This window comes from Choloepus didactylus, chromosome 12 (genome assembly GCF_015220235.1).
Source record: "Choloepus didactylus isolate mChoDid1 chromosome 12, mChoDid1.pri, whole genome shotgun sequence".
Classification (NCBI taxonomy): domain Eukaryota; kingdom Metazoa; phylum Chordata; class Mammalia; order Pilosa; family Megalonychidae; genus Choloepus; species Choloepus didactylus.
This window is the reverse complement of record NC_051318.1, coordinates 48,678,249-48,822,427: the sequence shown is the minus strand read 5'-3', so window position 1 is coordinate 48,822,427 and position 144,179 is coordinate 48,678,249. Positions and strand designations below refer to the sequence as shown.

General features: G+C 35.0%; 1 long non-coding RNA gene across 1 annotated transcript; it reads left to right on the top strand.

The window, feature by feature from the left end:
- The first annotated feature begins 30,819 nt into the window (after nucleotides 1-30,819).
- LOC119507343 lies at nucleotides 30,820-111,191 on the top strand. The gene is made up of 3 exons (XR_005211208.1): nucleotides 30,820-30,873; nucleotides 37,182-37,278; nucleotides 111,100-111,191. It is a non-coding gene; the product is annotated as an uncharacterized LOC119507343 (long non-coding RNA).
- The last annotated feature ends 32,988 nt before the right edge of the window (nucleotides 111,192-144,179 follow it).

Below are 144,179 nucleotides of genomic sequence, written 5' to 3'. Positions count from 1 at the left end.
CTCTCACCCAGAAGTGATTTTTCTCCAGAAGGGTATATTTGAAAATGTCTGGAAACAATTTTAGATATCACAGTGGATGTGGGGCTACTGGCATCTGGTGAGTAGAAGCCAGGGATGCTGCTAAATATCCTACAGTGCACAGGATAAACTCTCATGACAAAGAATTATCCAGTCTAAAATACCAAGAGTGGTAATGTTGAGAAACTCTGGTATATAGGTAAACCTAACCCCAACCCTCAACCATTAGCTTAATGAAGAATTGAGAAAAATATATATTTTATACTGTATGATATGATATATATGACATGATATGATATGATATGATATGATATGATATGATATGATATAACACAATTACATTGCATATGTTATGGTCAGGATTTCCTGATGTTGAGAATAGGGCAAACAAGGATCCTTGATTCTCTCTCAGCCCAAAATTTAGATAGAAAGAAGACCCAAAACACAAATTACCTTCTACTTTATAGGACATCATTAGTGCTAATATCTGGTATTAAAAAGAAGTAATATTAACAAGAAGAATATATCTATAGGTACTCCATGCATAAAATGGTCTTAATTTTATAAAAATTCTAATATATTTTAATGGAAGAAAACTTGGAACATTGTTTTATGCTTTTTAAAAGAGACAATAAGTTTCGTTACCTGCTGCAATTTAAATGATTCTATGGAAAGATACATAAGTAAGATAGCAGAAATAATTATTTGTATATTTTGATAACCAATGGTAATCCAATATAAAGACATTAATGTACTATTAATTTCAGATTAAACAATAATAGAAATATATCTAATCTATGCCTTCATGATATCAAAGGAAACTGAAAATGAAATATTTATTTAAAGAATTATTCTTAGATATAAAATTTTGAAGTTCTCAAAATGGTTATTTGAATTCTGTTGCATGAATTGGATGTTATTCAGATGACATAGTAACTGTAAATATTTCATATTCTGATTTTTATAACTAGTGGTTATTGATTAGATGTTTAAATAGTGTTAACATTATTAAAGTAAATATATTATGATAAACCTTTAAATAATATTTAACTATTATTAAAATTATTAAATATCAAAATATTATTTAAATAGTGTATATATGGATGGCTCATAGTTAAATAAATTAAAGTAGAACAAAATATACAATAGTATATACCTTTGCAAACTTTGATAATAGATTTGTACATAGGGAGTTACATGGTCATTTACAAATACAACCTCTCCTCTTTCTGTATTCTTTGCTCACTTTCCCATGGGTGTCAAACTGGAAAACATTCTGGGTCTCACACCACTGGTGTCCTTAGCAGCAAATAGTATATGAGCTTAAATTCTTCCATCATATAGGCTGCCAATGCCTAGCTAATCTCTTAAAAAACACAAAGGAGGGCTGGAGGCTTAAATATCGAGGCCATGGTCTTTTCAAATACCTAAAATGTAAGCTATTATTTTATGACATGATTTCAGAAGCATTGCAAAAGGCATCTGATTATTAAAGGGCATCAAAACTAGGGTGCAGTGCTTTTATATTTTATTCAACCTGATCCAACTAATCAAACTTATTCTCTATCAGTTTATTAAAATCACACCATTATCATTGTAGGAAAAATGATATTTGCATCAAACATGAGGTTAGAAAAAATTTAAAATTTGGGAAGGAAAATGAGAACATACTCATGGATGTGCTAAACCCTAACTCGGGCAATTTTCACTAATCAAGGGTAAGGAGGGAAGCATCAATAGCTTGTCACTTCTGAAGTTGAAATATTATTATTTAGTAATGTTAAAAAGAGGTAAAATTGATAGTTAAAGACTCCTCTGGATTTCAGATGCACAAAGTTTAAAATTTGATGTTGTTTTAAGAATAAAACAAAGTTTGGGGGAGATACCAATATCAGCTGGCAGTAATAACTGTTATCAAAATAGAAAGATTTACAAAATGATGTTGTAATTCAGAGAGGAAAAAATATGGAAAAAATAGAAAATGTATTTGTCTAGTAAATGTTTCTAAATGCAAAGAGCTACTCAGACCTACATCTAAAGTCCCAAAATTTGCTGTAAGATGGTTTTCAACATCCAGTTTTCCAAATGGATATTAAAAATGACTTCCAAGTGTAAAACAACATATTGTATTATTTAAGAGAACATTTTAAAAATTTTACTGAAATAAGATATTGTTTAGGGAAGAATGTAATAGTTTAATCTTTTGAAATCATGTAATAATATGGCCATCTTCAGGCTTCTCTTTCTCTCCGTATCTTCTTCTCTCAGTCTCTCCCTTCTTTCTGCCACTCTGCCACTCTGGCCTTCCAATCCTCTCAAAAACTGAATCACAACAAGGCCCTTTCCTGTCTGTTTGACCCAGAGAGCTCTGGGGGCCACTCTCACCCCCCAGCTATGCTCTTGAAGCCATCTGGCTGGTGCAGGCAGAAATCATTCAAATGCATTAGGAAGTCATGAGGGTCCCTGGGAACCCCTGATCATTATGTTCTATACCGCCGGGGGGTTGGCCCACGCTCCCCTTCATCCCAGGGAACCTCACAAAGAGATCCAGCCCCTACCTCAGATCTCAAGCTTCTTAGAAGGTGTCCAGAAATAACCTGAGCCTTATCCCTTACTTGGAGCTGGAGGATTCCCTGAGGGAGGAAGGGTTAACTCTCCAAGGGGTTAGGACGGAGGCATTCGAAAACCTGAGCTCCTAAAATCTAGTGCCTCAGGACCCACTGGAAGCTGGCCTTCCAATCAGTCTCCTAGTGGCTAATTATGGGAACAACTGAAAAAATTAAGAAACTTTATCTGAGCCAAGCTTTGCAGAATTTGTGTCCCCACTAATCATCGGAGACTGCTATTGGGCAGTTGGGTTCAGATAAAGAACCCTGCCTCTCCAGTATGAGGAACCAGGCATCAACCTCAACACCAGAGGAAAGCCCGGTGTGTTGCATCCTAAAACAATGGAAAGCTCTTGAATGCCATACCTCAACTAGACTTGTTCTGCCAAAGAACCAAAAATTGAGCGAGATCCCATATGTTTAATTCTTTATGTCTTTGTACTAAAATAGAGGATTACAAAAATGGTGTCACAGTAACCCGTTTTCCTGTTCAACATAATGTTCAAAACTGACAAATTTTGATATTTTATTTTATCAAGGTCAAACCCTAAAAGATATCTTTGGATTTCAAGCTGTTGCAAAGGAATTGTTCTTTCAGATTATAAAATGGAGGGCTAAAAATAGTTAAGTTCATTTAATATGTTGTAAGTTGCACGGGAAGTGTTTAAGAAATGTTATAAAAATTGCAAGAGATCTTTTAACCTGTTGGTAAAATATGTATTAATAAAATATTGTTCATATGAATATTTAAAGACTATATAAAATTTCTAAAGACTTAATGTTCTCATTGTCCATGTTATATCCTAATATTAATCTGCATGATATTAGACAACAGTATAATGCTACTAGTTATAGTTTTAACTATGCTAAAAATGTTATATGTCATAGAAACAACCCTTCCTCTTAGTTACATTATTTTACTCTAAGTCTTCTCTGAAAGTGCTTACCATCAAGAGCCAGTGAAAGCTTCATCTTCAGCAAAGAAAAAAAAAAGGAAATTCAAATGAGAAGCAAGGCAAATTTATGTTGTGCTCTACTTGTTAATTAATATAATCCTAGTAAAAATATGAAAGAGAAACAAGAAAAAAACCTTTTGCTTTAGTCCATGTTTAATAACCTTGAGATAAGTTACTCAACAAATGTTTTGTTTCTTCATTCGGAAGATGCTCATAAGAAATAACTTCATTTGGGAGATGATTATAAGAGACTTAAGGCCTATACTGTAAGCTCTTACAATAGTCACTGTTCTAGTTTGCTAATGCTGCAGAATGCAAAACACCAGAGATGGATAGGCTTTTATAAAATGGGGGTTTATTTCACTACACAATTACAGTCTTAAGGCCACAAAGCGTCCAAGGTAACACATCAGCAACCGGGCACCTTCACCGGAGGATGGCCAATGGCCTCCCGAAAACCTCTGTGAGCTAGGAAGGCAGCTGGCATCTGCTCCAAAGCTCCGGCCTCAAAACGGCTTTCTCCCAGGACGTTCCCTTCTAGCAAGCTTGCTCCTCTTCAAAACATCACTCCCAGCTGCACTCTCTTTTTTCTCTTTGAGTCAGCTCATTTATATAGCTCCACCAATCAAGGCCCACCCCGAATGGGTGGGGCCACACCTCCATGGGAACATCTCATCAAAATTATCTCCCACAGCTGGGTGGGGCACACTCCAAGCAAATCCAACCAACACCAAAACTTCTGCCCCACACAAGACCACAAAGATAATGGCATTTGGGGTCACAATACACTCAAACCGGCACAGTCACATTTGTTCCTGGGTTTCAGTTGCTAATTCTAAATTTTAAAATACTTTTCTCTTTATGTATAACCTAGTAGTTCCATGGAATTTGAGTATCAGTATAACACCTGAGACTTGGAATTAAACTTCTCTAGCTTGACAAACACTGAAGAGCTACATTAACTCTGAAAATGACTCCATGTAGCCATTATTGAAAAAAACTAAAGAAAGGATATCTGTAGTTTGGAGCTTTAATTAGGAGAGATTTATTTTATGTAAAATCTAAATTTCCTGTGGCACACTCTCTGATTTAACCTGCCTGGTCATTTTATGTAGACGAATTAAATCGGTTTTATTTGGCATAAACCCTAAATGAGAAATATTTTCCTCACCCATAATCTAACTTGGACTGGCATATAGTCCCTCGTAAACATCTTACTGACAAGAAAGGAAAAGATCTCTGTACTAGCAAAGGCAGCGGAGGAAGTGGATAAAGAGCACCAAATTAATGCTGGACATCTAGCTGTTCTGAGAGTGATCCCAGGTGGGACTACACAGATGGCTTGGGAAAACAGTGGCTGGAGCACTACCGGGACTTGCTTTTAAGATAAATGAAAGTGACAGGCAAGAAACACATAAATTGGAACAAAATTAAAACCATTGACCAGACACCCCAGGAGAAGCCCTTCAGTCTTTCTTGAAAGGCTGAGGGAATGTCTAAGATTTTTCATTACCCTACACTCAGACTCCCTGGAGGGTAGCACAGATCTAAAGGCACGTTTAATTTCTCAAAGTGCCCCAGACATAAGGCACCAGCTACAGAAATTAGAATTAGAACCAGACTCCACATCATCTAAACTGGTGGAAATGGCCAATAAGTTGTTCAATAGTTGAGATCCACAAGATTAATGAAGACAGGAAAAGAATGTCCAGCAGAATGCTTCCCTAATGGCTGCTGCCCTCCAGTGCCAGACTTTGCCCAACTGAGATCACCAACCTTGATGAGTGAAAACTCAATATCTGGATGGAACAAGGGACCATGAAAGTTAGGGAAGCATGAGGGGCACTGGAGAAGGGAATGTCCTACTCATCCCCAGGGAGGAGCAAGAGGGAACAGCCTGAACAGGCCCTCCAACAAAAATTTCCAAATAGTCCAAGTAAATGAAGATTGTTGGGTCCAAGGGGCTCATCACCAAATCCTGGGCATATCAGCATAGACCCTGAGGAGCTCCGGCTGACACAGGACATACGGGGTAAGACTGTTGGATTTTTAATCAACACAGGAGCCACTATACCTGATGTTGAACACCAAACCTGGCAAACTTATCCACCAAAATGTTGTTAATAGAGGTATAGGGAAATGCCAATAGTAAATCATTTATAGAATCCCTAGAGTGCAAATTAAATGAACAAACTGTCACATTCCTCCTAGCATGTCCTGGAGTGCCTCATCCCTCTATTAGGAAGATATCTCTTACACAAGTTAGGGACAGCCATATAGTCACAAGGAAATAAGCTGGAAATAAGTGTTCCCCTCTCACACAGACACAAACTCACCATGATAATGACAGAAAAGAAAAAAGAAAGGGGCCTAACAAACCTGCTAATAGTGGAGAGTGGAGGGTTTGGACACAAGGGCTAAGAGAGAAGGGACAAGGAAGCCTAACCAATGGTAGTAAAGCTAAAATTAGGGTGCACCTGTCCCAAAAGGAAACAATATCCCCTAAAGCAAGAAACTTTGAAAGGCATAGCTCCTGTGCCAGTTTGGATATATTGTGTTCCCCAAAATGCTATTATTTTTAATGCAGTCTTGTGTGGGCAGACATATTAGTGTTGATTGGATTGTGATACCTTGATTGAGTGTTTCCATGGAAATGCACCCCACCCAACTATAGGTGATAAGTCTGACTGGATAATTTCCATGGAGATGTGGCCCCGCCCATTCAGCACAGGCCTTGATTAGTTTACTGGGGCACTATATAAGATCTGACAGAAGGAGCGAGCTTGCCACAGCCAAGAGGGACACTTGGAGGAATGCATAGAAGCTGAGAGAGTAGCTGCAGATGAGAGACAGTTTGAAGACAGCTGTTGAAAGCAGACTCTAGCTCCAGAGAAGCTGAGAGAGGACAAACACCCCAAGAGAAACTGAAAATGACATATTTGAGGAACTGCAGCCTAGAGAGGAATGCCTTGGGAGAAAGCCATTTTGAAACCAGAGCTTTGGAGCAGATGCCAGTCATGTGCCTTCCCAGCTAGCAGAGGTTTTCCAGACGCCATTGACCATCCTCCAGTGAAGGCACCAGATTGTTGATGACTTACCTTGGACACTTTATGGCCTTAAGACTGTAACTTTGTAACCAAATAAACACCCTTACAAAAGCTGATCCATTTCTGGTGTTTTGCATCCTAGCAGCATTAGCAAACCAGAACACCCCTATAATAAAAAACCTGTTCAATCAAGGACTCATTTGGCCCTGAAGATCAACCTGCAAATCCAAATCCCCCCAGTTAAAAAAACCCAGTGAGGAGTATTGTATGGTACAAGATGTAAGAGAATCAGTGAGGCCAATGAAGATGTGTGGCCCAGGCAATTTGTTGTATTAAAGTATGGCCTACTCAGCCACAAGTTTTACTTTTCTACTTAAGCTTCTCTCTGTAACTGGAACCCTGGACCAAATGGCTCCATGGGCCAATGACATGAATTAAAATTACATCAGGTATTGTTAAAGGACATAATGTCTCCAACTGCTGAGTCTGCCTTGACCAACCTACTGGAGGTTCTCAAGAGTACCTCTGGCTAGGACAGCCAGTTAATGAGTCCATACTGTTAGAACACCCCATATCCCCATATTTAAAGGCAACAAATTATTCCCCAAACCCAGTCCTCTGTATTCAGCCTATCCCCATAGATAAATGTAGAAGTGACACTGACATCCCAGGATGGCCAACGAGTCAAGATTTTCAGACTCACTCACCAAAATGATGTTAAACTCTTTCTTAATAGAGCAAAGAGGGGTTTGTGCCTTAGCTAATATTTCCTGCTGCTTCTACATCATACCACCAGCCAGACTGAAGTTAGCATTAAACCATTCTCTATCAGGCCAAATGGTTTAGAAGTCAAGCCAACAGCGGCAGATATCTAGAACACAGAGAATGAAGCAATCCCCAATTTACCTGGTTTCTCCATTCATAGGACCACAAATGGCAATTCTGCTATTACTCATACTCGAGCCCTGTATACTCAACTGTCTAACATCCTTTGGAAGCAAGAGACTTGAAGCCATTAAGTTGCAGATGGTTGTAACCCAGGGTTACAGAAATTATGTCTTCAATCTGGTGATAGTCAAACATACCTTAGGATAGTTAAGGAAAAGTTATGCTCCTCTACTGGGCCCCATGGCAATGCACTCACTCAGCTGGAAGCAGCTACAGAAGATGGACCATCATCTTTCAGCACCCTTCAAGAAGGAGGAGCAGGATATAGACAGAGGAGGGATTTATCACCAGGGTGATGTCTGGCCAAAAACACTGTCCCATCTAACTTATGTCACTGCTTGAGCTCTGCTTATTTCCAGAAAGACAGAGCCTTAGCAAACACCTGCAAGATGTGGTTGAGAGCTGCAGCCATTGCTGCATCACTCCACAGTGAACCAGAGTCCAGGCCAATGAAATAGCAAGAACCCATCTTGATGCTGGCCACAAGTTCCTGCCTTGACGCAGTCTGGAAAGTGCCCATCCCAGAGCATGCACACTAAACCTCCAACCCTGACATTTCTTTACTTTTGCTCATTATAATCGTAAATTTTCTGCCCCTGGGTGGGGTTTAGATGCCATTTTCTGAATATGTAATGTATGGAGAAGTATGTTTTAGCATGACCAAGGAATGTGCATGATCAGAACAAATGATGAAACCCCAATATCCCCTGGCATCAGCCACCTGCATGCACATTCCCTGACCCCCTATAAAAGAACCCTGCTCACCTCCCTTCAGGGGGGTAGGTGCCTTTAGGGAACAAGTCCATACTTCTCCATTCTTTGGCCAAAGAATAAAGTGCTGCTTTTTTTTCAGCAAATCTGGTTTCGTTCTATTGATGAGAGCAACACCGTTTCCAGGGTTCAACCCAAGAAGGGTCAGGAAGAGTAGGACAAATTGCATTTCTAACCATAAAGAGTTAAGTATATTTAACACTCAAATCACAAGGAAGATAGAGTAATTTTTCAAATATTTGCAGCTAATAAAATACTTTCAAATTATTAGAGAGAACTATGAGAAGAAATTAATAAATCCACCATAATAGAGATTTTTACACACTCCTCCCAGTAGTTCATTAGTCAAGAAGACATAAAATCAGTGAAAATATAGAAAAGTTTATGCAATTAGTAAGTTTGTTTAATAGGCGTATATAGAACTGAGTACCCAACAATTAGAAATAATACCCAAAGACACATGAAACAGTTAAATCCTAAGACAAACCTTTTGCCATAAATCATGTCTCAACAATTTTTTAGCAAATTGTATCAATAAATGACATATAATGAACATAAGGCAATTAAGTTAGAAATATCAAAAGTAGGAAGAGACTCTATATTACAAATTAGCAGAATTTTAAATAACCCAAGGTTGAATAAAATGATCAATAAATAAATTAGAATGTAGTTTTATTTAAAGGTAACGAAAACTATATATAACAACTTATCGAATGTAAATAAAAGTGCTATGTATAGGGACACTGATAGTCTTAAATGTATAGAAAAAAGACATAATTCATTTTTGTAATTCTGAGATTCAGAAAGCTCTCATTTATAAACTAATTTTGGTAACAAAAATGTTCTCAGTTATAAAGAATTGAAGTCTATACATTTTAATTTGAATTTTATATGCCTTACCTCATCTTCAACATTTTCTCTACCAATTTATAGGTCTTAAAAAACGGTGGTCCAATTTGAGATTCTGAATACTGCATGATTCATATGTATAAAAAGAACCATATGCTGTTTCCCGTATCATGTGTTTCTATCAGCTAGTTTCATTAATAAAGAACATTAACAATTTGTACTCAATGTTAATCATATCACAATACCCAGTTTCATTTGAGAAGAATTATGTCCCTTGTTTCAGAAACTATTGATATCTTTAGTTCATATAAATTCCTCCCTTGTGCATTCTGCTTTTACCCTTTGTGGTCATTTGAAGCTGAATGAACCCCAGAAAATCATGTTCTTGATGCTAAACCTATTGTGGGTAACCCTTGATTAGTTTTTTTCAGTTGAGGCATGTCCCAAGTGGGTCTTAATCCCCTTAATGGAGTCCTTTATAAATGACATGGATATGGAGAAAGATAGAAAAAGGCACATTCTTTTCACATTATATGCCTTTCTCTTGGTTTAATATCATTATAAAGGACATTCAATACTATGATAGAGTACCTGTGACATAGACGTTCTTGTCTTGAATATTAAATCTACACACTACATGATTTCTTGGATAAGAATATTTGCAAAATATCTTTGATGTATTGCTTTGACTTGATTAAACAAGTTCCCTTCTATTTGAGTTCTTGTCATAATTATTAGAATTAATGTATTTTGTTATTAATAAAATTTTAAATTGCTTTTGTTACAACTATTGACATGATGTGAATTTCCCCTTTAATCATTATCACAGTTAACTCTATTTTTTGGATCTCTATTAAACTGAAATTTTCCCTTAGCTTTATCATTTCTTTTCAATGTATTTCTTTAATTTTCTTGATTTTCTTATTTCACTGTCTTAAATTGAATGCTAACTTTAAAAAAAAATATTTCTCCTTTTGGGGTATAGGTCATTTAAAAAGTACCTTGTTCTAAGTAATTCTTAAATTATGTCCCATGGATTTTATCACTTTTATTATTGCTTAGTTTAAATATTAACATTTTAGCCTGAGATTTTGTAGAATATATTTTTCCCAATATAATGATTTTTTATTAGCTATACTTAAAATTTGATTTATAAATCCATTGATATATGGTCAGAGAACATAATGTGTATAATGTTTATTCCATCATCCAAAAAATTTGAGAATTCCTTTGTGGACTTCTAAGAAGTAAATATTTTGTAAATACTTGAAGTGTGGTTAAAATAAACAAAAATTATTTAATTATAATTTTATGTAGCATATGACATAAAATTGAGATTAACATGTTTATGAATAAAATCAGGTTTGCTACTGTGTACATTTTATTGATGATGTTTGTTGTTAGAGATATTGTAGGTTTACAGAAATATCATGCATAAAATACATAAAATACAGAGTTTCCATAAACCACCCTATTATTAACACCTTGCATTAGTGAGGTATGAGGTATATTTGTTATAATTCATGAAAGAAACTTTAATAATTATGCGATTATCACCCATCATTTAAAATAGGCTTCACTGTGTTGTACATTCCTATGTGCTTTCATTTAATTTTTATTCTAGTAAAATAAATATGACCTAAAATTTCCCCTTTTAACCACACTTACATATATAATTCAGTACTGTTAATTACAATGAGAAAGCTATGCTACTGTCACTACCACCCATTACCAAAACTTTTCAGTCAACTGGAATAGAGATTCTGTACAACTTAAGTGTTAACTCCCCATTCGCTACACCTAACCCAGTCCCTGATAATCTATATTCTATATTCTGATTCTATGAGTTTACCTATACTAATTACTTAATATCAGTGATATCATACAATATTTGTCCTTTTGTGTCTGGCTTATTTCACTCAACATGATGTCTTCTAGATTCATTCATGTTGTCCCATGCACCAGGACTTCATTCTTTTTACAGATGAATAATATTTATACTACATTTTGTTTATCTATACATTGGGCAATGGACACTTGGGTTGCAATCTTTTGGCAAATGTGAATAACGCTGCTATGAACATCAGTGTGCAAATATCTTTTTGAGATCCTGCTTTCAATTCTTTTGGGTATATACTTAGTAGTAGGATTGCTGGAATATACGGTAATTCTGTATTTAGCTTTCTGAGGAATTGCCAAACTGTCTTCTACATGGTTGCACCATTTTTACATTCTCACCAGCAATGAATGAATTTTCCTATCTCCCCACATGCTTGCTAACACTTGTAAGTTTCTGTTTTATGTCTTTTTTTTTTATTTTTAAGCAGTTTATTGCGATACAGTCACATACCACACAATCCATCCAATGTGTACAATCAGTGGTTCACAATATCATCACATAGTTGTGCATTCATCACCACAATCAATTTTAGAGCATTTTCATTACTTAAAAAAAAACCTCATACTCCTTTTCCCTTCCTATTATTGACCCTTAGCATTGTGTGTTACATTTGTTACTGTTGGTGAAAGAATATTAAGATATTACTGTTAATTAGAGCCCATAGTTTGCAGTAGTGTTTTTTTTTTACCACACACCACTCTATTATTAACTCCTTGTAATAGTGACATATATTTCTTCTAGTTTATGAAAGAATGTTTTTACATTTGTGCTATTAATCACAGTCCTCATCCACCACAAGGTTCATTGTGTTATACAGTGCCCTGATTTATCCTCTAGCTTTCATTCTAGTGACATTCTCAACTCTAAACCTCCCCTTTCAAACACAGTCACACACATAAATCAGTGTTGCTAATTACACTCACCATGTTGTGCTACCATCTCCTCTATCCATTTCCAAACATTTAAATTCAACTTAGTTAAAAATTATGCATACATTAAGTATCCGTTTTCTTTTACATATATAGCAGTTCAAAATTAGCATAAAACTTTTCCATCAACACTTGGAAAATATTCATTTATTTCTTGTACTCTGTCACTAACGTGATGACTGATAATCTGATTTTTTTCTTTTATTTTGTAGGAAAATATTCTCTTTAATAGCCTTTCAAAATGACTTTGACTTTGATGATCTTATGATTTTCTGCATGGGTTTTATCTTATCTGTGCTCTTTGAAACTTTGGAGTCCTTTCAACCAGAGGTCTTTTATCTTTCCATAATTCTTTTAAATTCTCCTTCTTAATTTTTAATTTTCTTCAGTCCTTCTTGTACACTTAGATTCCCTTAATAATCATCTGTATCTAGTAATTTTTGCCATGTATATATGATCTATCTTTTAATTTTTCATATGTCTTCTGGAAGAGTTCCTTTATGGATTTTCAGTTTAAGACCATATGATTAAGTTGTCTTAGTTCTATTTTTTTCTCCATCTGTTGAATTACTTATTTCAACTTCTATCATTCTTTACCTAATATTTCCACGTAGTCTTCTTTTATAACTAGTTCTTTCTGCCTCATGGTATTATGATGCATCAATTCTTTGAGGCATTATCATTCAGAATTTAATATTTTCACACTTGTCCCATCTTATCTGGTTAATCTAGTGTAGGCTTTTCATGTTGTTGTCTCTTTGCTGTTGTAGTTGTGATGCATAAATGTCTATTATTTTGGTTTCTACACCTCATTTCCTCTGAAGTTATCCCATATTTGTCTTGTAACATTTGTAAATAGGAGGGACAACTCCAAGGCCCTCCTTAACACTTGATGTTAGTTTTAAAGTGTGGAATGGGGAAACATCTCTCATGGAAGAAATTACAGTATCAGAGTTGAACTTGAACATTCATTAGGAATTTTTTCTTCAGAAAATTCTGAATTTCAGAGAACCAGTCTTCAGTTTTTCAATTACCTTTCCTCTATTTTCACTTATAGTGCAAAAATGAAGGGCAAGGTTACTTGTTATGAGTTCATTACCTCCATGGTGTCCACCTCCTACTGATATAATTATCTTAAGAAATGCATCAGAGAAGAGAGAGCATGACTTAAAAGCTTTCCACCTGTGTAGACTTCATACACAGCACCAAGCCCATTAAAATAATTTACCATTGATTTTGTTTATGTCAATAATTACTTACAATATGTTACTTCTTCAAATCTGTAAAATTGCCACCAACAAAACTTCCATTAATATAAACAATAAATTCCTTATTGAGGTGTCCAAAGCTTCTTCCTTGATTTTGGCAATATTTACCACTTTCTGGGTACCTGAACTATTTTTCCTATGGTTAAATAAATGTCATTCTCTTATTTTGTTTCAGTTTGTTTATTTTTAGACCATGGAAGCTCCTTTCTAGTTTTTCTTGTGTGTTTCTCTTCCCTAATGGCCAATAAAGTTTTACTTTTCTTTCTTATCTTCTTAAATCTTTATGGTAGTACAGATTGCCAAGCTCCATTTATTAAGAACTCCTGTATTTCTCCCACTGATTTGCAGTGGCACTTCTGTTGTACATCAAGACACAATATATGCAGGAGATTTTTTCTGAGCTCTCTGATCTCTTCCATGTATATTTTTGGGCTTGTGCTCAAATTAAGTATTATTTATTTGCTTTACAGTAAGTGTTGCCATGTGGTAGAATAATTTCTCTCTCCATGTTATTCTTCATGCTCAAGACTACTTTGCAAATGTTAGCTCACCCATTTCCATGGAAAAAAAAAACTAAAATTTTAATTAATATTTCACTCAATCTGTTAGTAATTCTGCATATAATTATAGCTTTATATATTGTCTTCAAACTCATATATGTGAAATATTTCTCCATTTATTTAAATCTTCCTTAACAACCCTAAATAAAGCTTCATAATTTTTGCTGTAGTGAATGATCTCATACTTTGCTTTATGCTACTATATAGTATGATAATGCAAATAATCAAAGTCTGTGTGAATCTTTTGCTTTAATTACTTATTGTAAAATTGCTTTGCCTCCTTGTGCACCTGGATGATGATCATTGCCTTAGAAAAATTATTTTTTATATGCTTTGTTTTTTTTTCATGGAGGGTACAACCAGGCAATAGCCAATTAATCCCAAATTCCTTTCTTGAGGTTTCCTAAGACACTACAGGCCATTTCTATCTATGGTAGGAATTTATACTTATCAAGAATATCTCCCACATTTTTCCTGTGTTGTTTTTTGTTGTTCTGTTCATCTCTTCTGATCAGCCACAAGTCAATCTTATTTTGGTTAGATTACGATGGTGTGTTTCTGTTTTGCTATTATCCTGAAGGTGTATAGAAATTTGTCTTATTAGCCTGATATGGGGGGGAGTCTCATGGAGACTCCTTAACTTGGGATGTTTTTTTGTTTGTTTGTTTGTTTGTTTGTTTTTGGCTTGATTTCTTTCCCCCTCACTCTGGAAAGTTGCAAAACTAATGTCTGTGTGGTATCAACAAATGCCATCTGGATAAGGGAAAAAACTTTTTTGCTTCAATATTCTGCTTATCTTTATAAATTCAGATTTTTGTTCCTACTTTGTCCTAGAAATCCCCAACTATTGTTCCATTTCTTCAATATTTTTGGCCTATTGATTTTAAAATATATCCAGAACTTTTCTGAGTTAATGTTTGATCAAAGGAATTGAATCCATACTTAGTAGAATGGAACTTACAGCAATTCATTTTTTACATTAATGGCAGATGGATCTTTCCACATATTTTTTTTTATAAGACATCATATCATTGTCTTAAAACCCTTGCTGCATTCTCATTGCTTTCTTTTCCTCTTTCAGGTTGTGTTTAAAACTAAACATTTCAAGATATGGCACCTGAAATCTAAACTAGGCATATAGCACTAAAAATTTCTCAATCCTGAAAATCTTTTATTGAAAAAAATGCACTTTGCTTTCCTTGCCTCTGGTATTTGAACATGACAATTTTTTCTGTATAGGATCTTTCCCCTTTCTTTTTACTTTCCAATTTTATATTTACCTTTCAGTTCTCAGATTAAGCATTCTTCTGTCAGTAACTCTGAAATGATGCAGTACACTATGATAGTTAAGCATATATAGTTAAAGATATTTACTTGGGAGTCATAGGGTACTTGGTATCTGTGGTAGTTTAGAGCTATGTACCCCAGAAAAACATGTTCTTGAACTCAAACTATTCTTGTGGGTATGGATCCATTGTAAATAAAATCTATTCAAGATGATACTTCAATTAAGGTGTGACCCAAATGAATTAGGTTGAGTTTTAATCCAGATTACTAGAGTCATTTATAAGCAGAATGAAAGTTGCAGAGAAAAGCCACAGACGAAGTCAGCAGAACCTGGAAGAGAAGGAAAGGTCACTAGAGGATGCATGTGATGGGTTAAATGAATGTGGGTCCCATCAGCCATTTCAATGGAAGTAAGGACCAGCAATGCAGTCATGCAGGAAGGCTCTATGGAAAGCTCCATTGTCTGATGGTTTGGTCCCCTGGGAACTGAACCCAAAGCAGACAAAATTTTCACAAAATTTGTTTGATCAGAACCGCTGTCAACCTAGACTGGAATGGGCAGGTCCACCTCTGGGCTTGGAGGGGGCAGTTCCTTTGTCCTGTTGCTTGGAGGGGCTCAGCCTTGCACTTCATTGTTCAGGGAGAGTGCTGACACCCCATTGCTCAGAGATGGTGGGGCCTGTATTTCAGGGTTTTCAGAGAGCTTGGGCTATGCTCATAAAAGGGTGGGGACTATGCCCCAAGGCTTGCAGAAAGCCTGGCCATCACCCCAATGCTCAGAGAGGGGGTGGCCTATATTCCAGTGTTTAGGGACAGCTTGGTCAATGTAGAGTGCTTGGAAGACATGAGGTTACCACTCCATCAGGCATTGAGAACAAAACATTTGTCTAAAGATGACTTTCAGACTTTGAAATTTAATGGAGTTTGCCTTGCTGGGTTTCAGAATTGTTTGGGACCCATGACCTCAGTTTTACTTTTAGTTTCTCCCTTCTGCAGTGGGAATGCCTATCCTATTCCTGTCCCTGCATTGTATACTGAAAATAGATAACTTGTTTTCTAGATTTCACAGGTCCACAGATGAAGGGGAATTGTGTTTAAGGACAGACCACTACACAACTGATTTTGATGAAACTTTGTACTTAGCATTGTTTCTGAAGTAATGGATGGCTTTTGGGATGTGATGAAATGAATATTTTTGCATGTGGGAACCACATGCCTTTTGGGGGTCCAAAGTGCAGACTATCCTAGCTTGGAGCTATGTAACCCAGAAAACATGTTTTTGCTTGCCATCCATTCCTGTTGATGTGGACCCACTGTAAGTAAAAAATCTTCAAGATGCTCCTTCAATATAGGTGTGGCCCAAATGAATCATGTTGGCCTTTAACCTGAATTACTGGAGTCATTTATAAACTGAGTCAAAGTCAAAGAAAAATGCCACAAAGGGAGCAGCCAGAAGCTGAAAGTCAACCAAAAATGAAAGAGAAGGGAGAAGACAGAAGAGGCCTCCGTGTGCATTGCCATGCGACAGAGTATCTCAGGACCAAGGATCACTGGTAGCCAGCTCCAGAATGTCAGTCTTTAGGAAGAAAGCTTCACCTTAATGATGCCTTGATTTGGACTTCTAGCTTCAAAACCGTGAGCCAACACATTCTCATTTTTTTTAAAGCTAACCCATTGCATGATATTTGCTTTAGCAAAAAAAGGAAATGAAACAGTGTCAAAGCAATTTCCTTAACTGATCTAAGCCTTCAATACACCATTTTTAAATATACCTGATACTTGTGTGGAGTAAACTGAATAATGTACTGTGGCTCTTTATATGATATAGTAAACACTCAGTAAATGCTAATTATCATAGTAATAGGTTTTTCTTGCTTCGCACATACCACACCCGACAAATTTAAGTAGTAGCTGAAAGTCCATTTTCATTCCCTTTTTGATTGCCTATGTATATAGGAAATTTGTTTTATTTGTTTAACCATCTGATTCTCTCATTAGAATTTAAGGCCTTGAAGGTGGAAACTCTGCCTCATTCACAATTTTATCCATTATGTCTGACATGTAAGTATACCCAATAAATATTTGTTAAATAAATTAATGAACCAACAAATGAAATATTAAATTCTCCTCTTTTACATTCAGAAAGAAAGTATTGTGATGCAGAATGATTTCTTAAAACCACCTAGCTACTAAAAGGGAAAGTTGGAACTCTCTTTCTAAATACCAACTCTAGGCAAGATGACAATCTTCAAAACAGGAAGAATCTATGTGTTAAAATAAGGCATGTGTGCATAATCTGTATTACATTTTACATAAGAAAAAATAGATTGAGAACATAAGAATTTTGAAAAAGAATATTATGACATTGAATTGTAGAGAACAAGGTAATTTTGATGGATGAAGTAGGATTAGAAATTGACTTAGTATGAATTGATACAGCTTGCAGATCATTGTTTGAAAAATCATGATTCACTGATGTTCTGTAAGATTTGAAAAGAATAAAATAAACAATATGACCAAAGATAATGTATTCTTTTCATGAAGTCTAAGAACGATATCAAAGTTTATATATATTAATAACTAAAACTCATCAATATTTTTCAGTTTTGATCAAAACCGTGTTGGTCACATCCAATCTTTTCCAATGCATATTTTATAAATCTTCTTAATTTTATATTCCCTTCAGCATAACCCCATAACTGTATATATTTCCAAAAGTTTGAGGGAAGATATAAGAGCTATTTTGAATAAATTTACAATTGTACTTTTAGTCTCTTAAATTGCATCTTCCCTGGAGTTTTTAACTTGTAGCATTTCCATTAATTAATGAAAGAACAGCTTTAGCAGACTTATGCAACTGGGGTGTTCTCACATGTTTAGGACTTAATAGTTTAGCAGAAAGTATGCTGAATTACACAAATCCTACATCCTAAATAATGAAAAGGTGGAACATTTTAAGATATAGATAGTGCACAATACCATAATTTAACATACAAGTTAATAGAAGTTAGAGAATTTATGATAAAAGTCAATTCCAAAGAATGTTGAGGGGAGGAAATAAGAAAAAGATAAACATGTATTCTGAAATTCCCATTTGAAAATAGATAACAGTATGTCTTAAGAGATAAATCTTAAGAGTTATTATTTCAAGAAGTGATAGAAAGCCAGGAGAATGCAAGGTGAAGGCTATAAGTAGACTTAGCATGGAAAACATTGGTACTAGAATATCAGTACATAAAGTTAGAAAGGTAGTTTTGAAAGTGACTGTAAAAAAATACTAGAAAGGAAACTGTTATTTTCCTTTGAGGCAATGAATTTTGACAACCATAGTGTTTTGGCCAATACCATGAAATGATGAAAGTGATATTTTGGAAGATTTTATAGCAGCAGTTTAAATAATTGATTTTGTAGGGAATAAACTGGAAGCAGAGAGATTGATAATGGGATTATTACATTTGCCTTATGCTACTAATACTAATGCTGCTTGCTTAAAGGCTGTTTTAATATTAACTTCAACAGAGAAAATTACATGTCATAACATATGCCAGCAGGATATTGAACAAAATTGAATACATTCCATTCCCAATTTAGGATTTCTGTCTTTGAAGTAAACAGTCTCAGAAGAGTTTCTTGAGTTTTTGCATGAAGTTGATTCAGAATAATAACAGGCTTTCCTGTAGAATTGCTAACTACTGCAAATTGAACATAGGAAAATAGACAAGTTTTCAAACTCATCACTATTATATTTTAAACATCATGCAGGGCAAGTGGAGAAAGTACAGACGCTAATACACTTTGAAGGAATCACATAGTGTTTCTAGGGAAAGTGTAAAATAATATGAGAAGACAGCTCACAATATTTCAATGATATTCAAAATTAATTTAAAATTTATTAATTTAAATAAGTATATAATAACTATAACTATATATATAATTCATAGATCAAAAATTTTATAACAGATCTGTGAAATTTCAAAGCAGTTGAAAAAATGATTTATGTAAAAATAATTGACTAAGACAGTTCAGGTTTTCCACTAAATTCTGAGTCAAAATTTTTCATATGAAAAGCCATATGAATACTCAAAGCTTAAGAAACACTTTTTTTAGTTGATCAGTTGATAAGTTTCATATGATTAAAACACTACATGTGTAAGAAACCAGACTCTGAACCTAATTCAGGCAATTAAGTAACTTTTGATAGTTTTCATATGAGGTATGGAAACAAGTTCAATTTACTACAACACAGAAACCAGAGTGTATATTTTTTACCAGAGGAAGCCTGTTTGTGGAGAGGATATTAAGGGAAAAAAGAAGAGAGAGAAACAAGTGGAATGAAAGAACAAGAGCATGGCAACATATCTGAGCATGAAATACTTTGAAAAAAAGAAGAGAGAGAAACAAGTGGAATGAAAGAACAAGAGCATGGCAACATATCTGAGCATGAAATACTTTGAAAAATGAGGTGCCTAACAATTATTCCATCCAGTGGAGATAAACTATTTACTACAATCTGGTTCCATAGCATTATAAACATACAGGAACTTCTGTCAACTATTTTTGGCCTGTTATAACACGTGAAAAGTACTAAAATTTCTGAGCCTCAGTTACCATAACTGTAAAACAAGCATAGAAATATTGTTTTGTGAGAATTAAGTCTTAAATATTCAGCTCAGTGGCTTGCCCTTGATTAGTGCCCCCAAAATAATAGGTTTTAACAGCATTGATATTAGGTATCAATTGACCACTTATATTTTGTTATAGCATACAGCATATTAGAATACATAGTATTATACACATATATGCTCACACATATACACATATCGTATACATATATATGTATGTATGTATAAAAATAATGAACCACCTTTTGAACTAGTTTGGATGGACTTCACTTTTAAAATCATTCCTGTCTGTGATATATATTGATGTTCAGGAATGGATTTACTAATAGTAGATTTTTAGTGAATTTAGAATCATGGCCTGGCAGCTGGTAGTTAGGATACCTCCAATGCACCAAGAGAAGTTGGTAAACCATAGCATTCATTTCAAGGTAGGGTAGCTGATGTGACTACTGCTTGTAGTATCTTGATAATTAGTCCTCATGCCAAAAAAAAAGGTATGGCTTTAGAAGCCTTGCAAACAAATATGAGTATATCAGGGAATGGTCATTTATTTTAAGCAACGTCAAACAAAAATTATAATGTTAATTCTAGCATCCTCACATGGAAAGAGATATGGACAAGTACAGCTGTTACAGTCCTCAATTGTGAATATACAGTCTTTGTTGTTTAGTCTTCCAAAATTTCTGAGATCCAAATTCAGACTAAATATTCAAAGAGTTGCAAAAATTAGCTACTGAATTTTCAGCATAGCCTAGAGTATCATAAATAAGTCAATGTCCTGTTTGGCAAATATTTAGATTCTATATTCTAACATCTAAAACAGGGTCAAGTTACAAATAAATGTGAATTCTGGGAAAGAGTTGGTTGGCAGCCACTTTGAAGGAAGATTGAGTAGAAAAGCTCCCTACTCACTAGTCATAGGAAGCTTTGCTTTCTTACTACCGTGTGCACTTGTTAAGAGAAGGATACTAAAAATGAGAGTCTGGGGTAATCAGACGAGTGAGTAACCAATGCCTTTCAGTACTCCAAGGTCATCTGAATTAAGTCAGACAATTCAGCAATGCAGTAATAAAAGGTTAGTATGACTGGTATAAAATCTGTATGTTGAGAACCAAAACAAAATTGAAAATAAGTCTCCCTGAAGTTCTTCAGAAATTTTTACCACTAAAAAAACAAGGCATGGTGAGCAGTAACAGGTTCATGCTTGATTCAAACCAAGAGGTCAAGAATTTCCACATGATAGTTCTCCAGCAAGTTTCACATGTTAGTTGAAACAGTGGCACCTGCTTTTTATCAACAGCCCTGACTGTCTTGAAATAAGTGGATTTCATGAAACAAAAGCTTTGACAATGTGTTCCAGACTACTGAAAAAGTTATCCTATTTAGAATACTAGAGAAGAAAATCTGCTACAGACTCAGAATGACAGAATTATTCACACAAATTTAATCTGAAAGGAATCTGCTTATCCAGTTTTGTCCATTTTAGAACCAATGCCTAGGTAAAATAGGTAATATCAAATCAGTATTGTTAATTATATGTACTATTACCTATTGGTCTTTTTTATCACTAGAATTTATGAAGATGATAAAAGGATATCCCATGAATAGCTGAATCTTCTCTCTATAATATTCACTATATAAAGTATATATTGGCTGATTTTCTAAACAATGAGGTATATCAAATATGTAATGTTTTCGAACAGTATTCAATTACATATCTCTGGGGAAGTTATCATACAGTCTTTCAGTGTGGCTAAAAGAATCAACTTGGTTTTGTTCCGAACTATATCTTGTATGTTTGTTCTTGTATTTCATGTTCTAATTTAGAGTGAGATATTCTCTTTAGGCTTCAAGTTACATATCAGTAATTCTTCATTTTTATTTTATTTCAGTTGACTAAAATACAGATTTCCGATGTAAAGAATTTACTTCATAACTCAGTGCTAGCTTTACATTTTACTTATTTATTTTTTCTTTTTTACTTTGCGCTCACTGACTCTCTATTCTCTTTGTGGGAATGTGGGTTTTTCAATTCCACTGACAGAATTTGCTGTCTGATGAGATGATAGGGGAAATGTTCCATCTTTCTTTTAGCCACATTCAACTTTTATCTGCTGGATTTGTAATGACTATGCCAAATTTTCACTTGTAAACAATGGGGGATTACACTTAATTTTCATGGATTTGGTTGCAAAATAGATTCTGGAATGGTTTATGTATATATCATTAATGCACATGTATTTTTTTAGTAAATTGAATACTCCTTGTATTTGACTGATTTAAAGGAAAGGAGAAGGGAGATTAGGATTGGAGAGAAGAGGTGGTGGTAGAAGAGTAAAGGAAGAAGGAAGTTAGGAAAGTAGGGGAAAAAGAAAGGAGCTGAATTTATTTATTTGAATGTCATGGGCAAAATAAATGTTGCACACATATTCTTACACTCTTACACTTATTCTAAATCAGGATACTTTTGTAAACCAAGAACTCTTCTTCAGATTAAGGATGGTAAATAAGGTAAGAACTCAACCTGGGCCATAATTTAAGTAAAGTTTTGAGTTTCTCTGCATATTTCTATTATTTATTTTTTTAGTTTCTCTGTATATTTTCTATTGTTTATTTTTTTCTTCTTCCTTTTGGGTTGTTTGTCAATCCTAATCTTAACAAACACAAATCCAACTTCATTTCAGTCATAATATGTGGGTAGCTAAATCTGCTAATCTGGACAAGAACATGTCAGCAGATGAAGAAATAGTCAAAAGGAAATGCTGGTAATTAAAAATATGTGACAGAAATGAGGACTGAATTTGGAGGACTCATCAGTAGACTTAATAAAGCCTGAATAAGAATCAGCAATCTTAAAAATAGGTCACTTGATGAAATATATCATATTAATAGAAGGAAGGGAAAAAACACAATTATCTCAATTGGCACCAAAAATACATTTGACAAAACCCAGCATGCCTTTTTGATAAAGCAAACAGAAAACTAGGAATAGAAGGAAGCATGATCAAGGGCATATATTAAAAACCCATAGCTGGCATCATGCTCAATAGCACAAGACTGAAAGCTTTCCCTCTAAGACAAGGTAAAAGACAGGGATGTCCACTGTCACCACTGTTATTCAACATTGTCCTGGAAGTTCTACACAGAACAATGAGGCAAATAAAAGAAATAAAAGACATCCAAATTGGAAAGGAAGAAGTAAAACATTCCCTATTTGCAGCTATTCCATATAAAGAAAATCCTGAAAAATCCATAAAAACCCTATTAGAATAACAACTGAATAGAGCAAAGTGATGAGGTACAAGATCAATACTCAAAACTATAGTGTTTCTATACACTAGTTAGCCTATTTCCTGATTAATATACTCTCATTGCATTGGGTTAGTTAATATTTTTAAAGCATAATCCTAATTTGAGGATATTTTTAAAGCATAATCCTAATTTGAAGATCCAGAGTCTAGGTAAATAGACAATAAGCAATCACTTTAATGTTACACATTTTCATTTATTAGTTGTAAATCGACAAGGAAGCAACATTTGGAAATGCTGAAATGGAATTTTTCACAAGTAATTTATCATGTCTTGATTCATATTTAATTTACTTTGCTAAGCTTTGTTTTTAAACTGTCAAAAATGTACATCTAGATTGATTATTCATCATCAAAACAATATTAATGAGACAAATGTATATCAATGCTTCAAAGCCTTCAAAAATGACTAACATTGTTTGAACATAAAATCTGATGCAATGTTCCTTGAGTAATTTCTCACAATATTTGCATCCAAAATAACTGAATAGGAGCTTGAAGAATGAATAAAAATGACTTTGTTCTATTTTTTTTGGTGTTAATGTTACGATTTACTTCTAGTTACTAGCTTTATTATATGATAGCCCTTCCCTCAGAGAACTTTCCTTAAACTTCAAAGATTGCTTCTGCATTCCATGTCAGTGTTTCTATAGCATTCTGCATACAAACTTATCATGGACATTGACATATTATATTTTAAAAGACCACTTACATGTGTGTTTCCCCCAAAACTCAGGAATTAACATGAAGATAGAGAGTAGTGTTACATTATATCTTTTTTTGGTAATCAACAAATATTGATTGAATCAAAGTGATGGAAGAAAATTAAAAGGATTATAATTTTCTGCCTCTAAACATGTGCAAGATTGTTGTAAATTCTTGGTGGGAAATTAACAAACTGGTTAATGCAGAAGGAAGAATTTAAAGTATTCTCTGATTTAAAAAAAAAAGGCAATTCTAAAAGCATCATAAGTGATGAACAAAGTTGATGGATTCTTTAACAGTTTATTCAAAAATATGATCTGTCATTATAGAGGCATAAGCAATGTCACCTTTAAGCAATATACTTTTGTACGTAAGTTTAACTGGAAAATGTCTACCATTATGCAAACTACTTCAAAGGGGGAAAAGTTATTGTTTAGCATTTGTCAATAACAGGAGAATATATATTCCATTTAAAATATGCTTAGGTTGGTATGGAGGAATATAATGTTCACTTTATAGAAAGCATATTCAGATATAAAAAATTTGGGGGTCCCTAATTTTGAAGTGTTCTATTTACAGTTTCATTCAGAATGTCTACATTTCAGCACCTAAACTGGGATGTGTTTTTAAAAAACATGAGATTAAAGAATTTTTCAATGAAAAATTATCCCCACTTTACATTTATTTCTGTACACAGAAAAGCCATATTTCTTTGGATGTGTACATTATTCAAAATAAAATATACAATTTTGTTTGTAAGCATATATTACTATGCCTTTTCTAATTTATTTTTAGAATTTTTTCAGTCTATACTGGAAGTCTGGATTATAACTATCACAGCTGTGAAGGAATATTCCCTGATCTATAACCATTTTTATATTGTTATACCCTGGAAGAATATATATTAATACACAGATTTTTGTTTAAAATATCATTGGGGTTTTAATTTTTTTCCACATATCATCTCCTATAATATAGGAGTCAAACAAATTCTTTCATAAAGCATAAAGTTTCCAAAAACTTGTACATACACAGCAAATTATGATGGAGTACCACAGCTTCTACCACATTTTTCTCTTCCCAATAAAAATAAAAACAAAACAAGACAAAACAAAGAATCAATAATAGCACACTTATTAACATGGAGAGGGGCATAAGAAACCTTACAAACAGAACTTGCTACCGTAAACATTTATTTCTGTGTTGATTTTTTTTCTCTTCTTCTTTATGTGGGTCTTGATATCTTAGGTTCTTACCTATAATTCCACCTAATGAGCACCATATCTTGAACTTGTTCTAGAAGAAATTATGTTTAACAATGGTTTTCTAAAGTTATAGCAAAAGCATTCATTCATTCTTTCCTGGAATGCAATATACCAGAAATGGGTTGGCTTTTTCACTGGGGTTTTATCAGGTTACAAATTTACAGTTCTAAGGCCATGCATATGTCCCAATTAAGGCATCATCAGGATGATACCTTCTCTGAAGAAAGGTCAATGGCATCTGGGGTTCCTCTGTCACATGGGAAGTCACATGACAATGTCTGCTGGCCCTTCTCTTCTTTGGGTTCTGGTTTCTACATGGCCTTCTCTCTTCAAAACGTCTCTGGATATTTCTCTCTTAGCTTCTCTGAGTGCTCTCCAAAATGTCTCTTCCTTTTATCCTCTCATAGAGGGCTCTAGCAAGGGAATTAAGACCCACCTTGAATGGGCAGGCTCATATCTCTATGGAAACAACCTAATCAGAAGGTCTGTACCTACAAGATCAGATTAAAAGAACATAGGTATTTCTGGGGTACATAGCAGATTCAAACCAGCAAATGAATGGAGTTTCATACAAGAATTATATGAGTTTATTTCTAGTATTTAATGGAGGAAGAAGTAGAGTTTTAAAAATGTTTGCACCCTGTAGATTTTCTATTACTTAATATTCATTCCCCATATGTTTTTAAATTTTGTAATGGAATTTTAAAAATCATGCCTACTTTTTGAAGTTAATAGTTTTTCTGAAAAAAAAAAAAAAACAAAAAACAGCCAACCATTTAAATCTCTGTTTTCCTTTGTGTGCCACACTATTTTCAGTCATGAGTCTATTTTCTTCTCAGCATCACCTGACCAGGTGAAGATCATGTGATTCCTCTATGAAGTATATATCAAGTCTGCAGTGTAAATGCAGCTTTTTCAATAATACTCTTCATGTGATTGTAGCAATGTAAACACTGAGCCACTCATGTTTTTTTAAAGAATCACCATCTGACATAGAAAAAGGTCAGAGTGGAAATATTTTTCTAGGCCAAAATAGTACAAAAAATTTAATATAAAGAAAAGTTGAAATGTGTATTAAGGTCTTATAGGACACACAACAATAGGTTTTTACTTACCATTTCTAATAATAGAAGGATTACATTTCCCAGCTAATCTTGCATTTAGGTTGTGAGGTCAATATATGGTGGCCACAAGAGGTGTGATTCACCTCCTAACCTAGTCTTTGAAACATGACAATGATGTTCCAGCTCTCTTTTCATCAGTCCCTCAAGAACCTTGGAGGCCCCATATTCCAGATGGAATGGTAACAAATTGGGGAAGGGCTCCCTGTTCCATATGGGACTTTGTATGAGCAGGAAATAAGCTTTTCATTTGTTAAGATGCTGAGAATTCAGTAATATTTGTTGTTGAAGTATACCTTCCTTTGTTTCTTCTAATTGAAACTGTGTTCAAGTATGGTTAGGATCAGAAAATAGCAGAAGAACATACATTTTCAATAGATAAATGACATTATCAAAAGAAAGAAAGGAAATGCATAGGAAGATTGGAAGAAAAATGTGTAAGCTAGGGCTATTATCAAAGATATTACATTTTTCTAGAACATGATTTTAATTAGAATGTTAATTATAAAAAGTTGAATTTAAGAAATGAACCAATCTCCTGCTGTTCACATCGAGGTAGTACAATTTCCAGATTGCTAATGCTTGCCAGAATGCAAAACACCAGAAATGGATTGGCTTTTATAAAAGGGGGTTTATTTGGTTACACAGTTACAGTCTTAAGGCTATAAAGTGTCCATCAACAAAGGTACCTTCACTGGAGGATGGCCAATGGCTTCTGTGAAACTCTGTTAGCTGGAAAGGCATGTGGCTGGCATCTGTTCCAGAGTTCTGGTTTCAAAATGGCTTTCTCCCAGGATGTTCCTTTCTTAGCTCCTGTGTGTTCTTCAAAGTGTCCCTCTAGGCTGTAGCAAGCTCGCTGCTTCTGTCTGAGCTTATAGGGTTCCAGTGAACTAACCAAGGCCCATGCTGAATGTGCGAGGCCATGCCTCCATGGAAATTACCTAATCAGAGTTATCACCTACAGTTGGGTGGGTCACATCTCCATGAAAACACTCAATCAAACAATTACAATCTAATCAACACTAAAATATCTGCCTATGCAAGATTGCATCAAAGATAATGGTGTAAATTAGCAAGACTGAATGGCAATTGGAAGATAGAGTAGGAGATCTGAAAGATTATTTATAAAGATTACTAATAAGAGGAAATAACTAATCTTAGAAATTTTTTAAAGAGAAAATGAAAAAAAATGGTGGTAAACTGTGATAAACTGGAAATATTGTGAGAGGTAATGCCATGGACATCAGAGGCATAATGGTACAGATAACCTAAACTAGAAAAGTGAAAATAATCATTCATATCCAGTTAAGGATTGATAGAATATGTGGTGTAAAACCCCAAAGTATTTTCCCACATTTTTCAGACTGGAAAAGTACACACCTCATATTGTGTTTTTTCCATAAATCTTTCAATGAATGTTTCATTTATATTATTAAAGAATCTATTCCATTTTCCCTTTGGTCCCAAATGCTTCTAGGTCAAAATATTTCTAATTTTAGAGTGTAATCACCTCCATTAATCAAATATTTTTTCTATTTCATGTTTAATTGCATGGAAATTTAATAGGAAAAAGAATGGATATATGCAGAGAGAAAGAGAATTAACTTAGTTGAGTTATATCAGAACTAATTATTATTTTATTAGATGTCTTTAAGTATTTCCTTACAAAGAAGTCAAGAATTAGAATATTAATAACACAAAATTAAGCACTTTTTTTGGCATGATATTGACAATGTCCCTAAAGTAATGACTTCTATAAGGGTGATGTATATGAAAAACACACCACAGTTGGTTTTCATTTCTCTGTAAAATGAAGAGTACAATGAAAGCAATAGTCAAAAAAAAGATTTATGACCTGGTCAAAGCATCTGCTATAGTATGTGTGTGTCACAGGAGGGATGGATAAAGAAAAAAATTTATTTCAATCATAGTGTTTTGAATCTGTTTAAAGAGACACAAAAACTGAATTTAAGAAGTCCAGTGGGGAAAGTTCTATGTAAAATGAGATGAAGTTAGTTACACAGAATAGAACGTTTTCTGCTGGGGATAAAAGAGAATAGAAGCCGTTAGTAAAGTGAACGTCATCTATCAGCACCCACTGTTCTGAAAACTTAGTTCCTAATTATAATACAAAATGTAGACATCCAAATAATTTACTAGATACCATCCTTGAGTTAAAATACCATTTCATGGCCTGACTCTGGAGAACATGTGGACTGCAAGATTTGGTAGTCTGATTCTTCAATACCCCCTTTCTTTTTGTGAGAACAGTGATTTGAATTTCTACTCATAAAATTACTTTCTTTTGTGCATTATTTGGGGAAAAGGGAAATTAGAGTAAAATATTTCCTAAGGTCATTTTTATTCACCACAATAATCAATGATTTCCTCTAATAGGCTGTCAATATTTTCCTGTCCATCATCACAAAATAGGAAATGAGGATATAAACGTATGAAATATTTAATCCTGTTCTGTGATTTCACTTAAGCATTCAAAAGATGCTGTCAGTGAATATATTTTCCATTTCTTTCCCTTCAAACTATGTGTGAATAATGAAAACTTACATACAAAATTTTAAATATATAATTTCAAACATGAATTCTACTTATACAAGATACTGTTACTCTAAATACATAAATCAAAACTGAATAAAATGCATAATGTAATAGTGTTTCTTATATGAAAATAATGCTAATTATCTGTGAGTTAAATGATAATTTAACCCAGGATGGTTTCAGCTCTGATATGTAGAGAACTGGGAGGAGTGTTGCTCCCAAAGTTATAACAAGGAAAAAGTTAGAGTAGCTGCAAATTAATTGTTTTTTCTTGAATCCTTCTCAGAACTGAGGTCTCTGGGCAATCAATTGACCCAATAACTAGGGAGAGACAGGCACCTGCAGGGAGAAAAGATGCTTGACCGTTTGCTTACCTGGAGCAGATGCCGCTAGACACCATAAAAACTGCTAGGAAGACTCAGTTTAAAATTTTTAATGAATTGCTAAAGTCTGAGTATGATAGTGCTGGGAGTTCAGATACAGGGTCTGCAAGGTCTGTCAGGCTTTTCCTCCACAACAGATCCCACCCTCAGGGGCTGGCAGGGAATATTTAAGAGAATCTAGAGACACCTTACCTCATGGTGCTGGGTGGAGAAGAGGAAACCAGTAGCCACAGCCAAAACTGTGCCCAGACCCTCTCCCTTATCTTATTTAACAGAACAAAACCTTTACTCTGCAGGTAGAAGAGCAGAAAAACTGTCACTTTGTGAAACTGGTAGAAACTCATTGGAGCTGGAGGAAGAGAATGGAAAAAATCCTCTATATCTGGGTAAAGAAAGGAATACGTGCTACTCCCAGTACATAGGTAGACAAGGGGCCAAAGCAGTTGTGAAAGTCATTCACCCAAAATCCTAGAACACAGTATTTACCTAAAACTGAGGCTTTAGTCAGAACAGGAATGAACATCTCCTTCCACCCTTTACCCCGCAGGCTACCAGCCATCGAGTAAAAATAATAGTGGAATACAGCTGGGAGAATTAAGAGACAGATTCTCTCTGGAGCAAAGTGCAAAGGGAAAACCCAAAAGCAAGGAGGTGCAGATATTGAGAAAATAACCTTCAGCAGAGATACACACACCCTAAACACAGGAATTTGAAACCCGTAGTATGCTGATGATAACCATAGGAAAAACAAATATTAAATCCAGCCCAAGATTAGAATAACACAAGCTCAACATTATCAACCCTCAGAAAAAAATGATGTGCCCATCTCCAAGCATAAAATCTACTTACCTCAGTGTCTACTTTCCTACACAAGATGCCAGCTTTCAAAAACAACAACAACAACAATGACAAAATAAGACTTGCAAGAAAAGGAAAGATAAAAACACACCCCAGGGGTAAAGCAAAGCAATAATCAGAACCAGACTCAGAGCTCAGTTATGACACAGATGTTGGAACTATCAGATGGAATTTAAAGTAGCTGTGATTAATAAATTGAAAGCTCTAATGAAAAAATTAGAGAAAATATAAAATCAGATGGGTAATTTCAATGGAGAGATGAAAACAATTTTTTAAAGATGGCAAAATGTTAGAAACTCTAATGAATTATATTCTATGTGTGCATCAACATATTCGTCACTGGTTATTTGGCCCAATACTAGATGGGTCCTTATCCTCATTGCACTATTCAAGATACTCAATTGGAAAACATACGGTTCTGTGATGGTTAGTTTCATGTGTCAACTTGGCCAGGTGATAGTACCCAGCTATCTGGTCAAGCAAACACTGGCCTAACAATTGCTGGGAGGACATTTGAGGCTGGTTAATAAACCAACAGGCTGGTTTATTAAATCATCAGTCAATTGACTGCAGCTGTGACTGATGACTCACCAAAGGGCGTGTCTTCCACAATGAGAGAATGCAATTGACTGGATTTAATCCAATTAATCAGTAAGACTTATAAGCGAGACAGATAGAGGACCTTCACTTCTTCTTTGGCTGCTCAGCGAAGCATTTCCTGAGGAGTTCCTCAAAGTTGCCAGTTCATTTCCTGAGGAGTCCATCGACCAAGTTCGTCAAAGATCCCAGTTCATTTCCTGAGGAGTTTGTCAAAGTTGCCAGTTCATTTCCTGAGGAGTTCATCGGACATCTTCCTTGGAGTTGACAGTTCACTGACTGCTCTACAGAATTTGGACCCGTGCATACCCACAGTTGCGTAAGTCACTTTTATACATTTTATAGTCATAGACACCTCTCATTGATTCTGTTTCCCTAGAGAACCCTAACTAGTACAGGTTCCTATTATTTTGTCTTTATCTAGTACTCTCTGTGTTCTCTGTTGCTTCTAACAATATCCAGCACATTTTTGCTGTCTAGTTTTCCTACTTCAGTTTGGTCTAAAAAATAAACTTCTGTCCATTTTGGGTTTAGACTTAGTTCTACTTTTTATTTCCATTTCTACTGATCATCAAAGGCTACTTTTAAGAATAATTTTTGCATTGCTTGCAAACACTCATTTCAGTGAGTTGCATAACCACTTAAATTATTGTGGTTTTAATTTATGTGGGTTTTTTTTAAAGGATTTAACCTCAAATTGTATTTTACTTGCCTTAGTTTGTTTGGTTGCTTACAGGGTTCTACCATTAAGAGATCACCAATTTATCTAAATATAATTCCATTGCAAAAATACCATCACTGTCAACAATTATCAAAGTTATATTGGTGGGAGATATTCATTGACCTTGACATAGTAATGCAGATACCAACCAGAATTTTTTTTGTTTGTTTTTTTTTCAAATTATTTTATTTATTAAAGTTTTGGTCAATGTAAAAAAAGAATTTTCTAATTTAAAATTTTAAATGTTTCCAGACTAAAAATTTCTATTAATATACATACCTCATGCATATATTCTTTTGGGATATAGGTAAAGAAGATACCTTAATCTCCACATAAATGCTTTCTCTCTCTCAGAAAGTTATTATTCTCTGTGCTGGTGAATTTTTTTTCACTTGTGGTGTGTTCCATGGGGTTGTTTCTGCTAAGACTTTTGCTATGATTGACCACACGTAAATTAGATGACCTTACCAAATTGAAGTACATGCTGACTCAGCTAAGCCTGCACAGCTGGTTTTAAGTTTTATGGGTAACCAAGTGGACCTCCTTAATTTGTTGATATTGTTAAGGCAATGTGACCCTCACTGAGACTTAGACAACTCTCATGTGTTAAAGCTGATACAGTACTGTGTGTAGAACTGGGATGTAGAGTCAGAATGCAATTCACACAAATGTAGGATATTGTTAGCATAATAACGTGACCCAATTTTGATTTCCCAAATGGAGGTTTTATAGCACCACTTTTTTTTTTCTCTCTCTCTCTTTAGTATAAACTGAGGCATAACACATGCAAACAATGTAGGGAATTTAGGATTGGGTACTCCAAAATTGTCCAGCATGGTTCAACACAATTGTAAAAAGAATTCATCTATTTTGAAAGACCTAAAATCCTGAAGAAACTATCAGGAAAAAGAAAACAGCTCATCCTCTTCCATTAGGGATACTTGTAAATATTCAATGTAGTTTTTTTTTTTTTTTTATCTGATATGTTGTTAATATACATATGTCTCAGTGACATTTTATAAATCCTCATAATGTGTGAGAACAAATCCTTTTTACAAATGTCTTTTAGTCTGGTGACTGTTCACATCAAGGGTCACCAGCCTGACATTACCAGAATCTTGAAGGAAGGAGCTTTATCAAATCTTGTTCATCACTAACAGGGCAGTCAAATGCCAAGGTCTCTGTCTGAAATTCACTCCTCACATTCCTAAACCTCAACCTCTGGCTAACTTCTTAATACTAATCTCTGTTTTTCCCTTACATAAAATGAGGAACAATCCTCTTCTTATTTGAAATGAATACTATGGTAGTTTGAATTATGTACCCCAGTTTAGATACATTATTAATCTTAACCTGCATTCCTGTGGTTATGAACCTCTATAAATAGTACTTTTTGAAGATGATATTTTTATTTAAGGTGTGGCCCAACTGAAGCGGGGTGAGCCTCAATCCAACTACTGAAAGCCTTTTAAAGAGAAAGCCACAGGGAGGACAGAGAGAAGTGAGAAGAGCAGGAAGTTTAGAGTCAGTAGGAACCTAGAAAGCAACACCAACACCAGAATGCCACAGGCACTGGGAGGAAGCAAGCCTTCTGGCCTCCAAAAAAGCGAGACAATAAATTCCCTTTGTTTAAGCCAACCTATTGTGTGGTGATTTTTTCTATATGATTTTTAATTTTTTTAAATTAGAAAAGCTGTAGGTTTACAGAAAAATCATGTAAAAAATACAGCATTCCCATATATCCCCTATTATTGACACTTTGCATGGTACCTTTGTTACAATTGATGAAAGAATATTAAAATTTTATTATTAACTATAGTATATAGGTTACTTTAGATGTAGGTTTTCCATATACCACACTGTTATTAACACCTTGCTTTAGTGCCATATATTTGTTATAATTCATGAAAGAATATTCTTATACTTGTCCTATTAATAATAGTCCATCCTTTACAGTATGATTCACTGTTACATAGCCCTGTTTTACCTTTTAAGTTTTATTTGAGTAACATATATGACCTAAAATTCCCTGCGTTTCATCACATTCACATATACAATTCAGTTCTGTTAATTACACTAGCAATTATGTGCTATCATCACCAACATCCATTACTAAAACTTTACCTAAATAGAAATTCTGTACAAATTAAACATTAAATCACCATTCTTTAACCCCAGTCCATCCCCAACTATATTCTAGATTCTAACTCTATGAGCTTGCTTATTCTAATTAACTCATATCAGTTAAATCATACATTTGTCCTTTTGTGTCTGGCTTATTTCACTCATGGGAAAAATGTCTTCAAAGTTGATCCATATTGTCACATGTTTCAGAACTTCATTCTTTTTAAGCCTGGATAATATTCCAATATATGTATATGCCATATTTTGTTTATCCATTCATCAGTTGATGACCTCTGGGGTTGCTTCCATCTTCTGAAATTGTGAATGATGCTGCTATGAACATTCATGTGAAAATATCTGTTTGAGACCCTGTTTCAATTCTTCTGGATATATACCTAGTAGCAGGATTGCTGGGTCTTATAGTAATTCTATACTCAAGCTTCCTGAGGAGCCTCCAACTGTCTTCCACAGAGGTTGCAGCATTTTATATTCCCACCAGCAAAGAATGAGTGTTCCTATTTCTCCACATCCTCTCCAACACTTGTAATTTTCCGGGTTTTTTGTTTGTTTGTTTGTTTTTGTTTTTGTTTTTGTTTTTTTTAATAGTAACCATTCTAGTGAGTGCGAAATGATATCTCCTTTTGGATTTGACTTCCATATCCCTAATAACAAATGATGCTGAGCATCTTTTCATGTGCTTTTATCCATTTGCATATCATCTTTGCAGAAATGTCTATTTAAGTCTTTTGCTGATTTTTTAATTGTGTTGTTTGTCTTTTTATCTTGAGTTGTAGGATTTCTTTAAATATTCTGGATATTAAACACTCCCAAATATTTTCTTCAATTTAGTAGGTTGTCTTTTCATTTTCATGTCAAAATTCTTTGGTGCACAAAAGTTTTTAATTTTGATGAAGTCTCATTTATGTATTTTTTCTTTTGTTGCTTGTGCTTTGGGTGTAAAGTATAAGAAACCATTGCCCAATAAAAGATCCTGAAAATGCTTCCCTATGTTTTCTTCCAGGAGTTTTATAGTCCTGGTTTTTATATTTAAATCTTTCATCCATTTTGAGTTAATTTTTGTATATGTTATGAGATAAGGGTTCAATTTCCTCTTTTGTATATGGATATCCAATTTTCCCAGCATCATTTGTTAAAGAGACTATTCTTTCCAATTGAGTGGACTTGGCAACCGTATCAAAAATCAATTGGCCATACATTGAGGGTCTATTTCTGAACTCTAAATTTGATTCCATTGGTTAATATATCTATCCTTCTGCCAGTGTCAGTTCTCCAGCATCATTTGTTGAAGAGATTATTCTTTCCCAATTCTTAGTATGGCTTGTAATTTTTTGCTGATGTCTAGCCACCTACTTATCTTGAGCTAACTTGGAAGGTCAGTTTCTCCCTCTTGTCTAGGGTTTTATTGTTGATTGGCTTTGTGTTAAGGTTTTTCTTTGTTACTTGGTCCAACTTATTCTAGATCTTTAGAATAACCCATGTATAACTTCCGATTTTCTCAGCTCTTCTTCATGTGATCCTTGTGGTATAGATGTGATACGTGGTGTGATTTTTAAAATTGCAATTTTATGTAATTGTTTCCCCTCCAGGAGAAAGCTTTCTTTCCTCTGTTCCTTTTCTGTGAATCTCAATCTGTTCTGTTCAGTTTTGTGCAAAATTTTCTCCCAAACTCCTGTGATTTTTAAAAATTCTCTCCCTTACTCAGTTCCCCATTTTCCTTATATTTTTCTGTTCTGGGACCCATCCTGTCTTACAGAAGTTCAGCTTAACACACATCTCTTTTTTATATGAGGCTTTTCTGGCTCGTTTCTTTCTCATTAGGGTAGCCCACCTTGGGGAGCCATGTGGGGTCAAACCAGAGAGGTGGGTCATTCCAGAAAATTCTGTTTTGTGTTTAGGTGGCCTGGCCAACTGAAACTGAATTGTGTGGGCACAACTCTTGCCAGTGGTTCTACCATGGTCTGTCTCTTTTTTATTTCCCCTGGTGTATGAAGCATGATTTAGAAGCTTGTGTTCTGTACCAGTCCTCTGTGGACTTGGGTCCCTGTGCCTGGATATGTGTGGATTCTAACTCACTGCTCTAAGTGGCTCTATAGTCTGTCTCCAAAGTGTGAGGGACCTGGGTCTCTGCCTTTGGGTGACTCTCAAGCTGCACAGGACTGAGTGATAGAGAAGGAAAAGATTTGGTGGGTCCTGGATGGAAATTTGATACTTAATCTTTTTCTCTTCCTTTAGTTCAGCATTTGTGGAGTCTTTCTCCAGTCTCTACCATCGTCCAGAGTTCTAAGCAAGTGGGATTTGTCCTTCTATTTGCTGATTCCATGGGGAGACTTTTTCAGGAGATGTCTTATGTTGCCATGTTGATGACATCATTCCCATTGTGTGGTATTGTCATAAAAGCCTGGCAAACTAAGACATGATGTACCACTGCTGGAATCTTTCATAAAACTAATTGGTGCCCTAAGAACCCTTAGATAGCTGACCTACCTTCAATTTTAAGCTTGAGCTGCTAAACATTGCATTAGGTGTCACATTCTAAAGTTTTCCAGACCTTTCAGACTTATTGCAGTGAGTGCCATTCTGCCACAATGAATATGACTCAAATAAATCTCCATCAGGTTGGTGGTCAACACACTTACAGGGTAAGACAATTTTTTTTTCTGCCTTCAAGTTTCTGAATTCATGTGTTGTTTCCTATCTAGGTTTCTCCTTATAAAGACATTGACACTGGACCCTTCTAACTTTGTTCAAAAGCCTTCAAAATTTTTAATGTTGTGCTGTTGTACCAATAACCTGTTCAAGAAGAAGAAACCATTTCTTACCAGGAAATAAATTTACCCCTAAGTCTATCCCAATCATAAAGACTGGGTAGTGCTGAAAATGCTCTCATTCCTGGGAGCCAAACAACCTCTACTAGCATTGACAATGCACAAATATCTGACAATTGTTAGTTACTAAATCTTGTATCTAATCTTGTCACTGATTCTCAGGTAGTCAAAGAGATTTTATTGTCACTGGCTAAGTAAGACTCATCACCACTAAAATTGGTGGATTTCCATATAGTTTGTCTCTGAACTCGTGTTCACAAGAGTTCAAAAATACTATAACAGTATGTTCCTTTGACTATCATATTATGAAAAACTATTATTATTTTCAAATAATGGGTATGTCTCTTGATGGTGCATATCAAGAAATCCTCATTATACTGTTTCCTTATGCCTGCAATATGTGTGTAACAGTGAGGAGCTGGGAATGAAACCTTTCTAAAGGTGAGGGTTGGGCAATAATTTAAACTTGTGAAATGGATACTTCACTATTTCATCTCAGTAGAAAAATAGAGATAAACTTGCCTTTAGAGATAAACTTTAGAGATAAATTCCTGTCAAAAGAGTTCAGTTTGTGGTGTATGTAATCATCTCATAGGGCATACTGAAAATACAAGCTTTTTGAAGTATAATGCTACTTTGTTCTGGGTATGGATTTCAGATTTTAGCAAGAATATTTGGTTATATGCAATGACACATGTTTTTGTGGACTTATCCATGTTTGGGCTGGCTCTAGATATGTATGCTATTCTACTCCTACCATATATCATCCTCCAATCTTTCCCAAGAAAAAATTCAACAAAATCCATGAGTTTATAATAGAGCACAGGGATTGGGAAATCACGCTGTCCCCTCATTGCATGTTAGAGTCTATTAGAGAGATCAAGTACCTGGCAAATATTTTAGATCCGGTCAATAACACAAGGTCACTTTTCTCAGTAGGCTGAAACCAGCTTATCATTGTGATGACTTCCAATAGACTATGGTCCTCCAGAATTACATGACTCAATTGTTCATCTTTTAGAGCAAAGAAGAGGTAAGTGTCCTCATTAAATAGGAATGTTACCTCTATTTTCAAAATATACATATATGTTCCTGAATTTTCAAACCACATCCAGAAGGAAGGTTCTACATTTTACAGATCAATATTTAGGATGTATTCACATTAGCAGGTCACCTTTGCAGGAATTTAGGGGAAAAAACTGCACAATGTATGTCATTAATGCTGGAAATATTTGCCATGTAAAAAGCAGTAATTCTTATGAGATAACTTAAATTGAAGCCTAAAAAAATGCCTCACAATATCTTACCTGGATATTAAATGTCACACTATGAATATAGTTTAAAAGTATCAGAAAAGCAAGAGATAAAGGGATTAGTAAAGATGCAAATTTTAGAAAAATATTGTTAATAAACCACAAAGAGAACAAAAGTAGAGGGAAGCATTGCATGTCCCATACTCCATTTATTAAAGTTATTTTTTTCCCTTCATATTGTAAATTTAAATATGTTAGACTTTTTCCCCCCTCTTGGAGCTAACTTACGGAATTCCAGTATTCAGCCTTGAATCTTTAGGCCATTTAAACTCCTGGTAGAGAAATCTCATCAAGATTAGAAGGGGACAAGCTCCCTTTCCCCTTAGACCAGCAAAGAAAGCAGGTAATATTCTGAATAAAACAAACAAACAAATAAACAACAACGACAAAAAAAACTAGCCGAAGTTATTTCTAACAAGAGTCTTGTCTGAGATGTTCCTGTCTTAAAATTTGACTCTAAAAGTAAAATTTGACTCTAAAATTAGAGAATTCAGACTGATTTTCTTACTTTATAATTTGTTGCACTGACAATATTTACTCTGTCACCTCTGTTTTCTTAAAAGTTTACATTTAAAAAAAAATCTTTTTAAAGCTAGAAGGAAATGACAGGACGTCATTCATCCCTTCTAGCAGAGAGAGATAAAAGGGAAAAAAATCTCTTTGCTGAATTTATTATTTAAACAATTAGTTTTCTCTTTATATCTCATTTACTTTAACACCAATTGCAATGTATTGTTTGATGGCTACATTTATTTCCTTGTAACGGCGGACAAGCATTGTCTTATAGTCTCTGATTTGAGGCATTTTCTTGGCATTAATTTAGATAATTAGCATGGATGAAATATTGCCCTCAATTTTTCAGTTTATCTATAGATTGTCCTCTAATCAGTAGATGTCTTTTATCTTTTTTGTATGTGTGTGTGTGTGTGTGTCCATGCGTGTGTGCATTTAATGATGCTTCTTAGTAGTTTATTTCCTGGTTTTTATTTATCTGAAAATGTATTTCTCTTACTTATCCAGATCATTTACGAATTGAAATCAATATAAAATCAGTTGGCTTTCATTAGGTCTTCTGGAAAATCATTATGTTGGGTTTGGTTTGGTTTGGTTTTGTCATTTACAGTTACAAGCGAGAGCTAAATCAGCATGAATCTTTTATTTTTATTTTAAATTTGTAATTAGCGTGTGTCAGTGTAATGATGTCTATATGAATTTTTGTTTTTGCTTTCAGTCAGTCTTTGTTACTTTGCAATTCAAATCTTTCTCTGAGATATGTTAAGTAATTAATCTCTTTTCATTAATTTTCTTAATCCTTTTCTCACATGTTCAATAGAATTTCAGGAGCTTTAACTTCAATTTTCTGATCAACTCCTGCATCCAATCTATCTTGCATTATTTATACTACTTTGGAAAATACAGTTTCTTTTACAATTTGGGCAATTTATCCCAATTTTCAGTTCCCCCTCATTATGAGTGTTTGCTCTCAACTATACACATAGTTGTATATATTTTGCAATTATTGGCAAACATAAATTATGCATTTATTTAAAATTATTTGGGCCAAATTTCTTGCATCGATTCTATTCTGAAAAAGAAATTTGTGGGCCTATAGTGTTGTTTACTTGTTTTATATTTATCATATTTTATTTTCAGTGATTGTGCTTTCTCCCTATATCCTTCTTTCTGAAGGGGTGTATATTTTTCTGGTTGTTTAGAAGTGGAGTTGTGCTATAGAGAATAGTGTAGACTTCCCTGTCGAAATATTTCAAACTGGGACAAAGGTTTAAGTTTACCACTTCAAAAAATATCCCACAGAGAATCAGAAGAAAACTAGACCTGAGAATTTTCGTAGCAAGGATATTTGAATGTGTGATTATTAGAGCTTCTTCCCAGTTTGTTTTGGCAGACAGAAAACAACTTTGTAATGTCATGCAGTTCTTTGCCCTCCTTGGGGATTAGCTACAGCAGTCTCCCTTAATCTGGCAAATGATTGTCAGAAGATGTTCCTTGAAGTTTTCTGTATCTTTCCAATTTGGCTTCATCAGTACTTTTTCTGTCAAAGTTCCTTGAAATTTCTGACACTTAGATGCCACCCTTACCTAATTTCCAACATGGATGGATATTAGGGCCCTATTTTAACTTATTAATTAAGTGGGTATCTTGGATGAGGTCAAACACTTGTGGGCAGGCATTTTAAGATGAACATACTGAAATTTGTTTTTACACCCAAACCTGTTTTACATTCAGCTTTTGCCAGGCACACAGTTGCAGAAGCCAGAATATTTAATGATATCCTTGAATCCACCTATCTTTTATATGCAATATCCAAAGCCATCACTAAATGCTGCTTTTCTTCATGTTTAAAATCTATCAACCATTTTCCCCCATCTCCTCTCTTCTTTAGAAGCTTTCCCACAGGCTCTTGAGCAATGTTCAGTATCCTGTCGGTCTCACTTGATTCAAGTCACTGTTACAGAAAATAGTTTTTCACAAGCTTTGACACATTTCACAATGAAAGGGTCTCACCTTGGCAGATGTCACATTTCTCTGGAATGTGCCCTGGAACTTCTCTGATGATGCAGCAATGATGCCTGTTGGAGCTCACTTGACACTCATATAAGTGTAGCCTCCAAATGCAGGACAGTCAAAGCCCTAGGGAGAGCACTCAACCAACAGGAACAGGAGCTAATGGATAAAACCTTCCATATTTACTCCCTCAGGTATATTCCATTGAGAAACATTTACAGGTTTCTTCAGATGTTGCTGATGCATGGGAGCACCACTACTCCAGAAGTATTGCCAACACAACAATGAATCCTTCTATTGGCCTTTTCACTTTCCTTCTTTCATGCTACCCTCATTTCTTCTTTCTGCAATCACATTCTAAATAAATAGCCTGCATTCAAGAGTTTATCTCAAACCACAGTTTTGGAAGGGAACCCAGACTAAGACTACCTGCACCAAGAGCAGCCTGAGAAAGCAGACTTTCAGCATGGTGTTCTGGAGGTGGTCCATTTACCTGTCAGAGGAAAAACTTATTGCTGGTGTTAATTAAAGTGGTGATTAGTCTAGGCCTGCAAACTGATTACACTTCTCCAGACTCATGCATGGAGCATTGTGATGAAATTCAAGTGGAAGATGAAGCATTGGGTAATCTAATACCTAAATTTCTGAAAATTGCCAACTTCAGGCATGCTGGAAAAGCCAGAAGCTTCTGTGGCTCATATTTCCTGCACCATCAGGATGCTGCAGAGAAAATTAGGCCCCAGGTTTCATTGTAAGAGTGACAGAGCTATTTAAAATATTGTATGCATGGTTGCTGCAGTTACCCTATGCCAGGTACCAGGAAAATAGCAAGACTCAGAGACCCATGATTGGGACATTGTGAGACTCTTGAGCCTCCAGATTTCCAGTTATCCTTCAAATAGAGTAGAGGAGTTAAGCCCCTCACACATGCCAGAGAAAACAGTGTCATACAAGCTGATGCAGTATCTTAAGACCCATGTCTGCCTCTGCTTATTGCCTCCCAGACCAACAACTATCTTCAGCTCTCAGCACTTGCCAAGTGAGATAATAGAGTCTCTAATTTAAGGAAATGCCTTACTTGTAAAAGAATTGCAATTCCTAGTTAATATAAACGAGAAGGAAACAAGAACATATCTGGGAATAAGCCTTGTGGGTACTGGACTTGTGAGCAAAATAAAAGACTAGCATGGAAGGAATTTCTTGACATGGAAGTTTGCCTTCATGACTAGAGCTTAACTTCCTAGTCAGGACATCTGGAATAAGTCATAATTTTCTGCTGGGATGCTCTTTGAATCTTGAACATAATGATGGCCTACTGTAAATGAGGTGAAGTACTATAATTGTCTCAGCAGAATATTGAAGAAGAATTGTGAAGCCTCACAGAAGTGGTGAGAATGTTAGAATGCATTTATTACGTGAGAGTGAAGAAAGCCTCCAAATCCCAAATGACACTCCTTTCACCAAGGGAAAGAGGGATGCACTGGTGAGAGAGCTCTGGAATCTTCGATCAGGCCAATGTTTGGTATAATCTTTAGGTTGTAATTGAAATGAAAACATACTGTCATCTAACTAAATATCTTGGTATTAATGGAAATGATATACTTTTTTTTTTTAATCTTCATTTTATTGAGATATATTCACATACCACGCAGTCATACAAAACAAATCGTACTTTCGATTGTTTACAGTACCATTACATAGTTGTACATTCATCACCTAAATCAATCCCTGACACCTTCATTAGCACACACACAAAAATAACAAGAATAATAATTAGAGTGAAAAAGAGCAATTGAAGTAAAAAAGAACACTGGGTACCTTTGTCTGTTTGTTTCCTTCCCCTATTTTTCTACTCATCCATCCATAAACTAGACAAAGTGGAGTGTGGTCCTTATGGCTTTCCCAATCCCATTGTCACCCCTCATAAGCTACATTTATATACAACTGTCTTCGAGATTCATGGGTTCTGGGTTGTAGTTTGATAGTTTCAGGTATCCACCACCAGCTACCCAATTCTTTGGAACCTAAAAAGGGTTGTCTAAAGTGTGCGTAAGAGTGCCCACCAGAGTGACCTCTCGGCTCCTTTTGGAATCTCTCTGCCACTGAAGCTTATTTCATTTCCTTTCACATCCCCCTTTTGGTCAAGAAGATGTTCTCCGTCCCACAATGCTGGGTCTACATTCCTCCCCGGGAGTCATATTCCACGTTGCCAGGGAGATTCACTCCCCTGGGTGTCTGATCCCACGTAGGGGGGAGGGCAGTGATTTCACCTTTCAAGTTGGCTTAGCCAGAGAGAGAGGGCCACATCTGAGCAACAAAGAGGAATTCGGGAGGAGGCTCTTAGGCACAACCATAGGGAGGCCTAGCCTCTCCTTTGCAGCAACCGTCTTCCCAAGGGTAAAACTTATGATAGAGGGCTCAACCCATCAAACCACCAGTCCCCTATGTCTGTGGTCATGTTAGCAACCATCGAGGTGGGGTAGGCCAATACACCTGCATTCTCCACAGGCTCCTCAAGGGGGCACTACATCTTTTTTTTTTCCTTGTTTTTCTTTTTTTTTTTTTTTTTAACTTTCCCTTCTTTTTTAAATCAACTGTATGAAAAAAAAGTTAAAAAGAAACCAAACATACAATAAAAGAACATTTCAAAGAGACCATAACAAGGGAGTAAGAAAAAGACAACTAACCTAAGATAACTGCTTAACTTCCAACATGTTCCTACTTTACCCCAAGAAAGTTACATAATATAGCAACATTTCTGTGAACTTGTTCCTACTATATCCATCAGAAATTAACAGACCATAGTCCTTCCTGGGCATCCCCAGAACCTTAAATAGCTTATCTGTTCTTCTTGGATTATTGTTCCCCCTTCCTTAATTGCTCTCTATTGCTAGTTCCCCTACATTCTACATTATAAACCTTTTGTTTTACATTTTTCAAAGTTCACATTAGTGGTAGCATATAATATTTCTCTTTTTGTGCCTGGCTTATTTCGCTCAGCATTATGTCTCCAAGGTTCATCCATGTTGTCATATGTTTCATGAGATCGTTCCTTCTTACTGCCGCGTAGTATTCCATCATGTGTATATACTACATTTTATTTATCCACTCATCTGTTGAAGGACATTTGGGTTGTTTCCATCTCTTGGCAATTGTGAAAAATGCTGCTATGAACATTGGCGTGAAGATATCTGTTCGTGTCACAGCTTTCCGACCTTCCGGGTATATACCGAGAAGTGCAATTGCTGGATTGAATGGTAACTCTATATCTAGTTTTCTAAGGAACTGCCAGACTGACTTCCAGAGTGGCTGAACCATTATACACTCCCACCAACAATGAATAAGAGTTCCAATTTCTCCACATCCCCTCCAGCATTTGTAGTCTCCTGTTTGTTTAATGGCAGCCATTCTAACCGGTGTTAGATGGTATCTCATTGTGGTCTTAATTTGCATCTCTCTAATAGCTAGTGAAGCTGAACATTTTTTCATGTGTTTCTTGCCCATTTGTATTTCCTCTTCACAGAACTGTCTTCTCATATCTTTTGCCCATTTTATAATTGGGCTGTCTGTACTATTGTCATTGAGTTGTAGGATTTCTTTATATATGCAAGATATCAGTCTTTTGTCAGATACATGGTTTCCAAAATTTTTTTCCCATTGAGTTGGCTGCCTCTTTACCTTTTTGAGAAATTCCTTTGAGGTGCAGAAACTTCTAAGCTTGAGGAGTTCCCATTTATCTATTTTCTCTTTTGTTGCTTGTGCTTCGGGTGTAAAGTCTAGGAAGTGGCCACCTAATACAAGGTCTTGAAGATGTTTTCCTACATTATCTTCTAGGAGTTTTATGGTACTTTCTTTTATATTGAGATCTTTGGTCCATTTTGAGTTAATTTTTGTGTAGGGGGTGAGGTAGGGGTCCTCTTTCATTCTTTTGGATATGGATATCCAACTCTCCCAGTCCCATTTGTTGAAAAGACCATTGTGACTCAGTTCAGTGACTTTGGGGGCCTTATCAAAGATCAGTCAGCCATAGATCTGAGGGTCTATCTCTGAATTCTCAATTCGATTCCATTGATCTATATGTCTATCTTTGTGCCAGTACCATGCTGTTTTGACAACTGTGGCTTTATAATAAGCTTCAAAGTCAGGGAGTGTAAGCCCTCCCACTTCGTTTTTCTTTTTTAGAGTGTCTTTAGCAACTCGAGGCATCTTCCCTTTCCAAATAAATTTGATAACTAGCTTTTCCAAGTCTGCAAAGTAGGTTGTTGGAATTTTGATTCGGATTGAATTGAATCTGTAGATGAGTTTGGGTAGAATTGACATCTTAATGACATTTAGCCTTCCTATCCATGAACATGGACTATTTTTCCATCTTTTAAGGTCCCCTTCTATTTCTTTTAGTAGAGTTATGTAGTTTTCTTTGTATAGGTCTTTTACATCTTTGGTTAAGTTTATTCCTAGGTACTTGATTTTTTTAGTTGCTATTGAGAATGGTATCTTCTTCTTGATTGTCTCTTCAGTTTGTTCATTTCTAGCATATAGAAACATTACTGACTTATGTGCATTAATCTTGTATCCCGCTACTTTGCTAAATTTGTTTATTAGCTCTAGTAGCTGTATCGTCGATTTCTCAGGGTTTTCTAGATATAAGATCATATCATCTGCAAACAATGACAGTTTTACTTCTTCTTTTCCAATTTGGATGCCTTTTATTTCTTTGTCTTGCCGGATTGCCCTGGCTAGCACTTCCAGCACAATGTTGAATAACAGTGGTGACAGCGGGCATCCTTGTCTTGTTCCTGATCTTAGAGGGAAGGCTTTCAGTCTCTCACCATTGAGTACTATGCTGGCTGTGGGTTTTTCATATATGCTCTTTATCATGTTGAGGAAGTTTCCTTCAATTCCTACCTTTTGAAGTGTTTTTATCAAAAACGGATGTTGGATTTTGTCAAATGCTTTTTCAGCATCTATTGAGATGATCAATTGATTTTTCCCTTTCGACGTTTTTAATGTGTTGTAATACATTGATTGATTTTCTTATGTTGAACCATCCTTGCATGCCTGGAATGAACCCCACTTGGTCATGGTGTATGATGTTTTTAGTGTGTCTTTGGATTCGATTTGCAAGTATTTTGTTGAGGATTTTTGCATCTATATTCATTAGGGAGATTGGCCGGTAGTTTTCGTTTTTTGTAGCATCTTTGCCTGGTTTTGGTATTAGATTGATGTTAGCTTCATAAAATGAGTTAGGTAGTGTTCCATTTTCTTCAATGTTTTGAAAGAGTTTGAGTAAGATTGGTGTCAGTTCTTTCTGGAAACTTTGGTAGAATTCCCCTGTGAAGCCATCTGGCCCTGGGCATTTATTTGTGGGAAGATTTTTGATGACTGATTGGATCTCTTTGCTTGTGATGGGTTGGTTGAGGTCTTCTATTTCTTCTCTGGTCAGCCTAGGTTGTTCATATGTTTCCAGGAAATTGTCCATTTCTTCTACATTATCCAGTTTGTTGCCATACAGTTGTTCATAATATCCTCTTATAATTTTTTTAATTTCTTCAGGATCTGCAGTTATGTCACCTTTTTCATTCATTATTTTGTTTATATGGGTCTTCTCTCTTTTTGATTTTGTCATTCTAGCTAGGGGCTTGTCAATCTTGTTGATCTTCTCAAAGAATCAACTTTTGTTGATATTTATCCTCTCTATTGTTTTTTTGTTCTCTGTGTCATTTATTTCTGCTTTAATCCTTGTTATTTCTTTTCTTCTACTTGGTTTAGGATTGGTTTGCTGTTCATTTTCTAGCTTCTTCAGTTGATCCATTTTTTCTTTGATCTGGGCTCTTTCTTCCTTTTTAATATATGCGTTTAGTGCTATAAATTTCCCCCTTAGCACTGCTTTTGCTGCATCCCATAGGTTTTGGTATGTTGTGTTCTCATTTACATTTGTCTCTATATATTTAGCAATTTCTCTTGCTATTTCTTCTTTAACCCACTGATTGTTTAGGAGTGTGTTGTTTAACCTCCAGGTATTTGTGAATTTTCTAAGTCTCTGATGGTTATTGACTTCTAATTGTATTCCATTGTGGTCAGAGAATGTGCTTTGAATAATTTCAATCTTTTTAAATTTATTGAGGCTTGTTTTATGTCCCAGCATATGATCTATTCTGGAGAAAGTTCCATGAGCACTAGAAAAGTATGTGTATCCTGGTGATTTGGGATGTAATGTCCTGTATATGTCTGTTAAATCTAATTCATTTATCAGATTGTTTAGGTTTTCAATTTCCTTATTGGTCTTCTGTCTGGTTGATCTATCTATAGGAGAGAGTGATGTGTTGAAGTCTCCCACAATTATTGTGGAAACATCAATTGCTTCCTTTAGTTTTGCCAGTGTTTCTCTCATGTATTTTGTGGCACCTTGATTGGGTGCATAGACATTTACGATTGTTATTTCTTCTTGTTGAATTGCCCCTTTTATTAGTATGTAGTGGCCTTCTTTGTCTCTCAAAACATCCCTGCATTTGAAGTCTATTTTATCTGAGATTAATATTGCTACACCTGCTTTCTTTTGGCTGTAGCTTGCATGAAATATTTTTTTCCATCCTTTCACTTTCAGTTTCTTTGTGTCCCTGTGTCTAAGATGAGTCTCTTGTATGCAACATATTGATGGTTCATTTTTTTTGATCCATTCTGCGAATCTATATCTTTTAATTGGGGAGTTTAATCCATTTACATTCAACGTTATAACCATGAAGGCATTTCTTGAATCAGCCATCTTATCCTTTGGTTTATGTTTGTCATATTTTTCCCCTCTGTCTATTAATATCCTTTATTGTACCCATACCGAATCTCTTTAGTACTGAACCTTTCTCCAAGTCTCTCTGTCCTTTCTTTGTTTCTCTGTCTGTAGGGCTCCCTTTAGTATCTCCAGTAGGGCAGGTCTCTTGCTAGCAAATTCTCTCAGCATTTGTTTGTCTGTGAAAAATTTAAGCTCTCCCTCAAATTTGAAGGAGAGCTTTGCTGGATAAAGTATTCTTGACTGGAAATTTTTCTCACTCAGAATTTAAAATATATCGTGCCACTGCCTTCTCGCCTCCATGGTGGCTGCTGAGTAGTCACTACTTAGTCTTATGCTGTTTCCTTTGTATGTGGTGAATTGCTTTTCTCTTGCTGCTTTCAGAACTTGCTCCTTCTCTTCTGTGTTTGACAGTGTGATCAGTATACGTCTCGGAGTGGGTTTATTTGGATTTATTCTATTTGGAGTTCGCTGAGCATTTATGATTTGTGTATTTATGTTGTTTAGAAGATTTGGGAAGTTTTCCCCAACAATTTCTTTGAATACTCTTCCTAGACCTTTACCCTTTTCTTCCCCTTCTGGGACACCAATGAGTCTTATATTCAGACGTTTCATATGATCTATCATATCCCTGAGGTCCATTTCGATTTTTTCAATTTTTTCCCCATTCTTTCTTTTATGCTTTCATTTTCCATTCTGTCATCTTCCAGGTCACTGATTCGTTGTTCAACTTCCTCTAGTCTTGTACTATGAGTGTCCAGAATCTTTTTAATTTGGTCAACAGTTTCTTTAATTTCCATAAGGTCATCCATTTTTTTATTTAGTCTTGCAATGTCTTCTTTATGCTCTTCTAGGGTTTTCTTGATTTCCTTTGTATCCTGTACTGTGGTCTCATTGTTCATCTTTAGTTCTTTGAGTAGCTGCTCTAGGTGCTGTGTCTCTTCTGGTCTTTTGATTTGGGTGCTTGGGCTTGGGTTATCCATATCGTCTGGTTTTTTCATATGCTTTATAATTTTCTGTTGTTTTTGGCCTCGTGGCATTTGCTGAACTTGATAGGGTTCTTTTAGGATTTGTATACCAATTGAAGTCCTTATCTCTACTTTATCAGATCTACAGCTTCGTGGAGTACACTTTCTCTAACTAACCAGCAGGTGGCATCCACGAGCCACCTGTTCTCCACAAGCCAGTTCTCCCCTGCTTAGCTTTTTGGTGAGTGGGGGAGTGAGTCTTGTGTGGTCCAATTGGTGTACCAAGCTTGCGTGTGTAGTTGGTGTTGCCTGCCCTGTATATGGGGCGTGTTTCTGGGCAGTCAGGGAGGGGGGGGTGGCCCTAGCAATCAAATTTCCCTGGTGATCCTAGAGTTTTAAAGCTGCTGCAATAGTCTAATCCTTCAGTTCAGTCCTGCCACAGTTTGTCTCTGCCAGTGACCCACAAGTCCTTGGTATTGGCATATGGCTCCTGAGACTTGCAAGTGGGCCCCTCTTCCAGGCTGTGCACCCCGGGTCCTCTGTTGAGGGGTGACTGTGCTATGTCACAGGTGAGTGCCGTCTCCCCAGGGCAGTTCTGGGCTGCTGGGCTGTATAGGGAGGCTCCCAGTCTGCTGAAATGATGGCTGAATGGGGCTTTGTTAATTCACACTGCTCCACCTTCCCAACTCTGGGACAATCAGCTGAGGTTGCAGGGAAGGCTAATGTCCACGCCCAGTTTTGTGGTGTGTGCCTGTTATTTGAAGCACTTCCGTCACACTGGGTTGTCTGGGGCAGCTCTGGGCTATGGGGCTGGCGATGGGCAGGAGTGTTTCCTGTCCACCAGGATGATGGCTGTGAGTGGACACCCCCCTTTTCTTGGGAAGTTGTGGTGTTTAGTGAATTTTCTCAGCCACTGGTTTATTGCCTTTTGTCTCAGAGCTCTCTTAGTTCTGCTCTTGACTTGACCTGCCCAAATTACAAGTCTTTGAAGCTTTCTGTATTGGGCTTCTTAGAGTAATTGTTTTAGAAAAAGAAAAAAGGATTAAAAAAAAAAAAAAAAAGCCCTCCCCAGAGATCTAATGGGTTATTGAAATGCTAAGAGACAAAGCAAACAGGGCCATTAAGGAAAGGTCCATAGGGCAGAGAGATCAGCTTTTCTTCGGGATTTGCATATGCGCCTCAGGGCCTGAGCTCTGCCCTTCCCCTTTCTATGTTCACCAGAACTCCAAAAATCCTCCGCTTGTATTTTGGAGTTTTTTGTGTTGTTTTTTTTCTATGCCTGTCTCCTCTCTGCTGGGCTGGCTGCTCTCAGATTCTCTGGTGTCTGGTCTCAGTCTATCTATGGTTGGAGTTTGGATCAGTAGAATGAGTTTCTGATAAGGGCTGCCACTGCAGTTCTCCCTTCTCCTTCCCGGAGCTGACAGCCCCTCCTCCCACGGGACTGAGCCTGGCAGGGAGGGGTACAGTTCCCCTGGCCGCAAAAACTTACAGATTTTGCTGATCTCAGCAGTTCCACGTTTTCATGAGTGTTGTATGAAGTATGCCGAAAGTCAGATTGCTCTGTGGTGTCCAGTCCACGCAGTTCCTGGCTTTCTACCTACTTTCCTGGAGGAGTAACTAAAACATACAGCTCACCAGTCCGCCATCTTGCCCCGCCTCTCTGATATACTTTTAAAATGGCAGAATTAACAAATAAAACTTCAGGGTTGTAATTACAATAATAAACCGAAAATTTAGAGCAGCAATTAGGATACCTTAATCTATGGATTTTCCAGGAGCAAAATAATGTAGTGGATTAACGAAGTGGAATCTATATACCCTCCCCTTCCAGTGGTGTGGACTCATGACTTCTTTGGCCAATAGACTGTGGTAGATGTTTCACTTGGTCAGTTTCCAAGCCCAGACCTTAAAGGCTGGCAGTTTCTATTCCCTGTCTCTTAGAAGGCTGATCTTGAAATGTTTGCTCTGGGGGAAGACAACCATCATGTAGGAACACCGACTAGCCTATGACCACTCTTATGTGAAAAGTCTGATTCAAGTGAATGAGATGCTATCTGGAGACAGAGAGAGAGAAAAATAGAGAGAGAAAGAGAGAAACAATGGACACCAAATCACTAAAAATGTGAGTAAAAAGCAACTCAAAAAAAACATCAAAGGCTATTGATATTTTAGGCCCAGGTGATGTAAATCAGAGACAGCTCACCCATTTGAACCCTTCCTGATCTGCAAATGTTGAGCAAAATCAAATGTCTGTCTTAAGCCAGAAAGTTCTGGGCTGATTTGTAAAACAGAAATAAATTATTGGAACAGATGAGCATCCATATATAGTTTTACTTAGTGTATTTTAATTTACTGTTGTGTTTTACTGCAAATAGCTTTACTTTCCTGAAAATATCAATATATGACAAGCAAAAGAAAAATATGCAGATATTACAATGGAAAATTCTGGGTCCCTTGTTTAGTTGCCAGATCTACACCAACTCATAGATAGATGATGAGGAGATAGGATCCTCTTGAGGAGGGTCTCCGCAAAATTACCTTGAGAATATAAGATAACTATTTCCCCAATAATTTCCCAAAGTATATGTGGGCATTTACAAGAGTACTATGCAGTAGAGAAAAAGAAATTTTTTTTCTTCCTATGAAGTCATGACACAAGTCCACCTTGTCTAGCCCTGATAGCTTTGGGAACCCACACTGTGGTTATTTCTTCAGTCCTTGAACATATAATTGGACTAGATATAAACAGTAGTTGACAAAACTCACTCCCATAGTGGTTTCCTGATTGTATAATAAGAACTATCATGGTAGGAGGAAACAATACACTCTAAACCTAAAAACCTCCTAAACAACCCAGCTAATCTAGTAAATCAGAAGAATTAACACTTTCTAAGGGAAAATGCAGAAATTAATACTACCATAGAAGACCTAAAAGATTCAGGGGTGTTAACCTCATACACTCTCTTGTGTAACTCTGAAAAAAAAGAATAAAAAAAATTATGGATCATGGTGAAAAATACAGACTAGTATAAGTTAAACCAAAGTGCCATAGTCTTACTCATAGTTGCTAGGACAGATGTATTTTGATTTGTAATCATTTAAAATGTGTTATGGGCTATTGATCTGGTGATGTGTTCTTTCCAGTCCCCTCAGTAAGGAGGATCAAATGGAGTTCACATTCACTGTGCTGCCCTAGGCTTTCCAGGTTTCATTCACAATATAGACTATAGGAGCCTAGCTGATCTCAATTTAGTGAGGTCAACCATAATGATGACATTTTGCTAGTTGGACCTGGTGAATACTCTTGATGCCTTCTCAGGAAGACTCATCTATTCAAGTTTGAAAAATGGATCCCATGAAATTCAGAGGCCTGATATATCCATGAAGCTTTTAGATTCAATGATTTGGGAAATTTTAGGACATGTCCTTTGAGGTAAAGATCAACTTATTGCAGTTTGCTTTCCTCTCCCAATCCCTGCCTTCTCCAGTGAGAAGGAGACACAGCACTCAGTATATCAATTTGGAATTTTGAGGCAGTATGTGCCACACTTTAGAATCCTGCTCTCTCCCATTTGTTAGGTGTCCCAGAAGTTTGCCAGTTTGGAATAGGGCCCAGAGCAGCAGAGGACTCTGTAGCAGTACCAAGCTTCAGTGAGCAATTTCTCTGCATCTAGAAATAGACATTTGTTGGTAGTAGATACATCCATGGTGGGAGTGGGTGATACATGGACTCTTTGGCAAACTTCCAAGAGATGATTTGATGATCAGACTTTCAGGATCCTGAAACAAACTATTTTGTCTATGGAAGACAACTACCCACTGATTGTAAAGCAGTCCCTTATAAGCTACTAGAAACTAATGGGAAATGACCTCTTGACTATGGTACATCAAAAGGCATCTGTTCATCTTGAATTGAGTTTTTTTTTTTTTTTTTTTTTTTTAAGATTTAAAAAGCGATAAAAATCGGGAGGATACAATAACAACAAAACATCCTAAGACTGAAACAGTACATTGAGATCAGGCCTAAGAAATTCCAGAAGGCACAAGTTATAAAAATAGGTGGCAAAACTCCCCCATGTCACCTATATCTTTTTCCATACTTCTCCTCCAATGTATATCTATAAGCTCCTGTAATATTCCCTATGACTGGCTTATGCAGGAGGAATATTCTTTCCTGGTTCATAAATGGAACTGCATGATACATTTTTGTGAGATGAAATGGTTTGCTGATGCTCTAGAGATTCACTCAGGGTATTCCCGCAGAAAATAGTAAAAGGCCTCTTCTTCCAGGAGCTAAGATGTGAGGATTTAACCTAGTCTTTCACATTGCACAGGAAGGAAGGGGTGTGAAAATGCATATGCACACTCCTAAACAGCAGCTAGGCCTTGATTGGACAGGGACCAGAAACAACTGAGAATGGGATATTGAACAAAAACAAATTTGGAAAAAGGCATGCAAATTTACTTATGGAAGTGAGCACAAATCATATGAATTTTGTTTCTCATTCTCACCAAAGATTATCGGTCTGTCATTCAACTAAAGAATGGACAGACAGTTCATTTTCTCAATGCCTGCCATCATGACACCCTCTAACAGCAAGGTTTTTAATCAAAAGATTGTAAAATGTAGTGGCTTTTGTAGCAGGGACGGAGCACATGCATGGGCTGAGAAACAAGAGCTGTCGGTCACCAAAGCTGATCTAGCTACTGCCATCATTGAGTGTCCATTCTGCCTACAGCTGAGATCATCACTAGCCATAGATATTATGCAATTTCTCAGGAATACCAGCTAAAATGTTGAAAAATATGGAGCCCTTGCCTCCTGGAGCAATTTTTCTCCTTAGGAATTTACATGAGCATCAGATACAAGTGAATCTTTGCTGCTTATATTGCCTCCACCAACACTGCAATCTAAGTGCTTAAAATATATTTGATTTATTGGCATGAAATTCTGTAAAATATTGAATCTGATCCAGGAACCAAATTTAAAACAAGGGAAATGAATGATGGAATGATCTATTGAAGATTCAGCTAATATGCAGCTTAGGGCTCACTCTGTGAGTTTAGGAAGCTTTCATTCAGGAGGCAGAATATGCCTGGCGCCAATTACTAATACGTGATGTGACCCCCAAATCTAGAGGACTCAAGGCCATACCATGGAGAACCATTGACTCATATTATCACAATTTTAAATTACCCTCTTCTGAAATATGAGCTTCTTATCCATACAGATGTAGGGTCTGCCAAATCAGAGGGCCTAGTTCCCAGAGAAGGGATACCACGTAGCCAATATAAGCACCTCACGCCAACGAGCCTGAGGTACACAGAGAACTTACTACACTGGCTGTTTTGTTGATCCTGATTTCCATGGGGAGCTGGGGAGTAGGTCAAGAATCTGAGACATTCTCTAGAGGGTCTCTTGATGATTTTGTGCCTGGTGAAAACTGCAAATAGGACATTCTAATAACCCCAGCTCACAAAGGCAAGGCAAATAAGCGCTCAGATTTCTCAGTGATGAAAGTGTGTGACACTCTAGGGGCAAGAAACCCAGTCTAGTGTACATACAGGCTGAAGATAAAGGAAAATTGGAATTAGAGGTGTAGAAGGGAAAGAATAAATATCAATAATGAACAGCTTTTTTTGTTGTTTCTGTCAGAGGAACACCTACACACAGGAAATAATGCCTCCATTTTCCATGGATTAATAGTCCATCCTATTTTCCCTCCTACACGGCATGATGGAAACTAGGCATGCACTGTATTAATTTCTTTTTATCATGGAGTATCCTGGAAAAACTGGGAAATTAGTTTAATTGAACTCCTGAGTTAAAATAAGCTGTGTTAATTTTATAGAGAAATTAAATACAGCACCAGAAAGAATGAAATATAATTGGTGTCTAATTTTAACATAGTATATTTACAGAGGCAAAATGTGGTAAATGTTACTAATTATCACTAAGTTCGTTTATTATGTTAATTTGTACATTGTTTCTCAACTACAAGTGTACTCGCTTGTATTGTTTATTCCTCTGACATTGAATTTTATTTCAAGTAACATTTTTTAGCATTTTTGTGATTAACAAGAAGTGTTATGCTATAATTTTCATATTTTAAAAATATAGTCTCTTTATTTAATATATAATGCTAAATATCTCTTATTTTAGCATTCACTACTCTACCTAAAACCACACTATCTTTAAACCTTCCTGAGCTATTGAAAGTTTAATATTTTTTATATGTATGCTGTCATATTACTTTGGATTTTACTAGAACAAGTTGCTTATAAAAAGCTTGTCTAGGAAATATTATTGAATGTACAATGAGCTGTCTGATTTTCCAGTTCACTGGCTTAATCCTCACTCCCTTGTTATGTGGTTAAATACATTAAAATTTTACTTTAGAAAAGCAAAGATACAGTGTCACAAATTATGATAAAAATGATTCACTGATGTTTTGTGGGCAAAGTCTAATTGCATACTGGCAAGAGCTTTAAAATTCTTTGGCCATGTTCTTTTTGCTTCTCAAGGAGCACGTGATCATCTTGTAAAATAGTTTTGTACATGCCTTTTTTTAAGTACAATAGGACTTTAGTCAAAATTAAACATACCCATGACCTTAGGCAAGCTATCAAACAAACTAAAACAAGGGTATACTTTATGCATATCCTAAGATAATATGTTTGGGAGTCAAGCTGATAATGTATAAAAACATTTTCATCATTGTTCCAGTTTGCTAATGCTGCCATTTTGCAAAACACCAGAAATGGATTGGCTTTTATAAAGGGGGTTTATTTGGTTACACAGTTACAGTCTTAAGGCCATAAAATGTCCAAAGTAAGGCAACAACAATTGGGTACCTTCACTGGAGAAAGGCCATTGGTATCCAGAAAACCCCTGTTAGTTGGGAAGGCATGTGGCTGGTGTCTGCTTGCTCCCAGGTTGCATTTCAAAATGGTGTTCTTCAAAATGTCAGCTTCCGATAGCCATCTTCAACATGTCTGTCTCAGCTGCTCTCTCAGCTCCTGTGCATTCTTCAATATGTTGCTCTTGGGGCATTTTGTCCTCTCTTAGCTTCTATGGAGCAAAAGTCTGCTGTCAATGGCCGTCTTCAAAATTTCTCTCTAAGTTGTAGTAGTAAGCTCCTTCTGAGCTCTTATATAGGGCTCTAGTAAACTAATCTAGTCAGAGTTACACCTACAGTTGGGTGGGTCACTTCTCCTTGGAAACAACCTAATCCAAAGTTTCCAACTTAATCAACACTAATACATCTGCCCCTACAAGATTGCAGCAAAGAAATGCCTTTTTCTGGGGGACATAATATATACAAACTGGTACAATCATTATGTAAGAATGTTTTTGAAAAAAAAATAACCCAGATCAGCAAAGTTTATCAGATTTCCCTGTGTTTTTTCAAATTGTGGGTAGTGGAAGTTTTGTATTTGGAAAAGTACTGGGATTGGGATGGGAAGAGCTATACCCAAGTTTCAATTTAATTAGATGGCCTTCATGAAAGAAGTGTTAGAATCTCTGAACCTTAATTCCTAACTCAGAAGAAAAATGCTGAGTGCAAAATACATATTTGAAAGGGCAAGAGTTAAGAAACTGTATGTACAATGCTAAATAAATAATGAATTCCTATACTAATCTAGCCATAGATAAATTCAGGTTTTGTGGGGCTTGAAGGTTACACAATTTAAAGGATACAGATTATAAATAATATTGAGTATGCACATTGATAATGAGGAAAATCACAGAAAATTACAAAGTTAAAAATACTGGAAAATAACACAAATATCACCAAATCCAGATAAAATGACATTATATACTTTATAATTTACTTTTGTAACAGCTTTATTCCTATATATTATTTGGGTGAATTCTCCTTAATCACCCTCACTTATGAAAATAAATAGAAATATTTTCCATAGAGAAAATGGAAAGATAATTCAGACTCTCTAAAGGTATTTCCTCATTGACTTTCCACACATTTTCATTGTTACCTGCTATCAAATATATTCAAATAGTGTACATGTCCTCTACACTTAAGTCATGATGCCTCAAAAGTCAGCAACATGTCCATGGCATGGGAACCAGAAGAAAAGTTTGTGAATATTTGGCAAAGTGAGCAGAAACAGTGTTCCAAAAAAAATGAAGTGAGAAAGGTCAGTATCAATTTATGCCTCTTTTGTTCATCATTATATTCCAGTTCTTATCATAGTTCTTGGCACATAATAGATACTCAATAAATAGTTTGAATGAATAAATTCATGAATGTATATATTGGGAACTGAAACTACTCCATCCTGATTCCTAAAACCCATTTCCAAACATGGAGTTCTAGCAATAACTTAACTATACATGGCCGTGACTGCAACTATGTAAGTATATCTCATGAAAATGAAGTTAAATCCATTCCCTACTCATCACCATAGCACCATTCCCAAAACACCAGCACCCACACTTTTCTAACAGACTCCACACTAAATATGATGGAAGGGAGGAGAGGGGGAAGTCAAAGTAAAAAGGAAGAAACTTTAATTTTACAAGTTTTGCTAAAGGCTAAAGACTAAGGGAGAATTCTAGAAGCAGCATGAGAGAAGGGTTAAATAACATACAAAAGATCTGTAGTAAGATTAAGTGCTAATTTCTCATCAGAAACCACGGAGTCCAGAAATCAGTGGAATGATATCTTTAAAATGCTGACATGAACAATAAAAATGTCCCCAAGAATCCATCAAAAGAGTCTTTCAAAAATGCGAGTGAAATCAAGGTACTCCCAAGTAAATAATAATTGAAGGTGCCCTTTACCACTAGAACTGCCCTGCAAGAATGCTAAAGAGAGTTTTTGAGGACTCAAAGAAATAACACTAGACAGTTCCTTGAAGTCACATGAAGATACGGAAAGCTGCAATAATTGTAACAACATGGGTAAAATAGATGCCAGCATTGCTGTATTCTTGGCATGTAACTCCACTTCTTATTTTCCCCATGATCTAAAGTTGGAATGCATAAAAGTGATCACATTCCTATGTTATGGTGCACATAAAATATAAAGATATAATCTGTGACAAGAATATCATAGAGAGGAGAGATGGAGGTGTATAGGAACAGAGATTGCATATGCTATTGAGTTAAGTTGGTATCAATTCAAACTAGATGGTTAGAGATTTAGGATGTTGTGCCAGTTTGAATGTATTATGTCCCCCAAACATCATTATCTTTGATGTAATCTTGTGTGGGCAGATGTTATCAGTGTTGATTAGATTGTAATTCTTTGAGTGTTTCTTTGGAGATGTGCCCCACCCAGCTGTGGGTGATGACTCTGATTGGATAAGTTCCATGGAGCTATTGCTCCGCCCATTCGGGGTGGGTCTAAGTTGAGTCACTGGAGCCATATAAATGAGCTGATGGACGGGGGCACTCAGTGCAGCTGTGAGTGATGTTTTGAAGAGGAGCTACAGCTAAGAGGGACACTTGAAGAAAGCACAGGAGCTGCAGATGAGAGACAGTTTGAAGACAGCCGTTGAAAGCAGACTCTTGCTCCAGAGAAGCTAAGAGAGGACAAATACCCCAAGTGCAACTAAGAGTGACATTTTTGAGGAACTGCAGCCTAGAGAGGAACGTCCTGGGAGAAAGCCATTTTGAAACCAGAACTTGGAGCAGACACCAGCCACATGCCTTCCCAGCTAACAGAGGTTTTCCGGACACCATTGGCCATCCTCCAATGAACGTACCCAATTGTTGATGACTTACCTTGGATACTTTATGGCCTTAAGACTGTAACTTGTAACCAAATAAACCCCCTTTATAAAAGCCGATCCATTTCTGATGTTTTGCGTTCTGGCAGCATTAGCAAACTAGAGCAGATGTTAAATGTAAACCCCATGGCAATTACAAAGAAAATGTCTAACACATGTGCCAAAAAGGAAATTAGAAGGGGATCAAGCTGTTGCATTACAAATGATCAACTATACAGTATACTTAAAAGGAGGCAGCAATGAAGGAAATGATGGGAAAAATATATAAGGGGCACACACACACCAAAAAAAATAGAAAACATGACAAAATGACTTAGGCCCAGCCTTATCAGTAATAACTTGAATGTAAATGGATTAAATTCTCTAATTAAAAGGCAGAGATTGGCAGAGTGGATTAAAAAAGAAACATGATCAAACTATATTCTGTATACAAGGGACTCAAGCCACATTGAAAGCATAAGAAGGAATGTGAGCAACCTCTAGGAGAAAAATAGGCCCATAGTGGACAGCCTGCATGGAAATGGGAACTTCAGTCCTGCAACCACAAGGAACTGAATTTGGCCAGCAACCTGAATGTACTTGAAGCATACTCATCTCAGAGCCTTCAGAGATAAATACAGTTTCAACAAGACTTTTTAGACTCTAAACAGAGGACCCAGCTGAACCCCTCTGTATTTGGACTTCCAGTCTACAGGACTATGAGATAATAAGAAAGTGTTGGTTTAAGCCATTAAATGTGTGGTGATTTGTTAAGGCAGCCATAGAAAACTAGCACAGTAGTTTTTGTTTCTCACACATATATTTCAACAATAATTGGGACTTATTCACTGTTTAATGTAACAATTAGAAAGTTACCAAAATTGAGAAAAACCCAAACTTGTGGAAGCTTATTTTTTCATAATATATTTTTCATCACTTCAAAAATTAGAATTCCAATTTTATGTTATTTATAAATTTAAAAACAAAACACTAAATATCAATGCTAGAGATGTCAAATTTGTACTCAGAGGAAATTCATAGAATTCTGGTGTCCAGAATTAAAGATGCTTTGTTTTGTAGTAATTAATTGTAGAATATTTTGAATTCACAAAGTTTATAAGCCAGTTTCAGGTTCTTGCCAACTTCTTACTACCCCTCTATTTTCTATGCTTCTTTGTTACAAAGGATAAAGTGACTATAAGTATAGATTGCTAATTTTGTTTCTCAGTCCAACTCAAATTTACCTTGACTCAAGTGAACAATAGTTACCTTTACTTTTCAAATAAGTTGAAAATATTTACCTTTGGATGCTTTTATTGACCATACAATAAAATGGTTTAAGGCAGGGGTCAGCAAACTATGATCCACAAGTGAAATCTGGCCTGCTGCCTAATTTTGTAAATAAAGTTTTATTGGAACACAAACAGCATCCATTCATTCACTTATCTAGGCTGATTTCATTTTAAGAGTGAGAGTTATGTAATTGTGACAGAAACCACATGGGCCACAAATTCTACAATGGCTCTTTATGTGAAAATTTGCAAAACCTTGGTTTAGGGGTATATAAATGACTATTTTCATGGTATTATTTGTGTGTGAAAATATATCAAAGACTATTAGATTATGGTCACTTATAGAAAAAGTTATCTATCTCAATCTTTAAAAAAGGTATACTTTAAAAATATATACTCAGTTAAATATAAGCTGTTTTTTTAAGTGGAAGAGAATGGCTGTCAAAGAAAGCATATAGAATAAAGGAATGCTCTAGATTTTATATGAATATATAAGTATCTAGAAAGTATCCCATGAAGGACAGCATTCCATTGAATTTTTTCTCTCTTCATATTTCCAGTCTTGTAGGTCCTTGACCCCCTTCTTTAAAGAAAAGTAATTGTCCTTGGTTTATGTCATTAGTGGTTCTTCCAATTATATACAGTTATGGCTAGTTTTCCTCTATAATATAAATTCAAAGGATGAAGCAATATTTAAAAATATGTATTTTTTCCTTTAAAGGGGAAATGGCAAAATAATTTTCACTCCCCTTGTTTTTACTCAGAATTACTAGAATAAGAAATTATTAATTGATTTCTTTGAAGTGGCAAAAAAAAGTGAAGGTAGAAATTGGACTGTGTTCTAAAAGAAGTATAATTAGATGAAAGTAATGTACCAAAAAGAATCTATATTTCTGTTTTTAATTTCCTATATTCTCAGAGCTTTTTAATCTCTTCTGACTCTTGGCATAGATTTAATCATCAATCTTCTTGAGAGTGATTTAAAATGAATTCATTATGTGATTTATTTATATAATAGTTGAACAAGGAAAGTCTCCAAGACTGACCATGGCCGAATACAAATAGATCAGATACATAATAATATGTGTCATTAGAATTTCACCTATATAATTTTTCAAACATCATGAGAATTTGAGGAAATACAGTTAGATAAAATAGGTATGCATCATTATGCCCTTCGGAGCTTTTATTCATTCACCTGTGAGAAATGAGTACATATGATTGCTTTTCTCTTCTAAAAAGGAAGACTAAGCTACAATGCTGGCTTCACTCCTGAAATGATTTCTAACCTCTCTATTGGATGGTCATATAAGGAGGGCTTGGATATATATAAATAAGGAGCCTCTTGCTAGTGTGATCAAGATAGTGGTCTGAAGAGTCTGGAGAAAAGCAGAAAGTGGTTTGGTGGGTATTGTGATTTGAAGCTGTAGGTAATCCAGAAAAGCATGTTCTTAAATCTAATCCATTCCTGTGGATATGAGCACATTGTAACTATGACCTTTGGATGAGGTTACTTCAGTTAAGGAGTGGCCCAGCCCGATCAGGATGGGTCTTAATCCCATTACTGGAGTCTTTATAAACACAATGACATGCAAATGAAGAAATCCTGAGGGAGTAGCCTGAAGCTGAACATCAATGGAACCTGGAAGAGAAGAGAGAGAACAGGAGACACTCCCATGTGCCTTGCCATGTACCTTGCCATGTGACAAGGTAAGGACAGAAAACTTCCAGCAGCCAGCTCCAGCACACCAGAGTCTTTGGGGAGGACATTTCCTTAATGAAGCCTTGATTTGGACTTTTTCCTAACCTCAGAACCATGAGCAAATAAATTAAATTCCCATTGTTTAACCTGACCCATTTCATGGTATTTGCTTGAGCAGCCAAAGAAACTAAAATGATAGGAAAAGAGGGATATTTAAAAGTTTTACACTGGAAAACTTGACAGTTAAATTTGGATTTCTTTGCTTCTTTTTAAACTCATCTCTTAGTGTTCTGTATTTGCATGAAGTTAAGGTAAGAATGTTTCCATGTTTAAGGACAAAGTATCCTTGTAAATGCTTAAGTAAAAGGGAATAAACTAAGGATACGAAAGAACCAACGGACATTCTATTATTTGTTCAATATATGAATATTTTGCAATGGGTGATCTGGGACACTTCACAGAGTACCATATGCAACTTATGATTTGAACCACCTGATGCACATAAGGCCTTCTCATAGCAGTTTACCACTTCCCAGGCTAAAGGAAGGTAGCATTTACCCTAGCAGTAAATCTGGGATCAGCTCTGGTTGATGACGTGCATACTCTACTGGAGAAGGATTTTTATAATTTCCTGGAAAAGGATAGTTAAATTGTCAGTTAGGGATATATGCCTGAGCTAAGTGAATCGACTAGAGCAATAAACCTCTGTGAAACTAAATGTCTTCATCTGTAAGATGGTAAAAATTTTCTCCTCTTCAAAGGGATGTTCTGAGGATTAAATGATATAACATTTAAATTATCAGCTTCTTATATGCTCCAGTAGTCATTAAGTTAGTCTTTGAGTGAATCGTTTAAACACTTTCCTTACTATCTTGTCCTTCTAGATTTAAACAGTGTTCATCAACCATAATGCTGCCAAAATAGTCTGTCCAAATATAAAGTTGATCACACCACAATCTATTTTAAAATCTCGGCAATGACTACATCTTCATGGCTTTGACTGTACTTCTTTTTGTAATGGCATATTAAAAAAAAAAAAAACCTTCATAAGCTGACCTCAGCTACTACCTTTTTTTTTTAACTTTTTATTGTGGTAACATATCCACAACTCAAAATTTCTGATTTTAACCATTTCCAAGTATACATTTATGAAGTTATGCTACTGTCACCACCATCCATTACTGAAACTTCTTTCATCACCCCAAACTGAAACTCTGTACCCTTTAAGCAAAGTACTCCCATTACTCCTCCTCCTCCTATCCCCTATGAATTCCTAATTGACTATCTTTTTCAATGAATTTGAATATTCTAGGTACTTCATAAAAGTGGAATCATAAAATATGTATGCTTTTGCTTCTGGCTTATTTCACTCAACACACTCAACGTGATGTCTTCAAGGTTCATTCATGTTGTAGGATTTATCAGAACTTCATTCTTTTTTACAGCTGAGTTATATCATTGTATGTATACATCAATATTGTTTATCAAGTCATCTGTTGATGCACACTTGGGTTGCTTCCAGCTTTTAACTATTGTGAATAATACAGCAATGAACATTGGGGTACAAACATCTCTCTGAGTCAATATTTCAAATACTTTTGGGTATATGCATTGAAGTGAGATACTCAGGTCATATGAATTTTTCTTATTTGTAAAAATTCTTTATATATTCCAGATATATAAATTCTAAATACTTTATCCTAGCTTATCATCTTGCATGGCTCTGAGTTGTATGGATTGGAGTTACCACAGTTTAGTTAGATAGCACCAGGCCTCCAACAATGTGTTTCAAATTTCAGTTATCTTGGTATATTAACTATGAGTAATTGAATAAAGTACAAACTTCTCTGCAAGATCTTAGGTACACAGATCACTACATGAATAACAGATGTATATAATAACTAGTAACCAATTGTGTCACTTTTTTCAAGTCTATTGATGGCTACTGTGCATCTGTTACTGGGTTCCCACACAAAAGACAGCAAACCACGTAATTGTGTTATATCCTTGTGTCCCACCAATTATCAAAAGAAAGAATTGGCCAACAAAGAGGAAAGAACAGAAAATTAATGAAAAGTGAAAATGCTGGAAGTTCATCAAATTTAAATGGAATTGTAGAAGAAATAGCTGACCAAAGGGATGTTGACACTACTGCTTTAGAGAGGCTCTAGATATATAGCCAGAGGAACTTAGTGAAGGCAAATTTATTGGCATAATGAGAAAAGTGGTTTTGACAAGTAGGATAAAGATGTCCCAGAGGAAGTGAGGCCAGCTAAAATCTCAACATTAAGGAACTCTTGGAGATATTTCAAAACATTGAAAATGCAAAGGATAAAAAGTTACCAGCTGATACAAACTTAAAAACTATAAGACTTCTCCAACGCATAGAAAAGATATTCAATGCATATCATAAGTCACACAATGAGGAGATGGCAAGCACTGATTAAACTACTCGATCATTTTTAACAAATAAATAAAAACACTTAAATTCTCAATATTTGCAATGTTTTAAATTACAGTATACTGAATATTAGTTTTACTATTTTTTCATTTGCTTATACATTTATAACTGGCAGTGAATTTTCAATATTTTGATAAAAAGTTTAAATTCCATGGAATATCCATAATATGTCCCATTGATCATTAAGATGGCTTCACATCATTTTTGCTTGTATAGTCATTTTTATGGTTTCACACTATTGGGCAAAACAATTGATAGTATAAATCCTTCATTGCTTTGCTCCCCTCTTCTCAATCGCATTGATGAGGGAGGGATTCCTGCCCTAGGTCTGTAAGAATGGCCAAATACACAACACCTGACACTAGACACACAAGAAAGACAGCCATTTGTTAGTCACAAATAGTCCAGAGGAGGAAGACACTGCATGCCACATATGATGCACTGGTGCAGCTCTTCAAAGTGAACAGCTAGGGGCTGTTGGAGGCCAATTTTGCAGTATCAAGAGTTTTGAGCTGCCTCTTGTTTCCCTCAGGAGGAAGTGATTTGCGTATTTAAATAATTTCATATGCCTGCAGGAAACTGGAATTACTCAGGGATTAACACCAACTACATATGGTGCATTTGATAAGGAGGTTTGGTTTGGCAAGGGGGCCAAACAGAGCACAGTGGGGAGGGGAAATTGTGGTTAGGTCATTCAAAGCCTCCCAAGGCAGCATGCAATGTTAACTTTAGGTCTTAAATCACATTCAGCTTTATTCATTTTTTTATGAATGTGTCTGGTCTTCATAGTCCTTTATTCTTCTATTTGAATTTTAGGTAAATTTTTCCAGTTTATAAAAAAAACAAACCCTATTGGGTTTGGATTAGAACTACGTCAAATCTATAGATTGATTTAGAAAGAATGGACCTCTTCATAATATTAAGTCATCTCATTCAAAAGCATGGAGTGTATCTCCATTTATTCAGATCATCTTCTATACCCTTAATCATAATTCATTGGATCTAATATGCTAATGAAGGGAAGATGCATCAATATGTAATAGACTATTAAGAAAGAAAAAGAAACACTGTTAATTAAACTATGTAATGATGCTTTTATATCTCATTGATTAAAAGGTATCCCAAATTTGGAGATGTTAAAATGTGGAAAAATTTAGAACATATAGCATAAATATTAAAGTTTTAAAGCTTTCTCTTTAAAGATGTTACAAATTCTTGCTTACATTAATTCTATGATAACTTATGGCATAGACTCATGATTTATCTTATTTTATTAGATTTTGAACTTATTTATTGTTGGTGTTGAAAAATACTATTAGTTTTTGCATTTAAACTTTTATCTGAAAAATATGTGCAAGTCTGTTGTTAGTTGTAATGGTTGATATCTTAATTCTACTGAGATTTTTTCAGGTAGATGATATAAATCACAAATAATGACATCTTTATTTATTCTTTTCCAATCATTACCACATTAATTCTTATTTTTTTCTCCTTTAGAGTGTTGATGAGAAGGCACATGAATATATTAAACATAATGGAGGTAGGAGAAGCAACAGCATTTGGCTGCAATTAAAGCCAGCATCTTGAGAAAAAGAGGCTATCCAGGTTTATAGGTGGTCCTTCATAAAAAATGACTACCGATAATTGTGGGCAGATATGAAATAACTTCCTAGTGTTTTTCAGGTAGTTTTGAAAATTTTTGTAGGCTTTCCTCAAATGTATGATGGAATTTACTCTTGATGACTGCCATTAGGTGATCCAGAATTTTTTTTTTAGTAATTGAGACTTTTGTGTTTCTTTTATTTTTTGTAATTTCTTTGTGTACCTTATGAAGCTTCAAAACGGAATATTGAAAAGATGCTAATTTTTGTTAACTTAAAATATATTTTGAAATTGAATATAATAACAGGATTAGTGTTGTACAATTTAACCAAATATACTAAATTTTTCTTTGGAAGAAAAAAATAAAAAATAAATTAAAAGGTGCCATTAGGGGATTTTTACATAATAAAATGTCATACACTATTTAAGGTAATAGATAATTGAGGATTTCACCAAATAACATATAGTAATGACAAAACATACAGACAAAATGGATTTTAATACATTCATAAAAATGATAAAAAGAAGAATAAACTAGGGAAGAATGCCTTAGGAATAAATCAAAGGAAAAAAATAGTAATACTGGATTACATACAACAAATTTTCTATATATGAAGTAACATCACAAATTAAATGTAAACAATATAAAACTTTCCACTAAGGAACCAGGGTAGAAATCTCCCAAATATCCAACATTTATAAAGGAGTTTTTATATGATCTTATATGCACTTGATGTAACCATTAAGAATTGTGATTACATAAGCGTTTATAATGAAAAATATTGCTGAAAAATACACAATAGCAAATCATATATACTGTATGATGTAAGCTAAATAAAAATATTCATAGAAAAATTAAAGCAAAGAGATAAGCATGTTAATGTCATTGTTAGTCTGTGATAAATACATTCATTTTCTATTTTCAAATTTTGTATTTTGTTATTTAATAGAGTTTGTATAATTGATATGGACAGTCACTCAGTCTGAACAAATGATGTAGTAAAGACTTTGGCATTGCCTAAAGAAAGATCTGGTCTTCTGGGAGATAATCACTGCCATACCTGATAGGGGTATCTTTGTTTAGAGTGGGGGCTGGCCACATTGGATATTAGGGTAGGACTGGCTACAGTGCTATTGCAATAGGACTAGGCTGGCCACACCACAAAGACCAACAATGTGACTTTTGGTCATGCCACTGTTACTTTGTTGCATTGTGCTACAATATGACTCTGGGTCATCAATTGACCTAGAGACTGAGTTCAACTATGTGTGTTATTAATCAACTGATCGTGCCTATGTAATGGAGCTGCAAGTATAACTTTAAATACTGAAGCTTAATGAGCTTCCCTAGTTGACAATACTATGTGTATATTGTTACACATAAATTCCTGAAGGAAAACATGCCCTGACTCCATGGGATAGAGAGAACAGAAGCTTCGTGTTTTGAATGTTCCCAGACTTTGCCCTATGAGCTTTGTCCTTTGGCTGAATTTGATCCCTGTAATAAACAATAACCATGAATACAATAACTTTCAGTGAATTCTATGAGTCTTTCCAGAAAATTACCAAAACTGAATGTGGTTTTAAGAACCCTTCAGACTTTCAGTTGGTGTCAGAAGTGAGTGAATTCTTATGTGAGTTTTGCCCTCTCACTTTATAGTTGGACACTAATTCATTGTAGGTTTTGTCAGAAATTTGGGCAGACATGGCACTCTGGAAGACTGTGTTCTCATACTGCAGTTTGGCTAATTCTGGGTAAATATATATATATTTCTTTACTAATGTAAAAATTAGCAAAGAGAAATGTAAATATCTTTTGCTCCAATTAATGTACCTTTTACATTGGTCTTTAATATATGTTAGCCTCTGGCTTTACAACCTGACCATTCTTTTCTACATCATTCCCTATTCCTAATTCTCACTGGGTTATCCCATTAATTTTTGCTGATTACTTTTTTGATTATTTCATGTTGTTGTTTTGAGAATACTTCTAACATGTGTTCTCCAACTAAGAAAACAGTGTAGTTTAATTCCTTAGCTTTCTAAAATGAGGACATCCAAGATTAGTTACAAATGAAATCCACTGGATTTTTGCTGAACTGCATTTTTTCTGAGATAAATAAATTACGTGAATAATTTAATTATAAAATTTCCCCAATGTCAGATTCTGTCCCAATTAAATTCAATGTACTCAGAGACATAAGAATCTATCATAGTCACAGCTGCCCTCATAAGCAACATCGAGCTCTGTTGAATACATAATACTCAATGGTTCCAGTTTGACCTATGTAATACAGCTAGAATCAATGGCTATCTGATTAAAAATCTGTTCATCCAATTTATTAAACTTCTTATTTCTCTAGTTTATCTTAATTTATGAAGCTTGTTTTGATCACTTTTTATACTATTATGTGATAGTCTCAATAATCAGCTCTCAAAAATAAGTTGTTAATTTGTCATTAAATAAAATATAATTTAAAAATAGAAAAATATATGCTTCTACATTTTGATTGGATAATAAACACTTCTTTTTCTTATTACAATATGATCTTTTCCAACAACATACTAATAGGCAAGGTATTCAGAATAAAGTATATTTATATGTATTGATATTAAGTATCATAAATTATAGCTATTCCATTCTTAAACAGCATCTTGTCAACATTTTTTTCTTGAGGAATATTTTCATTTTTCTGTGGTTTAATTTTCAAACTGGAAATGCAAACTGTTGTCATGATGTCACATTTTGCTTGCTTGCTCCAACATCTGCAAACAAATGTTGCCTTACTACCTTTTTGATTTCTTTTCCGTTAACATTAAAATGTCACTTTCAGTCCTTATAATTTTAGTCATGGTGTGGGAAATACCAAGGCTCTCTTATATCCCCTTTATTAGTATAATGATATCTTTTTCTGTATGGACAAATGATGTTCAGAAACAAAGTTTGACTTATATTGTGGTTTTAAGCAGCAGAAGCAAAATTTGAAACAGGAGTGAGTAAGTAAGGAAACTGAGTTGTTGGTGTCAGTGCCCTGTTTCTATTCAGATTAATATTTATTGATATGTACTAATTTAATAAAATGACTACATAAATTGTTATACATTGTCTCAGACACTATTAATTATCTCTACTATGTTGTATAATGAAATGATTTTAAAATACACTACATATCAATATGTCAAATTAAAAGAACAGAGCATAATTAATGTCCCATATTGTTTAGCCTGAAACATATATTACTACTTTGGCCATTTTTTCCCTATCTGATTCACAGGCAGGCCACCATTGAAATCCATTTATTTTTGAAAAACTTATGAATATAAATTCTCATTTGAGTATACTGATGTTCACTAATTGGTTTTAGACAAAACAACAGAATTTTTATAAAATCTTGAGAAGGCACTAATTCCAATCAAACAGGTGATTTATTTTATGCTTTGCAATTTTTATGAAGATGCAGGTGGTTGGTGATTTTTTATCATATTCTCATATTTTCACTTAACAGTTAATTGTTCAAACAAAAAGTTTTTTTTTTTTTTTTTGCTATAAGTCCCAAAAAGTAAAATGTGGAACAATTCCAACGAAAGAAGGAAGAGACAAAAATCACAGTTCCATCACTTATTAAGAGATAATAAGAGGATTAATAAGAACAATGGAAAAATTTCATCCTCCTCAGCTTTATTTAATATTGTTTACTTTGATTATGCTTAACAATGAAAATGTTTTTAAAGACAACAGAAACTGTAAATGTTAAGGCAATAGTCATTTGCCTTGAAACATTGCCAAACTTTGTTATTAGTTGAATTACTTCAATACTGTAATCATATTTAAATATCCAAAAAAATTAAAATTATTTTGACTTATTGAGTTTAATCAGAGTAAATACAGCCAATATAATAGGTATAAAAATGTTTTTTAAGGCTAAATCACGGTATAGTGTAAATTACCTGTGCATATATTGAATGACTTCCAAAAATGATTTCAGAACTCTACTAGCTTAATTGAGGAGGCTTCCATTTGCCTCAGGAAACATTAAGAACTCAAATAAAGTCTTCCTATTTGATTCAGACTGCTGAAATGCCTACAAACATAAAAATGAATCTATTGAAGAAAGTGACAAAGATTGAAATATTTGTAAATGGTTGGATATCTTTCATATTCATGATAATTATATGAACTTCCAAATATGGGTCCGATAAGCACAGTTTTATTATCTATTATTTACCTTATTTCTCATGAGTCTTTTAAAATCTGGATATTGAAAGCTTTAATTATTGTCACCTTGAATTACATTTTTATCTTCAAAGTTACTACAACCATCTCCAAATTTAGTGATTAAATAAGCAAATAATTGATAAAAATTATAAAATGGTATCAAATTCATGCTGAAAAGAAGGTGAGGGAACTTGAAAAGAATTACTGAAGTAAAACTTTGCTTTAATTTGTCATTTGTCCAGGTTTGGCCTTGCTTCACATTCTTTCTGTGTTAATGGATGATATGTGATAATATAAAATACATTATTTCTCTTTGTATATCACTCTTCCAAGAATCATTTTTCTTTCTACTTAGAAATTAACATGGACTGCATCTCATTTGTTAGACCATAATCCTTATTTTTCCAAGTTGGTAGAATTTATGGATTTGCTACTTAATATTTTATTAGAATAAATACAACTTTAGAATATTTTATAATATGGCTACACTAAATTCCAAAGTGAATTTGTTTATTTATTCTAGATGTTATAATCAGCAATGTAACCTAGTGAGCTCAAAGTTTTACTAATGGAGATTTTCTTATATCATTGAAGAGCCTATATAAATATAAATGTGCCCAACATGACACCTGCTACATATGCATATGTATCCACATATATACATATGGATTTCTTTTGTTTAAAAAGTTGTAATGGTAATCAGTGACGACGAAAAAGCAGATTTTCTCTTAGTGATAATGAGAAAATTGGTTAACCACTAAAAATAAAAAAGTTAGAACCCAATACTGTATTATTTACAATATATATTTCAAATTTACTAAAATCTTAAAAAACAAATATTAGAACACTATAGAATATTTTATTTATGAACTTGGCTCAGGAAAAGCTGAAAGTAAAATGCTATAATTTAATGTTTGTTTCTTTTTCTCCATCAAAATATTTAAAGCATTAAAAAATAAAACACACAATTAACTTAATGAAAACATTTTGGGAAAAAATGTTTTTAACCTGAATACATCAAGATTAAGTAAAGTCGAGGGTGACAAAATATATAGCTAACAGTTTTTCATGTTAATCAAATCCAGGGTAATTAGGCCAGGACCAGTTTGGTAGATCAGATATTATTTGGGAAATACCTCATTGTATATTCATTGTTTCTATGACTTCCTAACATTAGACAATGCATCTCATGGTTCAGCAAAGATGCCCACATTCCAGTCCAAATGAAAGAGGAAGTTACAAAGAAGGCCACACCTCTTCTCTTTGAGGACTCTCCCAAATGCCCGACTGTGTATTTTCCCTTACAACCATTGGTCAAAATGGTCATGTGTATTATACCTACCTGACTAGGAAATGGCACAATTATGTTTACAGCAGGGAAGAGTTATATTACAAAAAAGATGCAGAAGGGGACATAAAAATTACTAGTAAAAGTCTATTTCTTAAAAGATGGGTGAATATTTTATTGTTTTTACACTGTTTTATATATTTTGCATGTTTGATATATTTCACTAGACATTTATTTGTTATATTGGGAAGAACAGTGAATAACTCTATAAAAACTCTATAAAGCTCTTTTCTTCTAAAAAGTATTTTCTAAGTTATTTCTTTTTTCATTTCTAGAGAAAGTTTAGTACCAACATAATTGCATTCTATTCCATGGAAACAATGTAAGTAATAAAACATAATACAATTCTAATTCTTTAGTGATTTTCTTTACATTATTTATACTAATAGTTGCTGCTGTGGAGTTAGTAATACTTTGGCCAATAAGAACAAATGAATATATTATAATCCAAAAAGTAGCAGGTATTATAATTTTTTACTTACAAAAAGGTAAGACGCTTTATTTGGAGGATTATACATACATTTTGACAAATCTGCCCCTTAAAAGATCCTAGATCACATAGAAACATATTTACTCATACTGGACCCATTTAAATTAGACATTCAATGTATGGATAATATTCAACCAAGGGTAATTTATTTTTCCTTTTTTCTTAAATGGCACAATTCCAATAACCAAGATGTAAAGAATTTGTTGGATTATACTTAATGTCCAGATGACTTGAGCATTTTCATCTTCTTGGATTTTTGGAAGTTCTCTATTCTTCCATGTTTTCTTCTCTCAATATGTTTTCTTCTCTCAATATTCTCCTTTTGATTTACTGAGAAAGCTTGTATACTTTCTGACCCTGGTGGTTGAAGTTATTATTCGCCACCTGCTTTAGTTAATGAAAATTTTTCTGACTAATATATTCTGTGACATTGAAATCTATTCATCTCAAACAGAAGCTCCTGTATTGCTTCATCAAAAGTTAATGCTACTGGCTTAATTCTCTAAAGAAAGAGGTCACCTGCTCTGTCATATTTAACAGTGTTTGACAGTAACCTAAGATAATTTCAACATTGATAACCTTAAATTTGAGCCTAAATGCAATTTCTTTTAATAACTCACATATTAAAGAAGTTCTAAAGAGCACCTTACTGGGTGCATCCCTCCTTAATCTCATTCTTTGCACGAGGCAAAACTTCAGTAACTTTAGAATAAAGCAGTGACTATGCACATTGCAAGTTTTTGAGCACTTTTAGTTATGTACAAGGTTGAAGCAGAGAATACACTTTTCACAATCTTTAGGGTCCATCACTCTGTTGCAGACTGTAAAACTATTATCTGACTCCATCATTTGGTATCAAAAGACTCAAGAGAGGGAAGGTAAATGAAAACTTTTAAGTATGGATTTCAGAGCTACCTGGGCGTGAAAGAAAGTCCAATAAATAAATGTGTAGATACATTGGTGGATGATATAGGCTCATCCTTGAGTTATGAAACTGCTGTCCATCCTGAGTTGTTTCATATTAAAAAAATGCTTTTCATTTTGGGGAATTATTTTCCTATGTCCAAAGAAAACTATCTCAAAGACAAATGGAAGCAAGGGCTTTATTCAGCTGATACACATCAGGGAGCACTTGGAGACCAGGTTACTCCCTTATTAATACAAGTTCAAGGTTTTCATAGTGTAAAGGAATTTTGGGTAGGTGTCCTTGTAATTTTGGTTCAGCCAGAAATTTTTGTCCTTAACAAAAACTTGCAGTTGAAGATTGTTGCAGCATGTGTGCCTCTTGCACAGGGTGCTTGGTGCAACTGTGATAACTCTCTTCCAAGTGCTTTCAAAGAATCATTTTTCTAGGCCTGCAGTTGGTAAGTCAAGATTCCCTGAGTCAAGATTCCCTGAGATGGGGAGGTAGCAGGAAATGGGCAAGGAAAGGCCATTGTGAAACTGTGGATCTCTATATTGTTTGTTTTAGATCTTTTACACCTATAAAGATGCAACTTGTTTAATAGTTTACATAAAATTTAAACAGCAAATTCCTTTGGTGAGATTTGCTTTACATGTACATTTTTAAGAGAGGAAAAAAGAACCTTTGCTATAATATAGGAGGCTTTATTTCAACATCTAATTTATGTAAGTGGTCCAAAAGGTAACAAAACTTATCAATGATCTTGATTTTCTGCGTGCTCAATGAATATCAGCCCAGATTGATGTAAACATAGAATCACTGAATTTATCCTGGGCTTTCAAAAGAAGTATGAAAAAAAAAATCTAGAATGTAACAAATTATCTGGTGTGATGACTGCAATTGCAAAGTTTAATGTTTTAGAATTGAAAACGGGTAAATATGGGAGATTATTTTGGAAGCACCATGTTAATTATTTTAATTAAGAACAGTGTAGAATTGGCAATATTTTAAATGGTGTTCCAGTTTGCTAATGCTGCCATTATGTATGATATTAGAAATGGATTGGCTTTTATAAAGGGGGTTATTTGGTGTTTTAGTTTGCTAATGCTGCAGAATGCAAAACACCAGAGATGGATAGGCTTTTATAAAACGGGGGTTTATTTCACTACACAGTTACAGTCTTAAGGCCACAAAGCATCCAAGGCAACACATCAGCAACCGGGCACCTTCACCGGAGGATGGCCAATGGCATCCGGAAAACCTCTACTAGCTAGGAAGGCAGCTGGCGTCTTCTCCAAAGCTCAGGCCTCAAAACGGCTTTCTCCCAGGACATTCCTCTCCAGCAAGCTTGCTCCTCCTCAAAAAGCCACTCACAGCTGCACTCACTTTCCTCTTTGAGTCAGCTCATTTATATAGCTCCACCGATCAAGACCCACCCCGAATGGGTGGGGCCAAGCCTCCATGGGAACATCTCATCAAAATTATCACCGACAGCTGGGTGGGGCACACTTCAAGCAAATCCAACCAGCACCCAAGGGTCTGCCCCACACAAGACCACAAAGATTATGGCATTTGGGGGACACAATACATTCAAACCAGCACATTTGGTTACAAATTTATGGTCCTAAGGCCATAAAAGTGTTCAAACTAAGGCATTAACAAGAGGATACTTTCACAGGAGAAAGGCCAATGGCATTTGGAATCTCTCTGTCAGCTGGGAAGGAATGTAGCTGGCATCTGCTAGTACTTTGCTCCCGGGTTGCATTTTGAAATGGCTTTCTCCCAAATGTCTGAAGGTCTCTCTTAGCTTCTCTGAGCTATCTGCTTGGTTCTCCTGGAGTGTTTCTATCTAAGCACCTGGGAGTCCTCTCTTAGTTTATTTGGGGCAAACTCTGGGCTTCACCTCTTAGCTTAGCATCTCCAAATGTCTTTCTGTCTGCATCTCCAAGCATCTCTGTTGGCTCCTGTCTCTCTTCCTGAGCCTCTTAAAGGACTCCAGTGATCTAATTAAGACCCACCCTGAATAGGTGTGGCCATATCTCCATGGAAATATTGAATCAAATATCACACCCTAATCAAAAGACTAATAAGTCTGCCCCCACAAGATTTCATTAAAGAACATGGCTTTCCTGGGGGACAAAATAGATCCAACTGTAACTGTGACTTAAATGGAACTCGGCAGAAAACAGAAAATTAATCAGAAATAGGCAGTGTTAACTTTAACTGGCAAAATGAAATTGTTTCTTAACAAACTGCTTTGCACAATGGGCTGAATTTTATATTAAAAGTTTTATATTTTATCTATGCTTTAAAATCTTATACTCATTCTTGCACGATTTTCTAATACACATTATTTCTTTAAAAATACATATACAATGCATTTAATATCAGAAATTGTGCATTTTGTGATATAATGGTGTATATTATATACTGTAATCTTCTGTCAATATTATTACCAAAAGGTAAATTATTGTTAAGTGTTGGATGTCTTCATGCACACATTTCCTCCTAAAGCCCTGGGGATTCTCTAGGAAAATAGTCAATAGATGTTGTCAAATCAAAGGTTATACAAGATCTTTACCAACCCAGAATTCTTGAAATGTCCTCAAATCTTAATGTTCACCTATGAAAGGAACTTGAAAAAAGATTTTTCCTCATTTGAAAACAAACCTACAGGCTTACATGAAACCTTAACAAAATGTGTTCAGAAGCTAAAATATATAGTTTTTTCTAAGTACACATAATAAACAAATTTTAATGGAACTTTGATGGAAAAACTACTATTTTTCCATTAACTATAGAAAGTCAAACAGTTTGAATCCCAAAGATTTAAGAAAACTTATACTGAGTAATCTGAGGGGCAAGTCATTGGTAAAAACATTATCCTTTTTCTCTTAGATTTCCTTGTATTTCCTGTATTTGCAAGTCTTTACTTTCTTTTAATTTTGTAAATTTTACAAGTTATTAAGATTTTTCCCTTGCAGTATTATAAATAGTGCCCAGACTACAGATCCAAATACCTTCAAGCCTTTTCAGAGGTGTTCCCTTTATATTTTTAAGCCACAAACATTTGGATATTCTTTTCTAGCAACTGAATGCATCTGAAGTGAAATAAAATTATTAGTGCCTTTATGAGCATAAACCTTTGAGTGAAATTTAAAAGAAATTAATTTCTTTGGCCATTTTTTTGGCAATCAAAAACTTTTTAAAGTATACCTTTGCTGGTAATTTTGACTTTAAAATATTAAAATGCATAATCTTTAAATGGCAATAACAAAAGCCAAAATGGGTTTATTCTTAGAAAAGAAATACTCTTTCACCCTGAATAATGTGTATGTGTGCATGTGAGTATAAATATACATATGTATGCACATTTGTATATATATATATATATATATATATATATATATATATATGATATTTCTTCTGTCTTTTTGTGCTTCTCCTAATCTACTATTATATTTAAAAGTATTATACATATATCTAAAAAACAACAGAGGCTTATTGGCCTCTGATTTTACATAAAGAATAATAGTGAGTTGTTATTTTCATTAATGCTTTCAAGGTGATAACGGAGTAAGATTAATTTTCTCTTTGCCATCTCACCAACGATAAAAGGACATATATCAAACTATATATATGTATTTTTTTCTAAATAGTCTCACTTCATCTTTAGTGAGATCAACAGAATAGGAAATCAAGATAGCACATTCACTCACTGATTTTCACTGTGGTTAATCATTGAAACCATTAATGAGACCCCTTGTGCTTTTCCAGCCATCTCTAACTTGAACTTGTTCAGAAAATTTTGTCTGCATTAGTCGTCATGGTAACCTGAGGATAAATATTGAGTATGCACCTTCCAACTGTTAAAAACCTCTGAGTCCCCTTTAAGTCCACAGAGACACTAACATGCAAAAACAATAGGAACTATTTATGTAACCATTTATATAAGGAAAGACTGTAAAATGGCATGGACAATCTAGTTTACTATAAAATAAAAAGATAAAGTGCAAATATTAAGAAATTTTTTCCTATAGTGATAGAATAAATAACAAATTTCAAAGCATTAATAGAAAGCTTTCACATAAGCATATCATTGACATATTTACCTGTTTAGCTGCTCAAGGTGCTATTGAAGAAAATGTGAAAAGTAGGTAGCTAAAGACCAGCAACCTCAGCAATTTTTATTTCCTTATTAGTGTCTTTGTTTTTCTTCCTTTTATTAAATAAGTTGTGGTTTTACAGACCACTCATGCATAAAATACAAGCTCCACCATCAATGCTTTACATTAGTGTGGAACATTTGTTACAACTGATGGTAGCACATTTTTATAATTGTACTGTTAATTAAAGTCTATGATTTAACTTACAGTTCACTGTGTAGTGTAGTTCCATGGATATTTTTAAAATTTTTATTCAAATGTTAGATATATACAATCTAACATTTCCCCTTTTCATCATATTCAAATACAGGTATACATTTCAGCGCTATTAATTGCATTCTCAGTGTTGTGCTACCATCACCACCACCATCCATTACCAAAACATTTTCATCATTCCAAGTAGGATCCTGAACATTTTAAGCCTTGAGTTCCCATTTCCTATCCCCACCCTGTACCCTGGTAACCTATATTCTAAATTCAGACTCTATGAGTTTTCTTATTCTAATTGTTTCAAATCAGTGAGATCATCTAGTTTCCTTGGTTACCCCAATCAGATTTTCCCAGACCAGAATGGGGTCAGTTCTCAGAATGGGGCTATATTCAGTGTCAAGTTTCCCTGAGGGTGTGTCTTAGAAGATTGATAGACTTTCCTGTGCTTCTTCTAACCTGCCCAGCAGGTGGCACCTGTCAGTCTGTCACTCCCAACTGGTGTAAGGTGTGGCCCCTTTAGTTCTCAGCTTAGGTTGTTTCTGTTTTGACTGTTTTCCCCCAGGCCCTGGGGTCTGAGTTCTAAAGGTAAGGCCAGCACTAGAGCTGGGCCTCACCTCCTTCCTCTTAGGGAAGATATACCCTCTAGGGAGCAGTCTTCTGCATTTATATTACTCCTTTTTCTCTCTGACTCTGTTAACTCCACACCTGTCAGGGTCAGAGAGCTATTAACTGAAAATGTCCGAGGCTCTCTCTACTGAGCCACTCAGGTTGAGAGAGAGAAAAAGGGAAAGAAAGCCACCTTTCAGAGCCAGTCCATGGCTCCCCAGTTTAGCCCATCAGTCAGAGAGGGCAGCCGGTACTCTGGACTCCCTTTCCCGAGGCACAGGTATTTTCTGGCACTCTGAGGTCAGTTGTCTTTAAAAGCCTCTATATTTTTCCTTCTTTTTTTTAATTTTTTTTTTTTTCCATCAGCCCCCGTCCTCTCCACTGGGAGCAACCTCATGGTACTTTACTGCTTGTTAGGGGTTTGTCTGTGTTTGTAGCTGGTATTCAGTAGCCCATATTTGTTAATTAAAACCCCAGTTGGAGATAGGCTGAGCTATATTCGCTTGCTCCGGGAATGCTGCTTTCTCCCACAGCAAGGTCTTGCAGCTCAGGCTGCCATGGGGGGGAGGGACTCCCCAGCATGGTTCCAGAGTTTTTACTTACAGTTTTTATGCTCCACTCTCAATGATTCCACCCAATCAGCTTAGGTTGTTTCTGTTTTGACTGTTTTACCCCAGGCTGTGGGGTCTGAGTTCTAAAGGTAAGGCCAGCACTAGAGACTAACTAAATCCCACACCTCTCTATGCCACCATCTTGCCCTTCTGCCCCCCACTACTAATTTTGAAGGGACTATTCTTTCCCACTTGAGTAGTCTTTGTTTTGTTCTCAAAAACTCAGTTGGCCATAAATGTGAGGGCTGATTTATGAGCTCTGCATTCTATTCCATTGGTCTATAGCTCTATCCTTTGCCAGTACCATGCTGTTTTGATTATTGTGGCTTTGTAATACATTTTAAGAAGTCCCCCAATGTCTTTCTTTTTCAAGATGGCTTGAGCTATTCAGGGCCCCTTAACCTTCCATATAAATTTTATGATTTGCTTTTCCATTTCCTCAAAGAAAGTTGTTAGATTTTTGATTGGGATTGCACTGAATCTGTAAATTGCTTTGGGAAGCATTGACATCTTAATGATATTTAGTCTTCCATTCCATGAACATGCAATATCTTTCCAGTTATTTAGATCTTCATTCGTTTCTTTTTGCAATGTTTTGTGGATTTCTGTGTATAAGTCCTTTCCATTCTTGGTTAGATTTATTCCTAGATATTTGATTCTTTTAGTTGCTATTGTGAATTGAGTTTTAGTTTTTTTCTTGATTTCTTGTTCCAGTTGTTCATTGCTTGAGTATAGAAACATGACTGATTTGGGGGTGTTGATCTTGTACCCCACTGCTTGGCTGAATTCCTTTTTTAATGCTAGGGGTTTTGTTATGGATTTTTCAGGATTTTTTGTATATAGGATCATATTATCTGCAAATAGGGAAAGTTTTACTTCTTCCTTTCCAATTTACATGGCTTTCATTTCTTTTTTTTGCAATTGCTCTGGCAAGAACTTCCAGTACAATGCTGAATAACAGTGGTGATATTGGGCATCCTTGTCTTGTTCCTGACCTTAGAGGGAAAGTTTTCAGTCTTTCACCATTAAGTAGGATGTTAGCTGTAGGCTTTTTATTATATGCCCTTATCATGCTGAGGAAGTTTCTTTCTATTCCTAGTGTTCTAAGTGCTTTTATCAAGAAAGAGGGCTGTATTTTGTCCAAGACCTTTTCTGTGCTGATTGAGATGATCATATGGTTTTTCCCCTCATTCTATTAATGTGGTCTATTACATTATTTATGACTGCAGACCAGTGATAAATCCCACTGAATTATGATTTATAATTATTTTAATATGCTGTTGGATTCAGTTTACTAGTATTTTGTTGAGAATTTTTGCATCTGTATTCATAAGAGATATTGGCCTGTAATTTTCTTTTCTGGTGGTATCTCTATCCAGCTTTGGTATGAAGGGTAATCTTGGCCTCTTAGAATAAGGTAGGGAGTGTTCCCTTCTCTTCAATTTTTTTGGAAAAATTTGAGCAATGTTGGAGTTGTCTTCTTGGAATGTTTGGTAGAATTCCCCTGTGCAACCATCTTGTTTTGGCTTTTTTTGTTGGAAGGTTTTTAAAGGCTGATTCAATGTATTTGCTATTAATTGGTTTGTTGAGATCTTCTATTTCTTCTTGAGTCAATGTAGGCAGTTTGAGTGTTTCTATGAATTTGTCCATTTCATCTAAGTTGTCTAATTTATTGGCATATAGTTGTTTATGGTATCCCATTGTAGTACTTTTTGTTTCAGTGGGGGCTGTAGTAATGTCCCTCTTTTCATTTCTGATTTTTGTTATTTGTATCCTTTCTCTGTTTTTCTTTGCCAGCCTAGCTAAAGATTTGTTGATTTTGTTGATCTTTTCAAAGAACTTTTTTCAGTTTTGGTTATTCTCTGTAATGTTTCATTCTTTTCTTTTTCATTTTTCTCCTCTGTAACTTTCATTATTTCCTTTCTACTACTAGCTTTGTGTTTAATTTTCTATTCTCTTTATATTTCTTACAATTTTTATGTTATGTTAAGTTATGTTTCTGATTTGAAGTCTTTCCTTTTTTTCAGTGTAAGCATTTAGAGCTACAAATTTTCCTCTCACCTATGTCCTCACTGCATCCCACAAGTTTTGGTATGCTGTATTTTCATTTGTTCAAGATAGTTCCTAATTTTGCTTGTGATGCCCTCTTTTTTAAATGCAATTTTAATGAGAGACATTCACATACCATATAATCCATCCAAAGTATGTATTCAGTGGGTCACAATATCATCATATAGCTGTGCATTCTTTGCCACAATCAATTTTAAAACATTTTCATTACTCCAAAATAAAGAAAAAATAAAATCATGTATTAAAAACACACCCCAAAAACATCCCATACACCCCAATTATTTATATTATTTTATCTTTATTTTATTATGCATCTTCCCATAAAGTGGATAAAGGGAGTGTCAGTCACAAAGTTTTTACAATCACATGGTCACATGATAAAAGCTATATAGGTATACAATCATCAAGAATCAAGTCAACTGGATTACAGTTCAACAGATTCTGATGTCTTCTTTAACCCACTTGTTAAGATTATGTTGCTTAATTTCTATATATTCATGTTTTTTCCCTTTCTTCCTCTGCTATTGATTTCTACATACATTCTATTGTGGTCATTGTATCATTTCAATATTTTTTTGAATTTATTGAGTCTTGTTCTTGACCCAATATATGGTCTATTCTGGAGAATGATCCATGCACACTCAAAAAGAATGTGTATTCTGTTTTTGTTTTTTTTTTTTTTTTTTTTTTTTTTGGTGCAGTGTTCTATATATGTATATTAGGTCTAGTTGGTTTACTGTATCATTCAAATCCTGTATTTCCTTACTGATCTTCTGACTAGATGCTCTATCCATTATTAGGAGTGGTGTGTTAAAATCTCCTACTATTGATGTAGAACCATAAATTTCTACCTACAAATCTGTCAACTTTTGCTTCATATATTTTCAGGCTCTGGTGTTTATATATATATTGAAACTGGCTCATTTCAAGTTTGTATATATATATATATATATATATATATATATATATACACACACACACACACATATATATGTATATATATATACATATATATATTTATAATTTTTACATCTTCATGTTGAATTGTCCCTTTTATCAGTATGTAATGACCATCTTTGTTCCTTGTAATTCTTTTTGATTTACAGTTGTTTTATCTAATGTTAGTAGAACCTCCCCAGCTCCCTTTTGGTTACTACTTGCATGATATATTTTTTTCTATTTTTTCACCATCAACCTACTCATATTTTTGATTTTAAGGTGAGTCTCTTGCAGACCACATATAGTTGGGTTCTGGTTTTTAATCCATTCTGTCAATCTCTGCCTTTTGACTAAAGAGTATAATCCATTTACATTTAAAATTGCTACTGATAATACAGGTCTTTATTCTGCCATTTTGCTATTTAACCTTTGCAAGTCTTATACCTTTTTGTCCATCACTTTTATTGAAGCCTACTTTTATATTTCTTTGCTTTCTTGTTTTGTATGATATTGAGAGACGTCTCTCAATCTGGATATATATTTCATCTGCTTTCCTTGTGGTTACCATAGGGTTAAAACTGAATCTCCTAAATATGTAACACATATTTGGCTTCATACCTACTTAATTTCCTGAGCATGCACATATACTTTTTCTTATACCTGTCTGTCTCCCCCAATATTTTTTGTACTTTTATATTTTTGCATATTATATGCCTTAAAACCTAGATTTATCTTTATTTTTTATGTATTTGCATTTTACCACCTGTAGGAAGTAAGTAGAGTTACACACCAAACAGTACAATACAATAGTACTGGCATTTATAATTACCCAGATAGTTACCTTTACCACAAGTTTTTATTCCTTGATGCTGCTTTGATTCACTGCCTAATGTCCTTTCATTTCAGTCTGAAGAACTCTCTTCAGCACTGAGTGTAGGGCAAGTCTAGTGGTGATGTACTCCCTCAGCTATTGTTCATCTGAGAATGTCTTAATCTCTCCCTATTTTTGAATAAGAGTCTTGCTGGATATAAAAAATTGAAGGGGATTTATCAGTTAAAGTAAAGAAGAGAGAAAATTATTTTAACATTCTCAATTCTCACTTCCTTTCCCCCATATCCAATATTAAGAAAACTTTCCTTTTGTAAGTGATAAATTTCAATTCAGAAAATGTCAGTAATCTATCTCCTTGGAATTTGAAATTGATAACCAAGGCCTATATCCAGTTTTGTTGTATTCTGAAAATCAGAGAAAAAGTAATGTTGGAAAATGTCTGAAGAGAGGGAGAGACACTGGGAGAGGAGGAGAGTCAGAAAAGAGGAACTGAGAAATGAAGAAGTTGCACAGAGATAAGAAGACAATGAAATGGAAGACCATGAGGCTTTAATGTGCTAACTACAAAGCTTTAGACAGATATAGAGAAACCATGGTTGCATATCTTGAAACCCCTCTATTCCTGTGAAACCCATATGTCATCTGAGTTCACCCAAAGACAATGTATAAGTTAGAATGATTTAGCTGCAAATTACAATGCCAGGGCTATTGGTGTAAACAAGCAGGAAATGTATAAGTTCCCATAAGAAGGAATCTAGAGGTAGGGTAATCCACTACTTTAACAATGTTATAGAAAAAAAAAGAATCTTTGCATCTTCTGATTAACTAGTCATAGTTTAAGTTTCATTCTAAGGCCTGTCCCTCCTACAGTTGTATGATGGCTACTAAGTACATATAAAATCTGCACAGCCATCTCTTCCCTGCTCCTTCCCCAATTCTTTTTATTTCTCATTTGCCAGAAACAACCCTGTCTTCTTTTCCCCACCTTTGCACATCCAAAAAATTTTTCTATTATTGTGATCTTCTAAAGAAGAACATTCTGCTGTGGCACTCAGACTTTTGCATCCCGGAATCACTGGCAGTGATTGAATTTCAGCTTTTCTTTCTCCCACAAGTTTCTACTCATGGAGAGTAGCAATATTCATTTTTATTTTGAGAATGATTTGAATTTTATAATATTCTCAGAAGGTATAGATACAGCCAATTTTCATTTTAAATGCCATTTATTTTCTTTACAGTTCAAATCCATTTTCTTTTCACTTTTGCTAACTTTAGGCCTATAGTCTATCAGAATAAACTAAATGCATTTAATTAATTAGCCCATTGATAGATGCATTTATAGAAAATATTCTATAGGAATCATTTGATAACAAAAATGTCCTATATTGTAAAGCCCAATTTATTTTTATCTGAATAGGCAATTAGCTTATATTAAATCTAAACGAACAATTCATACAGAAATTTCATTGAAAGAAAAGAAAACAAATCCCTCCAAACAACATCAACAAATTTTAAACACTATTAATGTTTTATCTTTCAAATGATTTTATTTAATATTCCTGCTATACTCCACCCACATGCAAATTGTAACATAGTCAATATAGTTTTGTCTTATAATGTATTCACTTACCATTAACTATTTTTTTAAAATAGTACTATAGTATATGTAAAATACTAATACATTGAATATAGTATTACTCATTTCCATATATTCAGTTCTTAGAGTATTTCTTATTTTGGTATTAAAATACTACTGGTATTTAATGATTAACTTCTTTGCAGAAATTAATATCAACATTTCTGATTAGGATTTTCCAACTAATATTCCTATAAGTGGAAGTGCTGGGTCAAAAAATGTATCAGTGCCTATTTTTTGTCATACAAATGAACATAATTAAAAAAAAAGATTTAAAAATTTTCATGAGTCATTGGTAATATGCTTGAAAATGATTTCATACTAGTTTTCATATATTTATAATTTTATTACAGAGTGTAACTTATTAAATAGTCTGTGACATCAGCTGCAAAGTTTAAAATTGCATATTTCCTTAGAGTCTACAGAATACAATGTAGCATTCAGCACTTCAGGATTTTTTTCATTTTTGCCACTGTAAAACTAATATGGATATATGATTTTGCAGCGTAAGCACAAAAAGTTTTTTGTAAACAGATGCAGTTTATATAAAACCAGTAATCATAAGATCTACTTTTTATCATTGCAAAAAGAAATGGCAAATCTAATTAAGCAACAAGTTTTGAAATGGAAGGGTAATCTAATGGAAATCTACTTTGATGCAATAAACTCAGTCTTGACAACCAATTACAAAGCTCCCTTTAATGCATGAAATTCAGGTGGATAAGTCAAACCAGATTTTTTTGGACATCATAAGCCACTTAAATGTTTTACATTGATTATTTCTATTTAAAATTTATTTTCAAATAAAAATTATTAAAGGCAATTAATAGGAGCAATTAATTCACTGACATCTTATGGCATACTGGATGTCCATTTCTTAATCATTTGATTCTTTAAACAATGTTTGTCTGATATGTGTTTGTATTTTTAACTTTAAAAATAGTGATTTTAGCTCATCTTGACCAGAAAGTTAAATTCAAGCCATTCAAGATCTTTCATTGTTCCTCCCAGTATAGCAAAAGGTATTCCCCTCTTGAGTATTTTCTCAGAGAAGAAAATGTCATAATCCAAAAGTATCAAGTAATCAATCTTAAAATATCCAGTAACTCAATTTACTTGAGTCAGCACAAACTCCTACACAATAAAACATCAGAGAACTTTATAAATATTTCTAATATATGCTTCAGCTCTCAAAGTTTTTATGTCTTTGGGGCAAAAATCCTCTCTGGAGAAAACTTGACACCAAATATTGCAGCTATAGAGAAAATTTTTTATTCATCCTTTCTAAAAGTATTGATTGGAAGTTTGAACTACAGAATCTCCATCTTCAAAGGCACAATCTAATTTTTGAGGTTTAAATTTTGGAGTATATTTTGGAAAGGACTTATGGGTCCATGTATATAATTGAAAATTTTGCATTCATGGCTTCTTAAAGTACACTACCTCTCCCCCTCCCTCCCATTTTTAGGTGTCAGTCTTAATCAAGATTTTCTTGATCATATTTCAAGCACAGTATGAAAACCTTATCTGCAATCGTATCTTTCCTTGAAACTTTTTTTATAAAACTTCTTTATGATGTCTCTGAAATTTCTCTCACACACAAAAATATCTAAATTTAAGCAAAATCAATCACTGATGAATGTTACACACACGCACACATACACTCATAAACACAAACCTGCCTACAGGATGTTCTTTTCATATAACTTGATTATGGGAATAGGAGTTGTAATGTAATCAGTCAATTATGACCAGTGTAGAAAGCCCCCTTCTGAGGTAAAGAAAGCTGTTAATGAATGAAGAAAAGTGAGTTTTACTATTTGCAGCAGGGGAGAATGCCACAGAGACATTTTTGGAAAGAAATTTTGTTAGGGAAGGTGAGTCCAGGTGCTTAATTGTATACAGGTTGGGCCTAGGAGTACTTATGGTGGAATATCAGAGGCAAGTTGAGTCTTCATATCAATTGATTACATAAAGCAAATGTCCCTGCAAGTGAGGCAAGATGCTTGGTGAGAGGGAAGTGTTAGCTGAGTGTCTCCCCAAAGAATTGAATAAAGCCCAACTGACCATTATTTTCTTGTGCATACACTACATTACAACAACCTTTATCCAAAAGCATGAAAAAGCTAGAAGAAATATTTCTTTAACTGTAGAAATCATTGGTAATTATTTGATAATTCAGCTTCCATGAAATTCCTTGCTTGAGTGAAATATAATTGAATTTGTTTCCATAAAGATGCATATTTAAATTCATGACATTTTAAAAATAGTATAATGCATTATTTATTCATTTAAGTAGGATTTCATCATTTACTGAAAACTCAAGAATATTTGTATTTTATAGTTATTGCCCATTACATGCCAGAGAGTGTCCCATATCACTGAGTAAAACACAAGTCTCTGCTTGTGGAGCTCACTTTCTAGCAGGTCCTCACAAGTGGAGAGTTGATAATGTTTTATTAAAATTGGGAAATCATAACTTTAAACACAGTTAAGAGAATTAGAGAACTAAATCTAACCCTGTAACTCTACTATGTAAGATTAACTTAAATGGCATTTTAGGGCACATACAGAGTTAGTACTCAGGTCTCCTAAGTTAAATGTCAGTGCTGTTGGCTAACAGCCAACCCAGATGCTTGCTGATGCTTTTTGAATATACTTGGAGATTCAGACAGAAGGACATTTGGAGATGCTAAGCTAAGAGAAACCCAGAGAGACTTATGGAAGATGGTGAGTAAGAGAGACAATATGGTGTCTCCTGGTCCTTTGTTCCTGGGTTGCATTGCTTTCAGATTCTGATTCCAGTGGCTTTCTCTTTAGGCATCTGTGGGTTCTCACTTAGTTTCTCTGGGGCAAACTCTGGGTTTCATCTCTTAGCTTAGCAACAACAAATGTCTGGTTTCCACAGCTGTCTCCAGAATGTCTCTGGGTGTTTTCCCTCTAAGTGTTTCTCTGAGCTCTCTTCAAAATGTCTCTGTCTTTTATCCTCTCATAAAGGATGGGAGTAAACTAATAAAGACCCACCTTGAATGGGTGGGGTCACACGTTCATGGAAATAATCTATTCAAAAGGTCCCAACCTCAATTGGATGGGTCACATCTTCATGGAAACAAACTAATTAAAAGGTTCCACTCTTAATAGGTCTGTCCCCAAAAGACTGCATTAAAAGACAAGGCTTTTTATAGTGTACCTAATGGATTCAAACCAGCACATGTGTATATGAATTTATTCAAAATAGCCATAGATTGCTACCTCATAAACTGTAACTTATGCAGTGGAAATAATAAAAGACAAGAAATCAATTTAACTCTAGCACACTAGGATATTGCAATACTTAACCACTGCTGGAATTTAGTGATTTAGAAAAATAAACTGATGAGTTGAAAATATACAGACTCTAAAGAACAGATATCTTTCCTGGAAATTTGGCTTCTACTGAAAATGATGATGATTAAGCACCTTACTATTAGTAGAAAATGGCATGACAGGTTTTTGGTTTGGAAAATTCATTATTGCAGTAGTGTGGAGAACATACTAGAAGAGGGTAGGAAAATTATAGGATATGATTTAGAGGAGTCATAGTTGCCTGACAGGAAAACATGCATTCTTGAAACAGAGCAATGGTGGAGATGTAAAGTAGGAAGGAACAATGAGATGAAACCACTGAATGTGTATGAGGAATGAGGCAGAGAGAGTAACTTAAATGAGCAATGTATTTCTACATTTGATAAATTTATGTGGAGAAGGTCTATTCAAAAACATGGGGAATTCAAAAGAAGGTTTAGGGATAAAAAGAATGAGGGTGAACTTGGTGGGCATAAATGTTTTCCATTTTAGACAAGTGGACTTTAGGGTCGCTATGGTTTCAGGCAGTGGAGTATAGAGATCTGACACTCATCAGAGTTTAGGAGTTGTGGCAGAATGAGTAATGGTACCCCAAAAATGTGCACATCCTTATCTTAAGTATCTGGGAATGTGTTACCTTACATTGCAAAAGACACAACAGATATGATTAAGTTAAAGCTAAAGAGAAAAAAAGAGCACAAATGAAAAGTAAACAAGAGAAACTTTTAAAAATAGGTGAATTTGGTAAGGTGTGTATGGGTGTCTTTAAACTATTTTTATTTGGCAACTTTTTGTATGTTTAAAATTATTTTCAGGTAAAAAATTTAAAAATAAACCCAACAAAAGCTCTGTTAGATAACATTTTCAACAAAATACAGGGTCTTGTTTGATTAGGTACCTAGTTTTTTATACGAGGTCTGTTATCCCTGTTCTCTTTTCCCTGAAACCATATTTCTTCCCTTCACTTTCCACATTCAAGATCCTACATCCTTCCTTTTATCTGAAAGATCCACTCTCACCCTAGGCCCTTGCACACATTGTCCAGGCTGATTGCCATACTTTTCTCCAACTCTTCATTCTATCCTTCATCATCTAGGTAATTTCTGCTCAATCTTTAGCCTCGGTTCATTTTTTGCTTCCCCAGGAAGTCTGTGAGAGAAGGCACTACAAGTTTAAGTCAAATCTCCCTGTCTGAAACTTTCATAGCACTTATAAAAATTTGTATATTTATTTTTGTGACTACTTGATAGACATCTGCCTTTCCCACTGGATTGTAAGATATGTAAGAGGAGAAATGTATCAAAATCCACTCATCATTGTATCCCCTGGATTCAGCACAGCACCTGCCATAGAGAAGAGAATCAGCAAATATTTGTGGAATGGAAGAATTCTGATTCATTTGCCTCAAATATTTTTTAAGCAAGAATAGGATAATGTGTTTTTGCTCAGATAAGACAGACTCAGGATTATGTATAGCTGTGATTTCTAACTCAGAAAGCAAATATAAGAATGTAATGGGTGTACATGACATTATTTTATTATTTTAACATCTAATTTGTTCTAATTATTCTAAAGAAAGTGTTGGAATATAATGAATAAACTTGTGACCAAAAGTGTGTAGCTCTGTGTTTGGTTTTATTTTCCAAAATGATTTAAATCATATACTAATATCTATAAGTATCTCTCTTATCCTCTTTATGTATATGTAAAACATTTTAGCCAGAAATCAAAACTTAAGCAAAGCAGTGACTACTTTCTTCAGCTATTACTCTCCTGATGTGTACTTTACATTTCAGCACTGTACTGCTTATAGAGCCCCACACATATGATGTTGTATGTTTGTTGGCTTCCTTGTTTTCCCAAGTGACTCCCTTGTTTTCCCATGTGTCTTCCTTGTTTTCCCATGCCCTTCTGTTTGGAATGTCTTTGTTCTTATTCTCTACCTGCCCAATGTTTACTCATTCTTTAATACTTAATTGAAACATCATCACCACCCACCAAGATTGCTTTCCTTATCTTTACGCACACACACCAGGTGGGGTCTGATGCCAATTGTGTGCTCTCATGCTTCCTGCATGAGGTTTCTTCATAGCAATTGTCACAATGTAAGGAGATTTTCTGTGTGTGCAACTCTCCACTCTACTGAACTCCACAGGCCTTGAGGGTGAATTCTGTCTTATTCACATTTGTAAATCCAGCTCAGGTCCAGTGACTGCAGTTTAGTGTGCACTTAATATAAATCTACTAAAATCCACTAATAGGATTACACAGTCATGAACCTGAAAATCAACAGTACATATCTCTTAGAGGCCTCAACAGAAATGAATATGACATAGATAGTGAACAAAAACCAAGCATCTTCTTCATGGAAGAGTCCTTCAGGTTTTATGCACTCTTTATTTTAGACGTCATTAAGAACAAAAAAAAAAAGCTTGCTTATCTGATTTCCCAACAAACATAAAAGTAAAAGCAGTAAATTGCAGGCAGTAAAGGAGCGATGCTAGAGGCAAGCAAAGTAACAAAATGAAGTTCTAGCTGCTGACTTGAGGTTATACAAAGGTGATACTAAATGTACAAATGAAGTACTTTATTTTTCAAAATTAAATCCTGGAACTCAAACTAGGCTATGTTTTCTTACTAGGGAAAAATTAAACTAGAAATCATTAAAAAAAAAAGTCAACTGTAAAACATCGTAGTGTTTGGACAATATCTGTATACTTCTAAATAATAACATATTAAGGGGAAAATCACAAAAAAGCAGAAATTATTTTGTGCTAAATAATAATAAAAATATGACACAGTAGGGTCATTGGATGCAACAATAATAGTGCATAGGGAGAAATATGCAGACTTAACTGCATAAATTTGAAAATGAAACAAGGCTAGAAAAAGAAAACAAATCAAATCAAAAGAAAAGAGGAGCAAATAATAATGAAAAGAACAAGGAGATATGAAATAGAAAAAAGTACTTACAAATGAGAAAATCAAGAAAGCATAAATTTGTTTCCTTGCAGTTTGCTAAAATTAACTTTTCTCTAATTGTTGGTTAAGCTATTGACATTTCTTGTGATATGTCTCAGGATACTCTATGTTTGGTAAAATGGTTTCATAAGGTTATGTTTCATTTAGTCATCCAATAATATTTAGTAAATCCTCTGAACCAGTGAATAGAAAAGAAGGAGGAGTCCAAGTTTTAAGGGTTTATTAATACATAAGACATAAACAATTAAAAGTAGCCATCAACAAATAAAAAAATCAACTTTTTTTGTTGTTTTTGCTAGCTGCCTACTCAAATAACTTTTTCTCCCTCACCTTGATTTCCAAATACTATTTTAGGTTTTATTCACAGAGAATGTTCTAGTCAAAAGCTACCTGATTGGCTATGGATTGGCCAATAGTGATAACATTTTTGTACTCAAAATGAAGTTGAAGTGGGAAGGAGGTGGTGATTAGTCCAGTATGAAAGCTCTTAGTCCAATATGAAATGTTTTATTAGACAGCACTTATCAAGTTGTAATAATAATAATATCAGTCTTTAAACACTTACTGTGTACCAGACATTGTGTTAAGAATGTTTCATGAATTATTTAATCATTACAGGAAACTTTCAGATTTATATTACTAAGTTTTCTTTTTTTAGTTCAGAAATTCAGAATACCTATACTCATCATTTTTCCAATATAAATGGATTTCTTACTCTTAAAATAATAAAATTAATCTATTAGAAGTAACACCAAACATATATAAAAATCAAATAAGAAAATATACCAGAAAACAGTGAGCTTTGTGCAAGGAATGTGGCCCTTGTATTTGTGAATACTGCTTAGTCAAGTAAGAAACATAAGAATTAACATTGGATTTGCAGATCAGTGATACCCTTGAGGAGGGCAGACTTTCCCTGTAGGGGTAGATTGAAAAGGAATGTACAGCCAGGGAATGGAGGCACTGTAAAAATAGAGCTCGTCCCATGATGTTTCTATATGCAAATTGGAGTTTCCAAGACAGATATGGCTCTTGATCAGAATAGAAGGTCAAAGGGAATTTATTTCTTATTCCCCATGGGTAATACTAGGGGATAATCCAGGAAAGAAAGATAAACTATGATCCAGCAGAAAGGTACAGTGATGTCCTTGAGAAGACAAAAGGAAAGAGCGAGGAGGAGAGAGTGACGTTATAAGCAGTATAGTTTAAATGCCTGGAAATTTGGCTTCATTTCCATTTTCTTTTTATTTTTTCCCCTGCTAATTCAGTTTGAATGCTTCTGTTCATGTTTGGATAGCCAGTTTGTTAAGACTACCTTAGTTAAGAAGGGTACAAATGGGTTGAAATAGTGGATAATATAAGCTTTGATCTAAATAACATTAAGTATTCCTACTTCTGAGGATTGGCATGGGACAACAAGGAATCTGTTCTTGGTCTATTTGAAGCACCAAATGATGAAACAAGTCCTTCCAACAGGATACAAAAAGGTTTAAGAAAAAACGAGTTTACAGCAGGGAGCTTTTCACTTGATGAATATATCGCTATGCATCTCCCCCTATTCCAGAACCACTCCGCAACTCTGCCATCTGGATATGAATAGCACTATATTGTGTTGTGAGTGTATAAACTGGGAAGGAATTTGGTGGGACCATATAAGCTCTTTTGTGTAAACGTTTCTCTGTGAATTAAAGATGGATTGGTGCACTAACTTATTTCATTAGTTTGGGTTGTGTCCTCTGACCAATACAAGCCTCTTGGGCTCTTTAATGAATAATGTATGTTACTCCAGCTATGGATACACAGAGCTGGGTTCAGGAATCTCAGGTGCCTTCAAAAATAGTTTCACATTGCTGAAAGAATAAGTTCCAAATGAATTAGCACCATATCAAAGTTCATCCAAAATCTGGACCCACATGTTCTCCTAATCAGCCTTATGTTTTAACTCAATGGTCAGTGGTCCTCAAACAGTGGCATATATGGCTACAAGTTTCAAGATCTTCAACTTTCAAATATACAATTTTAAGAGTAAAATTGTGCATCTGTATAAGAAAACAGGTCTGCAAGCTCCCTTCACTCACTTTACAAAAAAATGGCACACCTCTTATCCATTTTTAATGTTTTTATCATTAGGGTGATAGTTGTATCCTTGTTTGCTGGGGCCAGTCTGGAATATGCTTGGTTTTCTTGCTCACTTATTAATATTGTCTGTTCATTCTCAATTTTGGTGATAAACTATATGGTCACCCTAAGTATGGTGCAGTATCCCAGAAGGCAAATACTTCTGAGACACCCTCAAGATATAAATTGAAGTATTAAGGTTGGAGTTGCCAAAATGAATGACACTAATGACTAGGTAACAAATCCACTTGCTCAGGTTTCCCATTATTTATTGTCAACACAATGGAAGGGAAACCTAATAGAGTTGCCAGGTGAAATATTTTTAAGGATAATTTTGAAGATAAATAGCTATGTAATTTTTGGTGTAGAACTATTATGAAGTTCAAAGAACTGAGAAATGATGCTATAATAAAATAGCTTCCATTATCATCTATTTACGTGAACATATTTTCTGAGCACATACCTAAAGTAGAAAGAAAGAAAAGAATATAGTAGTAATTTGTTGCTGAATGCAGTCACATTCTAGTAGTTATCATACATACACATGTGATCAAAAGATAAAAAGTCCATCAATCTTGTTAAGGGACTTATTCCAAGAATATTTAAATTGTTTTAATAAATGTTTAGCAAAACTTGTATATAGTTATATTGTTTGATAATTACAGCTCAATCCAAAAGAATATTTTTTTAAAACTTATTCTTGTGACCACAGAAAATTGTAAGAAAAATATCATTTTACTTTTTTTTACAAATTTTTACTGGAAAGATTTTAACAGGGTGATCAATAAAGAATTTTAGAGCATAAAATGCATTTTTTAAGGATAAAACTATGGAGGAGATAGAATGGAGTTATTCAGAATTAATTATTCGGTCAAGGAATTAAAGGAATGAAGTAACAATGTCAAATTATGAAAGAAGAGTTTTACTTTTCTGTTTATTAAGTGGAAGAGAGTGGCATCACACTTCTCTGATATTTATATTCCATGGAAAATATTTAAAAGGGTGACATAAGAATTTGATCTAAAAATGTTTATATCTACAAAACACCTTTTATATGCTAAAACTTCTAAAGGTCAATCTAAAGATGACCAAGGTGATAGAGATTGTTGCAAAATTCTTTAAGGGGATACAGGAGTAAAAACATATGAGGACCACAGATATTGAATTTCACCTACTTCCCTGAACATGGCATGGCCTTCCCTGAGTCTCTGTTTCACTCTGTACTTGGTCTGGACAGCCTATCCCATAACTCATCCATGTAGTGACTTCTTACTTCCTACTTATTCTCTAAGATTCAACTCAAACATGACTCTTTCTAGTAAAGAGTGAACCAATATTTTCCAGTATTATAGTAGAACCACATTCATATCATAACCTCATACTCCACTGTAATTATATGCTTACACAGATGTTAAATTGTGAGATTCTGGAAAGACAGTAACCAATGAATCTATGAAATCTTATACTCTTGTATAACACATCCCCTGGAACATAAAGTTTGCCTACCAAATGATTTTTTAAGTGAAAATATTGTAAGAAGTTACAAATGGCTTTGTGTTTTAAAAAAATCACATTTATTTTAAGCTGCGTTCCTTATTTTGATAAGAACACCATATCAATAAATTTCTGAATTTCAGCTAGACTTTTGATCAAAATATGAAAATATGTTATAACATCAGTTGTTCTATTTGACAGGCTTTTTTTCTTTTATTTTTACATTTCTTTTCTGGGGGGGTTTAGGGTAGGAGGACTTGGGAATGTTTTCACCACCTGCCAAATTTAAGATCTAACATAGAATCAAGAAGGAAGAAGCTTGCTAAAGGATGTCCTCAAATCACAATTGGTTTTTCTATTTGGATCAAAGGAAATTTTATTTAAATGATTACATTATGAAACATAGTATTTTGATCCAAAATTCAGTCATTGTATTATGGTAAATTAAGAAATGACCTATGAATAATTAGAAATGAGATAAAATACAAGCTGACCATGATTAGTGTTCCTGTTTGCTAATGCTACCATGATGCAAAATACCAGAAATGGATTGGCTTTTATAAAACGGATTTATTAAGTTACAAATTTAAAGCCTGAAGGCCATATGAGTGTCCAAACCAAGACATCAAAAAGAGAATATCTTCACTGAAGAATGGCCTATGGCATCCAGAACACCTTTGTAAGCTGGGAAGGCACATGCCTGGCATTTGCTGACCCTTTGCTACTGGGTTGTGTTTCAAAATGGCTTTCTCCAAAATGTCTGTCTCAACTGCTCAGCATTTTTGCATGTTCTGCCAGGACGTTTCTCTCTAACTATCTGGGGGTCTTCTCGTAGCTTCTCCAGGGCAAACTCTGGGCCTCTTCTCTTAGCTTAGCATCTCCAAATGTCCTTCTGTCTGCATCTCCAAGTGTCTCCAAGCATCAGCAAGCATCTCTCCAAAAGTCTTTCTCAGCTGCTGTCTGAGTGAACTCCCTTTAAAGGACTCCAGTAAACTAATCAAGACCTATCATGAATGGGCAGGGTCAAATCGCCATGGAACCATTCAATCAAGAGGTCACACCCTAATCAAAAATATTAATAACTCTGCCCCCACAAGATTGCATTAAAGAATATGGTTTTTCAGGGGGATGTAATACATACAAACCAGCACAATTAGTCATGAGCAATTTGAGATTTATGTGGTCAGCCACTTAATATATTTGGGGGGTCTGCTATTAGAAAAAATTCATGAAATTAAAAGCATACGTTAGAATGAAATAGTTTTTAAAATGAGGAAACAAAAATTGAATTGGTGACAAATATTGCAAACATTACAGAAAAATTTGATCATTTTTATTAACTGCTTGACAAATAAGTATAATAACACTTCCCTACATTTTTTGACTTTATAGCCCTTGATTATCCCTGCATTTTTTGTTGAATTTATAGCATGTTCTTAAAGAAGCTAAGGAAAAATCTGATATTTCTTCTAGCATGATGGACCAAAATTTATTTTTTTATTATTGGTGGTAGATAGAAGTGTCTTTCAGTTTCACAGGTTGTATTAGTAATACATTATGAATATATAGGAATATTTTTGGTGTCAAAATTTGGAAGACATATATGTAAATGAATTTGTCATGCAAACATAGTGTCTGTCTGGGAGCTATCCAACTTCTTCCTATATTGATTGCTGTGCTAGCATAGTAAAATAACATTGAATTTCCACAAGATGCAAAATGTATAAATTAAGCATAATTATGTGTTTCCACTGAAACTAAGATTACTATGTTTATTCTTACTTAGGCAAAGCCTCTCATAACCTGATAGTCTTGAAACCTTCTTCTGCCATTCCAAGGAGAAATTCTTTCCAGAATTTATATATAGGTCTCACCTACCATAGATTTTTAACTAAACAGTTTGAGAAGACATGTTGACAAAAGTTATGCTCTTCCCGCTTTCTAACTCCATATTCGTTAAACTTATGAGTGAAAGCAAAATGACTATATGTGGCTGCAAACCAATTTCCACTGCCACACTGTCATTCATTCCCACAAAAGGACTGAATCTGAACAGAATTCTAGGACAGTTCAGGAAGATTCAAAAGATGGAGTTGGTAGTATTTGGTAAAATACATCAAAACTCAAGAAAATTATACCTTAGATCTACAATTCTTGAACTCTGCATTTTGAATTGTACTGTCAGCAATGATGAAGGATGGTAGTTATCTATCCACATTCTTTTACTTTAATTCCCTGTAACTTAACTGGCTGGAATTGTGGATTCAGTCAATGTCCATGAAGGAGGAAGAAAGTATCTATTCTAAGCAAATATTAATTAATAAGTAGAATTACACTATTAACTAATAGGCAAAGGTTATACAGTTTTAATGAGTGTTATTTTTGAATCCAAAGAAAAAAACACTCAACAGATATACAAATCACAGATTTTCTAAATCTTTTTCTTATGAACATTAACCAGAAATTATGATAAGTCTAAGCTTTAGATTAAGTATATGTGAAAATTCAAGATATCTGTCAGAAAGCCAACAAGATTTATAGAGAAATACAGTATAAACAATAATTTATTATACATGGGATAGTGGGAAAATAATTAAGGAACAAATATGAGGGCTTTACAATCTAGTTGAAGAAACAAATGTAACCTTATGCCAACATAAGAAATTTTTCATAATGCAGAATATGAAAATAATATAGAGACTCAATATAAACCCTCCAGATTTAATTGCCATAGAGATTTTGAATATCATAAGGAATTGAGAATTGGTGGGACTGCAAAGTGTAATGCTATTTCAATTACTTATGAAGGTGGTATATTCATTAATAAATATGGCCATAATTTGTGGTAATTAAGGCTATTACATTAATTTTTATATTTTCATTAATGAATCTTTACAAAGCATGTTGATTCTTGAAACAATAAAACTTCAAAAAACAGGTGGAAATATAATATTGTGAGTTTAAGTCTCAACATAGCATGCAGTTTCCAGAATTTAAAAAAAAGTATCAAAAAAATTTGAAATAGAATTAAGTGCATTTTTCCTAGCATTACAGTCAAGCAGTAACATTTTAAATTCATATTTAAACTCACAAAAGAAAAATGCTGTTCAAAAGTTTGAAATTGAAAAATTGAATTTTAATATATTATTGCTAACACAGAAAAAAACACATATGTTTATGCTTTGGGGGAAGTGGGGAGAAGTATTTAGTCCAATAACAACATAAAAGTTCAACTATCCAGATAATTTACAGAGGTTTTTAGGTGAAGAGTCCTTAATATGTACAGGTATATAAAAACATTGTGTTGTTTTGCACTCAAGCAATACCAATGAAGTCTTAAGGAAAATAATGTAATGCCACTTTGAAACATTACTGCATACATACTTTTTTTTTTTAATTTGTATTGGGATTGTTCAGATACCATACAATTATCCAAAGATCCAAAGTGTACAATCAGTTGCCCCTGGTACCCTCATACAGCTGTGCATCCATCACCACACTTAATTTTTGTACAATTTTTAGAAACTTTTCATTACTCCAGACAAGAAATAAAGTGAAAGATGTAAAAAGGTAAAAAAAAAAAAAAAAAAAAAAGGAAACACGAATCCTCCCATATCCCTTACCAACCCCCCTCAATTGTTGACTTGTAGTCTTGGTATAGTACATTTGTTACTGTTTATGAAAGAATGTTGAAATACTACTAACTGTAGTATATACTTTACAATAGGTATATATTTCTTCCCTATATGCTCCTCTATTATTAACTTCTAGTTGCACTGTCATACATTTGTTTTGGTTCATGGAAGAGTTTTCTAATATTTGTATAGTTAATCATGGACATTGTTCACCATAGGATTCAGTTTTATGCATTCCCATCTTTTGACCTCCAACTTTCCTTCTGGTGACATATATGACTCTGAGCTTCCCCTTTCCACTTCATTCATGCACCATTTGACACTGTTAGTTATTCTCACATCTTGCTACCAACACCTCTGTTCATTTCCAAACATTTAAGTTCATCCTAGTTAAACATTCTGCTCATAATGCAACCACTCCCTATTCTTAAGCCATGTCTATGAGTTTACATGTTATAATTAGTTCTTATTGTGAGACCTTGCAATATTTGTCCTTACGTGTCTGGCTTATTTTACTCAGTATATTGCCCTTGAGGTTTTGTAATCAACCCATTTTTTTTAAAGATGGTTTTGTTCACACACCATGCATTCCATCCTAAGTAAACAATTGATGGTTCTCTGTGTAGTCACATATTTATGTGTTTACCGCCTTCACCACTATCTATATAAGGGCATCTACATTTCTTCCTCAAGGCAGGAGGGAGAGTCAAAGAAGGTAGAGAGGCAAAAGAAAGAGGAAACAAAATGACAGCTAGGAAGTAGCAAAAGGAAAAGTAACCATAAATCAAAGTAGAGTAAAGAGTCAGACACCACCACCAATGTCAAGAGTCTAACATGCCTCCCCTATCCCCCCTCTTATCTGCATTTACCTTGGTATATCACTTTTGTTACATTAAAGGAAGCATAATACAATGATGCTGTTAGTTACAGTCTCTAGTTTACATTGATTGCATCCCTCCCCCAATGCCTCCCCGTTTTTAACACCTTGCAAGGTTGACATTTGCTTGTTCTCCCTCATAAAAGAACATATTTGTACATTTTATCACAATTGTTGAACACTCAAGATTTCACCAAGTTACACAGTCCCATTCTTTATCTTTCCTCCTTTCTTCTGGTGTCTCACATGCTCCCAATGTTCCTCTCTCTACCATATTCATAGCTATCTTTGTTCAGTGTGCTTACATTGCTGTGTTACCATCTCCCAAAATTGTGTTCCAAACCATGTACTCCTGTCTTCTCCTATCTCTCTGTAGTGCTCCCTTTAGTATTTCCTGTAGGGCGGGTGTCTTGTTCACAAAGTCTCTCATTGTCTGTTTGTTGGAAAATATTTTGAGCTCTCCCTCATATTTGAAGGACAGCTTTGCTGGATATAGGATTCTTGGTTGGAGGTTTTTCTGTTTCAGTATCTTAAATATATCACACTACTTCCTTCTTGCCTCCGTGGTTTCTACTGAGAGATCCGCACATAGACTTATTAAGCTTCCTTTGTATATGATGGATTGCTTTTCTCTCGCTGCTTTCAGGATTCTCTCTTTGTCTTTGGCATTTGATAATCTGATTATTACGTGTCTTGGCATAGGCCTATTCAGATCTCTTCTGTTTGGAGTACGTTGCGCTTCTTGGATCTGTAATTTTATGTCTTTCATAAGAGATGGGAAATTTTCATTGATTATTTCCCCTATTATTGCCACTGCCTCTTTTTCCTTCTCTTCTCCTTCTGTGATATCAATGATATGTACATTCTTGTACTTTGTTTCATCTTTCAGTTCCTGGAGGCATTGCTCATATTTTTTCATTCTTTACATGTAGGCTTTCAGGTGTTTTATTCTCCAGTTCTTGAGTGTTTTCTTCTGCCTCTTGAGATCTGTTGTATGTTTCCATTGTGTCTTTTGTCTCTTGTGTTGTGCCTTTCATTTCCACAGATTCTACTAGCTGTTTTTATTAACTTTTGATTTCTGCCTTATGTATGCCCAGTGTTTTCTTTATAGCCTCTATCTCTTTTGTGAAATATTCTCTAAACTTTTTGAATTCATTTAGAATTAGTTGTTTAAATTCCCAAATCTCAGCTGAAGTGTAAGTTTGTTCCTTTGACTGGGTCATAGCTTCATTTTTCTTAGTGTAGGTTGTAGTTTTCTGTTGTCTAGGCATCTGACCTCCTAGGCCACCCCAGTCAGGTTTTCCCAGATGAGAACAGGCTCAGGTCACAGAAGGAGGTAATACTTAGTATCTGGTTTCCCTGATGGTTTTTCTTAGAGGATTGATGCACCTGTGCTTTTCTGCCCAGCAGGTGCACCTATCAGCCTGTCACCTGCTGGTGTAAGAGGGTGTGGCCTGTGGCTCTCCTCCCCCAGGCTTTGGGGTCTTGTTCCAGAAAAGTGGGCAGTAGAACTGGGCCCCACCCTTTCCTCTTGGGAAGCTACGCCCCCTCCAGAGAGGTCATTTGCATATCAATAAGTTCTTTGTTTCTCTGACTCTGCTGATCAAAGTGTTTTGATTTTAAAATGGCTGAGGCTGTCTTTACTGCAAAGTGCTACAGGCTGAAAACAGCTGAGGTTTTCTCCACAGAGATAGAAAGGGACAGAAAATCTCCCAGGTTCACCCGTCAACTGCATACATACTTTTAAGAGAATGAAGTTATAGTTTCTCCAAGAGACTATTTTTTGCCAGTTATTCACATTTTATGTTGAACTAATTATCAATCTCTTCTTCCTAATTTCTTAAATGTTAGTTAACTTCTTGAAAAATACCTTCAGAAATGAATTGTTGAAATTCTAGTCACTTTTTGGATAACCTACAGTATCAGAGAGTAAAAGTGAAATGAATAAATCAAACCATTCAATCAACTCAATATATTTCTATTTATTTGCTATGCATTTATACTTTTCAAAGAGCATGTCAATTTAAAAGATACCTTACTAATATGTGCTATAGCAAATACTAAATGTATATTTATGGCAAATTATTCCTTTAAACTCTGAAGTTTGAAGGAACATTTTCCCCCTCCATCACTTAACCAACATCATTTAGCCTGATACTTAAGTCTCTAATTTATGACTGTCAGATTACATAGCAAACATCCAGTTAAATTTGAATTTTCAGTAAACAATGAATACTATTTTAGTATAAGTATGTCCCATGGAAATATTTGGGACCTAGATAAACTAAAGAAGCATTTGTGTGTATTTGAAATTCACATTTAACTAGATATCCTATAACTTTATTTGCTAAATCTGGCATCCCTACTCTATTTGATTTTATTAAAGGAATAAATAATTGTGTGTGTATTTCACACACCTAACTTAGTCCTCCTGTTGTTATTTTAATAATTCATTTGGAGATCTTTTTTCAAATATTTTCTTACCAGTTTGCTTCATTATTTAACTATTGATTAGCATGCCATACCATTTACATAGCTCTGCTTCTTTAAAGAGTTCTCTATTAATAGCCACTTAAATTTTACAGATATTTTTCTGTCACACATTAAAAAAATTCCACAAAATACTTGCTTGTGTTCTTTGGGGTATATGGGCAAATATTTTTCTATAGTAAATATTAGAAGGGGAAGTTTAGAGTGAAAATTCAGTCATTTTTCATTTGAATAAATACTGAGTTTCCCTTCCAGAATGTTTCTACTAGTGTACATTATCCATCACAGTATCAATCTATTTACATTTTAGACATTGATGGTAACAAATAATAAGACATTTGTATTCTGATCTGTGATGATGTTGACCACCTTACAGATTTCAGACGTTTATTTGTCACTTGTATTTTACTTACTATGTTTCTAGTTGGTTGTTTTCCAATTTTAAATGTTTTACTTTTTTAAAATGAATAAATCAAACTATTCAGTCAACTCTCAGGTATCTTTTAAATCAATGTGTGCTCCTTAAAAGAGTATAAATACATAGCAAATAAATAGAAGTATGTTGAGAGTTGATTCCTGCCATGGGCTGAATAATGGCCCTCAAAGATCTCAAAATCCTAATCCTGGGGGCATGTGAGTATGTAACCTTTTATGCTAAAAAGGAATTTCCTTTTGTAATTAAATTAAGGATTTGACATATGTAGATTACCATAGATCATCTGGTTAGGGCCAATGTAATTTCAAGGGTCTTTGTAAAAAAAGAAGGCAATTTAAAGGCAGAGGCAGAGAAAGGTTATGGCTTTGAAGATTGGAGGATGGTGCCATGAGCTGAGGAGTGCAAGTTATGAAGCTCTAAAATTGAATAAAGCAAAGTAATACATTTTCCTCCTGGAGCCTTTGGAGAGAGCACAAACCTGGGTTCCATTGGGATCAGTGAAACCAGTTTTGGGCTTTGACCTCTACAATAGTGAGTGAGAGAATCAATGTGTGCTGTTTTAAGATGCTAAATCTGTGTTAATAAGCATCCATAACAAACTAATACAGTGGCTATTAAAAGTTTATAAATTTTCCTTTATTTTCAACTAAAATTTCTGTAGTTTTCTTTAGCACCTTAAACTTATTTGAACCTAAACTTGCTGTCAGTTTTATAAACAGTATGCTTTGGTACTCTATTTCTTCCCAAACAAATAGTCATTGCTCTATTTTTAATTATTGAAAATGTCTTTCTTTCACTAAATTTAATTTCCAATATTTAATTTACGTATATTCTTCATGTTGTTTCCAAATTTTCTGCCTTCAGTTTTATTCCTACTTAGACATGTATTTTAATTAAAAAATTTTTTTTTTAACTCTAGCATTTCATGGCTAATTTATTTTTTGGAATTTCTTTCTTCAGTAAGTGACATTTTAACTTTTTGGAATATGTGATTCTTGTCTAATTCTGAAATCACATTTAGACTACCTTTACAAAATGGGTTAAGGAGTTAAATAAACCATCTGGACACAGTGAATTTTAAGATTTGATCTTGAATTGTTTTTCCATTTATTGGATGTGTTGTCTATTCAGTTTCTATATTTTATTTTGCACTGCTTATTACAATTTATTAGGAAATAATCTACATAATATTTTGGAATACAACTATATATACTATTATTAAATTTGAAATATAACTCTTATAAATAATTTATGTAAATAGCTATATATTTTACTTAAGCTTGCTAAAGTTATGTGGATATTTATTGTCTTCTAAAACAGCCGTCTTAGGTTTTATTTATTCACTCTACTATTTTGGCTTTAGGTCCCTTAATTTCTCTTCATATCTTTGTAAATCTGTTCCTTCCATTTTATTTGTTTATTTATTTACTGTTTTTTTTCTATTTTCCTAATATTAAAATTTTGCCCATTTATCTTATTTTTTTGTTTATAAGAAATATATTTAAGGTACAATATTTCTCACATGAACTGCTTAGGCCATAACTCACAAGATTTTTTCATTTCTTTGTTTATTACTTTCTATAATAATAATCATATACATAAGTAGGGAGATAGTAAATTAAACCCCATATATATATATATATAACAAGGAGAATAAGAAAAAAATCAGGATTTTGCTTCATTTGTCCTTTCTTCTTAAAGAATTTTAAACAAACTTCCATGGGTCAGGATATTTCACCCATATGTAGTTCAATATTTTTCTTTTGAGACATAGATATTTTTCTGCATAGCCATGATGCTGTTCTGGTATCACATTATGCTGATTTTTTTCAAACTGTCTTTTTAGAGTTGATTTATTTGAGTCAGGATTTAAACAAAGTCCACAGACAACTGCAGTTAGTTGTTAGAAATCAAAAGTCATAGCAGTCTAATTCTATTCATTTTTCCTTGTATAGAAACTAGTTAAATTACCTGTAGGATATCCCACATTGTGGTCATTTCTGTTCGTTCTCTTACCAAGTCATTTAACTTGTTTCTTTATCCCTATATTTGCTAAAAAATAGAAGTTAGCTCTAAAGATTTGATTAACAAATTTGGAATGGCCATTTTATTGGTAACTTTCTGCAATTCATTGCTCCACATCTGTAAACAAAATATCTTTCTATCCCAATTATATAGATGTTAACATTCAATAGTTGGTCAGGAGATGACAGCCTTATCTTTCCATTTTGTATATTCCTATCAAGAATTCATCTAAAAATTTCATTCATCACTAATTGTTTCCTGAAAAAAAAATATTTCCTAAAGTGTTACAAAATTCTAATTTTCTCATTCTCTTCATATTTTGGTTTCCATTATATATAATTTACTATTTCCCTACTTATGTATATGATGATTATTATAGAAATATTATATAATATCAGCTTGTAGGTTGCTTTGAATTTAGATTCTTTAGGCAATTTTACTGATATATATTCACATGCCATACAATTATCCAAAGTTCATAGTACCATCATATAGTTGTGCATCCATCACCACAATAAATTTTTAAACATTTTCATTATGCCAAAAGATCAAAATAAAAACAAGAATAAAAATTAAAATAAAAGTAAAAAAGAACACCTAAAACATCCCATACTCCTCCCCCCCATTATTCACTCACTTTCTCTCCCCATTTTTCTACTCATTTGTCACACACTGTGTAAAGAGAGTATGAGAAAGAAGCTTTTCACAGTCACACAGTCACACCATTTAAGCTATATAGTTATAAGATCATCTTCAAGAAATAAGGCTACGGGATTGCAGTTCAACAGTTTCAGTTCTTTCCTTCTAGCTATTCTAATATATTAAAAACTAATATAAAGCGAGGGCATCTAGGATGGTGGCATAGAGAGGAGTGGAAGCTAGTTAGTCCCCCTGGAACAACTAATAAACAACCAGGAACAACTAGTAATAATCCAGAATAACTGCAGAGGGTACAAATGTGACCGTCCACTCATCAGACACCAACCTGAATTGGGAGGAATGCCTGAGATTGCAGCATAAAATCTGTAAGTAAAAATGACAGATCCAAGCCGATAAACCCCTCCCCCCACAGCCTGAGCTGCAAAGCCTCATGGTGCTAGAGAGAAGCTCTCTCCCCAAGCAAATATTGCTCAGCTGAGCTCCAACTGGGGTTTTAATTAATGAGTCTGGACTGCTCACTATGAGCCGTGAATCCCCAACAAGCAGACAGAGACTTTGGGTGATGACTGACCTTGGAGAGCTGGAGGGTGGCCGTGGATGAGCCCTGAAGGAGGTGTTCTGTCCCTCTTTTGGCTCAGTAGAGAAAGTCTCAGGGCACTATACTGAGTGAAATAAGAGACACATAAAGGCAAATATTGCAGGTTTCATTGATAAGAACTAATTATATGTAAACTCACAGACATGAAATATAAGTTACTAGGATATAGAATGAGCCTAAAGAATGGGGAGGGTTGCTTATTATGAGCAGAATGTTCAACTAGGGTGAACTTAAATGTTTGGAAATGGACAGGGTTGATGGCAGCATGTTGTGAGAATAACTAACAGTGCTGAAAGGTGTGTGAAGGTGGAGGAAAGGGTAAGCTCAGAGTCATGTATGTCCCAGAAGGAAAGTTGGAGTTTAAAAGATGGGAATGTATAAAACAGTGAATCTTGTGGTGGACAATGTCCATGATTAACTATAAAAATATTAGAAATCTCTCTCACAAATGAGAACAAATGTATGATACTATAACTAAAAGTTAGTAATAGAGAGGCATATAGGAAAAAATATACACCTACTGCAAACTATATACTACAGTTAGTAGTATTTTAACATTCTTTCATCAACTGTGTAATCAGAGAAATATACTATAGTTAACAAATGTACTGTACCAAAACTATGGATCAATAATGGAGTGGGGCATGGTTAGGGGTATGGGAGGATTTGAGTTTCTTTTTTTCTTTTTTTTTTTTTGTCTTTATTTCTTTTCTGGAATACTTAAAATGTTCTAAAAATTGAAAAAAATTATTGTGTTGAAGGATGCACAGCTGTATGATGGTACCATGGGCAATTGATTGTACACTTTGGATCTTTGGATAGTTGTATGGTATGTAAACAATCTCAAATATATATATATATATAAGAATAGCCTCCAGAATGTCCTCTCAGCTCCAAATTTGAAATATCACAGCCACTAAACTTTATTTTGTTTTATTTCTCTTTCCACTTTTGGTCCAGAAGGCTTTCTTAATCCTACAATGCTGAGTCCAGGATCATTCTGAGGAGTCACGTCCCATGTTGCCAGGGAGATTTACCCCCTAGGAGTCATGTCCCACATAGAGGGGAAAGCAGGAAGTCCATCTGCAGTATTGGCTTAGAGAGAGAAGCCACATCTAAGCAGCAAAAGAAGTTCTCTAGGGGTGCCTATCAGGCACAATTATGTTTAGGCTTAGCCTCTCCTTTACAGTAACAAGCTTCATAAAGGCAGGCCCCAAGATCAAGGGCTCATCCTGCTAATCTGTTAGTCCCCAATGCTTCCCAGGTGGGTAAGTTTAATATTTCCATGTTTTTCTGCAGTCCCTCAAAGGGGCTTTGCAAGTACTTTTTATTCTCTTGTGAAATTACTTTGGGATGTATTGGGGCTTCATGATAACCTGTACAAACCAGCCAAATCTCACACCCTACTCAAAGTTCCATGTAATTATGGTGTTTGAACAAACTGATCATACAAGTTAAATTAATTAGCATGCTACAGAAAATATAGGTTTTCCACCAAATAGACATCACTTCCTTTGTTCTCACACAGAAGTTGAAGTTTTAAAACAAAATAAGTATCATCCTTTATCCTTTAGTCTGATTTACCTTATTCCTAACCTAAGTCCATTTCATTCATATCTCTAATTGGAGTCTGATCTTTTTTCCAGCTATTTTAACAGGTGCTGTATGGAGTCATGGTGACATTCATAGCTGCTGAACTCTGGCTCTGAGTCTCAGGTGTCACACAGACACCCAAAGTTTCAGAGACCGACCATGTTATAAACAAACAGCTCAGCTTCTCAGAATTTAGAAAGAACCATTACAAATCAGGAATAGATGCAACTGCTGTAAGAGTTTACAGTCTAGGAAGCATTACAATAAGCCTTCCCCTGAAGGCTCTCAGACTCAATTCTCAGTTTGCACATTATAGTTAGTGCATATCGATGAGGCATTATAATATTTCTCTCTTCATTTCTGGCTTATTTCAATCTACATTCTATCCTCAAGGTCCAGTCACCTTACTGCATATCTCACAACTTTTTTTCTTCTTGCCACCACTCAACATTCCATTGTATTTATACACCACTATTCACTATTCCATTTATCAGTCAATATACCATTAGGCCACCTGCATCCATTGAAAATTTGAATACTGCCACCATAAACACAAATGTGCAAATGTCCATTTGCATCCCTGCTCCCAGTTGTTTCAAGTATATACCCAATAACAGGGTTGCAGGACCACATGACAACCCCACACCTGGCTTCCTGTGGAACCACCACACTGGGCCATGCCATTCTACCTCCCACTCACAGTGAATAGGTACATCCCTCTCTCCATATTTTCTCCTGCACCTGTATCCCTCTGCCTATTTGTTAAACAGCTTTATTCACACACTATAAAATCCATCCTAAGGAAACAATCAGCAATCCGCTGTATAATCACAAAGTTATGCTTTCACCACCACAATCTACATCAGGACATCATTTCCATTTCTTCCACAAAGTGGAAGAGGAGGAAAAAAAATGAAAGAAGAAAAAATGAAAATAAAATAAAATAAAATGCAATAAATACAATGAAAATGTCAGACAACAACAACAACACCAAGAATTGCATACCACTCCCTTATATGCCCCTCTTATGGACATTTAGCATTGGTATATTGCCTTTGTTACAATTAATGGAAGCAGTTTGTAATATTACTATTAACTGTAGACTAGTTTTCATTGACTGTATTTTTCCCTATACCATTCAATTTTCAACACCCAGCAATGTTGACATTCATTTGTTCTACCTCACATAAAAACATTCTTATATGTGTACATTTAATCATCATCATTGGCCACTCTAGGTTTGTTAAGTTACACAATCCCAGTCTTTATCTTTTATCTTTCCTTCTGGTGTCATACATGCCCCTAGCCTTCCTCTTTCAACCATAATCATAGTTATCTTTGTTCAGAGTATTTACAATATTGTGCTACCATCACACAATATTGGGCTATCCATTTCAGTGAAATCCACCATATTGAACATTCTGTAGTCCTTTAGCTTCAAATGCCCAACCTCGAAGCTCTTTCTTGCTCTTGATAGCTTGTATTCTCAAGTTGAACTCTCAAAGTTTGCTCATTAATGTTAGTTCATATTGGTGAGATCATACAATCTTGGTCCTTTTTTTTAACCGGCCAATTTCACTCAACATAATGTCTACTGCCTACCATTTTGTCCTTTGTATTTTATGTCAGAGATTTTTTTTTTTTCTCTCTCTCTTCACTCTTACTGATAGTCTTCATATATGCACTCTTCTCCAAACCTCTCTTTCTTTTTTTTTTTTTTCCTACCTGCCTGTATTGCTCCTTTTAGTTTTTCTTGTAGAGCAGGTCTCTTGTTCACAAACTCAGTGTCTGCTTCTCTGAAAATATTTTAAACTTTCCCTTATTTTTGAAGGACAGCTTTGCTGGATATAGAGTTCTTGGTTGGTAGTTTTTCTCTTTCACTATCTTAAATATATTGTACCACTGCCTTCTCACCTGTTTTTGTTGAGCTTCCCTTGTCCGTGATGGATCAATTTTTTCTTGCTGCTTTCAGAATTCTCTCTTTGTCTTTGACGTTTGATAATCTGATTATTAAGTGTCTTGGAGTAGGTCCATTTGGATCTATTCTGTTTGGGGTATGCTGTGCCTCTTGGATCTAAAATTTTATGTTTGTCATAGGAGATGGGAAATTTCCAGTGATTATTTCTTTCATTATTCTCTCTGCCCCCTTTCCCTTCTCTTCTCCTCTGGGACACCAATGACACATATATTCATACACTTTGTGTTGTTATTCAAATACCTGAGACACTGCTCATATTTTTCCATTCTCTTCCTTATCTGTTCTTTTGTGTGCAAGATTTCAGATGTCCTGTCCTGTAGTTTGTGAATACTTTCTTCTGCCGCTCCAACTCTGCTTTTGTAGTCTCCACTGTTTTTCATCTCTTCTGCTATGTCTTTCATTTGCATAAGTTTTGCCAAATGTTTATTCAAACTTTCAAGTTCTTCCATATGTTCTCACAATATCATCTTTATATCCTTCATTGCTGTATCTTTCCTCAACTCATTTTGATTTTTGAATTGATTTAGCATATATATTTGAACATCTTTAATTAGTTGTTTCAGCTCCTGTATCTCATTTGAAGTGTAGGTTTCTTCCTTTGACTGGGCTATATCCTCATTTTTCCTGGTGCACCTTGTCATTTGTTTTTGTGTCTAGGCATCTGGTTTCCTTGATTACCCCAATCAAATTTTCCCAGACCAGATAGTCCCAGGGCTCAGTAGGAGGGTGTAATCAGTATCAAGTTTCCCTGAGGATGAGACTCAGCAGGTAGTCAGATTTTTCTGCAAAGCCTCTAGACTCTGCATTTTTCCTATCCTGCTGAACAGGTGCTGCTTTTCAGCCCCCAGCTCCCCACCAGCATAAAAAGGTATGGTGCCTTTAATTTTCAGTAGACCCTGTTCCTGCCTAGGACTGCAGGTGAGTCAGAAGTTAAACTTAAGCTGTTCCCATTTTATTTTTCTCTAGGCTTGGCATCTGAATTCTCTGAGAGAGGGCAGCCACTTTAGCTGGGTCTTGCCCCCACTTTTCTTAAGGAAGACCCACCCTTTAGGGATTTATCTCCTTCCCTTGACTTCTTCCTTTTTCTTTCTATCTTAACCCCTCCCTTGCCTGGATCAGAGCCAACAATTGAAAATGCTTGAGGCTTTCTCTAATCACTACTTAGAATGAGATAAAAAAGGAAAAAACAGAAATCCCTTTCTAGAGCCAATCCCCAGCCCCCAGTTTCACCAATCAAGAGCTAGAGTTGGTACCCAGTTCTGTGTGCCTGTTTTCTTGGGACACAGCCCTTTTCCAATATTCTGAGTTTAGCCAACTTAAAAACCTGTGTATTTATTCATTTATTATTATAATTTTTTCCATCAGCCTCGCTTCCTCACTGCCAGGAGAGACCTCAGACTTCCTTTCTTGCCTACTCTAAGTTTATCTGTGCTCATAGTTTGTACTCAGTATCCCAAATTTGTTAATTAAACTGCAATTGGAGCTTTGTTGAGCTACTGTCTCTTGCTCCTACTAGTGACTGCATCTTTTTCCCACAGGGAAGTGTTCCAACTCAGTCTGTCATGCCAGTGGGGGTGGGGCACCAGCCTCTGCCATTTGGGGACCTTCACTTACAATTCTTATGCTGAGATCTCAACTATTCCACCCATTCCAGACTGCTGTATGATTTGTGTCTGGTCATGGATGTCCCCCAAACAATTGTTCCAGACTATTTTCTAGTTGTTCCTGGCTATTTACTAGTTGCTCTAGAAGAGTAACTAAATTACACACCTCCCTACACTACCATCCCGTGTCACTGCCTGAATTTAGGTTTTATTCCTTACAAAATACAATTTATTCTAATTATTTTATGATATTTGTCAATTCTAATTTCATATCTCCCTGTTGTCTACTTATAAAAGTTCAGAATATTTTTATATTTCTGATTAGTGTTCTTTGAAACCTTGGGCAATTTTCTGAATTTCTTTTATAGCACCTTAAATCATTAAGCTATTTGCCATTTGCTTTGTGGCTACATTTTTCTGATATGTATTCACTTTCAGTTGGAATTTTATTAGGTACATTTTATATTTTGGCTGGTATGAAGTTTGTAGGTTTGAAGGTTTGATTTTCATATTTCCTTTTGTTCCCCATGTTTAGATGAGATAACTTTTCTGGGCTATGAAGAAGAGGATCTTATAAAGTCTGTTTTCTTTACATATTTCTAATATTTCCCACATCTCTAACCTGATACTTTCTAAGCATTTTGTGTAGGAGAGAAGGGCAGTATTAAGTACCCTTCTCAAGGACACTCATCTATCTCACTATTTTGCTTTTATTCCACTTCTCTCACACAAACTAAAGAAGTTTTATCTCCTCTGAAGTGGAAAACAGAATCAAGAATTATTCTGAATTTGTCTTAGATATATTATATATATTTCAGACCTTTTCCTTTGCCTTTGAATACTCAACAATCTCTTTCTTTTTTTGATGTCACACCAGTTCATTTATTTTCCACAAATTCACCAGTATAAAAGAGACAACCCTTCACATAAATTGACAGATAAATTCTAATGTTGCTTAGCAGTGAAGGCTTTGCTAATAAAATAGTTAAACAAGGAATGTGCAAAATGATTGGATATATTATAGACTACTCTATCAATCTAGTGATTAGTATGTACTTTCTTTAAATTTCCTACTTCCTAAGTTGTATCTCTATCTATATATATTGAAGTGTTAAATGTTGCATCTATATTAGCTCAATTATATTATCCTTTCAAAAACATAAAATTGGAACTCAGTGATTCTAGTAAATCTCCACTTATGTCTAATATAAGATAATGTAAATTTCAGAGTCCTGTTTGTCTGCTGAGTGATAGAAAAAATCAGCCTATAGAGAGAAGAATGAAGCAGACATATAAAGTGGTGCAGAGACGAGAGGTCATATGGCTCCAGGGAGAAAGAGAAAGACTGATGGTGTGGATGCTTTGATCCTTGATTGATTTCCACATCTTTTTTTCTCAGCCCACAGCGGGGCTGAATGCACTGCTTGCCTTTGTGGTTCAAGAAATAAAGTTTCATCCTTTACTTGCATCCTTTAAATAAATTTATTTCTTTTCTTTCTGTCTTTTACTTTTACTGTATTTTTGGGTGCTTCCAATTTCTAAATGCAGTTCTCTAATGTGTCGAGAATTAACCTTGACTAACATAAATAGTATGTGCAGCTTATTTTGTAGAAGTTGTGTATAGTACACTAATACGTGTAAGAAGCAGATAATAGGCAAAAAATTGCATGTTCTAGTGGTATTATTCAGGGTCTTGCTATATCACCTTACTTTTAGTCCTACCTGTTTAAATTTACCTCTAATTCCTATTAAATCAAATTGATTGGGCTACCAGCAATTTTTAAAACATTTTACTACAGATGGTTTCCCAATCTCTGTGACTATCGGAAGGGAAATATAAACATCTGAGGGGTGAATATTCTGAATCATATAGATGTTATGGTAGCACCTATATATTGCCAGCATGTTTTATAATAATTTAGCCTCTTCCTCTATCAAAATAAATCTAAATGGAAGTAATATCTTTAAATGCAAGAGATACACTTGATTTTATTTCAAGCCATACAATTCCACATTTTAAACTAAGTAGATTTAATCATCTATTGGGAAAACAGAAATCTTTGTGCCTAGTTATTATAATTGTGAAATATAAACTGATTAAGGAACATAGATATATTAGAGAATTTTAAGATACAATGCATTGTTTTATGCATCAGCACATCAATTTACCTTTAAAATATGCATTATATATGCATATTTACCATAATTTGTTATTAATGTGCTCATTTTAATAAATGTATCAAATATTGTGGAGTATGTAGTAACTCTAAATTATTCAGAACCCAGCAAAAATATTATCTTCAGTCATAGATTCAAATTATAATCCCACTACTTACTAGTGTGTGGTTAAACCTTCTAAAGTCAGTTTCTTCATTTGGTTTTTGGAATTATTATGTTCATTTTGTAATATAATGTTTGTAAAACATGTAACAGCATGCAAATTATTATTTCTTTCATAATATTCTAAGCTATTGCATTGAATTAAAAATTTGATTATATATTATGATGAAGTGGATGATTCAACAAATATGTTAGTCATTTGAAGTAACATATTTTCATATTTTTAGTATTTTACCAATAACACAACCCTAATGTTTTGACATTGCAGGTACCACATGAGCTGAAATGGGAGCCATTGTTTGGAGTCATTGCCAGATTGACTATAAATTCACAATCTCCAAATAAACCTGTCCATTCTGCTAAAACTTTTACTCATCAAGAGATTTTCTGGGTAGCTGTAGAAAAACAGCTTTGGCTGCCTAAAATTCCAATCAGAGACACAAATTATATATGCCTCTTATTTGGGAATACATTATATATTATTTAATTTTTGGTTCTAATTAAGTTATCAACACCTTTTGTATTAATCAGGATTCAGTCAGAAACTACTTGTAGGTTAGATATATAGATATGGATATAGATATAGATTCAGATATAGATACATATAGGTAACATAGCTGTAGGTCTAACCCATATCTATCCATATTGATATCTATCTATATCTATCCTCTCTCTAAAGAAATTTGTTACAAGGAATTAAAATGTAATTGTGGGAGATGGTTAAGTAATATTTTCATGTCTAATGCTGGAGATGAAAGTCTGCTTGACAGTCAGGAAGGAAATATGAATGTAAAGTGTGGTAGAGCAAGGACAAGCTGTAACCTAGGAGCCTATCCTGGGACACATGAGAATAGAATGGAAATGGTGATGGTTTCACACTGCCTTCAACTCTGACAATCTGGGTGCCTTCAGGAGAAAATGGTGCTTTTTCTCATAGAGTTAAACACATATTTGGCCAAGAAATCCGAAATACTACATGAGATTACAGGGGAAAGTGGAATAACTCCAGGGCTGGTCTGTTACACCACATAAATGAGGTAAAAAGCAGATGAATGACAATATGTGTGTGTTATAAAAGCACCTGTGATCCTACACCAAACAACATGACTAAAAACAACATGGTTGAGGTGGGGCAAAATGGTGGAGTGGTGAGGTGTAGGTTTTAGTTATTCCTCCAGGGCAGTAGGTAGGAAGTCAGAAACTGTGTGGATCAGACACAACAGAGCAATTTGACTTTGGGCATACTTTGTACAACACTTACTAATGCATGGGACAGCTGAGATCAGTGAAATCTGTAAGTTCTTATGGCCAGGGGACCTGTCCCCCTCCCTGCGAGGCTCAGTCCAATGGAAGGAGGGGCCATCTGTGCTGGGAACAAGGAGGGAGGACTGCAGTTGCAGCTCTGACTGAAAAATTAGGTTGCTGATTGAAACTCCAAACATAGGTAGACTGAAACCAGACACCAGAGAATCCAGGAGCAGTCAACCCAGCAGGGAGGAGATAGGGCTAGCAAAAACAGCAAAAAAAAAAAAAAAAAAAAAAAAAAAAAAAAAAAAAAAAAAAAGGAAAGAAAGAAAAGAAAAGAAAAAAAAGCAAAAATAAAAAAAGAGACTTTTTGGAGTTCTGGTGAACATAAAATGGAGAATGGCAGGGCTCAGGCAGAGTCAGGCTCATAGGCAAATCCAGAAGGCAAGGACCCTGGTCTGAAGGGCCAAAGAGCTCTGCTTTTTTGATTGTTCCTTAATGGCCCTAATCTCCTTGTCTCTTAGAATTTCAATAGCCCATTGTATCTGCAAGGAGGGCCCTTTTTTTTTTTCTATCTTTTTCTCTTTTTCTAAAACAATTACTCTAAGAAGCCCATTACAGAAAGCCTCAAAGACCTGCAATTTGGGCCCAGGCAAGAGCAAAGCTAATATGGCTCTGAGAGGCAAAGCAATAACTCTAGAGGCTGAGAAAATGCTACAACTCACCAAGAAAAGGGGGGGTGTCTCTTACAACCATCTTCCCAGAGGGCTGGGAACACTCCTGCCTGGTGAGAGTGCCACAGCCCAGAGCTACCCCAAACAACTCAGTGTGATGGGAAGTGTTTCCAACAACATGCACACACACCACAACATAGGGTGTGGACAAAAGCCTTTCATGCAACCTCAGCTAATTGTTCCAGAGCCTAGAAGGCAGAGCTGTGTGAAAAGGGGGAAATTAACACACCACATTCAGCCATCCTTTCAGCAGACTGGGAACACCCCTACACAGCCCTGCAGCCCAGAACTTCCCTTGGGGGATGGTGCTCATCTGTGACATAGCACAGTTTTCCCTCAGCAGGGGACATAGGAGGGCATGCCTTGGAAGAGAGACCTACTTGCAAGTCCCAGGGACCATATGCCAATACCAAGGACCTGTGGGTCAGTGGCAGAGACAAACTGGTGAGACTGAACTGAAGGATTAGACTCTTGGAACAGCTTTAAATCTCCAGGAACACCTGGGAGATTTGATTATTAAAGCCATCCTCTCTCCATAACTGCTCAGACACATGCCCCACATTCAGGGCATGAGGCACAGACTACACACACAAGCTTGGTGCACAAATTGGACCCCACAAGACTCACATCCCAAGTCACCACAAAGACAAAGTTGGGGACTTCTGGCTTGAGAGGAATAGGTGGCTCCTGGACACCACCTGCTGGTTAAAGTGTACTCCATGAAGCTATAGATATGACACATTGGAGATAAGTGTTAGAATCAGCCAACATATCCTAAAAGAAGCCTATGAAGTTAAGCAAATGCCAAGAGGCCAGAAACAACAGAAAATTTTAAAGCAGATGATATGGATAACTCAAACCCAAACACCCAATTCAAAGATCACAGAAGACACAGTATTTGGAGCAATTAATCAAAGAAGTAAAGACAAACAATGAGAGCATGGCACAGGATATAAAGGACATGAAGAAGACTCTAGAAGAGCAGAAAGAAGAAATAGCAAGAGTAAATTAAAAAATAGATGATCTTATGGAAATAAAACAAACTGCTGACCAAATTAAAAAGATTCTGGATACTCATAGAGGAAGACTACAGGAAGCTGGAGAGTGAATCAGTGACCTCAAGGATGACAGAATTGAAAAGAAAGAATAAAAGAAAGAATGGGGAAAAATTGAAAAAATCAAAATGGACCTCAGGGATATGATAGATAAAACATCCAAACATAAGACTTATTGGTGTTCTAGAAGGAAAGGGAAGGGTAAAGATCTAGGAAGTGTATTCAAAGAAATTGTTGGGGAAAACTTCCCAAATCTTCTAAACACCATAAATACACAAATCATAAAATCCAAATAAACCTACCCTGAGACATATTCTGATAAGACTGTCAAATACTGAAGACAAGGAGCAAGTCCTGAAGGCAACAAGAGAAAACCAATTCACCACTTACAAAGGAAAGAGCATAAGACTAAGTAGGGACTACTCAAAAGCCACCAGGGAGGCAAGAAGGCACTGGCATGACATATTTAAAATTCTGAGAGAGAAAAATTGCCAACCAAGAATTCTTTATCCAGCAAAGCTCTCCTTCAAATTTGAGGGAGAGCTTAAAGTTTTTCACAGACAAACAAATGCAGAGAGAATTTACTAACAGGAGATCTGCCCTACTTGAGATACTAAAGGGAGAATTACTGACAGAGAAACAAAGAAAGGAGAGAGATAGATGGAGAAAGGTTCACTACTAAAGAGATTCAGTATGGGTACATTAAATGACATTAAGAGAGAGGGGGAAAACATATCTGACAAATATAAACCAAAGGATAGGATGGCTGACTCAAGAAATGCTTCACAGTAATAGCATTGAATGTAAATGGATTAAACTCCCCAATTAAAAGATATAGATTGGCAGAATGGATCAAAAAATATGAACCATCAATATATTGCATACAAGACACTCATCTTAGAAAGAGGGACACAAAGAAATTGAAAGTGAAAAGATGAAAAAATATTTCATGCAAGCTACAGCCAAAAGAAAGCAGGTGTAGCAATACTAATCTCAGATAAAATAGACTTTAAATGCAAGGATGTTATGAGAGACTAAGAAGGCCACTACATACTAATAAAAGGGGCAATTCAACAAAAAGAAATAACAATCATAAATGTTTATGCAACCAATCAAGGTGCCACAAAATACATGAGACAAACACTGGCAAAACTAAAGGAAGTAATTGATGTTTCCACAATAATTGTGGGAGATTTCAACACATCACTCTATCCTATAGATAGATCAACCAGACAGAAAACCAGTAAGGAAACTGAAAACCTAAACAATCTGATAAATGAATTTGATTTAACAGACATATATAGAACATTACATCCAAATCACCAGGATACACATTCTTCTCTAATGCTCACGGAACTTTCTCCAGAATAGATCATATGCTGGGACATAAAACAAGCCTCAATAAATTAAAAAAAAAAAATGAAAAATTCAAAGCACATTCTCTGACCACAATGAAATACAGTTAGAAGTCAATAACTGTCAGAAACTTAGAAAATTCACAAATACCTGGAGGTTAAACAATACTCTCCTAAATGATCAGTGGGTTAAAGAAGAAGCAGCAAGAAAAATTGCTAAATATATACAGATGAATGCAAATGAGAACACAAAATATCAAAACTTATGAGATGCAGCCAAAGTGATATTGAGGGGAAAATTTATAGCATTAAATGCATACATCAAAAAGGAAGAAAAAGCTAAAATCAAAGAACTAATGGAGCAACTGAAGAAGCTAGAAAATGAACTGCAAACCAATCCTAAACCAAGTAGAAGAAAATAAATAACAAGGATTAAAGCAGGAATAGAGAACAAAGAAACAAAATATTAAAAAGTAGAATAAATAACACCAAAACTTGGTTCTTTGAGAAGATCAATAAGATTGACAAGCTCCTAGCTAGACTGACAAAATCAAAAAGAGAGAAGACCCATAGAAACAAAATAATGAATGAAAAAGGTGACATTACTGCAGATCCTGAGGAAATAAAAAAATAATGAGGATACTGTGAACAACTGTATGCCAACAAACTGGATAATGTAAAGGAAATGGAAAATTTCCTGGAAACATGTGAACAACAAAGACTGACCAGAGAAGAAACAGAAGACCTCAACCAACCAATCACAAGCAAAGAGATCCAACCTGTCATCAAAAAGCTTCCCACAAATAAATGCCCAGGGCAGATGGCTTCACAGGGGAATTCTACCAAACTTTCCAAAAAGAACTGACACCAGTCTCACTCAAACCCTTTCAAAACATCACAGAAAATGGAACACTACCTGTGATGGTTAGGTTCATGTTCCAACTTGGCCAGGTGATAGTTCCCAGTCTGGTCAAGCAAACACTGGCCTAACAATTGCTGTGAGGATGTTTGTGGCTAGTTAATAAACCAACAGGATGGTTTATTAAATCATCAGTCAATTGATTGCAGCTGTGACTGATGACTCACCAAAGGGCATGTCTTCCACAATGAGAGAATGCAATTGGCTGGATTTAATCCAATTAATCAGTTGAAGACTTATAAGCAACACAGAGAGAGGACCTTCACTTCTTCTTCAGCTGCCCAGCAAAGCATTTTCTGAGGAGTTCATCAATATTGCTGGTTCATTTCCTGAGGAGTTCTTTGGACATCTTCCTTGGAGTTGACAGTTTGCTGACTGCTCTAAAGAATTTGGACTCATGCCTACCCACAGTTGTGTGAGTCACTTTTATAAATTTTATAGTCATAAACACCTCTCATTGATTCTGTTTCCGTAAAGAACCCTAAATAATATGCTACCTAACACATTTTATGAAGCTAACATCAATCTAATACCAAAACCAGGCAAAGTTGCTACAAAAAAGGAAAACTACAGGCCAATCTCTCTAATGAATATAGATGCAAAAATTCTCAACAAAACACTTGCAAATTGAATCCAAAGGCACATTAAAAAAATCATACACCATGACCAAGTGGGGTTCATTCCAGGCATGCAAGGATGGTTCAACATAAGGAAACCAATCAATGTATTACAGCACATTAACAAATCAAAAGAGAAAAATCAAATCATCATCTCAATAGATGCTGAAAAAGCATTTGACAAAATCCAACATCCCTTTTTGATAAAGACACTTCAAAAGGTAGGATTTGAAGGAAAATTCCTCAATATGATAAAGAGCACATATGAAAAACCCACAGCTAGCATAGTACTCAATAGTGAGAGATTGACAGCCTTCCCTCTAAGATCAGGAATGAGGCACGGATGCCTGCTATCACCACTATTATTCAACATTGTGCTAGAAGTGCTAGCCAGGGCAGTCTGACAAGACAAAGAAATAAAAGTTATCCAAATTAGAAAGGAAGAAGTAAAACTGTCATTATTTGCAGATGATATGATCTTATATCTGGAAAACCCTGAGAAATCGATGACACAGCTACTAGAGCTAATAAACAAATTTGGCAAAGTAGCAGGATACAAGATTAATGTGCACAAGTCAGTAATGTTTCTATATGCTAGAAATGAAGAAATTGAAGAGACACTCAAGAAAAAACATACCATTTTCAATAGCAACTAAAAAAAATCAAGTACCTAGGAATAAACTTAACCAAAGATGTAAAAGACCTATACAAAGAAAACTACATAACTCTACTAAAAGAAATAGAAGGGGACCTTAAAAGTGGGAAAATATTCCATGTTCATGGATAAGAAGGCTAAATGTCTTTAAGATGTCAATTCTACAGAAACTCATCTACAGATTCAATGCAATCCCAATCAAAATTCTAACAACCTACTTCACAGACTTGGGAAAGCTAGTAATTAAATTTATTTGGAAAGGGAAGATGCCTGAATTGCTAAAAACACTCTAAAAAAGAAAAACAAAGTGGGAGGACTTACACATCCTGATCTTGAAGCTTATTATACGACCACAGTAGTCAAAACAGCATGGTACTGGCATAAAGATAGACATATTGTTCAATGGAATTGAATTGACAATTTGGAGACAGATCCCCAGATTTATGGCTGACTAAGCTTTGATAAGGCCCCAAAACCACTGAACTGGGTCATAACAGTCTTTTCAACAAATGGGACTGGCAGAGTTGGATATCCATATCTAAAAGAATGAAAGAGGACCCCTACCTCACAACCTACACAAAAATTAACTCACAGTGGATCAAAGATCTCAATATAAAAGACAGTACCATAAAACTCCTAGAAGATAATGTAGGGAAACATCTTCAAGACCTTGTATTAGGTGACCACTTCCTAGACCTTACACCCAAAGCACAAGCAACAAAAGAAAATATAGATAAATGGGAACTCCTCAAGCTTAGAAGTTTCTGTACTTCAAAGGAATTTGTCAAAAAGGCGAAGAGGCAGCCAACTCAATGGAAAAAAATTTTGGAAACCATGTAGCTGATAAAAGACTGATATCTTGCATATATAAAATAATCCTACAACTCAGTGACAATAGTACAGACAGCCCAATTATAAAATGAGCAAAAGATATGAAAAGACAGTTCTCTGAAGAGGAAATACAAATGGCCAATGTGTTAGTTACGGTTCTCTAGAGAAACAGAATCAATGAGAGGTGTCTCTGACTATCAAATTTGTAAAAGTGACTCATGCAACTATGGGTATGCATGAATCCAAATTCTGTAGAGAAGTCAGCAAACCATCAACTCTGAGGAAGATGTCTGATGAACTCCTCAGGAAATGAACTGGCAACTTTGACGAACTTCTCAGGAAATGAACTGGGATCTTTGATGAACGTGTTCGATGAAATCCTCAGGAAACACATCGGGAACTTCAACGAACTCCTCAGGAAACGCTTCACTGGGCAGCCAAAGAAGAAGTGAAGGTCCTCTATCTGTCTTGCTTATGAGCCTTCAACTGATTAATTGGATTAAATCCAGCCAATTGCATTCTCTCATTGTGGAAGACATGCCCTTCACTGAGTCATCAGTCACAGCTGCAGTCAATTGACTGATGATTTAATAAACCAGCCTGTTGGTTCCAGCCACAAACATCCTTGCAGCAATTGTTAGTCCAGTGTTTCCTTGACCAGACAGCTGGGTACTATCACCTGGCCACGTTGACACGTGAACCTAATCATCACAGCCAGGAAACATGTGAAAAAATGTTCAGCTTCACTAGCTATTAGAGAGATACAAATTAAGACCACAATGAGATACCATCTCACACCAATTAGAATGACTGCCATTAAAGAAACAGGAAACTACAAATGCTGGAGAGGATGTGGAGAAATTGGAACTCTTATTCATTGTTGGTGGGACTGTATAATGGTTCAGCCACTCTGGAAGTCAGTCTGGCAGTTCCTTAGAAAACTAGATATAGAGTTACCCTTCGATCCAGCGATTGCACTTCTTGGTATATGGTATATACCTGGAAGATTGGAAAGCAGTGACACAAACAGATATCTGCATGCCAATGTTCAATTGCCAAGAGATGGAAACAACCCAAATGTCTTTCAAGAGATAAGTGGATAAATAAAATGTGGTATACACACATGATGGAAAACTACATGGCAGTAAGAAGGAACGATGTCGTGAAACATATGACAACATGGATGAATCTTGAAGACATAATGCTGAACGAAATAAGCCAGGCACAAAAAGAGAAATATTATATGATACCACTAATGTGAACATTTAAAAATGTAAAATAAATGGTTTATAATGTAGAATGGAGGGGAACTAGCTATAGAGAGCAATTAATGGAGGGGGAATGATAACCCAATAAGAACAGATAAGCTATCATGGGTAAATTTAACATTCTGGGGATGCTCAGATATGACTATGGTTTGTTAACTTCTGATGGGTATAGTAGGAACAAGTTCACAGAAATGTTGCTATATTAGGTTATTTTCTTGGGGTAGAGTAGGAACATGGAAGTAAATAGTAATTTTAGGTTAGTTGCCTTTTTCTTACTCCCTTGTTATGTTATGGTTTGTTTGAAATGTTTATTTACTGTATGGTTTTTTTTTATTTTTTTGATAAAGTTAATTTTTTAAAAAAGAGTTAATTTAAAAAAGAAACAATGAAAAAATATGTAGAGCCCCCTTGAGGAGCTGGTGGAGAATTCATGGGTGTTGAGCTTCCCCACCTCAGTGGTTGCTGACCAGACATAGGGGACTGGTGGTTTAATGGGCTGAGCCCTCTACCATGGGACTTGCCCTTGGCAAGACTGTTGCTGCAAAGGAGAGGGTAGGCCTGCCTATAACTGTGCCTAAGAGCCTCCTCCTGAGTGCCTGTTTGTTGCTCATATGTGGCCCTCTCTCTCTAGCTAAGTCAACTTGGCAGGTGAAATCACTGCCCTCCCCCCTACATGGGATGAGATACCCAGGGGAGTGAATCTCCCTGGCAGCATGGAATATGACTCCCAGGGAGGAATCTAGACCTGCAATCATGGATGGAGAACATCTTCTTGACCAAAAGGGGGATGTGAAAGGAAATGAAATAAGTTTCAGTAACTGAGAGATTCCAAAATGAGCTGAGAGTTCACTCTGGTGGGCACTCTTATGCACAATATAGACAACTTTTTAGGCTCTGATGAATTGGAATGGCTAGCAGTAAACACCTGAAACTATCAAACTACAACCCAGAACCCATGAATCTTGTAGAAAATTGTATAAAAATGTAGCTTATGAGGGGTGACAATGTGATTGGGAAATCCATATGGACCACACTCCCCTTTCTCTAGTGTATGGATGGATGAGTATAAAAATGGGGGCAAAGAAAAAAAACAGGCACCCAGTGTTCTTTTTTACTTTAATTGTTCTTTTTCACTTTTATTTTTACCCTTATTATTTTTGTGTGTGTGGTAATGAAAATGTTCAAAAATTAATTTTGGTGATGAATGCACATCTATATCATGGTACTGCGAGCAATTGAATGTATGCTTTATATGGATGCATGGTATGTGAATATATCTTAATAAAAATGAATTAAAAAAAATTCTCTGCCACTTAGAATGAAAATGTATGTGCAGGGCCCTCCCTGGGAAGCTGGGGGAGAGTGTGGAGGTGTTGGACTTCCTCACCTGGATTGTTGCTGATGTTCTCACAAACACTGAGGACTGGCGGTTTGATGTGTCAAGCCCTTATCATGGGACTTGCCCTTACGAGGCTCATTAACTGCAAAGGAGAAGCTAAATCTGCATATAATTGTGCCTAAGAGTCTCCCAAAGTGCCTCTTTTTTGCTCAGATGTGACCCTCTCTCTCTAGCTAAGCCACCTCAGCAGGTGTAAATCTGCCTGGCAACACAGGATATGACTCCCAGGGATGAATCTGGACCCAGCATCAGCATTGTGGGATTGAGAACATCTTCTTGACCAGGAGGAGGATATCAGGTGAAATGAAGTGAAGTTTTTGTGGCTGAGAGATTTCAGATAGAGCCGAGAGGTCACTCAGGTGGACATTTTTATGCACTATATAGATGTGTTGTAGTGGCTGGAAGTAAATACCTGAAACTATCAAACTCCAACCCCATGGCCCGGACTCTTGGGGATGATTGTATAACAATGTAGCTTGCAGAAGGTGACAGTGTGATTGTGGAAACCTTGTGGATCACACTCCCTTTGTCTGGTGTGTGGATGGATGGGTAGAAAAATGAGGACAAAAAACTAAAAGAAAAATAGGGTGGGGGGGATGACTTGTGTGTTATTTTTTACTTTTTTGTTCTTGTTCTGATTCTTTCTAGTGTAGGGAAGATGTTCGAGGGTGGATTGGGGTGATGAATGCATAGCTGTGTGGTGGTGCTGTGAACAGTTGATTGTGCACCCTGTATGATTGTGTGGTATCTGAATATATTTCAATAAAACTAAATTTAATTTAAAAAAAACATGGCTGCTTGTTCACTTCAAACCTGTGTATCTCACACAAAAACACAGGGAGGAATTCTGAGAAATGTAGTTCAGAGTAATCAAGTTTCACATTCCAAAGCCATGGAAGTCCAACTTTGCTAACTTAGCACACATACACATATCTTTAACCCATATTTAATTTTCAAATGAAAATAGCAAAGGTAAGGTTCTACTCAATGTGATACAGCTGTAACATATACAGCCCAAAACACCCTAGTCCTTCCCCCCAAAAAACTACAAAGCCCTCTTTTTGGGTTTGCTGATCATCATTTTTCTTCTAGCTAATTTCAACTTCCCCTTGATATCCTATAGATTAAATACTGAGTACATAATAATTAGTCTTAACACATCTCATGTTAAACAATACAAGAACAAAAGGGGGGAAGAAAAAATATTTATGTATATATATACATATATTCACAACTCAAAAGAACCACTTACATTTATTACAGTCCCTATTTCTGCAACTGGTCATATGATCATAGCTGATCTTTAAAATTTGCTTATTTCATTACTAATTCTGTATTACTTGGTCCTATACACTTGGGAGGTTGTGGTTCCTCAGCTGATGGTGCAATAGAAACCTTAATTTCCAAAGGGTCTGGGACATTGGTAGTTCTGTCCAATTGAGTTACTGTAGTTTTTCATTGATTTTGATCACAGGATATGTGAGTACAAAGATATGCCTTCCTGGGATCTCCATTCTGGATATATTCCTCCTTCCACTGTATAATAGGAACTAAATTTCTTCCTGATAGTCATGATAAATAACCTCAGACAGTACAGTGACAACCTATTTGGCTTGTCAATTTACTGTCATGAGAAGCTCAAAGTAGCCATGTGACAGGTTGAACTTCCAGTTGAAGGAATGATTATTATGTGCTCCGATGAAAGCATCCCTTACTTTGTTGCTAAGACCTTTAGACCATCAGAGATGAGAATCACAAATTTTGCTGTTGGATCATTAGGGAAATTAGTGAGTGGAGCCACTCTCCTTTCCACACTTGATTCTCACACCAGTGGATGCTGGCTATGGTAGACACAGCACCATATATCCATCATTGATTTCGAGTACTTGCTATATCCTAGAGTCATTTTTCTGGCCTTGTAAGGGGTTGCAAACTTGCTGGCACTATAACTTAATTTTCACAAGGCCATTCCAAGCCTCTATCAAGCTAGCTGCTTCAGGGGAATATGGTAAAGCCAGTGAATTCTGTCAGCATGAACCTATTTGATTTTGTGATCACAAGTGATGTGTATAATATGATGATAATGGATAAAGCATCATGTAAGTCCATGGGTTGTGGTTGTGGCAGAAGCACTGCAGTCAGAGGAAGTAAGTTTATATCTATGATATATCCTCATGTTATTAATTTTAACTTTCTCATGAATAATGGTACTGAGAAATTTTCATGTGCTTATTAGTAATTTATTTATTTTATTTTACTGGTGGTTCACTCATATGACTCAATAAGAGAACTCTGTTCCTCTCCATTTGGGGCTTCCCTCAAGACTTCTTAAGTGTCTTTATAACCTGGCTACTGGCTCTTAGAGGAAGCAATCCAAGAAAGGAAGACAGAACCATCTCCAAGATAGCCTTTTTAATTGCAAGTTACATAGCAAAGCTTCCACACCATTCAATTCATTTGAAGACCGTTAGTCTGACCTCATTAAAGGAGTGGGGAATTAGACTCTGGATTTTCAAGGGAGGATAGTCAAATATGTATATATAGGGAGAGAGTTAACATTTATTTGATACAGTACATATGTATATACATACATTAATAAATGAGTGTGAGTTCTGAATTTTTCCAAATGCTTTTTTTTCTGTTGATTATAGTCTCTAGTTTGCATTGATTGTATTTTCCCCCAATACCTCCCTATTTTTAACACTGCAAGGTTGACACTCATTTTTTCCCCCTCATGAAAAAACATATTTGTACCTTTTATCACAATTGTTGAACACTCTAGGTTTCACTGAGTTATACAGTTCCAGTCTTTATCTTTCCTCTTTCCTTCTGGTGTCCCACATGCTCCTAACCTTCCTCTTTCAACCATACGCACAGTCATCTTTGTTCAGTGTACTTATATTGCCATGCTACTATCTCCCAAAATTGTTTTCCAAACCTCTCACTTTTGTCTTTTCCTTTCTGTCTGCAGTGCTTCCTTTAGTGTTTCCTATAGAGCAGGTATCTTGTTCACAAACTGTGCCATTGTCTGTCTGTCAGAAAATATTTTAAGCTTTCCCTCATATCTGAAGGATAGTCTTGCCAGATATAGGATTCTTGATTGGTGGTTTTTCTTTTTTAGTATCTTAAATATATCACACCACTTCCTTCTTGCCTCCATTGTTTCTATTGAGAAACACACACATATTCTTATCAAGCTTCATTTGTATGTGATGGATCGCTGTTCTCTTGCTGCTTTCAGGACTTTCTCTTTATTTTTGATGCTTGATAATCTGATTATTAAGTGTCTTGGCATAGGCCTATTCAGATCAATTCTGTGTGGGGTACCTGTGCTTCTTGGATCCATAATTTTATATCTTTCATAAGAGATGGGAAATTTTCATTGATTATTTCCTCTATTATTTCTTCTGCCCCTTTTCCTTTCTTGTCTCCTTCTGGGACACCCATGATATGTACATTTCTGCATTTCATGTTGTCATTGAATTCCCTGAGACATTGCTCATATTTTTCCATTCTTTTCCCTATCTGTTCTTTTGTGTGTAGGTTTTCAGATGCCTTGTTCTCCAGTTCCTGAGTATTTTCTTCTGCCTCTTGAGATGAGATCTGCTATTGCATGTTTCCATTGTGTCTTTCATCTCTTGTGTTGTGCCTTTCATTTCCATAGATTCTTCCCATTGTTTTTTTGAACTTTCAATTTCTATCTTATATATGCCCAGTGTTTTTTTTTTTTATAGCCTTTGTCTTTTGCCATACCTTCTCTAAACTTTTTGAATTGATTTAGCATTAGTTGTTTCAATTCCTGTATCTCAGTTGAAGTGTAAGTTTGTTCCTTTGACTGGGCCATCACTTCATTTTTCTCAGTGTAGGTTGTAGTTTTCTGTTGTCTAGGGATCTACTTTCCTTGGTTACCCCAATCAGGTTTTCCCAGACCAGAACAGACCCAGGTCCCAGAAGGAGGAAATATTTAGTATCCAGTTTCCCTGAGCATGTGTCTTAGAAAATTGATGCACCCCGTGAGGCTTCAAGCCACTGTGCTTTTTCTAACCTGCCCAGCAGATGGTGCCTGTCAGCCTGTAGCTCCTGACTGGTGTAAGGAGGTGTGGCCCATGGCTGTTTCCCCCCAGGCTCTGGGGTCTGGTTCTGAATGGAAGGTGGGTAATAGAGCTGGGCACCACCTCTTTCCTCTTTGGGAAGATAATCCCCCTAGGGAGATTTCATTTGCATTTAAATAGGTTATTTTTTTCTCTGACTCTGCTATCTCCATCCTTGTCTAGGTCAGAGCACTGGGAGCTGAAAATGGCAGAGGTTTTCTCCACTGAGCCACTCAGGTTTAGAGAGAGAAAAAGAGAAAGAAAGCCCTCTTTCAAGATCGGTCCATGGCCTCTGGTTTCACCCATCTGCCAGAGATAGCACCTGGTCCTCTGGGCTTCCCCTCCTGAGACAGGGAAGTCCCCTGGCTCTTTAAGGTGAGTCATTGCTAAAAGTCTCTGTCTGCTTGTTGGGGATTTGCAGCTTGCATTGAGCAGTCCATGTTTGCCAACTAAAATATGCTGGACTGAAGCATATTTGCTTATTCAGAGAGTGCTGCTCTCTATCACAGTGAGGCTTTGTTTTTCAGGCTGCCATGGGGAAAGTGGGCTCCCGGCTCAGATTTGTAGTTTCTACTCACAGATTTCATGCTGCAATCTCAGGCATTGCTCCCACTTCAGGTTGATGAATGATGTGTGAACAGTCACAGTCATCCCCCACAGTTATTACAGGTCATTTACTAGTTGTTCCTGGTTTTTCATTAGTTGCTCTGGGGGGGACTAACTTCCACTCCTTTCTATGACACCATCTTCTTCCCTCCTCTCCAAATGCTTTTTGCTGCCATCTATTGATATGATCACATTTTTTTCCTATTTTTCTAATGTGGTAATTTACACTGGTTGATTTTTGAATATCAAACATACTTGATCTTAATGCATTTACTTTGTGTGTGTGTGTGTGTGTGTGTGTGTGAATGTGTATGTGTGTATTTTTCTGGATTTAATGGCCATTGCTTTTAAGGAATTTTGTGTTTTTGTTTATGAGACATAGTAATCTATAATTTTAATTCTTATATTATTCTTGTTATGTTTTGATATCAGAATAATGCTGCCCTTAAAAAATGAATTGGAAAATGTTCCTCCTCTGTTTTCTGAAATGATTTGTCTAGATTGATAGAATTCACTAGGAAAGCCTCCTGGACCTAGAGTTTTTCCTTGTAAGGAAGTTTTTGAATAGACATTTGATTGCTTTATTAGATACAAGAGGTAATTTAGATGTTTTCTTCCTCTGTCAGTTTTGTAAGTTGTGTCTGTTTTTCCTCAGTTGTCAAATTCATTGGAATGAAGTTGTTTGTAATATCCTATTTAAATATCATTTAATGTCTGTGGGATCTGTAGTGAGATCCCCTTTTTCATTCCTTATGTTGGTAATTAATGTTTCCTATATGCATTCTTTAGAACAAATGCCCTGCAAGTCTGAGTGTGAATGTCATGTTTCACTATGAATTTCTCATTGCTTTGCAGTCCTGCCCTAGGCTTTCTGTACTTAGAGACATGTTATCAGCTGGGAATATCTTGGAGGGCTTTTTCTATGATTTCTTAATTTTTCCTAAAGTTTGTCTTGTATAAATATAGAGGGTCTAGCATTGATTTCTCTCAGGTTTCCTGTTATGCTCCTACAACTTAAAGGGAGGTGCTCTTACACTGGGGATGGGGGGCTCCAACTGCTTCAGGGAGGACCTCTACCTGCTCTCCTCCTCTGAGCTACATCTGTTGGCATCAGTCAAAATAATTTCAAAAATAATTTCCAGGTTGTTGCAACTTACACTTTAGCTGGAGAAGCTTAGAATTCTGTCATACCCACATGCAACCATTAAAATTTCAACAAAATGACCACTGGTTTCTCATTACACCTTTGCACAATTGATTAATTCTTTCACTACTCAACCAGGGTTAAGAACAGCTTTCACTGGTCTCTTATCTCTTATGGAACTTTTCAATGTCTAGCACTTGGTTCTTAGACTTCTTTTGTTTTCTTAGCTCTTTACTGACTGGGGGAGGGAAGTTTTTGTACCTTATGAAACCTAGTTTGGTTTTAGGATGGGAGTGATGGCACCTTGTGACTTTCTGTAGCCTATTATTTCTATATGTTACCTGTAGAACTCTTCTAATTTATTCATGGTAATTTCCATGAAGATGATAAGCCCATGGACCTCAAGTTACAACATTTTCTGTATAGACTGTTGTGCTGGAAGGGAAGAGAAGTTGAAAACGCAAAACAGGATTGCTTCAGATCTGATTTTACCTAGCTGTATCACACAAGTTGAAGTTTTTATGTATTTAGCAAGGTATTTATGTATTAAGCTGCTTTCCTTACAGATATTCTATTGCCCTGAAAATACACTCCCCCAAAAAAGGTGGAAAAAGAAATATTTTGATAGGCAAATAAAGTAGCTAGGAAAATTATTATCCTCTCTGAATCCCAATCCCTTCACCAATAACACAAGAATAAGAATTTTAACTTTATAAATTTAAGGAGGTTAAGAAATAGCAGTAATTTGTGTTACAATCTTTGCATATTAATTAAGGCCATGTTTTTCTTTGCTGTACAGCTGTAGGAAGATATTTTGGGATGAAGGATTATAAAAAAAGACTCTGGTGATTGAGAATACTGGCATCTAAGAAAGTAGTCTTACTGGTGAGCAGAATGAGAAGCTCCTTTTTGTCTGTAATTTTAGACAAGAAAAATGGACCCTCTCAGCACACTGAAACTATAAAGCTGTTGGTTTTATGAGACTTTTCAGATGCAGACGCTATGATAGATCAGAGGATGTAAGACCCTATGGTTACACATTTGCCCAAAACATATCATCTTCCTTTCCTCCTGCTTAGCCAAGCTAAGTTTTTCAGGAATCTACCCTCCATTTGGTCACAACACTCAGGGAGAAGAACTTATTCCAAGAAATAAAATTATTTTGTTCTAAGCCAACTGGGAAGGTCCATTCCTGTCTCCAGGAATAGGTTTAGGAATGGACCTATGACACAGCTCTCACCTGTAACATAAGGAGAATATTACTGGCAAACTTCTGAAAAATCTTTTCTTCACTGATAAGAAGGTGTGTGTGTGTGTGTGTGTATTTAATGACCCCTCCTTTTTCCCCCATGAACATTGACCTGAAACTACAGCAACCAACAATATTTGAAAATGACAGCAGCAAAACCAGCACTCTGAGAATGGCAGAGCAGATGCAAAGAAGCAGCCTTTGATACTTTTACTAGGAGGCTGAGTTAAGAACCCCAAGAACAGTTACCTTGGGACTTCTTGTTGTCTGGGAGAAAATAGTTTCCTTACTTTTAAAATTCAGTTGCAATGCACTGTTATATTATGTACATCTCAAAGCATTCCTGCGGTTTTAAAGGTGGGTGTACCCATAAAGTTCCATGTGACTTTATGAGTATTGGCTGGTAAGTTCAACATGATCATTCAGAATAGAAAATGTGAACATTGATGGCATTTAGCTGTGATTAGATTCTTTACTAGCATCCCCTTATCCAAAGTAAAATTATTTAGAGCATTTTCTTCTGAACTGGGTATAAGAAAGAATGTGAACTACTCAAGCCAGGGGCCATACCTGTTCACCAATACCTAGCTTTTACATCCAGCACGTACTAAGCATTCAAATAACTTTTGTTCACAACAATAAAATGCTATACTTTTTAAAATGTATTTTGTGTCTGCTTGTACAAGGCACTAATGAAGGTAAAGTCTCTGATAAATCTGTAAAGAAGGAAACAATTATTGAAACATTGCTGAACTAATTGCTGTATTTCAAAAAGGATGCTATTGCACTGTTTTAATTTGATGGGATATAGAAATAAATAACAGATTAATGATATTGTATCTATGAGGAAAGGGTAAATGGAAGAATCTAACTTTGTATAATCTTTCATGAAGTCTTATTTAACTTAAAATGTTAAGCGACATATGTATATATATAAATGTTTTAGATATTAAGAGAAATATTTTATTAAATTTCATATATTTGAAGTACAAAATGAAATAATTTAAAAATGGAGTGCTGATTCTAAGAAGTAAAGTCTTAAGTTGAAGGGTTATTCCCTGGCAAACTCCCAGTTTACTTTTTGACTTATCTTATTCTACTTTTCTTTCCCTCTACTATTTTAACCAGTTGTTCTCCCACTAGTCAGGTTTCCCTAATTCATGATCATTTCTGACATATCCTGCTAAGGTGATATTCCATGTTTTAGACTAAATTTTTTAGTTACTCTTCAAATTATTCTTGCTCCCAGCAACCTAGTTTTGTTGCAGAGAGTTTTAAACTATTTCACTCTGGAGTGTTATAAAAAAATTATACTACCTCAAGGCAAAATGTGAGACATTCTTTGGAGATATTTAGGAGCTCCTCAAATTGTACAACAAATATAACTTTTAGGCATGTTTGTTGCAAGCTAATAGGGGAAATGGAGAAACTGCTTAGTCATTCAAAAGAACAGAATCAACTACAAAGATCAATTGGGTAACAAAACTTCCAAAATGAAAATTCCTCAAACCACTGTAGATAAATAGATGCATATGTTATTTTTCTCTAAGATGGGATCCAAGACAAAATAATCATAAACATAAGGGTATAAAATATTAATAACAGTTAAAATAAATGTTCTCAACTATGAAGAATTCTAGGACATTAAATGGCAATGTTCTTATTATTGAACAAAGGTTATATTCAGAAAATATTAAATATCTGTATTTGCGTGTGTGTGTGTGTGTGTGTGTGTGTGTGTCTTTTGAGCTGGGTGTATCCCTTAGAGCTAAATATAGTCTAAATATTTTATATAAGATTAAATAATCAGTGAGGTGAATTATCCATTACTGAAAACTATATTTGGACATTTTTGGAATTCAAAATGTGTGCACCCTACTGGCTTGAACAATTTAATGCAAATTGAACAAATCCCCTCATGATTACTTGCTTATAAATTCAAGAATTTGGATCCTAAAAAATATCTACATGTGGTCTTCTATTTTTAAAATGCTTTTGAAAATTTGTTCTAAAAAATGAGAAATGCTAATATTCTATGTTCTATTTAGCTTTGTTTCTCTTTATATTTGAACCCTGATACATTTGAAAAGCAACAGCTGGGAAGAGACAATTTTAGAATTTTTTCAAAAACTTATCTATGCTGAGTGAATTTTTTAAAAAAAACTTATATATACTGAGATTTATAACATTCCTTCTGTTTTCCAGGGATCAGTTATTGATTTATGTAAATTAAATTTTAAACTAAATTATTCATATAATGTGTATGCTGTTTCATGTGTGTAATATCGGGTAAGCTGCAAGGCAAAATTTGCAAATATTTTTATTACATTTTATTGACTATAAAAAGCATTCTTTCCATTACAATGTTTCTAGAATTACTGTGCAATAGAAAAGTGGGAATATATGATAGTGTGAAAATAAATCCCATATATTTTTGCAATATTTTCAAATATTTTCTTAGTGAATACTGTGAATTACTGTTTCTATATTTCATTTCCTTTGCAATTTCTGAATTATTTTCCATACTCAATAGCAATAATTCACTTACTTAAAGTACTGGATTTTAAAATATCATGACCTTGAATGGGGCTGTCCAAAAGAAATTTCTTCGATGTTCAAAACATTTGATAATTCCATTGTTCATTATGAGGATCACTAGCCACATGTAGCTATTGAGTGCCTGAAATGTCACTCATGTGACTAAGGAAGAAAATTTTTATTTCATTTTAATTAGTGCTAATATAAATTTAAATAACCACATGTGACTAGTGGCTATTGCATTGCATAGCACGAATATAGAATACTGGGAATAACATGTATCTTCAAAATATTTTTGTCATCACAAAATAGAGACTTCAAAATGAAGAGACAGAGAGTGAGAGACAGAATCTTTGATATTGTGGATTAAACATTTAATTCTACACAATCTATGGCCTAATGAAATGTAGGTATAAAGAAGGGATGGCAGTATGTAAGATTATATGAATGTAGCTCATAAAATTGTTTGACCTGCATGCTTATTTATTTTAAAGACTATGTATGGCTTTGTTAGATAGGGGGAGGGCAGCAGGGGAGTGGCATTTGTTTTCCACTGTGCTCTTCCTCTCTCTATCCCCTGCCTCCGGATAGCTTCACATATGAATAATTACAAACTCAGCCTCCCTTAGAACCAGCATTTTTTTTTTATTGACCTATATACTCTAAATTTCTAAAATTTCCTTCTGTTATTGATTTCTAATTTCATTCTATTGTGGTCAGAGATCATACTTCATGCAATTTCAGTCATTTCAAATTTGAGATTTGTTTTATGGCCTAGCATATGGTTTATCCTGGAGAATGTTCCATGTGTGCTTTAGAAAAATGTGTATTTTGCTTTGTTGTGTGGCATGTTCTATACACATCTATAAAGTCTAGAAGTTTTACACTGTGTCTCAAGTGTTCTCTTCCTTATTAAGCTTCTGTCTGGTTTGTTATAACTTACACTGCAAGTGTAGTATTAATGTCTCTATTATAGTAGAACTGTCTATTTCTACCTTCAATTCTGTAAGTTTTTTCTCTATGTATTTTAGGGCTCTCTTTATAGGTGCATGTGTGTTTAAAATTGTTATATTTTCTTGTGGATCAACCCTTTTGCCATTATAAAATATCCTTTGTTTCTAGTCATAATTTTGTACATTTTCTGACATATTAATATAGCCACTCTAGTTCTCTTTTGGTAACTGTATGGAATATCCTTTTACCATCTATTTACTTTCAACATTTGAGTATTTGAATCTTCTCGTATCCATTTGCCAATCTCTGAGAAAAGATTGTAATTGGAACATTTAATCCATGCACACTAAATGTAATTCCTGATAATACAGGATCACATCTATCATTTTTCTGTTTGTTATCTATATATTTTATTCTTTTTTTCTGCAATGTTTTCCATTACTACATTTCTAAATAACCAAATTCCAAAAAGGAAAAGACCTGGACCATATGGTTTCTCAGGAGAATTCAATTAAACCTATAAAATTAACATTTCAAAAATGCATTAAGAAAATAGAAGAGGTGGAAACACTTCCTAACTCATACTATGAGGCCAGTAATACTTTGATATCATAAACAAATACATAACAAGAAAACAACAGAGAAGAATCCTCAATGAAAATAGACCATACATCCTTAAGAAAATATTAGCAAACCAAATCTAGTAAGTATCATACAAAAAGCATAACACTATGATGGCAATTTCCCAAAAATTTAAATATAAAGTTACAATTTGAGTCAGCAAATCCACTCCTAGATATACAAAAAGAGAAATGGAAACATATACATATGCAAAAATGTGTACAAGAATTTCAAAAAAGCATTATTCATAATAGCCAAAAAAAAGTGGAACAGCCCAAATATTCATCAAATGAATGGAAAAATGAAATGCCATGTCACCATACAATGGAACATTATTCATCCATAAAAAGGAATAAAGTACCGATTCATGCTAATATATGGACGAATTCTGAAAATATTAAGCTAAGTGAAAGAAGCCTAATGACATGTTGTATGAGTCCATTTGTACCCTCATTTAGATGAAATGTGCAGAATAGCAAATACATAGAGATGGCAAGTAGATTAATTGTTGCCAAAGGATAGGGTGAGGGGGGATCTGGGAGCTATGGAGTTTCTTTAGGTGTGATGGAAATATTCAAGAATGTTAGAATATTCGAATATAAACTAAAGAAAGATTGTTAAGTTTTTAATAAGAATTTAGAAGTATTTAAGATGCCTGACAGTCTTTCCAACTTGCCTGGGTTTGAAGATGTCATAAGAAAAGAGCATGCCTCTTTCATCTTAAACAAGAGTTCTTCTAGGAATCTTGAGGAGTTTTCTCACATTAACCTGGCTCTCAGCCCTCGTTACAAACGGATCTGTCCTGAAGAGTTATGTGGGTACGTATTTTGTCTAACTGAGTAAATAATTATTTGATACACACAAAATCCATAAAGTTTTAAAATTGATTATACCTTCTAAAACCCAGGCATATTGGGGACTCTAATTGTCCAATCTAGCACAAGCATTTGGCAGGCCAAGAAATTCTTTCCACAATATATGTTGGATACTTTTGAGTTTGCACATCTTTGAGTCCAAGAAAATGTACCTGAGATATGGAACCCAAGGAGCTTATCTTCACATGGATCTGATTTAGATAATGAAATCCTGAGCTTTTAAATAATGGGATATTTTGGGTGTTGGGAGGAAGGGAATGTATTTTGCACATGAAAGGGTTGGAACCAGAAGGTGGACTACGGTACCTAGTTTTTAAAATTAGTCATCTCAAATTACTCCCTTTCCTGAATAATTCCCTGAATCTGGGATGGTTCTGTGATTTTATGATTAAGAGATTGTGGCAGAAGGGATAGTCAGAGACTTTGAATCCATGTCTTAACATGACAGGAAGTTTCTTCTTATTTTCATTTGGAACACTTGGTCTTTGGATGCTTGTTTTTAGAACCCAGCCATATGTAGAAGCAGCATAAAGGAAAAAGAGGCAGTCTGGTCAACAGTGCCAGTCAACCTTTCAATGGAAAACCAGCATCAACCTCTAGGCATATGAATCAACCATCTTGCATATTTCAGGCAATTCATGCTTGCATTTTATTGCAGCCCCAGCCACTGTGTGTGAGGCAGAAGACTCAGTTGTGCTGAAGCTATGCAGATTGCAAGAGATAATAAAATTCCTGTTGTTTTAAGCCACCATGTTTTCAGAAAGTTATGTAGCAGTAAATCACTGAAATGCCTAACCACAGTAGAATGCATAAACAAACTGTTTCATAGTGATTCAATGGAATATGAGAATGAATAAATATAGCCATGTGCTTGTTTGAAACTGTTATGTACCCCAGAAAATGTCATATTCTTTTAATCCATTCTTGTGGGTGCAGACCTTTGTGGGTGGGATCTTTTGGTTAGGTTGTTTCAATTGGGATGTGACCCACCTAATTCAAGGTGGGTCTTAATCCTTCATTGGAGTCCTTTATGAGAGGATAAAAGGCAAGTCAAACAGGATAGCATAGAAAGAAATGCCCAGAGACATTTGGAAGACAGCTATTGAAACCAGAACCAGGAGAGATGGACCAGCAGATGACACCATGTGCCTTCCCATGTGACAGAGGAAGCCTAGATGAAGCAGGTTTTCCTCAGAGGTTTCTTCCTTTTGATGCCTTAATTTGGACATTTCCAGGACCTTAGAACTGTAAATTTGTAACCTAATAAAACTCCATTGAAAAAGCCAACACAGTTCTGGTATATTGCATTCCAGCAGCTTTAGCAAACTGAAACAAACCATAGGCAACCATAAGAGAGGCTCACAAGCACGGTGTTGAACAAAAGAAGCCCAGCACAAAAGAATACAAATTCTTTGATTTCAATAATACATTATTCCAAATCAGGCATAACTAATCTAGGATGTTACATGCCTAAGAGTAACCAAGGGATTTTGGTTACTCCAGGAAAGAGACAGTGACTTGAAGCATGAATAAGGGGACTTCTGGAGATCTGGCAATATTTGTAATATTCTGTTTTTGCTCTAGGTGCTAGTTACAAGTGTGTGATTAGTTTATGAAAACTTAATCTGTTCACTAAATTCTTTACACTTTTCTGTATATTTTTTGAACTTTACTTAAAATATATATATATATAATTGCAAAAAAATTAAATGTAATGGGAAACAATTTTATCCTATCACACTAGAAAAATACTAAAAGACTGATAATGCAAAATTTTAGCAAGTCCTCAAAAAGAGGAATATTCTTGCCCTGCTAGAAGATGTACAAACTGTTACTTTAGAGGGATATTTGGCAATAGGTAGTACATTTGAAAATGTATGTGACTCAGCATTTCTACTTCTATCTATATTCCTTAGTAGAATTTGTGTATATGTGTGCAAGGAAATATGTACAAAAATGTTCACTGAATAATTCTTTTTTTTTAACAGAAGATATTTAGTAAAAGGAAACAAATAATCAGTCACCCACATATAAAAGTATGTTCACATAAACTGGTTATAGTTGTAAAATTAAATATTACATAATTGATAAAATGAATAAATTAGAACTAATGTGTCAATATGAATATATTTTAGACATAGTGTTGAACAAAAACAGGAAGTAGACATATAATTTTTAAAATATTGGAAAACTTAATATACAGCAATCTATTATAATTGTTGATAAATACAAATACATTTAGTAATTTTATTAAAATATATCTATGAGTTGCTGTAAAAAAAAGCTAATTATTATCTTTGGAGAAGGAACAAGAAGAATAGAATTACAGAGGTGTGCACATAGGCTTGAATGACACGTAATTAACTCCTAAGAGACCATCTGAACTGAAGCAAATATGACAAAATATTAAGATTTGGTGATATATTTCTGATATATAGATAAAAGTAAGTGTGTGATATACAGATTTTTAGTTTATGGGTATACTACCTTAAAATAAAATTATTTTCTTTAAATTAGAAAGGTAGATATTTATCAAATATTTTTAAAATTATCATTTTTGTCTATAGACAATAACTGGCAATTAAGATCAACCTAATCAGGCTTTGTATCAAATTGGACTTTTAGGAAAATATGGATTTTAAATCTTTACTGCCAACTTAACAGTTATTTTACTTGACACATCCCTCACTGAAAATTTTTCAAATATTTTGAGTAATGTGTTATATTTATGCTATCTGTGTTCAAAAGTGTTTTGTCTGAATGAAATTGAATCCCTTTGGAGAATATCAAAGGACATATTTAAAGCTCAAGGATAAAAATGAAAATGCCATTTTGATTACTAACAGTATACAATACCTTTATGATTTCCATCATGTCCAAAAGATTGCCTTTGAAATTCAGACAGAACACTGAACCTTGACAACACCAAAGCCCTGGTGCATTATTCCCAGGTGTTCTAAATGCCGAAGGAGATCAATGAGTTTTGTGATCTGAACCACCTCTCTGTAGTTTCTGTGTTTGGGCAATTTGTTGTGACATTCAGTATTATTTTTCTCTGTTGGTGGTAGACATGTTCCAGTGTATGCCTGAATACAAAGTTTCAGTGCTTTATAATTACTTTGAATATAACTTGGCACTACCATTGTCTATATTTCTTTGGTTAAACAAAATCATATTTTTAAAATTAAAACTTCAGTGTATGATAGCATAGCTGGTTCCTTATAATACAATTTTATATCCAAGTATTTAAATAATATACTGATGAAAGATAATGTGTTATCTTTGTAAATATAACTCTTTTATAACCCTTTCAAAGCAGGAATCTGAGTATTCATTCACTAGAAGTTTACTCTGAGCCCCTGTAATATTTCAGGTTGTGAAGTGCTGTCCTTCAAAAGCTTATGATCTAGTGGAGCATACATCAGCTAATATGGTCATTACCATACAGTGTAATAAGTAAGGGCACAAGGTTTCAATGGAGCAGTCATATAGGGAGACATGCAACCCAGGCGTGGAGGCAAGTGCCTGGAATCACAGTGGAAAAAAGTAAATACTCCTTGTGTGTCTATTTGAAGTAGGTATCCATGTTATCAAGTTCAAAATGTGATCTGAAGGAGGAGTGCTTTAAGAAAACAAGATGTCACAGTATCTTCAAAGCAACTTCAAAGTACAAAGTAAAACAAGGAAGAAGGATAGAGATCACCATTAAATGAACATTCACTGAATTTGTGAGTGGTATTGATGAGATTGTAAGGTAAAATAGTAACCAGACTCTCAAAGAATCTTAGTGATGGGAGAGAAGCTATCAAATTTTAGAAACAGAACAACATATCTTGGTGATTGGCTGGATGTACCCGATTCTGCATCCATAGAGTCTATCTGTCTTCTTGCTATCAAAGATGAATTGTCTGAACCCGTTGCTCAGGCCAATTCTCCATCACTGCATTCAACCCCATTTTTTCTTTGCTATAATTAAAACACTCTGCTCTTTCTCTCCACATGATCATTATTTTGCATCAGACAGGATCATCTCCTTCAGCATACAGATATGCTGTATTGATGCCATCTTAAAAACAAAAATCTAAAGCTCCTTCTCTTGCCAGCTACTGTCCCATATCTTTGCTCCCTCATGTCAAGTTGTCTTCAAACACTACTAATTTATGCTGACTGCAACTACTAACATCAGATACTCGCCCTTGGTCATTCCAGAGGAGGAGTTAGTTACTCCTCAAATATGACATTTTTAAGCCATCGCCCAAAGTCTGGCATCCAGCACTGCTATCATACCTGCCCTGCCTCAGAATACAATAGGCAATGTGTAAACTTTGCACTTGTTATAAATACTGTTTCAGCAAGGCTGGTTGTAAACGGTCATGTCATATATTATTTGCTCTAGTTGACTTCAGTCATTTTGACCCCAGTTCTCTATCTCCATTGTAGATGGCTCTCCTGAAATATAGACCCACATATCCAAGTGCCAATTGGGCATCTCCACTTAGATGTGTCATAGATATCTGAAATTTATTATTCCCAATATTATACCTATCTCTTTTAACCCATCCCTTGAAATATTCCTCTGTTTCTGTGTTCTCTCTTCTGTAGCTCAATAAATGATGGATATAGCCACCCACACTGGGTGTCATCACTTCTTCCACCTTATAGCTCATTAATGTATTCATTTAGCACTTCAAAAAACTTATTGTCTACCCACTGCTTTCCAAGCACTGCTCTGGGTTGGGGAGAAGGGGGCATGTATAATGGTGGACAAAACAGACAAGGTATCTCCTCTTAGTAATTTTGGATTCCAGTGACTGAGATAGACAATACATCTGGAAATATCAGTGGAATTATATTTACTGCCCCAGTGGCAGTAATTATACTCTCTTGCCACAGGCTATCTCAAGGTGCAGAAAATTTTCCTTTCATTTCTTGGCCACCATCCCACTAAATTCAACAAACTTCATTGGATACAAGTAGAGGCTTCTAAATAATTCTTCTTGAGCCTATCTCGTTAGGCTTCAGGGGAGAGAGAAGCACTGCAACCTTCTTCCACTGAAAGGGGTAGGGTTCAGCCCAACAAGGATTAGCTTTTTACTAATTTCCAACAACTCCTCAATCTTTCCAAATCCTTTCAGAGACTGGGAAGTGTTTGATCACTAGTCTCAATACCAAGTTTTTTGACACCTCCTATGCTTATCAGACCCAGATCCTTAAATACATCACTTTGGATAGTGTCTGAGATTGCAACCATAATTTAAAAATAAATAAATAAATAAGTAAGATGTAATGAGAAAGAAAGCATTACATGAGGGATATGGATGTACTTGCTATATATGCATTTGCAAAGCAGTGGTTCTTAAAGTGTCCCCCCACTGAGGGGAGGAAGTATTTTAGAAATTGTTTTCTTTCTTATCCATTGGTATTCCTAATTCATTTTAGTGGCTGAGGGACATAGAACACTACAGATATTAGATGATCTACAATGTACAAATCACTCCCAAATATCTAAATGTGTCCCCTAATCCTGCAGAATTTTCAAATGTTCTACTGAACATTCATGTAGATGTAAAATATGCTAGACTTGTCTAAGTAAGTGTCTGCCTTCTAGGACCACTTCCAGTAGATTCCCTGGATGCAGAATTGTGTTCAAAAGGTTTGTTGTGGAAAGGGAGTTAAACCTTTAAGGCAGAATTGGGCAGAAAAGGTGACTCGCAATGTGGTTGCAACTCTTACCTCAGCCAGTCCTAGAGGGAGCTCTAGAGTTGGAATGTCTTATCAGTGGTGACCCATATTGAGCCAAGGAGCTGGATCTTTATATCCTTGCATCAATCATTTGCCACAGGCTAAATCCTAGTAATTTTTAGCTAAATAGCTCACTGAATTTTTTTTTTTAATCACCAAAGGTAGTTTTCAAAGATGTCTGAAGATGCAAACAGGAGCAAAAGATTTTCCAAATCAAGAGTGCATAAGTGTAGGGCTTTGATAGAGAATCAGTATGGAGAAACACGGTATGAACTACAAAAGAAAAAGAACTTCTGGTCAGTAATAGCAGGATAACATTAATAGCAGGTATGAGGTTTGAAGGAGCCTGTTCTAAAGAATATATTTTCAGTCATGGTCCATAAAAATCCATATTGTTATATGGTTATATGGAAAATTTAGACCAGAATGCAAGGAATTTGTTTTTGCATATTTGTTTCATGTATTTCTGTGCTGCTCTTTAACCTATTGTGTTATTACTTTGCTATTTTACTATTATTTTGCCTAGCCCATATTGTCTATACTAGGAATAAGGAGGGCTTGTTAAGTGACTGAGTGATATGGAGTACAAAGGAAATTGTTTGGGAAATAACATTACAATTGATTATAGTTAGACATCCTTAATACAAAGTTTATGCGGAGCTGTTGACCATTTTTGCAAGTTGGATAGATTCTTTGTCATCCAACACATTTCAGAGCTTTTAGAAAATAAATTGCAAAAATACTTCCTGTTCCTTAGAAAATAATAATGGTGCATCTCAAATCACAATTTTCTTTAATCAACACTGCAACATAAGGGGAAGAAAGGCTGGCAAAAAACCAATAAATAACATCCAGTTGCAGAAACTTGAAATCCACAAATGCTTTGTTCAATGAGTGTCCTTGTGTAAATTTACTTTGCAAGTATTTGCAGGATACAAATAAAATCAATATTCTAAAATTATCATGTATCTCTGGCATTTAAAGAATAACCATATTATTATTTTTGGCTTGAACAATTGAAAATGTGGAGCATTAGAAAGATATTTAAAACAACCTTGAATTCTTTATGTAATCATTTTTCCATATCCAGGCTCCTAACATAAAGACTCTGGCAAAAAATTGTGTGATTTCTATAAAGGCAACTTGATCATAATTTTTAATATACTGATTTTCTTTCATATGGACACACTTGCCAGACAGCCACTGTGAGTAAAAGATGTTGTCAAAAATAGAAAATATTTACTGATTCATCTTAATTTCACTTTATCTGCCCCTTCATTTCTGCTATAACTCCTTCTCAATAACTAACCCATCCCCTCTCAAGACTTTTCTTCATTTGTTGAATGCATGACTGAATGAATGGGAGGACAAATAATATATTTAAAACCATGAGCACTATTTGATTTTTCCTCTAGGTATATTTAAATTTCAATAGAGGACAAAATATTAGACTTAAGGAATAATTGGCTAATTGAGTATACCAGTCTTCAAATATCATGAGCAATTATCTTAGAAACAAGAGTGTTTCCCCCCAGCATATTCTTAAATCAAATACAAGAACAGCTGTTCTATTCAGAGGTGAGCTCTGTTCATATGCACCAGCATATTTCACTTCATCTCTGTCTTCATGGTTGTTGCTAGATTCATGATCTAAGCATAAGCCAAGTGTCTGGAATTTTCTCTCTTGATTTCAGTTACTTTTATTTTCAAATTAAGGAACACAACGATTACTCAAAAACATGAATACTAAATAGGCATGCAACTGCTCTTTGCTGTTTTTGCTAAGGAGAAGAGAAAAAACAAAAAACTTTTAAGTAAGGACCTAGTTCATATACACAGGTTTTACTATGATATAGAAATATTGTTCAATTACTAAGGATTGGTTATATTTTGTTCCTTCTTCAAAGTGAATGATATATCCTTTAAATTCATTGCTTCCATAATGAGAATATATAATCAAAATTTTAGAACTATATATTGTTCCTTTTACTTTTTAAGATTAATGAAGACATGCAGGTAGACATCTAATATCTATTTATTACATTAAAGATTCTCGTAGTTGATACAGTGTTATGAAACTTCTATTATTGCTATTGGTGGAGTCCCTTGAATGGCCTGGATTTATGATCTCTGCTATGGTCAGTCAAAATATATAATTGGTTAATGAGTGATTATACACACATACTTGCACAAATATATGTATACATATTTATATAGTTTTATATATTTATATAGTTTATATATATACATAGTTTCATTTTAAGCTGTATGCTCTCTCAAGCTCAATGAGTACAGCTGTTTGAGACTGTCAGCTCAGCTATACTTGAAGTATGTTTCCCAGCATTCTCCTACTTGTATGATTCCAGGTTAGCATTTGTCATAAGAGAAATCTTCATTATTTTCGGTTGACAGAAGTAAAGCAGCAGTCATGGAGCTTTGATGGTTGTTGTCTGTGAGAGACTGTGAAGAACATATGCAGAGTGATCTGCTGACTCCAGCTAATTCTTGCTTTTCCCTTCTCCATATCATGCTTTAATTCCTAATTGCTGGCCTTGTTGACCAACGACGATTCTAGACCCACCACTAGATATTTTGTGGCAAACTCAGAGGGAGGAGCAACAGAGAACCAACCAACCCCATGGACTTCTCCAACTGCCTTCCTCACATGTCCTTACAATACTAGCTAAATCTTTAATCACAGACTGAGAGCAACTTCTTCTGTTGGATTTTTCCAGAGTTATTTATTCCTGTTTGAAGTAATAAACTTTTAAGATATCATATGAGAGAAAGATGATATATAACCTAACCAGATTAAACAGTCAAGGTTCAAATCAAATAAAATTATAATTTTTAGGTTGTTAATTTTTTCTGTACCTACTTCTCTACATTTCATGCTTACAAAAATACTTTTGGTGCTAATCACTTATTGTTTGTGGAAATTAAAATTGACTGTGTTTTGATAATTTGGGGATGCATGTTGAGACTATTGTAGATTCCCTGATATTGCAAACATACCAGATGGGGACTATTATTCTGTACTTAAAGGACTTTGAACTTTAGAGCTTTAGTGAATGACACTTGATACTTCATTTTGGGGAAAATCATGTTGTTTTTAATTTAATAGTAACAAAACAAGCAAACAAAAACACCTGAAAGTGAATACTTAGCATTCTCATAGTTTTATTCATGTGATGATACATTGTTACAGATGTTATTGGAGAGGACATAGAACATAGCCTGTTAACCTAATGCCATCATAGCTAAAAACCAACAAAAACATAAATCCAAATATAAATTAGTGGCATTTGTATTTTATTTTAATACAAATGATTTGTATATATTTATGATTATATCAAACTATAAAATAACCTTTCAAAATTTCACATCAATGAAGTTTCTTCCCATTCCACATTTATAATACGTACATATTTTAATCCTGTATATCTCTGGGCTGAAAACAATTCATGAATTATACTTTCCTTTTACCTTAGCCCCTCATATCTTCAAATCTACATGCTGGTCTTCCTGAGATCACATCCCAGAATTTTTTGAATAACCTTCCAGCACTAGGCCATCTTTACAGAGACTTTGCCCTGGCTTAAGATTTGACTTTAGCTCAAAAGCCTTGATCCATTCTCTGTGGTTACAGTTGCAACCAGAGTCAATCCCACTAATTCCAAGAGATCTTCAATCCTTTTTACTCTGGTTCCATTTACTGTCACCACTGTCATTGGGAAGGAAAGTTTGGGGGGAGCAGAGTTATGGAGCTCTGAGAAGTGAGGTCAGGCTGTAGATGTGACATTAAATCTCTGGGTGCACACACCAAGGGTTGAAATCTTTTTGTTGTTTTTATTTTCAAATTTATTACTGTCATTTGGAATCAGAATATGTGAGGTTATACTGTTAAAAGAATCACTCCACTGACCTTGAGAAAGCTGTAAAACAAAAAAGGAATTTCTTTTATTCTAAAAGAAGGAAAGAACACAGAAATGACAGGTGCCAAGTATCCTGAAATAATAAAATACATTAAACATTTTTGAAGCTCTTTCTCCTTGCCAAGATATATTACCTCATTTCATTGTTTGGCAGGTGGACATCATTCAGCAGCATGTTGTATGAAAGATGGTATTCCCTGAACAATTATTTAGATTCAAGAGGGTCTGGCAGGAATGAAAGTCTTTGCCAGGTTAATGATTTAAGGCAGCATTTCTGAGGATTGGGTTAAATTATTTCACGGATGCACAGATAAATAATGAAAAAGAAGTAAAAATTTCTCAAGACAATTTTAACAGGAAAAATTGGCAAATGCAAAAGTAAACATAATGATCACAAAAGGAATAATTTTAGCTCAGGTTTTTTAAAATAAATATGTTGATCCTTTTGCCTGAAAACTGATGTGTACCTTAGACTATGCTCTCATGCAATAAATTACTGACAAGCTTTCATAAATATGAATGAAGATACTGACTTGGGGGAAAAAAAAGCAAACCCTATGTTGTTTGCAATTGACACTGATAATAGCAGTATGTTATGTTTTTGCATCAAAAATGAATGTAAAATAGCATTCCTTATGATCTGCACACTTTAAAGGGTCACTAATACCACATTTATTGTGTCCTCAGAAATTGGATATCATAAGAAGTAAGACCACAAATGTTGTAAAGCATAGGAAATCCATGATATAGTCTAGAATACCAAACATAACTCCTTAATAAGTATAGTTTATTCATGTTATTCCAGCAATTTTCCAATTACCCTTAGAAATAAAGGAGTAGTTGCATTAAAATACTCAACTAGGGAACTGACATTTAAATGCACACAGTGGCAAGGCCATCATTATGAAAGAATAAAACAAGTCAGGAATTAATACAACAAAATAGTGGCAGAGAATTTGGTAATGTGGGAAGTTATGCCTTGTTCAAAGCTATTCACATTCATTATAAGCAAACAAGAAAACAAACAAGTCAAACAAAAAACAAAACCTTGTAGTTTCTTTTTAAAAAATGCATGTGCAGCCAAGATTTTTTCTGCAACTCCAGGTTTTGGTCCATGTTCAAAAGTGTAAAAACGAACAACTTCTTAGCTTCTCAAGTTTAACATCAGGTATTTTTGTCAAGATTAAGAAACTTGCATGGCTACTGGCCATTAAAAAAAAACAAAAAACAAAAAACAGATAAGTTTGGGAAAAGATTAGTAATTATGATTTTTTTCCACACCCTTCATCAAGAATAAAGTTATGTACTAATAAAAGATGTAGATGACACTAAGCATCATTCTTTTTATATCTTAGAGGGTCTAATGACATAAGTATATATTCAGAAAAAAAAGTCTTTTCACATAGACTAGGCATTATAAGTACTCATTTCCAAAGATTATGGGATTCCAAAAGCATGAAGCTTACCAACAGGTCTAAAGAGTAGTGTCAATAATCAGATACTCTTAAGGTATTA